The 121,896-nt window shown below is 31.8% G+C and overlaps 21 protein-coding genes across 23 annotated transcripts; 12 read left to right on the top strand and 9 right to left on the bottom strand.

Moving 5' to 3' along the window:
- Window positions 1-1,964: 1,964 nt before the first annotated feature.
- Window positions 1,965-3,608, bottom strand: LOC124915231. The gene is made up of 4 exons (XM_047455909.1): window positions 3,324-3,608; window positions 3,113-3,231; window positions 2,421-2,518; window positions 1,965-2,324 (listed from the first exon to the last, which is right to left on the bottom strand). The coding sequence occupies exons 1-4, from the start codon at window positions 3,517-3,519 to the stop codon at window positions 2,147-2,149; spliced, it is 591 nt and encodes a 196-aa protein (XP_047311865.1). The 5' UTR covers window positions 3,520-3,608; the 3' UTR covers window positions 1,965-2,146.
- Window positions 3,609-7,807: 4,199 nt separating this feature from the next.
- Window positions 7,808-12,893, top strand: LOC124916302 (phosphatidylinositol/phosphatidylcholine transfer protein SFH9). Its single transcript, XM_047457027.1, has 15 exons — window positions 7,808-8,264; window positions 8,339-8,639; window positions 9,408-9,507; window positions 9,766-10,032; window positions 10,123-10,200; window positions 10,282-10,383; window positions 10,470-10,519; window positions 10,628-10,727; window positions 10,939-11,025; window positions 11,350-11,442; window positions 11,532-11,626; window positions 11,760-12,195; window positions 12,273-12,347; window positions 12,429-12,602; window positions 12,684-12,893. Exons 1-14 carry the CDS (start codon window positions 8,258-8,260, stop codon window positions 12,480-12,482), a joined length of 1,845 nt encoding a protein of 614 aa, XP_047312983.1. The 5' UTR covers window positions 7,808-8,257; the 3' UTR covers window positions 12,483-12,602; window positions 12,684-12,893.
- A 2,529-nt stretch (window positions 12,894-15,422) lies between these two features.
- On the top strand, window positions 15,423-24,888 carry LOC124915524 (UDP-glycosyltransferase 87A1-like). Its single transcript, XM_047456254.1, has 2 exons — window positions 15,423-15,970; window positions 23,937-24,888. The coding sequence occupies exons 1-2, from the start codon at window positions 15,448-15,450 to the stop codon at window positions 24,842-24,844; spliced, it is 1,431 nt and encodes a 476-aa protein (XP_047312210.1). The 5' UTR covers window positions 15,423-15,447; the 3' UTR covers window positions 24,845-24,888.
- Window positions 24,889-29,569: 4,681 nt separating this feature from the next.
- Window positions 29,570-31,252, top strand: LOC124915019 (UDP-glycosyltransferase 87A1-like). Its single transcript, XM_047455662.1, has 2 exons — window positions 29,570-30,072; window positions 30,163-31,252. Exons 1-2 carry the CDS (start codon window positions 29,589-29,591, stop codon window positions 31,125-31,127), a joined length of 1,449 nt encoding a protein of 482 aa, XP_047311618.1. The 5' UTR covers window positions 29,570-29,588; the 3' UTR covers window positions 31,128-31,252.
- Window positions 31,253-35,915: 4,663 nt separating this feature from the next.
- LOC124916799 (E3 ubiquitin-protein ligase cblA-like) lies at window positions 35,916-37,152 on the top strand. The gene has a single exon (XM_047457566.1). It carries the CDS (start codon window positions 36,059-36,061, stop codon window positions 37,031-37,033), a length of 975 nt encoding a protein of 324 aa, XP_047313522.1. The 5' UTR covers window positions 35,916-36,058; the 3' UTR covers window positions 37,034-37,152.
- A 1,318-nt stretch (window positions 37,153-38,470) lies between these two features.
- Window positions 38,471-42,205, bottom strand: LOC124916800. Its single transcript, XM_047457567.1, has 11 exons — window positions 42,108-42,205; window positions 41,909-42,010; window positions 41,430-41,506; window positions 40,996-41,084; window positions 40,747-40,807; window positions 40,152-40,219; window positions 39,969-40,050; window positions 39,667-39,747; window positions 39,489-39,584; window positions 39,038-39,154; window positions 38,471-38,756 (listed from the first exon to the last, which is right to left on the bottom strand). Exons 1-11 carry the CDS (start codon window positions 42,112-42,114, stop codon window positions 38,571-38,573), a joined length of 966 nt encoding a protein of 321 aa, XP_047313523.1. The 5' UTR covers window positions 42,115-42,205; the 3' UTR covers window positions 38,471-38,570.
- Window positions 42,206-42,871: 666 nt separating this feature from the next.
- On the top strand, window positions 42,872-45,915 carry LOC124913844 (ankyrin repeat and SAM domain-containing protein 6). The gene is made up of 6 exons (XM_047454274.1): window positions 42,872-43,141; window positions 44,266-44,333; window positions 44,484-44,752; window positions 44,976-45,047; window positions 45,134-45,196; window positions 45,573-45,915. Exons 1-6 carry the CDS (start codon window positions 43,038-43,040, stop codon window positions 45,615-45,617), a joined length of 621 nt encoding a protein of 206 aa, XP_047310230.1. The 5' UTR covers window positions 42,872-43,037; the 3' UTR covers window positions 45,618-45,915.
- Window positions 45,916-45,923: 8 nt separating this feature from the next.
- On the bottom strand, window positions 45,924-52,562 carry LOC124913843 (GPI transamidase component PIG-S). Its single transcript, XM_047454273.1, has 13 exons — window positions 52,312-52,562; window positions 51,548-52,232; window positions 51,021-51,105; window positions 50,821-50,910; window positions 50,108-50,181; window positions 49,322-49,406; window positions 49,143-49,232; window positions 47,684-47,814; window positions 47,199-47,280; window positions 47,071-47,118; window positions 46,738-46,810; window positions 46,528-46,631; window positions 45,924-46,252 (listed from the first exon to the last, which is right to left on the bottom strand). Exons 1-13 carry the CDS (start codon window positions 52,505-52,507, stop codon window positions 46,136-46,138), a joined length of 1,860 nt encoding a protein of 619 aa, XP_047310229.1. The 5' UTR covers window positions 52,508-52,562; the 3' UTR covers window positions 45,924-46,135.
- A 939-nt stretch (window positions 52,563-53,501) lies between these two features.
- Window positions 53,502-55,360, top strand: LOC124914046 (cysteine desulfurase, mitochondrial). The gene has a single exon (XM_047454513.1). It carries the CDS (start codon window positions 53,652-53,654, stop codon window positions 55,014-55,016), a length of 1,365 nt encoding a protein of 454 aa, XP_047310469.1. The 5' UTR covers window positions 53,502-53,651; the 3' UTR covers window positions 55,017-55,360.
- Window positions 55,361-56,086: 726 nt separating this feature from the next.
- Window positions 56,087-57,591, top strand: LOC124914047 (RPM1-interacting protein 4-like). Of its 3 annotated transcripts, none has more exons than XM_047454514.1 (4): window positions 56,087-56,483; window positions 56,584-57,033; window positions 57,119-57,340; window positions 57,429-57,591. In XM_047454514.1, exons 1-4 carry the CDS (start codon window positions 56,478-56,480, stop codon window positions 57,450-57,452), a joined length of 702 nt encoding a protein of 233 aa, XP_047310470.1. In that variant the 5' UTR covers window positions 56,087-56,477; the 3' UTR covers window positions 57,453-57,591. The 3 variants fall into 3 exon arrangements, with proteins under 3 accessions (XP_047310470.1, XP_047310472.1, XP_047310471.1); XM_047454516.1 differs by having other exon boundaries at window positions 56,088-56,483; window positions 57,122-57,340; XM_047454515.1 differs by having other exon boundaries at window positions 56,089-56,483; window positions 56,587-57,033.
- Window positions 57,592-58,469: 878 nt separating this feature from the next.
- Window positions 58,470-60,717, top strand: LOC124914801 (cell division control protein 45 homolog). Its single transcript, XM_047455410.1, has one exon. The coding sequence runs from the start codon at window positions 58,725-58,727 to the stop codon at window positions 60,525-60,527; it is 1,803 nt and encodes a 600-aa protein (XP_047311366.1). The 5' UTR covers window positions 58,470-58,724; the 3' UTR covers window positions 60,528-60,717.
- Window positions 60,718-61,231: 514 nt separating this feature from the next.
- LOC124913642 (wound-induced basic protein) lies at window positions 61,232-62,323 on the top strand. Its single transcript, XM_047454050.1, has 2 exons — window positions 61,232-61,438; window positions 61,832-62,323. The coding sequence occupies exons 1-2, from the start codon at window positions 61,368-61,370 to the stop codon at window positions 61,902-61,904; spliced, it is 144 nt and encodes a 47-aa protein (XP_047310006.1). The 5' UTR covers window positions 61,232-61,367; the 3' UTR covers window positions 61,905-62,323.
- Window positions 62,324-62,652: 329 nt separating this feature from the next.
- Window positions 62,653-64,100, top strand: LOC124913641. Its single transcript, XM_047454049.1, has one exon. The coding sequence runs from the start codon at window positions 62,668-62,670 to the stop codon at window positions 63,997-63,999; it is 1,332 nt and encodes a 443-aa protein (XP_047310005.1). The 5' UTR covers window positions 62,653-62,667; the 3' UTR covers window positions 64,000-64,100.
- An 86-nt stretch (window positions 64,101-64,186) lies between these two features.
- LOC124916301 (nuclear transport factor 2) lies at window positions 64,187-66,518 on the bottom strand. Its single transcript, XM_047457025.1, has 9 exons — window positions 66,486-66,518; window positions 66,262-66,399; window positions 65,893-66,184; window positions 65,381-65,763; window positions 65,154-65,268; window positions 64,947-65,074; window positions 64,804-64,875; window positions 64,646-64,712; window positions 64,187-64,564 (listed from the first exon to the last, which is right to left on the bottom strand). Exons 1-9 carry the CDS (start codon window positions 66,516-66,518, stop codon window positions 64,380-64,382), a joined length of 1,413 nt encoding a protein of 470 aa, XP_047312981.1. The 3' UTR covers window positions 64,187-64,379.
- Window positions 66,519-67,472: 954 nt separating this feature from the next.
- On the bottom strand, window positions 67,473-69,378 carry LOC124913639 (cytochrome P450 CYP82D47-like). Its single transcript, XM_047454047.1, has 2 exons — window positions 68,291-69,378; window positions 67,473-68,222 (listed from the first exon to the last, which is right to left on the bottom strand). The coding sequence occupies exons 1-2, from the start codon at window positions 69,251-69,253 to the stop codon at window positions 67,599-67,601; spliced, it is 1,587 nt and encodes a 528-aa protein (XP_047310003.1). The 5' UTR covers window positions 69,254-69,378; the 3' UTR covers window positions 67,473-67,598.
- Window positions 69,315-71,024, bottom strand: LOC124913640 (xanthotoxin 5-hydroxylase CYP82C4-like). Its single transcript, XM_047454048.1, has 2 exons — window positions 70,113-71,024; window positions 69,315-70,043 (listed from the first exon to the last, which is right to left on the bottom strand). The coding sequence occupies exons 1-2, from the start codon at window positions 71,010-71,012 to the stop codon at window positions 69,414-69,416; spliced, it is 1,530 nt and encodes a 509-aa protein (XP_047310004.1). The 5' UTR covers window positions 71,013-71,024; the 3' UTR covers window positions 69,315-69,413.
- A 13,375-nt stretch (window positions 71,025-84,399) lies between these two features.
- LOC124914833 (GTP cyclohydrolase 1) lies at window positions 84,400-86,503 on the top strand. Its single transcript, XM_047455447.1, has 2 exons — window positions 84,400-84,981; window positions 85,068-86,503. The coding sequence occupies exons 1-2, from the start codon at window positions 84,693-84,695 to the stop codon at window positions 86,231-86,233; spliced, it is 1,455 nt and encodes a 484-aa protein (XP_047311403.1). The 5' UTR covers window positions 84,400-84,692; the 3' UTR covers window positions 86,234-86,503.
- Window positions 86,504-87,224: 721 nt separating this feature from the next.
- Window positions 87,225-91,620, bottom strand: LOC124915603 (serine/threonine-protein kinase MHK). Its single transcript, XM_047456360.1, has 16 exons — window positions 91,421-91,620; window positions 90,641-90,958; window positions 90,471-90,549; window positions 90,305-90,373; window positions 90,011-90,100; window positions 89,712-89,850; window positions 89,496-89,598; window positions 89,326-89,378; window positions 89,098-89,164; window positions 88,759-88,867; window positions 88,602-88,667; window positions 88,388-88,511; window positions 88,184-88,300; window positions 88,002-88,052; window positions 87,822-87,921; window positions 87,225-87,731 (listed from the first exon to the last, which is right to left on the bottom strand). The coding sequence occupies exons 2-16, from the start codon at window positions 90,646-90,648 to the stop codon at window positions 87,533-87,535; spliced, it is 1,374 nt and encodes a 457-aa protein (XP_047312316.1). The 5' UTR covers window positions 90,649-90,958; window positions 91,421-91,620; the 3' UTR covers window positions 87,225-87,532.
- Window positions 91,621-92,473: 853 nt separating this feature from the next.
- On the bottom strand, window positions 92,474-95,429 carry LOC124914962 (chloroplast envelope quinone oxidoreductase homolog). Its single transcript, XM_047455598.1, has 4 exons — window positions 95,268-95,429; window positions 94,927-95,068; window positions 94,379-94,470; window positions 92,474-93,348 (listed from the first exon to the last, which is right to left on the bottom strand). Exons 1-4 carry the CDS (start codon window positions 95,331-95,333, stop codon window positions 92,659-92,661), a joined length of 990 nt encoding a protein of 329 aa, XP_047311554.1. The 5' UTR covers window positions 95,334-95,429; the 3' UTR covers window positions 92,474-92,658.
- A 4,255-nt stretch (window positions 95,430-99,684) lies between these two features.
- Window positions 99,685-103,187, top strand: LOC124914150 (peptidyl-prolyl cis-trans isomerase FKBP62-like). The gene is made up of 13 exons (XM_047454639.1): window positions 99,685-99,994; window positions 100,080-100,166; window positions 100,658-100,918; window positions 101,011-101,085; window positions 101,171-101,251; window positions 101,345-101,539; window positions 101,635-101,730; window positions 101,813-101,988; window positions 102,081-102,203; window positions 102,292-102,438; window positions 102,540-102,667; window positions 102,765-102,891; window positions 102,965-103,187. The coding sequence occupies exons 1-13, from the start codon at window positions 99,802-99,804 to the stop codon at window positions 103,016-103,018; spliced, it is 1,743 nt and encodes a 580-aa protein (XP_047310595.1). The 5' UTR covers window positions 99,685-99,801; the 3' UTR covers window positions 103,019-103,187.
- Window positions 103,188-104,887: 1,700 nt separating this feature from the next.
- LOC124914607 (transcription factor bHLH62-like) lies at window positions 104,888-107,245 on the bottom strand. The gene is made up of 6 exons (XM_047455194.1): window positions 106,357-107,245; window positions 106,008-106,274; window positions 105,850-105,918; window positions 105,711-105,770; window positions 105,435-105,632; window positions 104,888-105,342 (listed from the first exon to the last, which is right to left on the bottom strand). The coding sequence occupies exons 1-6, from the start codon at window positions 107,155-107,157 to the stop codon at window positions 105,229-105,231; spliced, it is 1,509 nt and encodes a 502-aa protein (XP_047311150.1). The 5' UTR covers window positions 107,158-107,245; the 3' UTR covers window positions 104,888-105,228.
- Window positions 107,246-121,896: the final 14,651 nt, after the last annotated feature.

Here is a 121,896-nt window from a genome sequence, read left to right as displayed (position 1 = left end):
TTTGATTTGATGTTCTTTTTACAAATCCGTGAGTGCACGTACAGACAGCATAGTCACGGGTGCTGGAGGGGGAGGGATTAGTGTGCTTCTTACTATCTGATTTCACTTGTAAAGAAAGAAAAACAAAAATAGACCCTAGAATGAAGTGAACATTATTCATTTTTTCACAATTTCCGTGACTCATTGAATATTCTGAGTTATATATTATTATTATTATTATTTAACAGAGACAGAGATGGAGAAAAAAAAAAAAGTATTTACTTTGTTCATTTGCCACGGGATGGTGTACGAATGCTGCAGTCTTTCTCTTTTTGCACAAACAATCTTTGTGAGTTGTCACACATCCTTATTAATCACATGCTTCCTTCAAATTTTTAAATAAAAAAATAAAGTTTTTTTTTATGAATTGCTTAAAAAAATGTATGAATAACACTATATAATGGGCATTGGCTGCTCATACGATTACAAATAAAATAAAAACTAATGGCCTAAATTAAAATGAGAATTATAATTTTGATGTTGTGTTTTGAATTATGAAAGAAGTAAATAAAAAAAGACATAAATGTAACAAGATTCTTTTCCTTGGCATTCTGTGCCACCCTTAAGCATTGTCACTTCCATGTTTTGTTTGTCTGTTAATCTATTTATCATCAGATCCATTGCCACTTTTAAAACATCAATTTCAACCCCACCTCTCTAGTACTTTTGTGTTCTTGGCCGTTTATATTATATGGCTAGTATTAGATCTAGAGTAGTCTTTTTTTGGTAAAACAAAACTATTTATCACAATTTTACTGTCAATTAACTTATAGGCCTTGTTTGGATTGTGGTTATTTGAATAACCTGGAGAGAGAAAAAAATAATGATGGTTGATGATTTTGAGAAAATGATGATTATTTTTGGTAAAAAGATTTAAAGGATATTGATATATATAAATAAAATAAAAAATAATAATTTAAATAGAGGGTATTTTAGTATTTTGGTTAATGAAATGAGATATGTGATTGGTGAAAAGTGATTAATTAGAAAACTGATTTGGTATAAGATTAAATAAAAATCTTACAAGAACAAGGTCATAATAATACTCTTACACTGTCTTTATTAAAAAAAAAAAATTATCAAGGAAGTATTTTCTAAAAATCCAATATCAAACAAGCTCTTAGAAACAAATGAAAAATCTCATTTGAAAATACATATTATTTTTATACTTAAAAGAATAAATCAATTATACAAAGGATTCTTTGGCAACTTGTCCATGACCTAATTTTATTTTTGAATTCTTGATGTTGTTGCAACTTATGAAAATTATTTAGATAATAAACTCTTAAGGGGAATACATTCATTACTTTTGTGAGTAAAAATAAAACTATTGAAATGATAATATGAGTTTATAGTTGGAAAGTTTTTTTATTTTGAACATCAAACCTGATAGTTTTAAAAGAAATGCATCATCAATATTAGTTCCTGTAGTCTTCCATTAATTAGTTGCGAAATATGGACTAAAGGAATATCTAGAAATCGCCTACAACTGCAAGTAAACTCCTTGTTTCCTCTCACAGGGCAGACATTTAAAAAAAAAAAAAAAAGTATAATTACACTTTCGCCCCAGAGAACTTTTAGTAGCAGACAATCCTGTGTGTCCAGGATTGTCTGCTACCAAAAGTTCTCTACTCCCCTGTTCCCAATAAGACCCAATAAACCCGGAACCCCGCAAGTAGACAGGATTGTCTGCTACCAAAAGTTCTCTACTCCCCTGCTCCCAATAAGACCCAATAAACCCGCAAGTAGACATGCAACTGGTGTTTGAGTAGAAAAATAAAATCGTTGAGAGTTCGTTTTTTTTAACAAACTAGATTTGTGAGAGCATCAGGAAACTAGCATAACCCTGACTTCAATCTAGATCGTTCTTAGTGGGAATCGATCACACGACTTCTGTTTTTAATGAACTGTCACAAACTTTTGATACTCCAAAAATTGTGTGAAAATCTGTTGGAAAATGAATATATATAATTCCATATTGTACATGACATGCTTTCTATTGGTACAACAAACCAGACAGAGGAATATAAGATATGATCAAGATTGTGAACAATGAGCAACTATAAATCGCTGCAGCACAAAGAAATTAAGAAATTGCCTGATTTGTTTACTGAATATCAGAGGAAGGAGTATCGAGTCCTTCCAAAGGGGCCGAAGAAGGAACTGAACTAGTGAATTGATTCGTCTCCGCCATTTCCACTTCATACGAACTTCTATTCGAGGAATCTTCCATGCCCATAGCCATCTGCCTCAGCTTTTCAGCTCTAACCGCTCTCAATTCGTATCTAGCAAAATCAATATGAAACTCACAAGAATTGTTATTTTTTCTTTTCTTTCTAAATTTTGTATTCTTTGTTAAACCTAAATCTTGTTCCACTTACTCATTAACATGGATCTTGACAAGTTTGAAGTATATTCTCCAGAATTGCAGCTCTTTCAAATAACGGGGGCATAACCTAAATCTCAGTTGAGATAGTTCCTGACAATATATTATCAATTCACCAAGAAGATAAACAAACCATGAGACTGAGAAGGCAGAGGAAACACTCTTTTTTTTTTTATCTGAATCTAGATTCTTTCTCAAAATAGACCAGATACAGATATGAACATTCAAAGGGTTTCAATTCAACTATGAATCCCTTCAACTACAACTTTTGGGTAAACAACAATGATGTCAAATTTTGCACCAAGTCTAAAACCCTTCTACCACATTTGACTAACAATAACTTAAAATCATGAATAATCAATCAGGTCATATTGTTTCAACAACTTGAAGAAAGTTGTGGCTCGGTAATTGAAATCCATCAAGAACAACAAACCACCATTGGGAATTCCAATTCTAAGAGCATATATGAATGACAGTACAACCTGTTGCCTTGTGTTAATTAGATTTCAGTGAAACTTGAAATCCAAACCTAATGAATGTTCATCCAAGCAAATAATAATATAATCAGAAGTTGAAATACAGAATTGGGATCATCAATAGTTTAAACCCCCACGAACTAAATCCATTCACTTGATCACAGAAACAAATAGACAAGTCAAATAGAGATAAAGATAGAGAGAATGAAACCTTGACTTTGGATAGCACAAGCGACGCATGCCGTTCTTGCCAATCAGATAAATCTTTCTTTTCTTTCTCATAATTCCTCGGAGGAATCGCACTATCTCTACTTGATCCCTCCTGTTCATCTGCAATTCACTTCAATTTCAATTTCACATACTGGTACGGAATTTGTATAGGGTTTGAGTAATGAAGCCAATCGCATCAATAATAATAATACCTTGAAGGGGGAAATTTCTGAATGTATCGAAATTGAAGGCCTTGACAAAATCGATCAATTGGGTAGTGACTCCATAGAGCTCTTCCTCGTCTACTTTCGAGGATTGGTTCTTGCCGTCGCCAGAAACGGCTAAAGATGGGAATTTGGTCGTTTTGGGTCTGGAGAGGCTGCTTCGAATCCACAAATATGCCTCCATATCTTCCCCCTTCTCGAGCTCCGGCCGCTTCTACGGCTGCCGAATCTCTTTTTACACTTCTCTACTGAATAGTAACAAAATTATTTAGGTTTCTAGAAAAATAAAATTAATTTTAATTAAACAACTCATTATATTCTTCAATAATACTTATAGAAATTATTTATTGGTCTACTACGATTAATAAATATAATTTAATATAACATGATCTTTTTTTCCTCTAAAATACAAAAAAGGATAGTTCCACATGAAAAAGAAAAACTTTTTTTTTTCAAGTATAATTGTAATACTTTATTAAATTAAGATAACTGAATAACTTATCTAGTTTTGTTTAATTATTTAATTAAAAAGAAGAAGAATAAAGACAAATCATTTGTCTTAAGACAAAACTTCACTATAAAATGTGGGATGACTAGGGGCGAGAGATCTAGCTTAGGATTTGGAAAAGTTAAATCTCAATTTGAAAATAAAAAAATTTACTATAGAAATGTGATTTAAATCTTTTTTTTTTAATTTTTTAAACTTAATTCATTATTTGCTTCTCTAATTTAAAAAAATGTACATTTATTTATTCCTTTTGGAAACTATAAATATTGCATTTAAGATGTGTATCTATATAGTGTCAATGAATAATTAAATATTTTGAGCTTATTTTATTTCACACCTTAATTAAAAACATAACATTATGAATAACACATATTTTGATTGACTACAAATGGTCTAATAAGATGGGATTCAATTAAACTATATAAAAATTTTTTAGAGATAGTATGATTAGTTATATTATTTTTTAATAACAAAATACTTGATATAAATAAGAAAATTTGGTGAACGTAATTGATTTGGATTAAATTATTAAATTATTAATATTTTAAAATGTGACAAATATTTTATGAAAAAGTAATTGATAATCAGAAAAAACTTAATATACTTTTACTTTTGATAAAAGGAATTAAAATATTTCACCACCTTAATTTAAATAATTTAGTTATTTTGCAGGTTTATAAAACATATAAAAATTAATACTATTGAAAGCCTAGAAAGAGTATATATTATTATTATTATTATTATTATTGTTTCTCATATATACTCTACAAATAATACAATCTTTCAACGCTCTCATTTTGTTAAAATAAAAAAACAAAAAAAAACTGCATATTTCAGATTTCTCAGAAACATTATTTAGTTTGATATTCCAGGCGTTTCATCTCCGGCGGCGATTCGTCCCAGTGTATGGCCTCCGGGTCGCTGAAGGTAACAATCCGGTTTCTCGATTTAGGTGGCATACCCGGCTGCCTCAAACAAGATTTGAGTCCGCTCCGTTTTTCTTTTTTGTTTTTCCATATATAATTATGACTAGTACTTTCCCGTCTAGGAGTCTTCTTAATTCTGGGTTTTTCCAATTTCTTGGCGGGTTCTTGTCGCTCAGCCGCCACCTTGGTTGTAGTCTTAGCGAACGCAGCGTTCCAAGGGACGAGGCAGGAGGGCTGAACGCACCCGACACCACCCGATTCATTTTCCTTCCGCTTGTGGAGTCGGGCATGGCTTCCATGTTTCGGAGTCATGCCGGCCCATGTCCGGCGAGGCGATTCCGGCCTTGGAGTCCGTCGGTGATGGTGGTTTCTTCGTGGTTGGTTCAGCGGCGGCGGCCTTGAAGAAGAAGAAGAAGGAGTAGAGTGGTGGGCGTTGGACCGGGTTTTTAGCAAGTGATAGATGGTGTGATCAGGGACGATGTAAAAGACTTTACCGGGTTGCAAGAATGAGTCTGGCCGGACAACGAGCCACGGGGATATAAAAACGTCGGGTCGGGTTACCTTGTGACGGGGATTTTTACTCATGATTATAGCGGCTTGAACAGGTTGGGTGTAAGTTTCGATATGCCCCCCTGGATGGACCAGTTTCAGTATTCCTTTTTCTTCCTTTGTTGATGAACAAACTGATGTTGACATTGTTAATTTTAGGATTGGAGATGGAAAATGGCAAGGGGGAGGGGAAATCCTTTGTTGATGGCTCTTCTTATAATCGCAAGATGACAAGGAAATGACGGAGAAATCTGTATACAAATTGTTTAGGATCTTACGGAAGAAGAAAAAGATGAAAGAAATGTCATTGTCCTAGGAATTCCTCTAATTTTATATTCAATCTCATCCTAGGAATTAACAAGCTGAATATACATCGTACCTCTGTCTCTAGGAATCAAGAGTTATTTTTTACTTTATCTGACGTAATTGGGCTAGCCATTCAAGCCCATAGCAAATATTAGAAGAACCCTAAATGATTACGAGTTGTACTAGCTAGAGTGTTTGATCACACTTAATTAAGTTGGCATGAGTGTTAATTAGTACATACATGCATGCCATAACCCACGATCAAAGGAAGTATAAATTGACAAAGATTCTGAAATGGTATTATTTCTTAATAAGTTGGAACTCAATACTCAAATATTGAAAAAATCAATAGTTTATTTGACTGATCAACATCAAAAGGAGGTCTAGATTTTAGAAACTCTATCTGTTGTGATTGGTTTTTAATTTCAGTTTGGAAATACCTACCTAATTTTTTCGTTTCAGTTTCATTTTATCTTAGAATAATCTAAATTGTCTGCACTGTTAACATTTGTTATTAGACATAACACTGTAAACCAGCATGAAACAATTTTTTATATATATTTTTTTATTTTAGTTTCAGAAGAATTAAATTCAAGACATTTGGTCTCTATTGTCATTTGAACAAATTAATCATTGTCAACCATAGGTTTAAACCTTATTCAAATTTTCTGGAAAAGTAGCCCTCAACTCTTAGATTGATGTTGATACATTTATAAATAAGAATATGATCTGGATCTAATGCAATCGGGAAGAGTATGATCCTCCACTTATGACGTTACGTTTTGAGTTGTAATCGAACTTTTGGTCTATTAGCTGTTTGGTTTAAGTATGTTCTTTGCCCTTGAGATGGAGACCTTAACTATTTGTATATTTTGTGGGTTAAAAGAAAGTCATGGCCTCCAATCTCTATAGGTGTAGACCTTCTACTATTTGGTCTAAATATGTTTTTTTATTAACCATAGGTCTAGAGCAGATCTCCATGAACTTAAATTTAAGATATTTTTAGTGAAAATTAAATATAAAATTTTCGTTACATTAGAAATACTAGTTAGTTACAATTAAACTTCCGTTGAATTGGGTTGCAATATTTTGTTGTTAATATGATAAATTGGTTAGTTCAGCAGAAATACTTAGGAAACTTTAGACCTTAACTATTTGCTGCTAGCTCTAGTGGGGCATAGTTAGAGATTTGCAAGAATTGTCGTGATTCCCATTAAAAACATTAATTGATTCCATACAATTATTTCACTGTCGTGACACCCCAATTATTTAATACGAGTGAACAGTAACCAATTGCCAAAAAGAATCACGAAAATGGCAACCTAGTTCCCAATTTGCCTGGACCGTCAAGTCGAAGTGTCCATGGTAAAAAACAAAACCTTTTTTCCCTTTCAAAGAAACGGACATCCCAACAGACAGAAAAAAGCTGCTGTCCGAACAACCCGTCGCCGTCCACTCGCCGGACCCTTCAATTTCAGGCAACACTCCCCTTGTACGCCATGTTTCTTCTCATTGCTTTTATTGGGAAATGTCCCCCTTTTATTTATTTAATAAACACTATTTATTTTTTTATTACTATTTTAATTACAAAAATTAAATTCAACCCTAACAAGTTGTCCAATCAAAATCAACATTATATTTTATCATATGTTATAAAGTGGATGATTTTTACTTTTATTTTAATAACTTAACACTCAACAATCATTATAGTAATTAAACATATTCATAAAGTAATTGATGCATAATTAAATATTAACCCATTCTTAAAGTAACGGCAAATAAGTATTAATTATCAATAATTAATTATGTATATTTTCTTTTGACTTTTATTTTTGGAAATTATATCAAAAACATTTATCCTAGTTGACTCTTATATATATATATATAAGCCACAAGTTTGGGCCTTGTTTGGTTATCTAATTGTTGACTTCATAGATATTATCGATAACATCTTAATATATATACAAATGCAAAATCATAACTATAATTATTTTTATTATATAAAAAAAAGGAAAGAAGAAGTAACGTTTAAGAAGAATTGACTGAAAAAAGGAGTGGAAGGAAATCCGGAATGCTGAATTAAATAGATATTTAATTTTTGTTATGGGAAAACCTAAAAAGTTTAATTACCTAAAATAAAGAAAGGGTTTGGCCATTTAAAATTGAATGAATGATCACAACATTATTCGAGAGAGAGAGAAATAGGAAAGCAACCTAACTAAGACCCGCGCTTTACAAAAGAGACGCGCATAAAGAATAGGGAGAGAGAGAGAGGGGAGAGAGATTCATGATTGTTCGCAGCAGAATGTGGGCACTCGAGAGGTATACAATTGTATAGATCGATCGTTTTGGCGTCAATCCTAAGCGGTGATCTTCATTTCTGGATTCACGTGCTTGTTTTGATGAAGATGATGATGATAGTATATGATACAGCTTAGCTACAGGAATTTGTGTTGAATTTTTGGAACTTTCTATATGTGCGGCAATCTAATTAAGCTCGATTTGACTGGTTTAGTGTCCTAAACTTTGTTTCAACAAAGAAACTTTTAAGATCCAGGACATTTCAATATCGGCTGGTGTTGATTTCAACGACTTTTCGTCTCCTAGCAGATTTAGTAACGCTAACAAAAACAATGCAAGGTAAGTTGTCTATTCCATTACTAGTCCGATTTGATTTCAACTCTCTAAGATTGATTGGATCGTCCGATTCTCAGGAGATGTTGTACATTCGGAAGATAATGACAGGACAAAGAGATCCGATTTAGATGTTTCTGAAGACGAGAGGAGAAGATCTAGGATCAGATCTCTGAAGAAGAAGACAATGAATGCTTCATCTAGACTTACACACACACTGCGGAAACGCAGCAGGCGCGTTGTTCCTTGTCGATTTGCTGCAATTTCGATCGCTGATGTGCGAGATGAGAAGGAGGAAGAGGCTGTGAATGCGTTTCGTCAGGAATTGATGGCCAATTATCTGCTTCTTTCTCGTCACGATGACTACCATACAATGCTGAGGCAAGTAAATCGTATTTCTTTCGTTTTGGAGCAACAAATAATTAGCACATTTAAGATTAACTGTTGATGACTGCGGTCGAGCATTCTTAGAATGCAATAAAACATGATCTATCTGAAATCAATTTTAGAGTATTTGGAATCTATGCTGGTGTGGAAAACTTCAGTTGATTAATTCGTGATTTTGAGTCTCTTGTATGACAAGGTTTTACCTGTTGCTGGATTCATAGTAGAAACTCCAGCAATTCGTGATTTTGATTCTAGTGAAGCCAGGTCTATAAAGTTTCTGATCATAGTTGTAGAAAAGATTATATCTTCTATATATCTCTAAAACCTTTTCTACATGTATACATACAAGATGAACTGACATCTGAAACATTAGCGAGAGAACTATTTTGTTATCTTATAAGTTATAATGCTTACTATTGTGCATTTAAATGGAAATTATTATTTTTAAAATCAAATGGAAATAAATATCAGACTGAAGAACATGTTCATTGATTGTATGTAGCTGCCTGACTTGGTGGTTGGGAAACTCCTAGCTACTTAGTTGATATGAATGGATCTTTGCAGCCTGTAGGACCTTGTAAAAAATGGGTACCTGTGAAACACCTTGGAATAGCTTCTTTTTGAAATATATGTATTGATTATTTCTGCAAGTAGGTTTTGGAGCTTGCAGAGCTCTTACAGAGCATTTTGAATTAGGGCATATTAACACACATGTAATCAATTAAAGCTAATTCACAAAAGCAAACATGCTCTCTTCTGCAGATTTCTGAAAGCAAGGAAATTTGACCTTGATAAAAGCATTCAGATGTGGGCAGATATGCTTAACTGGAGGAAGGAAAACAGAGTTGACACAATTATTCAGGTTGTAGTTATTTTCATTTTTTTTCTGTGATTGTAACACTTTATATAAACCTTGATTTCAGCTTGATGTGCTTGATTCTTGTTTCATATTTGACTCCGAAGAAACATTTATGTTTAATATGTTCTACAGTAAATTGGTTATGTGGAGGCCTCAATTTAAATCCATGTTCACTAACTTTCTCTCTTTTATTAAGCATGCAACAAGTTTGTTTTCTCCCAATGCTGCAGCTTATAATTTGCATTGTATGGTTATGTTTAGGATTTCATCTACGAGGAAAGAGAGGAAGTTCAGAAGTATTATCCTCATGGTTATCATGGCATAGACAAAGAGGGAAGGCCTGTTTATATTGAGAGGCTTGGGAAAGTTGAACCCAGTAAGCTTATGAATGTGACAACAGTGGATAGGTTCTTAAAATATCACGTGCAGGGGTTTGAAAAGACCTTTGCCGAGAAGTTCCCAGCCTGTTCTGTTATGGCCAAGCGGCATATATATTCTACTACAACAATATTGGATGTTCATGGAGTTGTTAGTTCTCACCCTATTAAAACACTTTCAATTTTTCTGTGAAATATTACATACCATTTTGATGGATACCATATCTTTTTGATTGTGCAGAACTGGATGACTTTTGGCAAGGTTGCACATGATCTGATTATGCGAATGCAGAAAATAGATGGTGATAACTATCCTGAGGTGACTAAGACCCTTGAAGAAACTAACACATTTGATTCTCTTTCCAAGTTAATTTTATCTGACTATATTTCAATCTCCCAGACTCTAAATCAAATGTACATTGTCAACTCTGGTAATGGATTCAAACTACTATGGAACACAATAAAGAGCTTTCTTGATCCTAGGACAACGGCTAAGATACATGTAATTTGAAAACTATATCAAGTGCTACTATTTTCTTCTTTTTTAAGATGTCAGAGATATAATCATGAACATATATTGAATGACAGGTCCTGGGTAAACAATTCCAGAGTAAACTGTTGGAAGTCATAGATTCCAGGTTAGTGTTCTTCCTGCTATTATTTGGACAAATATCATTCCACTATTTCATATGTTTTGGGCAGGATAACTCATATTTTCTCCTTATTTGAATTTTCATTCTGTACAGTGAGTTGCCTGATTTTCTTGGTGGAACTTGCCATTGCCCACATGAAGGTGGATGCCTTGGTTCTAATAAGGGACCATGGAATGATGCAGAAGTAATGAAGGTATGTTCATGTTTTATAACACCAAGGAAGAGTTGCTTGATGGTTTTATGTCCTCTGGAGGTTGTTATGACTAACAGTTGCACAATTATTGTGGTTTTGAGAGTTTGAATCTTGTGCAGAAGTTGTTGGTCATGGTTTACTCAGTTTTGTACTACACAGTATCTCCTTCAATAAAATCGTATTTCATAACTTATTAAATATTGTCCTGCAGTTAGTTCATCTTGGTGAAGCAACATACATGAATTCTATCAATCTTTCTGATGGAGATGAATCTGAAACCAGGCCCTTTACTTCTAAGGTGAGAATTGTGCGGTCTTATTTTTCTACCTGATGCTTCATGTTTATGAGTTCTTGTGATGTATAACATGGCATCTTTCATAATTTGAACATATTTAGAGCTTTTTGAGTTGAGCTCATTTGATACGGAATTCAGTAAATCATTTCATTAATAGTGTAGAGTTGAAAATAAGTGTCTTAACACTTAATTATACTAAAAAAAACTGAATTTTATTTTTCATAATATTTTATACTAATTCACATAATATAATAATCTTTAAATTTAACTGCTCATAATTCAATACTTAGTTTTTTAGTTTTATCAAACAAACACTTAATCATGCAGGGAGAAAGTAGAGAAATTATTTCAAATGAGGCCGGGTTGGACACTGTACAAAGCACATCAGAAATTGTGCCAGCCATTTCACCTCAAGATGAAGTATGTCATCATATTTTCTTCTTTTGTCTCATGGTCAACTTTAATGAAAGCGTATTGAATGTGATGATTATCTTACTTCATTTCTTTAGGGCGGGATGGATCTCATGTCATCTCTTACCTCTGGCCCTATGGAACTCATCAATGATCGTGTTGCAGATGGTGTTGATTCAAGGAGTAAGTGCTAGTATGAAAGTACATATTGAATTTTTCCTTGTTTATCTTTTTTCACATTTACTAAAAGTCTGTTTTAATACTGGTTGGAATTCTAGTTAATTTTCAATCTGTTTTCTCTAATTTCTCTAATAAAATAAATTTATTAAAGAAGAGATGTTGACTTACCCTGAACTGATTTCTTGCATTACAGATATTAACATAACAAGTGAGATAAGAGAAAGAAGATGGACCAAGAAATTTATGATAAGCTTGTTTCTCAACCTGTTCAAATTATTTTTGCGCATTTATCATTTAATCCCAACATTGGGAAGATATTTTGCACGAAATAATGTTGGACGGCAGGTGGAAGCAAACCGCGAGTCTGAATCTACTAATTCAAGCTCTGAAGAGAATGCTGTTCCTCAGGTCAGAGAAGAAAGCCTCCTCCGCCCATGTTGCGAGAGACTGCAACTTCTAGAAGCAATGGTGTCTGAACTGTTGAACAAACCCAAAAGCATTCCTCAAGAGAAAAATGACATGCTTCTTCAGTCCCTAGATCGTATAAAGTCAATTGAGTTTGACTTGCAAAAGACTAAGAAAGTAAGATTTTCCCTCCTGAAGTAAAAGATTACTTAATGTAAGATGACTTAATGTTGTTGTTCTGCTCACTTATTCAGGCACTGCTTGCAACTGCGTCGAAGCAAGTGGAGCTTGCTGAATCAATGGAAACCCTAATGGAGGGAGATGTAAATGTAAGTTTGAGTAATTCTGATGCCTTTATCTGAATTTGTAGTAGTATAAGCCGATTTTAATCAATTCTTTTCAATAATCAGGTGTCCAACTCTTGTTGGGTAAGGAGTAGGCGGCCTTATACATGTGGTAGATGACAACTTATATATATTTATAAGATGCAAAGAAAATACTGATTTCTTAGTTTTGGGACGGTTGACTTTCTCTGACCCATACAAAATATTAACCACCGCCAATTTTGGAGCGCAAACCAGCAGGTATTTCTTGTTTTACTAAACGAAATTGTCAATATCTTTGTAATAATAAGATATTATATATCTTTGTTGTATGTCTGGCAGGTTCACAAGTTTGCAAATAGATAGATGATACAATTAAGTGACCATACAGAGGACAAACTTTTTACTTGGGACGATTTCAGTTTCTTTACTATACAGAAAAAAAACGTTTACTTAATCTTTAATGAGCGGGAAATCTGATTTATTGCATATACAAGTGTAAACAGCAGGACTAATTTATTGCATATAAAAGTGATTATTACCCATTTTATTTTTATCTCTTTTTAAATATGTTTCAGTTAGATAGATGCCTAATATTAGTTACTTGAAAATATAAAATTCACCTTGTTTGGTAGAGGAGGTTTAATTTTTGGAGTAGAAACAGTTTATTTTGTCTTCACAAGAATGTCAACAACTGATCTGAGTCAAAAGTCAAAACCAATAATACAAATTAATAATTGGTTGAAAATACTTTTAGAACTTGTTTGGGTTATTATTTAGAATCTTTATTGGATTTTTTTTTAAATCTTGTTTCACAAGGGAAAATTATTTGAATTTTTAATTAGTTGAAATATTGTCTTTTTATATTTAAAATTTAAATATTATAAAAAGAAAATAAATATATTATAATATTTTAATTAATGAATTAAAGAATTGAATAGTTAAAAAAAAAAGTGATATATAAATTTTATTAAAAATAAAAATAACATCAAATGTATTAATAAGGTTTTAACTATAAAAAAATAAAAAATTGTTTCTTGTATCAAAATTAATTGATAGGTTTGTTTTAAGGAAATTTTAAACAGTCAATGTCAATTTTATTAGCTCGCCAAATTGTGAAATTATACCATTATAGTTAAAATTTACTTTAAAAGTTAAATATAAAATATTTATTTGAATAAAATTATTTTGAACTAGTATTTAATCATATCTAAGGATGCACATGATATAATTGCGGAATACCTGCTGATATATCTTTTTAATTGGTTAACAAAAGAAAGAGTTTCTAGTAAATAGTATCAAAATTGGAAACCATGTCTAGTGGGTCAAAGGTTTTACTACTCTGCCCATTCAAGAAGTATATTATATTATATTTTATTTCTCAACATTTTAACTATTCCATTTTTTATTTATCAATTTCATTTAAAAAGAAATAAATAATCATCATCACCAAAATGAGGATTCCAAATTGGTTGATTTAGATACATCATAACCAAATAATTCTTGGGGATAAGAAGATAAAACAAATAGATCATGAATTTAAACGAAATCTATTAATTTACGTGTAAAAATACAAACATATTAATAAATAATATTAGACAATGTAAAACTTTTATTTAATTTAATTGATAAATTTGATGGAAAATATAATCTTTAAAGATATTTTTGTCAAAACTAGTATGTAACAAATTTTGTCATTATATACAATTGATTGTTATGGAACGCATCGATTATATATATATTTAATATTTCTTTTATAGTTTTTTCAAATAAAAAATAATTTTTTTTTTTATGTATTTTTATATATTTAAAAATATTAAATTTGTATTAAACTTAATTTTTAACCAAGAAATGGGAATCTTCATAGTTCGAACAGTTTCCCAAAGTAACCTTGTTTGACGTTCATTTTCCCAAAGTAACCTAGTTTGTTCATTCATTCCCAAACTAACCTAGTTTACTATTTTTATTTATTTATTTATTTTATATTTAAAATTTATTATATATAAAGTTTATATTTTCATATATATTTTAAATTATTATTTATATAAACTAAATTATTTATATTTTGATATATATTTTAAATTATTATTTTTATAAATTAGATTATTTATATTTTGATATATAATTTAAATATAATTATTTTTTATAAATTTGATTATTTATATTTTAATATATATATATATATATATATTTACATTTCAATTATTATTTATATAGTGTAATAAATATTAAATAATTCTAATAAATAATTGATGAATACTAATAAATTTAAAATATTTTAACCATAACAATATAATAATTAAATATTCACGTTTTTAAATTTACCAATTATTTATTAAATATAATAAAAAGATTATCATATTTATAGGGTTAAAATATTAATTAAAAATGTTATTATATTTAATAAATAGTTGATAAATTTAAAAACTTTTTTATGAATATATAATTATTATATTATTATAATTAAAATATTTTAAATTTATTAGTATTTATCAATTATTTATTAGAATGTTAAAGGAAATATTTATTATATATATAAATAATAATTAAAATGTAAATATATATATATATATATATTAAAATATAAATAATCAAATTTAAAATATATATCAAAATATAAATAATTAAATTTATAAAAATAATAATTTAAAATATAAATAATTTAATTTATAAAAATAATAATTTAAATTATATATCAAAATATAAATAATTTAATTTTATATATAATAAATTTTAAATGTAAAAAGAATAAATAAATAAATAAAATTGAGTTTGAATAATAAACTAGGTTAGTTTGGGAATGAACAAACAAACTAGGTTACTTTGGGAAAATGAACGGCAAACAAGGTTACTTTGGGAAACTGTTCTTCATAGTTCTGTATAATAATTGAATATTTTAATTTAAAAAATAATAATAAACTAAAATATCACTTTCGATATTGATAGGTCATGGCTGACCTAGTCGTCCTGTGTGGATGTTGAAATATATATTGTAAAAGTACTTTACTACCCTAGTTTTCTCTATGGTGGTGAATTATAATATTTAAGTTGTTACTTGTATTGATTGTATATATATGTGATTCTTTATTTTTGAATTATAATTCGTATGATGGTTAAGGCGGCTAACGACGACGGCGGTAGAATGTTCCACTTGGTGGCGGTGCCGTATCCGGGGAGAGGTCACATTAATCCGATGATAAATCTCTGCAAGTTAATCTTAGCATCTCCTCCAATGATCGCCAACCGCTCCATAGCCATCACTTTCATCGTGACCGAGGAATGGCGTGACCTACTGAGCTCGGACGAGAACTGGCCGGAATCCATTCGACTGGAGACCATCACCAACGTTTTACCATCTGAGAAGGTACGAACAAACGACATACCCAGTTTCATCGATGCTGTTTTCAATAAGATGGGAGAGCCGGTCGACAACGTCTTGGACCGCCTGGAGCTGCCGGCGACGGCGATTATGGCCGATACTTTCTTGCACTGGGCGGTAGATATAGGAAATCGAAGGAATATTCCGGTGGTGTCGCTGTGGACTATGTCGGCTTCCGTCTTTGCAATATTATATCATTTTGATCTTTTTGTTCAAAATGGTCATTATCCTCCGATTCATATATCCTCCGGTCAGTACTTTAATTAATTAGTCTATTGATCATATATATCTTCTTTTTCAAAAATCACTGCCTCTAAACAAAACAAAACAAAACAAACAGAAACGACCGGAGGAGACGAACAACTGGCGACATACATTCCCGGTCTAGCTCCGATTCGACTTGCCGATCTTCCGACCATCTTCCATAACAAAGACAGAAACCTCCTCGACAAAGCCATTTTAGGATTCTCCAAAGTACACAGAGTGCAATTCCTCGTATTCACCTCTTTCTTCGACCTCGAACCCGACGTCCGGTCCTCCCTCAAATCACAATTCCCATTTCCCGTTCTCTCCGTCGGCCCCCTCATCCCCTACCGCGATCTCCATCACAACAACAACAGCCAGATCATCTCTCCCACTCCCAGTCCAGAGCTCCAATGGCTCGACTCCCATCCCCACTCCTCCGTCCTCTACATCTCTCTCGGAAGCTTCCTCTCTGTATCCCCTGAGCAGATGGACGAGATAGCCGCCGGAATGAAGGAGTCCGGCGTCAGTTTCATCTGGGTGGCACGCGGGGAGTCGTCCCGGGTAAGGTCGTACTTGGGGGATGATTACAAGGGAGGGTTAGTAGTGGAATGGTGCGAGCAGTTGAGGGTTCTGTGTCACAGTTCGATCGGAGGGTTTTGGAGCCATTGCGGGTGGAATTCAACTATGGAGAGTATTTTCGCGGGGGTTCCAATGATTACATTTCCGTTACTTATGGATCAGGTGCCGAACAGTAAGTTGATGGTGGATGATTTGAAGATTGGGGTGAGGATGAAGGTTTACAAAGAAGAAATGGTGAAGAGAGAGAGGATAACGGAGGTAGTGAAGAGTTTCATGGATCAAAACAGTGGAGTGAGGAGAGGGATGGTGATTAGGGCAAAAGAGTTGAAGGAGATGAATCGCAGAGCAATTGGTGAAGGAGGCTCCTCTCAATTGGACCTTGAATCTTTCATCAAAGCCATTTCTATCTAGTTTTTTTTTTAATTCACAATGAAATTTGCACTAATATTATTAATAATCTCTTATATAAATGTAAGATTATATTCGGAATCGATAATAAGTTGGTCTAGGAACAAACCAAGAAAGTTTAGTTCAAATTTGATCCATCATTTCCCTATTTTCATTGTTTCATATGATGCAAACAAAGATAAATTATTTAACAAATAAAATAAAATGATTATATAGTATAATGTGGAGCGACTCCCTATCCTATCCTTAGATGACGAATAATGTGAATTTTATTTATAAAGTTGAAATTTGTTTATAAAGGTGTAAAATTCTATTTATATATATAAACTTGTTAAAATGTGTCAAAATAGCGTTAAGTTTTTTTATCCACGTGGATATTTATTTTATATAATTTTTTAACAAATTTTTATATATTTTAAATAGACATTTTCTTGGGAAATTTGAGGAAATGACTCTCCAAATGGGCCTAATTACGGATGGTGCGGGCCCATAATTTTAATAGCGCTGGTGACCTTTTTTTTTTAATGACAATTATACCCTTGCGTAACGCAACTCCAGTTGCGTGACGCAACCAATTTTTTTTTTCAATTTTTTTTATCGTCTCGCGGTTGCGTGACGCAACTGGGGCATTTTCGTCCAAAAAAATTAATAATTAAAATTTTTTGAAAAATAAAAAAATAAAAAATTGCGTCACGCAACATGAGGATGCGTGACGCAATATAGACATTTTCGTCAGAAAAAAAAGGGTTATCAGCGCTATTAAAATTATGGACCCGCACCATCCGTAATTAGGCCCATCTGAAGGGTCATTTCCTCAAATTTCCCTATTTTCTTTCTATTTAATATATAAAATTAAATAAATAAAATTTTCATTCTTCTCTATTTTCACCGACCTAACTCACCATCATCTCCACCTCCTCTCTTCACCAGCAGACGCCGCCGCAACCAATCCAATCACATTCAAGAACTCAACAAACGAATCTCAATCTTCAAAAAATTTCCGGCTATTTTTGATATTCCTTTTTAACTAGATCATTTCTAGACTTTGATATTACTATCAGGGCCTAATAGTTTTTCCTTTACGAAGAACAATTAGAAACAATGACAAACAATCATTATACGTTTCGAATACCAATTTATTTAGCTTATCAATTCCAATTTTGATTATAATCAAAACTAGAATCTCAGTTCTATTTTTCAAAATTTTAATCATCATAGGTGACATATCACATTTAACCGCTAAAAACTCATTGTTCTGATCCGTCTAGCGAAATTGAAAATTGCAGACAAGTTATTCAAACGAAATCCAGAATTTATAGTCTTGATATTTCGCATTGAATATATAGCCTATTTATTTGACATCAATTGAGAGAAAATAGAGTGGAATTTAGAGAGAGACGGTTAATGTGTCTGAGAAATGGTCGATGATATTTGGAGATTGAGATTTAGAATGAGAAGAACATGGATAGGTGAAGGTGAAGAGGGAGAGAAGGGAATTTTTATTTATTTATTTATTACATGCAAATAAAAAGTCTATTTGAAATAAAAAAAAATAAAAAAAAATATAAAATAAATATCCACGTGGATACAAACTTAACTCCGTTTGAGACCTTCACGTTAAATAATTTTGACAAGTTTTTATATACATAAATAAAATTTTACAACTTTATAAATAAATTTGACATTTCCATCCAACTTTGTAAATAAAATTGACATTTTTCCCAATTAAAAATGTCACGCTGAAAATAATAATAATAAAAAAAGTTCTAACTGAAGAGAACTTAAAAGTGCGATAATAGATTTTTCTCCCAATGAGAAACACAAATCAAAGCAGACGACTACTGCGAAAACGACGAGCGTGAAGAAGACCACCGAGAAGAAGATCATCGTGAAGACCACTGCGAAGAAGACGCTCACCGCGAAGAAGATATTAACATATATTATTTTTATTATTAAATTAAATTGTAATGTATGTATGAACTGTAATGTTATTTTTAAAGTGAAGTATAATGTATGAATCGTAAGTGTCATTTAAATCTTGATCTGTAATGGGTTTTAAAGTGAAATGTAACTCTGAAAACTAAAGTGAAATGTTTGATAAACTTAAGTGTAATGTCTGATTAACTGAAATGTAATGCTTGTTAAACTGAAATATATTGTCACATACACTAAAGTTAAAACACATTAAAACGACAATTATTAAGTCTTTGTTTATATGCACTTTGGATTTTGTGTTATCCATGGAAAACTGGAGACGGCATATACCACAAATCGCGATTTAAGTCGTCATCTGCATCTATATTTGCTATTATTCTCTCTGGCATGGATAGAGTTGTAAGAGCTCTTCCATTAACTTTCTCGATCCATCTATCCTCCAAATCCTCAACATTTGGAGGTACTCAGCTCCATCAGATGTCTATCCTTTAGACTATGTTACGTCAACATCACCTCTGGGGAGGTTTAGTACGCATTGAACGTCTACTTCATCAATTTTTAGCATCTCCCCATTACTCAGCCTTAGAGCAATTTTTCTAGCACCGAACTTGTTCAAAAGATGACGACATAGATCGAAGGGCATTTTGAGATACCCAAAGATAGGAGGGAGCCGAAACCAATGGCCTTGATAACGTTTTTCTAAACGTCCAAGAGTTGTCGGACGAATTTATACAGGTCATTGGGAGAAGTTTTAACATTTAAAATAGTTATTTTCCTTGAAGTAATGGTAGAAGCGGGTGCAATAATGGAAGAAGCGGTAACAAAAGAAGATGGGCGGGGAGTGAAGAAACATTCATCTTAGATACTTTTCCCATGTAATAAAAGTAAATGAGAATAAAGTTTTGAGAATACTACAATAAAGTTTTGAGGAGATGACAATTGTTACCTGGCGGGAATGGAGGAAGCGAGAACGGAAGAAGAGGGGCGGGGAGTGAAGAAACTTTCCTCTTAGATACCTTGTTCCTGAAAAAAAAAGTAAATAAAAATGAAGTTTTGAGAACATTACAATCAAGTTTTGAGAAAATTACAATCAAGTTTTGAAAAGATGACCATTGTTACCTTGAACGAATGAAAGAAGTAAGGGTGGGGCGGGGGAAAGCTTCCACATAAAGGAAACTTTCTTCCTCTTGTATAACTTCAAACTGCAAAAAAAAACTAAAGTGTAATGTCTGAAAAAATAAAGTGTAATGTTTGAAAGACTAAAGTGTAATGTCTGAAAAACTAAAATTTAATGTCTGAAAAACTAAAGTGTAATGTCTGAAAGATTAAAGTGTAATGTCTGAAAAACTAAAGTGTAATGCCTGAAAAACTAAAATTTAATGTCTTAAAAAACTAAATTGTAATATTTTATAACCTAAATTGTAATGTCTTATAACTTAAACTGTAATGTCTTATAACCTAAACTATAATGTGTTTCTATCATTTGAAGTCTAACATTTCTAACCGTCAATGTCTAACATTTCATTTCAATGTCTAAATTTTTTAATCGATCTTACCATTCAGTTTCATCGTTGTCAAATACCTTCCTCTTTTTAGATTCGTTGGCTTCGTTCAAACTCTTAATTACTTTCATTAGACTCTTAGTTGCATTCATCTAACTCTTCGTTTCTTTGTTGGGACTCTTCCTAACCGTGTTCGGACTATTCATTGCTTGTTTTTAGTCTTCTTGGCTTCGTTATTAATCGAGGCATCAAAAACCACACTTTTTTTCCTGAATCATAAACAAGTTCACAAGTTAAACAAACTATACTAAGTTTAGAATAATGGATATTTCTGATCATTTTAGGGATTGAATAACAAAATTTGAAATGCGACTTGAAGATGTTACGATTTAGGATTTTTGGAAGATAGGAGAACGATGACAAACGATGGCGACGATAAGCAAACGAACAGAACAAGCGACTAGAAATGCGGGTTTCTAGACGATAGGCAAACAAGCGATGATAAGCGAACAAACGATGACGACAATGGTAAGTGTATTGATTCCCCGGACACGCACGATAGTTTTGGGGATTCCGTGGATTTTGGGTTTTCTAGGTTATGGTGTTATAGGAATATGAAGCGTCATGGTGCACTCCGATATTTTAATATGAAATATTTTTTTTACACGCTGGCATGTCACGGGGAGTTGATGGGGAGTCAGTCTCCCTATTATTATTCTTAAAATATTATATTGTTAAGACTAGAGCTAAATATCATAATTGTATCTTGCATGTATGTATAAATCGTGACAAGACTTTTAACATTGTAAATAGAAGTGATTCTTAAGTGCTTCATTCATATTTTTACTTGGAATTTAAAAAAAAATATCTTGTTTGAAATAAATGAAAAGATTTTTTTTATTTTTATTCAAAATAATCCTACACATATCCCAATAAAGAATAATTTTAAATTTTTTTAAATAAATAAATAATAATTTTAATATATAAAAAGATTGATTAGATGATTGAGGTGACTATGGATAGCAATGAGGCGGTGCGGTGCATGGTGGGAATGTATTTACCATTCTCGCCAAGTTTTTATTTCGGAGATTTTTTTATTACTATCCCCGCCTATTCGGTTTTAAGATTCTTCATGAGTTGCCGTTTATACCATATTCTCAAAAATAACTAATTTTTTTAAAAAATTAAATTAAATAAACAGGTTTTTTAATATAATATATATTATAATATATTAAAATTTTATATTATTATAAATAAATAAACTTTGAACTCTTATAAAATATAATTAATAAATAGATATATTGATAATTTTATATATTTAATTATGTTTTTAGTGTTCGGGACATAATCGGGGTGAAATCGAGACGGGATACAAATATCATCCTATCTCACCCCATACCCGGCCAACTACCGATCAAACCGGAATAAAACCGGAATAAAACGTTCAAACATAACGATTTCAAATTATCATCCTTAAATGATAGGTTGATTTTTTATTAAAAATCTAATAACTACTGCATCAAAGAAGCCCTTGGTCTAACTATTAGTCTAATAGAAAAGGGACAAAACAGTAAAAAATATATTTATTTTTATATATGATTATTTTGTCCCCCAAGGAAACAAAGAAAATATATTATATTTATCAACATTTTAACCATTTTAACCGTTATATTTTTATTTTCCTTTCTGTTTACTATTTTTTTTTCAATTTTATGTCTTAACAAATGCTATTCCTAAATAAATAATCATCATCATGAGATACATATTATACATATTTTTAATAAGTGTGAATTATTTTAATTTTAATATAATTAGATAGCAAGTACCCACCAAGGTAGCTCAGTGATAAAAGTCGATTTAAGAAACTAAAATGTCATGAATTCGATTATATCTGAAAGTGTTTTGAGTTTAAGCAGAAACCGTGACTGTGAGGTGTAATGATTATGTTGTTTTTCTATAGGGTTCATTGATTTATTATCGTATTAATGTCTTTTAATCTTAGTCAATTAGATTGTTTTACAAATTTGTTTTATTTGTAGATATTATATGTACAGAGGCTTAATTGTGCAATTATTTTACAAATGAAAGTCGGAATGGTTTAAATTTACTAACAAAATATAAAAGTATTTTTTTGCTCGAAAAAAATCAAAACTCCAATAAAATATATAAATATTTTGATAAATGATTTAGAAAACGAAGTTATAACGAAAGTAAGATCACAAATCCGACGTATTAGATGTGTAGGAGATATTTAAAAAAAAAAAACTTTTTTTTCTCCCATCACAATTCAAATATTTTAATGCTCAAAACAAATAAATCCTTCAATAAAATATATAAATATTTTTATGTTATAATTTATTTAGTAAAAGCCTCCCGTTTAGTTGACCAAATTGAATACATTATCATTAGATAATTCTGAATTTTCAATATCAAAATTTGAAATAAGAAGATAAAACAAAAAAATCATAAATTTATGCCAAATCTATTAATTTACGTGTCAAAGGAAATTTTGTCAAACTAATATTTGTTTAAGTAACAAATTTTATCAATATATATAATTGATTGTCGTGAAAACACCATTTCACCATTTATATATTTAATATTTCTTTGAAGTTTTTCAAATAAAAAATAAATAAATTCAAACTCAACAAATAAAATTTATGTATATTTATATATTCAAAAATATTAATTAACATTAAATTTGTAATACTTAATTTTTAATCAAGAGATGGAATCTTCCTAGTTCATTATTATAATTGAATATTTTAATTTTAAAAAATAGTAATAATTAATATGATAAATTAGAATATAAAGTAAAGTAAACTAAAATATCACTCTTGATATTGATATGTCATCATGGGTGAGGATGTTGAAAGATATTGTAAAAGTACTTTACTACCCTAGTTTTATCTTTGGTGAATTATAATATATTTAATTAAGTCGTTACTTATAATCTTACGATGGTTAAGGCGGCTAACGACGGCGGCGGTAGAATGTTCCACTTGGTGGCGATGCCTTATCCAGGGAGAGGTCACATTAATCCGATGATGAATCTCTGTAAGTTAATCTTAGCATCATCTCCGATGATCATCACCTCCATATCCATCACTTTTGTCGTGACCGAGGAGTGGCGTGACCTGATGGGCTCCGACGAGATCTGGCCGGAATCCATTCGACTGGAGACCATCCCCAACGTTTTACCATCTGAGAAGGTACGAAAAAACGACATGCCCGCCTTCATCGATGCTGTTATGAATAAGATGGGGGAACCGGTCGACAGCCTCTTGGACCGCCTGGAGCTGCCGGCGACGGCGATTATAGCCGATACTTTCTTGCACTGGGCGGTGGATATAGGAAATCGGAGGAATATTCCGGTGGCGTCGCTGTGTACTATGTCGGCTTCCGTCTTTGCAATATTTCATCATTTTGATCTTTTTGTTCAAAATGGTCAATATCCGATTCATATATCCTCCGGTCAGTACTTTTAATTAGTATATTCATATATCTTCTTTTTAAAAAATTACTGCCTCTAAACAAAACAAACAGAGACGACCGGAGGAGGAGGAGGAGGAGACGAACAACTGGCGACTTACATTCCCGGCTTAGCTCCGATCCGACTTGCCGATCTTCCGACCATCTTCCATAACAAAGACAGAAATCATGTCGACAAAGCCATTTTAGGATTCTCCAAAGTAAACAGAGTGCAATTCCTCGTATTCACCTCTTTCTTCGACCTCGAACCCGACGTCCGGTCTTCCCTCAAATCCCAATTCCCATTTCCCGTCCTATCCGTCGGCCCCCTCATCCCCTACCGCGATCTCCATCACAACAATAACAGCCAGATCATCTCTCCCACTCCCAGTCCAGAGCTCCAATGGCTCGACTCCCATCCCCACTCCTCCGTCCTCTACATCTCTCTCGGAAGCTTCCTCTCTGTATCCCCTGAGCAGATGGACGAGATCGCCGCCGGAATGAAGGAATCCGGCGTCAGTTTCATCTGGGTGGCACGCGGGGAGTCATCCCGGATAAGGTCGTATTTGGGCGATGATTACAGAGGAGGGTTAGTAGTGGAATGGTGCGAGCAGTTGAGGGTTCTGTGTCACAGTTCGATCGGAGGGTTTTGGAGCCACTGCGGGTGGAATTCTACTATGGAGAGTATTTTCGCGGGGGTTCCGATGATTACATTTCCGTTACTTATTGATCAGGTGCCGAACAGTAAGTTGATAGTGGATGATTTGAAGATTGGGGTGAGGATGAAGGGTTACAAAGAAGAAATGGTGAAGAGGGAGAGGATAACGGAGATAGTGAAGTGTTTCATGGATGAAAACAGTGGAGAGAGGAGAGGGATGGTGATTAGGGCAAAAGAGTTGAAGGAGATGAATCACAGAGCAATTGATGAAGGAGGCTCCTCTCGGTTGGACCTTGAATCTTTCATCAAAGCCATTTCTATTTAGTTTTTTTCTTAATTAATAATGGAATTTGCACTAATATTATTAATAATCTCTTATATATAAATGTAAGATTATATTCGGAATCATAATAAGTTGATCTAGGAATAAACCAAGCAATTTAGTTCAAATTTGATCCACCATTTCCCTATTTTCATCGTTTCAAATGATATGGTTAGGACTAAGTTAATATCATAATCTTATCTAGCTCATTTAAATCATGACAAGACTTTTAATATTCTTTGTGTATCGAACTCATTCTTTTCCGCGTTGTATCGTGTTTTTTATCCGTTCAAAATATCATGATTCATCAATAATTTACTTGTGTCGTACTTACTCTCGTGTCAATATATTTATTTGTATCGTGTTATTTCATGCTAAAATTTGTGTGTTGTGTTATGTCGATTAGAGTTGGTCTTGAATTTTTCATTTTTAATGGTAACCTAGTTGGAGAGGAGAGAAAAATGTAATTAATTCTCAAGCATTAGCATATCTCTTTTGATATACTGCACAATGTTAATTTTCCATGATTACTAAATATAAGATCGTTATAAGCGTAATCACCCAGCGTTTGAGTTGTCGTCCTCACTACCTCAAGCATGAAACAATCGTCGAGAATCATTAAATTAAGGAACCTTTCCCCATTCCATGCATTAAAAGATTTTTTCAAATCCTTCACCACTTCAAAATCAAAACATGCACAGACGGAGACAATGACAAAGACGGATCTAAGATTTAGAGTTGGGGTAAATTTGAAAAAAAATTGGTTTGTTTTGATTTAGTCATTCTTTGACTCGATTTGGTTTGTTTTGATTGGTCGTCAATTTTATTTTTAACTACACTTAAAATAATAAAAGAAATATAGTTTTGGACCTTTTTGTAAAGAGTATCAAAATTGATAACAATGTCTAGTGGGCCCAATGTTCTTATGGTGCTCTATTCAAAAAGGTGATGACTTACAAGGACTAAAAAAAGTGGCAAATATGTACAAGACACACCCTCCAAAACTTTCAATATATAATATTTTAGTGTAATTTTTTATTTTTTAACCCACAAAAGGTGATTACAATTTTTTTTTAGCTAATTTAAAAATTAACACTAATAAGCTAAAACCTTAAAATTTATCCAATAATTAATTTCAAATTCATTTTAAAATTATATTGAAATATTGTTATTCAACAAAAAAAAAATACTTATTTTACAAAATAAGAACAAAACTCTACTTATTTTATATAAACAAATAACAAAAAAAATTAAACTTTAAAATTGAAATATAGACTTAAAAAGGAATCCACAGTTCTAATAATTTTTTAATGACTTTATGATTCGCTAAAGTCTATATTATATATAATATTTTTTTTAAAAAGTTTCATATATATTAAAAGATGAGTGACAGAGAAAGAGAATTTAAAAGAGGATATATGGAGGAAATGACATGTCATCATATCATTGGGTAAAAATGATAAAGTGTGAGAATAGAGAAAAAAGAAAAAATTTGTTATTTTTTCAGCGCAACATAATTCCCTTTCAAATCTTCTAAATATGATATGAAAATAACAAATAAAAAATAAGAAAATAAAATACTTAAAAAGTTATCGAGTTCGTAAATTCTCGAGAAGAACGATTAACTCACAAACAGACTCTACTGGTTTTCCTGAATGAATCTAAAAAAAACATAATAATAATAATAATAATAGTATTATGAAAGATATGAATGAGACGACTACAATTATTGAAAGTTCGACGATATCTCTCCAACCAGATAGTCCGTCAAATAATAATTGGGATGGTAACCCAAATATGTAGGTCTGTCATATGAGCCACATCAATCCAAACTTTTCAGCAACTATCTAAAGGCTCCGGATCACCTAAAGGATCTTAGTAATACTCCACAAAAGGCTCCAAATACTAGTCGTCAACAATGTAAAAGTAAGTGAGTTGTCGATTCAACCTCTTTTGACATATACGACTAGTCATAATACAATATTTTTTTCATGCACATATCATCTATTAAAATTTGGGAGGTGCTTTTCCCACCCCCTCTGATATTCCCACCCACGGCCCAACTCCTCATCCACCTCCAAAATTACTTATTTATCCATATCACTTTTATATATTTACATTTCTTATTTTATTTAATTATTAAGTTTTTTTATCATTAAATATAATTAATTAATTAATTTTTTAATATTTTTTTCTACTTTATTTATTTAATTAAAAATACAAAATATTATTATTTTTTTATATTATAATTGTTTAAAATATATTAAATATTGAAGTGTGTCCTAATTTAATAAAATATAAATATTTAATATTTTATTATATTAAATATATATTTTTTTAAATATTTATAAAAATAATAGTTGAATGATTCAATTTTTTTTTATAAATAAAATTATCTATTATTATTTTTATATTATAATTCTTTAATATATTATATATTAATAATTAATCAAATTAAATATAATTTTTTACTTAATAATATATAATTTTATTTATATTTGATTTTGTTAATTAAGGCAACCTATTATTAAAAATATTATGCGAATAAATTTATCTTATTATAGATAATTTTATTTATAAAAAAAATTGTATCATTCAACTATTGGTTTTTATAAATATTTTAATATATATATATATATATAATTAATATAATAAAATATTAAATATTTATATTTTATTAAATTACAAGGCATTTTAATATTTTATATATTTTAAACCATTATAATATAAAAATAATATTTTATATTTTTAATTAAATAAATAAAGTAGAAAAAAAATATATTAAAATTAATTAATTAATTATATTCAATGATAAAAAAAACTTAATAATAAAATAAAATAAGTAAAATAAATAATAAATATATAAATATATAAAGTGTTAGGGATAAATAAGTAATTTTGTAGGTGAGTGAGGAGTGAAGACGAGAGGTGGGAATAACAGAGGGGGTGGGAAAAACAATTTGCTAAAATTTCACCATGAATAACGCTCCATCCAAAGAACAAGATATTGGATGGAATCTTTGACTCTCGAAGTTTTTTTCCAATAAAAATTATATGGAACCATCTTAGCGAACAACTTGTAATAATGCCTCACATGGAAACTATCAATATCTTGCCAACGCATAATGTCTTGTTCAGACACATTTGTTTGCGTCATACCAAAAGTAAACTCTATTATGGGACGAAGTTTCCATAATGTTTAATCTTTTTTATATCTAATTTGACTAGTGAAACCATTGAACCGAAGATCAAACATGTCCTTAACTGTGGTATTTTTACATATAGCAATGGAATTAAGCTCATAATACGTCGTAGCTAGACTTTTGACACTGCACCAAATGTCGTCCCAAAATCTAATCGAATAACCATCCAGGGGCGGATCCATGTACAAAGCTACCTAGGCTTTAGCCCAGGTAGCCTAAAATACTTTTATGTATTTTCACAATAACGACGGTATTTGCCTATCGTTATTGACCAGTTTCCCGTCGTTAAAAAATAACATTCGCATTAAAACTTGATATTATTATAATCTAGCCCGGGTAGATTTTGTATAAAAAAATTAGCCCGGGTAGATATTAAATTCTGGCTCCGCCCCTGTAACCATCCCCACAATGAAACTAGACTACTCCCGAAAACTTTTTTACATAGGATAAATTCCCCTCCAAATGCTACACATCATTAGATAATTAGATATTTTGGTGAACCAACCAGACTAATCATTATCATACTTACATCTGATTATCGATGCCCAAAGACTATTCAGCTCCATTGCAAATCTACTATATATTGATAGAAGAACTTTATTAAAAGAAATAACATCTCGAAAAATTAGATTTTCTTAATCTTTAAAACATTTAACTTAATCTCAACTAACTAGATGATAAAATGATGACTTAGAGGAGATCCCCATATAAATTTACACATTATTATCTTATTTTTATCGCCACATTCTTGGGGAGAATAAATAACGATATCATATATATGAGCATAGATGACAACACACTCTTAATGAAGATAAATCGACACTCTTTCGAGATTATTTTTACTTTTTTATCTAGACAATTTACATTTTATTAATTATACTTGTGGTTATCATTCATAATTTTAAATAATAAGTATTTTTTATCTTTTAACTTTAATTCACTTATTTTATAATTATAGAATTTACAATATTATTTTATAAATATTTAACATAAAATAACATAATTTCAAATTATAAAAGCTTATTATTTAAACCAATTAAATATCTTATTTTAGTTTAATTAGTACTTATATATATAGTCATAAAATCATATATATATTTAAATTATTAAATCAAGATTCTGTAAATCATGTAATATTATATTAAATTATAATTAAATGAAGCAAAAGTTGTCTTACCAAACTTTGGATATGACTATTATTTATCTCTAAACTCATCCAATAAAGTTAAATAATTCTTACAAATTAATTATTGAAATGATTAGATTTGAGTTTATTTTGTAGAAAATTCCAATTATAAATTATAAAAAAAATGAAAATTGAATTATTAAAATATTATCTTATATAATAATATATATATATTTTTAAATAATTAATATGATAAAGAATAAAAATTGATAGATCATGGCTGCTCCGTCATATGTGGATTATACTATTTAAGTTGTTATTTCTATTGGTTGCAAGTGTTTCATTTCTTTTTCTTTTTTTGCTTGTTTGAATTATAATTCGTGTGATGGTTAAGGCGGCTAACGACGACGGCGGTAGAATGTTCCATTTGGTGGCAGTGCCGTATCCAGGAAGAGGCCACATTAATCCCATGATGAATCTCTGTAAGTTAATCTTAGCATCTCCGATGATCACCGCCGCCAACCGCTCCATATCCATCACTTTTGTCGTGACCGAGGAGTGGCGTGACCTAATGGGCTCCGACGAGATCTGCCCGGAATCCATTCGACTGGAGACCATCCCCAACGTTTTACCATCTGAGAAGGTACGAACAGACGACATACCCGGCTTCATCGATGCTGCTATGAATAAGATGGGGGAACCGGTCGACAGGCTCTTGGACCGGCTGGATCTGCCGGCGACGGCGATTATAGCCGATACTTTTTTGCACTGGGCGGTGGATATAGGAAATCGGAGGAATATTCCGGTGGCGTCGCTGTGGACGATGTCGGCTTCCGTCTTTGCCATATTACATCATTTTGATCTTTTTGTCCAAAACGGTCATTATCCGATGGATTCATCAGGTGAGCCGTGAGTAGTAATTTAGACTAGTCAATTCAAATTTGTGCCTTTTCTTCTTAAATTTGAAATATTAATTACTGCCCGTAAAACAGAGACGACCGGAGACGAACAACTGGCGACTTACATTCCCGGCCTAGCTCCGATCCGACTAGCCGATCTGCCGACCATCTTCCACCTCAAAGGCAGAAATCTTCTAGACAAAGCCATTATAGGATTCTCCAAAGTACACAGAGTGCAATTCCTCGTATTCACCTCTTTCTTCGACTTAGAACCCGATGTCCGGTCCTCCCTCAAATCCCAATTCCCATTTCCAGTCCTCTCCGTCGGCCCCCTCATACCCTACCGCGATCTCCATCACAACAACAACAACCAGATCATCTCTCCCAGTCCAGAGCTCCAATGGCTCGACTCCCAGCCCCACTCCTCCGTCCTCTACATCTCTCTCGGGAGCTTCCTCTCTGTATCCCCTGAGCAGATGGACGATATCGCCGCCGGAATAAAGGAATCCGGCGTCAGTTTCATCTGGGTGGCACGCGGGGAGTCATCCCGGATAAGGTCGTACTTGGGTGAAGATTACAGAGGAGGGTTAGTAGTGGAATGGTGCGAGCAGTTGAGGGTTCTGTGTCACAGTTCGATCGGAGGGTTTTGGAGCCATTGCGGGTGGAATTCAACAATGGAGAGTATTTTCGCGGGGGTGCCGATGATTACATTTCCTTTACATATGGATCAGGTGCCGAACAGTAAGTTGATTGTAGATGATTTGAAGATTGGGGTGAGGATGAATAATAATAATAAGAAGAAGAAGAAGAAGAATGGTTACAAAGAAGAAGAGATGGTGAAGAGTTTGATGGATGAAAATAGTGGAGTGAGGAATAAGATGGTCAAGAGAGAGATGATAACGGAGATAGTGAAGAATTTCATGGATGAAAACAATGGAGAGAGGAGAGAGATGGTGATTAGGGCTAATGAGTTGAAGGAGATGAATCGCAGAGCAATTGGTGAAGGAGGATCTTCTCAATTGGACCTTGAATTTTTTATCAATGCCATTTCTATTTAGTTTTCTTTAAAATTAATAATGGAACTTGCACTAATATTATTAATAATCTCATATTAATAAGTTTTTTAGGAACAAACCAAGTAAGTTTAGTTGAAATTTTATCCACTGTTTCCCTATTTTCATTGTATATTGTTTTCTATGTTTAGAAAATCTAAACTTTAGGCTTGTTTGATGAATGAGTTTATAGAATAAAACTCAATTTTTATTTCAAAATTCAATCATTACATTATTAATCTAATCAATCTATTTATCTCTTAAAATACTAAAATTATTCTTTACATTTTTTTAATATAAATTAATTTTTAAATAAAAATATAAAAAAATAAAAGATATTTTAATTAAAAAATTAAATAAAAACCCGTTTTTTCTTACTTTTACTTAAACAAAAGTTTTTTTTTTTAAAACCCAAAACCACTTCCTCACAAGGGGAAATTTGAGGAGATGACCCTAAAAAGAGGCCTAAATGCGGAAAGTGAGGGTCACTAATTTAAATAGCGCTGGTGACCCCTTTTTTTTTTGACGAAAATGTCCCTATTACGTCACGCATTCTCAGGTTGCGTGACGCAATTTTTTATTTTTTTATTTTTCAAAAAATTTTAATTATAAAATTTTTTGGACGAAAATGCCCCAGTTGCATCACGCAACCTCAGTTGCATTACGCAATCGCGTCACGTAATCGCGTCACACAACCATCGTTGCGTCACGCAACTGGAGTTGCGTTATGCAAAGATACAATTATCATTAAAAAAATGGTCACCAGAGCTATTTAAATTTTCCACCCACATAAATGTTAATTCACCTATTTAAATTTTCCACCCACATAAATATTAATTCACGGTATTCACCTATTAGTAGGGTCATCTGCTCAAATTTCCCACACAAGCCCTCTCCCTAACAGTTTCAAATGATGCAAAGAAAATTCTACTATTTTATTCCCACAAGATTTGTTGAACCAGCAAACATCTTTTAATAAAAAAAAGTCTAGATGAGAGCTCAAAATTATTTAATAAAAGAAAATAAAATGATTATAGTATATAATGGGTTTCAATTTCATAGTACTCTGCTTGCTGCTTACTGGATCGTTAATGGGCCGGGTGGGCTACCCATCATATGATCGCTCAAATATATACATAACTACCAAGATAATGAGAGGCGTTGTTTTAAAATTAATTTTAAATATTATTTTCACATTAATTTTATCTATAAAATATAAATTAATAATTAAATGTGAACAATTAATGAATATAAAAGAGGAATTAAATCCTTTTCACAATTTATGCATCAAATTTGTGACAATAAAAGTTTTTCATTAATTTGATTCAATATTTTTGTATAGTAATTAATTTATTGACTATTTTTTCACAAATTATTTGACAATAATAGTATAGATAGAGAAAAAACTGATGTATAAATTTAATATTTAATTCACAAAATAAAAAATGAATTTGATATAATAGTTTTTAATAAAAAAAATTATTACTAATAACAAAAATAATATGTAAATATATAAAAGATGGTGATTCAATTAATCTGTAGAATTTAGGAAATGCCTAATGAAATTAACACGAATATTGATACAAAGTGTGCCAACATTCTTAATTAAAATATAAAAAAAATACAAAATTATTTGGACGCTTTTATTTTTACATAAAATAACTAATTATTTCATCAAATATTTTTTTTTAAATGAAAAAATATATATTTCAAGCAAACGATAAAACATTATATTAAAGAAAAAAAAAACAGAATAAACGGTACTCAATTAGTTATTGAGTTTGTAAAAAACGATTAACTCGGACTTTAACTTTCTTGAATATTAGAAAACATAATAATAATAATAATAATAATAATAGCATTATAACGTATATATATCAAATAACTACTATCATTAAAAGTTCGACGATTTTTCTCAAACAAGATAGTCAACAAAAAAAAATAATTAGAATGATAACTCAAATATGTAGGTCTGTCATATCAATCACATCAATTCAAATTTTTCAGCAACTATCTAAAATATCGGACATCACTCAATGAATCTTCATAATACTCCATAAAATACTCAAATACTAGTCGCAAAAATAAGTGAGTTGTCAATTCAACATCTCCGTGATACATACAACTAGTCATAATACAACATTTTTATGCACATATTATTAGTAAGAATTTCACCGTGAATAACGCTTCATCTAAAAAACGAGATCTTGGATGAAATCTTTGATTTTCAAAAATTTTCCAACAAAAATTATATTAAATCATCTTAGCGAACAATTTGTAACAATGCCCCACATTAAAATTATTCTTATATTGTCAACGCATAACGTCTTGTTTAGATGGAAATATTTGTTTGCGTTATAAAAAAAAGTAAAACTCTATAATGTGATTAAGTCTATAATGTTTTCTTCTTTATCTAAATTAAAAAATATATTTGTCTGTTATACTAAATTTGTTTGATGTTATATGAAAAATAGGTTATTTAAAATTTTAATTGATTAAATTATTAAATTTTATATTTTTTAATTAAAATTTTATAAAAATAAAATAATAATATTTTAATTAATGAATTAAGTTATACCATTATTAAAAAAATATATAATTATCAAGTTTTTGGAATAAATAAATAAATAAAACAAGATGAATCAGTTGATAAAATCCAATTATTTTGATTCAGAACCACTTTCAATAACAAGTTTGAATTACCTGAATTGTCTAACAAATAATCAAGTTTAATCTCATTCTAAAATGAATTTTCAAATCCAAAACAAGCTAATAAAAACAAACAATACATTTGAAGACAAAAAGTACCTAAACTATTAAAAGCTCAGTAGGGGACCCCGAAAATGCTGGCTTGGACAACAAATCGGTTTTCGTATTTGAATTTTCTTCTTTCAATTTATTACACATTTTCAAAATATTATCTGACTCAACTTTATAAAGCTCCTTTATAATTTTTAACAAAATACCCAATATATATCATACCATTTTTAAACAATTTAATCATTCAATTCAATTCATCAAATCAAATAATAAAATATCTTCATTTTATTTTAAATATAAAAAACATACTAATAATTCAACTTATTTAAAACTCAAATAATTTATTTTTTAAGAAAACTCAATAAACATTCTAAATAATCTAAAATCAAATTATTTTTAAAAATATATAAAAATCTTATAATTTATTCTCATTAAGAATGTTTTAATATAAATAAGAATTATGACACTGATAATCATGCTAACCTTGAAATAAATTGGGTCAAACAAATATTAAAAAAAACATTTTAATAAAAAATTAATAATATTTGATAAAATTTATAAAACTTTTTTTTATAAATAAAAAAAAAATATCTCCTTATGACCGTTGACGTAAACATCCCATTTTCAATGGGAAAACAAGCATAAGTTGTAAAATGACCTGTACTATTATTAAATTTAATTATATGGTGAATATATTTTATATTAACTTTAATTGTCTTAGCAATAATATAATGATGTAGACATGATAAACCTAACATAGTAGTTTAGAATAATGAGATTTTAAATAAAATAAATTTTATATAGAAACTGAAAAAATAATGATTAAAATAAGTTAATGATAAGGAGACACCCAAATTAGACGTCCCAACAAATTTGTCTAATGCCTTTGTCTCATTGTTGCTTCCCCACATGTAAAATGAATATTAAACCATTTATTTATTTTTGGTTCTTAATCATATTTTATATTTTCTTATTGATTAAAATATATAAATATAATTTTCTTTTCACTCTCAATTTTGGAGTTTCATGAATTTAAAAAGGGGGTGAATTTGTTTAATTAAAATACATACAAATTTGATTATAATTTTTGAAAAGTTGAATCGTGACAAATAATTAAAATTTTAAACTTTGACATGTAAGCTCCACTCCAATTAATATTGGTCAAGATTAATTACAATTTGTGTGGTCAGAAAGTAAGATATGTTTTTTAGATTACATTTAAATTGACAATATTTATATAATATGCTAAGAATCTAAATTACGTATTTTTTTATTTTTGCATTTGAGTTTATATATATATAATTTTTTATTAATTATCTGATAACTTTATCTCATTTTTCATTAAAAAGGAACGATCACATACTAGAGAAATGATCACTAATAAATCAGAGGATATGAGTAACAAATGACTCACTAACTTTTGAAAATATTATTCGGATTATAAAAATTCGAGATGAAAATTTAGATTTAACTAAATAAGACGATGAATCAAATAAAATACAACACTTTTCTACCTCCTTTAAAGAGTTTTTTTTTAATAGAGAAAAAATTATGCTAATTATATATTTATTTTGTATTTGATTGGTAATTTAAAACTAACTTAATAATTTCATGTATTTAATTTGTTTATTAAGTTTCATCCAAGGTAGTTTACAGAAGAATAGTTGAATAATAATAATAATAATAAAATAATAATAAATTGATACTCTAAAAAAACAAATAAGCCAGTTTTCACACTTTATTTAATTTGTATGTTCTTTTGTCAACCATCCCATCCAATTGTGTGAATTAGGTGACCAAAGAGTAGATGGATAATAATAATACTATAAATCTACTTACTCTTAAAAAGTATAAATTATTCATTTTAAAAAAGATAAATAATTTAGTAATGAAATTAGTGAAGAATGATTTTTTATATTTATAAATTAACATTTTATAATAATAAAAAGAGTGTAATTTGAGATTTATAAACATAAATATTACATTTCATTATAATTAAATTTAAATAAAAAACAAAGAAGAAGAAGCATTTATTTGAGGGAGGATGACGATAAGAGGCCACATACATAGTCTCTCAACTGCACCACCAACAACTCCAGTCTCCATTTTTGATTTCTTCATTTCCTCCATTAACACACACAGAGCTTAGGGAAGAAGAAGAAGAAGAAGAAGGAACAATGGAAATCGGAGCTGGAGGAGGAGACAGTTGGAGAAGACGATCGAAGGAGTCTTCTCACCTTCGAGATTTTATACAATTGAAAGAAGAACAACAACAACAAGAAGAATCTCGCCGGAATTCATTAACCGCTCATCAAACCTTGAGTGATGTCCTCGGCGAACCGCATACACTAGCGCCGCCGCCGTCGGCACTTCCGGTTCAATCGAACCGCACTCTGCTCGACATCATACGAGAAGAAGATCATCATCATCATCCAAACAGCACTACGGCTAACAACAAGAATAAGACAAGCTGGAAAGCCTTCACGGAGAAACTCCGTCTCTCCCGTACAGGTACAATCACAACCACAGTACATATTCCAAACCCTAACCGCCGGTCAACGTCGCAGAGTCAATCTAACGGACTCCAATCGTCGAACAACAGTACTCCCCCCGATCTAGATCTAGGTCGAGAATCATTATCAAATCTACTACTAAGATCCAGCAGCGAGACTAATGGAAGCAACAATCAACAACAACAACAAGCAGTGATAACATTGGTTAATTCCTCTTCCTCCTCCTCTTCCTCTTCCTCTTCCTCCGGTGAGAATGTGCAGGGAGTTGGAATGTCTCTAATGGCTCTGCTGGAAGTGGGGGAGAATGGAGAAAGGGAGCCGGCGGCGGATGTGGGAATCTCTCTAATGGAGCTGCTGGAGGAGACAGATCGGGAAATAGGATTGGAAGATCATACTAATCCATACGAAGAAGATGAAGATGAAGATGGAGAATCGGAGAATGAGATGCAATTAGTAGTAGGAGAAGGGGATTTGAATTTGATGAACAGATGCTGTGTATGTATGGTGAGACACAAAGGAGCAGCTTTTATACCTTGTGGCCATGCATTCTGCAGAATATGCTCTAGAGAACTTTGGGTTCAAAGAGGAAGCTGCCCTCTCTGTAATGGCCTAATTCTAGAAATTCTTGATATCTTTTGATTCATCTCCACCATTAAAACTCTATCTTCTTCTTCCTTCTACACTCACCATCCATGAAAAAGAATAATTGTGTTTCTTTGATTTTGTTCTATAATATTAATAGTAATACTGTATTTTTTTTACTAAATTAATGTGATTAGTGGTTTTTGATATGGTATATAATTAATTAATTAATTAAACTCTTTTCAAATGGATAATAATATTCCTAAGGATTAGACAAATTTCAATCAATGAATACTAATAATAGAAATGATCAAGAGGGGTCTGAAAAATTATGATAATTATAATAAAGATATAATTATTCCTTTTTAAAAATGGTAAAAAAGAAAAGATTCAAGTACATTTGAGTGTCTCATTTATTTCCATGGCTGCAAAACACACACACACACACACACACGTAAGAGTGAACACTCTCACATCATTCACATGGGAAGTTCATTTAAAAGAACAATAAATAAGCATGAATTCAACTTTTCAAATAATAATATTATTATTATTATTATTTGAAACATAATAATCAATGAGATATAAAAGCAGCCAGCAAGCCATAATTATTATGTTAATACCTCTAAAGACAAAAAATAAATAAATAAATAAATAAAGGAGAAGAATTCATGACAGTGGGACTAGCTTTATCTGTTCACTTTCTAAAGGCTGTTTGATATACATTTAAATGACACCCACCAACAAATGTTTTAATACAATTATGTTTTTTTCTTAAAATTGAATTACACTAATAAAAATAAAACGAAACAGTGTGCTTAGCTCATTTACACAAAATATGGAGTCGGTTATGTAAGAGTTTTGCATGTAATTCCACAAAATAAGTTTTCTCCAAAATTTGCATTAGCTTTTTTATCCTTCATTATATATTATGTCATTTTTTTTTACTTAAAGATGATCTAGATCTCCCGTTATACAGATTAATTTTTTATATTTTATTATCTACATTTTTATTTGATTTAAAAATAAATAAACTAGGAAATTTTTAAAAGATGATTAATAATATTAGGTCTGCAATATATTGTTGTAATAGTTTTTCCTAAAAAGGAAAGAAAACGTCAAATGGATCCAAAATTCAGAATTTAAGTGGGATTGAAAAAAATTTAAAATGAGCTTAAAAAAATAATAAGATTTTTTTTTTTTTGATAAAACGAGTAAATAAAGATAAATTTTACCATTTTTTTAATAATTATATAAACAAACATTGAATTATATTGAATTTTGTAAGAAATTAGGAATAAGGTAATGTGTCACATTGTAGTAAAATAAAATAAAAAATTCTGCCCCTGCAGTGAACAAATGTGTTTTGCCTTAATATGACTTTTCCGCCAACCTAAAATATGCATGCATGAATATAAAATAAGCAGATAAATAACCTAAAATATCTATGCTTATTTTTTTTATTTGTATTAAGGATAGAGAGGCTCAACGGTAGTTCTAAATGAAACAATCTATTTCTGAGTATAATTATGCTAATGAAGTTGCCCAAGCAATCCATATATACAAATATTTCCACGTTTTTCTTTCAAGTTCATCATCTAGACACAAGTCCAAAGAACGGGTTTGTTATAGCCGAGTTTAAAACAGCTTCACCCATGCTTAGTTTCTTCATGTCAACCTTTTGGTCATCAAGAAAAAGGAATTTGTCGTCTTTTGTCCTCTCAAATCCACAAAGTTCCAGAAATTCAATGCCCAATGTTACAGCGTTCCCAATTCTAGCCTGCTTATTGAGATATGATAAGCACATCAATTGCAGATGAGGCTAGCTATGTTAAATGTTAATGCAATCAATAATATAAACATTATGAAGCCTCAAGGCTGACTGTTGATGCAGTTTGTACCCGATCACAATTAGGAGATACAACACATTAAATGAACACATATTTGATTTTCGAGTATGAGCAGGTGATTTAACCACGTGTTGGATCCGTTTCTATTATGCATAGGAATCAATCTTTCAAGGTAATTAATGTAATGAAGCCCGTCAGGATAAAAATTTACCTGGAAGACAGGATTACCAATACGGATCTTCCTGAACCTTGCTTCATCAGGATTATTGACAACATTTCGAACATAAGTCAGAAGCGTCCAGAAAGCTGTTCTTGCTCTGGTATCATCCTTGAATTTGATAGACACCCAAAAAGTGAGCGATATAAATATATAGTCACAACACGTGTGATAGAAAAATAAAGTAAGAATAGCTTAACACAAAAGATGCAGAGGTCTCAATGAGTTAAAATTATTAGTATCGGAGAAAACACACTAAAAATAGAAATTACATCTGCTTGAATATGTACTATTTTAACATCTAAAAGAACCAGAATTCACAAAGACGACTTTAACAGTATTAACTAAAAAGTAGTGGTTCGAGCAATATATTCCCTTATATCTGATTACCTGCAATATCTACACATACTACAATACAGTATATATACATTACAGTACCGATTACCTTGTGGATGCGTTTGAGAGATATTAAAGAGTTTCTCATTTGTTCTGCATCTTTAGCAGTACCAGAAATCTTAACAGCAGCAATGGGCAATGGATCCTGAAATTGTGTAGAGAACATTAACTTAGAACCACATTTTTAGATCAACAATAATGTTGAATTACTAGACAAGTATCAATACCTTTATTTCTTGCACAGAAGATTCAATAATAGTCAGTAATGAAAGGTCCTCAAGTGGTAATCCCTGCCCCCTCCTTTCCAACTAAGGAAAAAACAATACTTCTTTAGTGGCACATAGTACAAAAACTGGAAGCACATATGAAAGATATACAAGTCTCAAATGCTCTTTGAGCTTCCACTGATTCACTGTCCTAAGAAGTGGATAAAGATTGCAATGATGATCCAACATAACAAATTTAGCTGAAAAGGGTGCAATAAAATAAGTATAACAAATTAAAGTGCATGAACAAGGTAAGCAAACACCTCATCTTGTTGCAGTTTCTTGCGAATCTTAATTCTTTCTTTGTTTTGTTCCCCTTTCTCCGCTTTCCGTTTTAGGATGAAGCTAGATGGTAAAAGACATGAAAATTGTTTATATCCAAAAAAGAAAACAAGAAAAGAAATGGGTCTCTGCTACAACTTATTTAATCATGAGTGAAAACTTACCGTTTTCTTTCATTATCTTCTTGAATTTGCTTGGCCTCCAGCAGCTCCTTGCCTGCTCTGATCCGCTCCTGCAAACATAAAGCACTTTCAGATTTCAGGACTAAATAATACCAATGATGTAAGAACATAAAGGATAATCAACTATTTTAGGCTAGAAAGTCTTACAACACAAATATGTCACAATACAATGGAATTAGGACATATAAATTGTAATAGAATCATACATGTGTCCACTCACAACATATCAACCTCATATGTTACGAGACAAACTTGTATTGCACCACTTGTCTACAGACAGGATCAAATAAAATTCAATGTAATTCCAACGAGACTAAATCAGAAGTCTCCAAAATGACCAATGTAGAAATCTGTCAAAGTTATTGCATAATCAAATTAGGAAGATATGAATAGCATATTCGATTAGATATTATTCCCTTAAATATGGGATATAAAGTGTATGTGTGAATGCTAGTTTTATTCATTGAGAAATGATACATTTTTGTTTCAAAAGATTTTCTGAAACTCACAAACCATATAGGATGTTACACATCTCCTGAAATCATGAAATTGGATGGATAAATGTAATAGATCATACCTTCTCCTTCTCTACCTCCCATTTATTTTCATGTTCTTCTTTCTTTGTGTGTGCTTGTTCCCTGGAATTAAGCACAAACTATGTATAAAAAAGGAGAGGTGGCCACGATAAGGCCTTATAATGAAACACGTTAGGTTCTAGAGGAATCCTTGAATAAATTACTAAACAAGAACCAGAAAGAAAGGTATTTTAACTAAATGTTAACCACCATAAACAAACTGGCAAATCATTGTCATATGAGAAACACACCTTATTTCTTTGGTTTTTAACATGACTTGTTCAGACCCATATGAAGGTTCAGAGGCATCAATATCAATGTCAATAAAATCCTGGTTATTCTGGTCAAAGCACAAATATGTTAAAAGTATGTTTCACAATGTCAATAGGTAAATGTCTACATAATTGTATTAGATGCTAAAGTCAAGCTGAAAATGTAAGATAAATATGCCGCAATATTAAGATTGACACAGTTAACATTTCCTATTGTACTAATGAAAGAAATCTACATGATACTACTGCACGAACTATGAGAAAATGGAGGACATGCAGAATGATAATAATAGCTCATATTATTGCTTCCCTTCCATGACATCATTATAAACTCAAAACATGTACTAACATGTGACTTTCTTCTGGTTAGATCCATATAAAAATAAGATCATCAACAAGTTCAAACATCCTACCATGGGAGTTTCATTCGCGATGGGATCAATCCCATGGTCAAGCAGCCAACTCACAGCAGCAGAAATGTTGGAATTACCTGCAGAACCCAAAATAATTACTATTTAGGAGAAACATAAGCCCTTTGGCCAACTAGTCAAGAACTGAACAAGATTTTGTTACCGTTGGAAAAAACAAGAAACCGTTGCAAACCCAATTATGACAACATTCGTCATAAATTATTCAGAAGCACCAAAAGAGAAAATACATCAAGAAACAGGAAACAAGCTACGAAAGGAAATATCAATCAATAGTGACGAGATGAAACTCATTGCTCGTGGTCAGAGGAGCAAACATCAAAATGAATCGCAGCTCTATAGAGTGCTCGTGAACAAGAAAATATTAAGTTTCTAAGTGTTATAATATGGAGGCTAATGGATCAAATAAGCTTTGGAATAGGCAAAAGGAATTATACTTAATTTCATAAAAGGAATGCACAAACCAGAATGTTGAAGGGCCTTCATAACTTGATCCAGTGGAAAACCCATTGCTTCAAGTTCACTAAGCAATCTTGAGCTAGTATCAAGAGAAGACATTTTGGATTCTGAAAGAAGTTACAATAACAATAAGGATCCAACTTCTAATTCTTCAAAGAGTAATCCAAAGAGTAATCCTCCCTCCAGAAGAAGAAGAAGAGAAACCTGCCATGGAAGATTAGCTGATGCTGATTCGTTCCCGCCTTTATGAACTCGAACGTTCAGGAAAAGAATGGCATTCTTGCCAAATGAGCACCCCTCCTCCCTATTCTCTTCATTTATGAAAATAAAATAAAATAAATAGAACACAATATTTTATTTTTTTGTTTTTGTTAATAAAGTTGATAATTTATTTATGGCAATGGGGTGTTTCAAGTTCGGGAATGCATTTATCATTTTCGTCCCGTTTTTATTTCGATAATTTTTTTAATATTTTCCTCGCTCTGTTCGATTTTTTTCGATTTCGGGGAATACCGCGGGTCACCGTTAATAAAATATATATATATATATATATATTGCAATATATTAAAATTTTATATTATTATAAAAAATAAATTTATTATTCTCATAAATTATAGTAAATAAATAAATATATTGGTGATTTAATATATTTAATTATGTTTATAGTGTTCAAGGCAGAATTGTGATAAAATCGGTGCGGGTCAAGGCAGGGGATACAAATACTATTCCCACCCCATCTCCATTCAGTTTCGGGGAAAAACCATCCCAAATAGAATAATTGGATTCAATTTTTTGGAATGGTTTCAAATTAGTTTCCTTACCTTATATAATTTTTTTTTAATAAATATAGGAATTAAAATATTTAAACATTAGTTTTAATAATAATAAAAAAAACAAAAAACTAGAGAATTAGGGTAAGCTAAAGATATATGATATTAGATAGTAAAAAAGGAAGAGAAATAAAATTTTGGTTGATGTCCCGATTTCCCCCTTAGTTTTCTTCAGCCCTCACAAATCCTCTATCGAAGTGGGCAAAGTGCTTCTTCTTCTTCTTCTCTTTACCAATTGATTGCATAAAGGATTTATATCAGTACTAGGGTTTTGAAGCATCGTTTCTGCATTCGACTTATCCCGATGTATGCTGATCGTGTGGAAGCTGGAGGGAAGAGGTCTATAAGGGACCGTCTCAATGGAAACACAGTCGAAGTATCCGCTCGGAGGCAAATTACTGGAAAAAGGTCTCCCCGTGTCTGTGTCTTCGTGTTTTTTTAATGTACCTATGCGTGTGTTCTTATCCTTTCCACTATGATTTGATGCCCTGATTTGGTGCTTATGTTTTACTTACCAAGCTTGTTACACACATCATGTGGTTGTGCTTTTGGAAGATTGACTTTTTTCTTGAATCTTGATTTATTTGCTCTTTAGGTGTTTTAGAAGGCAAATTAATTACTCTTCTGCATTGTCTTCACTAAGTCTTGATAAACTTCAAGTTTACATTTTTCTCCTGTTGGAGATGTATATGCCATTTTTAGTCACTGCTTGTTACATAGGCCAACTATATCATTGATCAATATATTGGCCCGTGCTCATGAAACTGCATCAAGCATTTTCCTTATTATAGAACACCCACTGAGTGAAACTGGGTATTATCTATTCTTAAGGGCATGTTGTGAGGAACTTCATAGTTCATACTGTTTATTGGTGTCTGCTTGTGTGACACTTTTAAGCATAGCTCATCTTGCTTCAGTCTAACCTTAATATTGTTATTAATATTGCCTTTGATGTTAATGAATGAGCCAAACTTCACTTAACGGGGGTTTGTATTCATTCTAAAAAATGACTACTCAATTTCTATTATGAGTAACATGTCCTATAACATGCTCATACAATTATGTGAAAAATGACTTTTGAGCTCCTGATGTACAATCAGACCACTATTTGTGTTTTAGGGTTGCCTATGCTTTGACAAAATACTTGTTTTTCTGATTTTTAAATGGCTTCCTTTTAGGTTCTATCACTATGTTGTTGTTCACTAGAATATATTTTGTTGGAATGGTTGTTCTTTTTCACATAGAATGATGAAATTCCAAGCAAACAGAACCAGTTCAGTTGTACAACCTTGTGAATTTCTTGATTGTCAATCATTGTTCTTTTCATCTTCAGATCCTCCTGTTTTACCTGTGTAGATTTTATTGGGTTATATGCATATGTAATTTCTTGCATTGGGATGCATTCTATATCATTTCTTTTTCACGGGTCTAAGTTTGGAATAAATTTGGTATATGTAACATGATTTAGTTCACTCTTAACTATATCAATCAAGAAGGATTTGGCTGACACAAAATTCAACATCTCATAACAGGCAAAGGTCGGATGATGATGACAAGTGGGAACATGATCTTTACAAGGATAATGAGCCACAAGTTTCAAGTAAGGATTGTTCACAGTTAATTAAAGTTTTCAAGTTCTATTCCATCTTCTATTGCTTGAGATATACTGATATACCATCCAAACATATGGTGTTAAACAATTTTTATACTTGACATAATTTCTCTAACTGTAAAATATCTGCATTTGAAGACCGTAATGTTGGCTCAAAAGATCTTCGTTTGAAGCTTCAGAGGAAAGCAAATCAAGGTGCAAATGGATCTCATTCAGGCACCAGGGATTTGCGAGAGAAGCTCTCTGGTGTCACCTATCAACAGACAGTTAAGGATGATATTCAAAAGCCAAAGACAGTAGTTCCCCAGGTCAAAAAACCTGCACAAAAGGGTGTCATTGTAGAAAACCCTGAGCCAGAGACCAAGAGAGTTGCTAGCACAGCTCAAAAGAAAAAGTCCTATCAAAAGGTAATGCATATTTATTTTTTATAGAAAAAGTCCCATCAGAATATCTCCATCTATTTGGTTTTGGGCATTCTTGTATGTATACACACGATGTTATCATTTTGTAGTTTTTATAGAATACAGCAAACTATCTTTTGGGCTGCCCTTGATTCTTCCTCATTTTTTATTTCAACTTCATAAGCGCATAATAATAATTATCATAACTGATGTGGTGTCTGTCCTGCAGACTGAATCTGTTGATAGCTTCCTGCAGTCACTGGGACTTGAAAAGTACTCCATTGCATTCCTAGCAGAGGAAGTATGTGCTTATTATCATTTCTTTTCATCCTTGGTTGGATTCAGGAATTCCTTTTTCTTGTTTTGACTATGACTCGGTATCTGCAGGTTGATATGACTGCTCTTATGCACATGACTGATGCTGATCTGAAAGCTGTAGGAGTACCAATGGTAAATCCTGTGTAGAATTTGAGTTACTATTGGGGGATTATGTTCTTATTTATTATTATCTGCAAAAATAACTGTAGACTCATTTGGAAACACTTTTTGGGTCATGATCTAGTTACGAATCTAAACGATAAACCATTAATAAATTTATTTGAACAAACTTAGTTAAGACATATGATAAGCCAGCACAATCATAACACATTGTTTCTCTTCATTGAAGTATGATGGCAGCTAGGTTACGTAAAAACTTGTTTCCTGTCCAGTTCAATAAGTCACCTTACAGTTATCTACATAGGGTTGTTGGCATTTGCGATCTGTACTGATCTTCCTTCATTCATAAAAAGTTATTTTAACTACTTCCTTTTTTTTTGTTTCTCAGGGCCCAAGAAAGAAGATACTTTCAGCGCTGGAATCCAAAGGTTGATTGACATTGAGTGAAAATGAAGTTTGCTTTGTTGTTTGAATCCCAAAGTCGCTTTTAACGTAGAATTTGCAACACAATATACATTTGTGTTTTTTTTCTTGTATGAGGAGAGATACTTTAATGTGTTCTTTTTTTGCATAATCTCAGTTATACTGTCGCTCTCATCAATTATGTATCATTTTTCTACTAGGACGATGACGGGACTAAATTAGTAGAACATTAAATATGAATGAACGTTATTGTATGACAATTATAGAACTCAATTATTATTGTTTATTTTATTGGTATCTTTATTACTGATATCTTGTTATATTTGTCTGAAAACATCATTTGTGACTTTCTTTTAATACATATTACAACGATTTGGTGTCTTCTAATTACAAATGTTTCAGAAACCATAAATCATGGCTAGTTCTACAAAAACATGTTGAATAAAAACTAAACAATATGATGGGACCGTGAAACATCAATCTTCACAAATGCTAAAAAAAAGAATAAAACTGGCTTGTTTTTCAAGTTTACTTCTGCTTCTCGTGGGCTGTCCACTTGAGGTACTTTAATTTTTCCTTCCTGAATCTTCGCAATTCTCTAGCAGCAGCCAGAATGACGTGCAAAGAGACTGGTAGAAAGAAAGGCTGCCAACAAGAACACACATATATGGTCACATTATTTAGTATCTTCTCACTCAAAACATCGTATACGACAAGCTTTAATCTTCAAGAATCTTCTTAATGCATTTATCAGTAGTCTACTTTTGTTCACTTCAATCACTTTCCCAAATTTTATTACAAGTTATATTCACTTCACAATTAACATTAATTTCCCTTTGTCTCCTATTTACAACTATTGTTACCATCTTAATGCATCATTATCATATAGTAAAAAGACATCAGGGGAAGAGAGGACTAACCGAGTATACAGCGAAACAGTGCTCAAAAGAGAAATAGCTAACAGACATTATAGATGGGTGAAAAAATGCATCTTCTGCCAAAGATCTTGCTTCTCTAGAGGACACTGGCCAAATTAATGCAACTATCATTAGTATGACTCATTCCACGAGAAAATGTTGTATAATGAAGCCAAAGATTTTTTTCAAAATAAAGGGTTAGACGGAGCATACTGGCTGAAGCTTTATATTTCCCTAGAGAAGCATCACCTAAAGCCGAAGTTGCAGCCTCTAGAGAAGATTCAACCTGTCCAGACACGTGACAAGAAACCACTATCATAAAATCTTCTTCTTTAGCATTTAAATCACTGTCATAAAAGGCATCTATTGTTTATGTTTTCATTCCATAGAAGGAATAAAATCTTTCTCTTGTCCATCCAAAATTTAAAGACTTGATGAAATCTTTAGAAATGGACTATATAATTCACAGAATAAGGTTTCTCCCTTTGGCCAAAACACATTTCTGTAAGGCAATTGAAAACAATGGTAATATTCCTAACATCATACCTGTTTTCCTATCTCATCCATTATTATCATCCTTGGCAGTGACCGAACCTAGGGATAGAGAACAATGTCACAGCTTTATACTTAACTAAAACAATTAATGTCAAACACATTAGGAGTTTGGGACTTACCAGTCTGGAAAGTGATCCAAGGGTTGTAGCACATGAGCGAATATTAAAACATGTATGTTGTCGAGACAAAACATCCACTTCCCTACAATAGGATAGAACAGCAAATGTTATTCTGGGATATTTTCTTACTCAGATCTTTTTATATGCTTTACAGAAGAAAACAGTCTTGTTCAATGAAAATGTTGCACAATGGTACAGAACTATATACATATGAAATATGATTAAGAAATTGGACCAAAGCTATTCTTACTCAAGTAACTAAAATGAACTTACTGGTGCTATGGGAGCATACAATAGTTTAAGCTAATAATCATGAAAAGGGAGGTGAATATCTGTAAATCAAACAAAATCGTTGTCCATATATTCTAGCAGGGCAGTATCATATACTTGAATTACTTTGCATAGGTTTAATTGGCGCATCTTGCAAATATTATCAAGAAAAACCGTGCAAATTTAAACTAGAATAGAAAAAAGGATGGTCTTACCACTCTGTAAAACCTTTGTTACTGGGTAAAAGGGTTATGGTTCCTGATGTACCAGTATAACTGTTCTCAGATTTAAGATCAAGTAGTTGCCTGAACTGCCCCAGAAAAACTTCAAAAACCTTCTGAAGGTCCTGTAAGTCCGCTCACTTATTAACAATAAGAACAAATAATAACCAGGAAATATAGTCCTTAAAGCAACAACAAGGGCAATATACTACGAGAAAGTAGCGGTAAAGGGAAGTAGTTCGTGAATAATATATGTAAATGTGCTCATCATTTTCGACTGAAGCCACTTGTTTTATTCATTCCTATAATGCCTCAATTATATCTGTATCAGCTAAATTACTCATAATTGAAATCTATATCTTAATCTCACTTGATTAACTCCACCATACTTTGATATTATCTTTAAATTCCCTCCACTAGATTATTAACTGTTCTATTATGAAAATTCAGCACATGAATCTCATTATGGCCTTAATTAAAATGCATCTGAGCCTTTAGATAATATGATATATTTCTTTCAATACCTTTTCATTTATCACAGAGAAAATTGTATTTTTCTTTCCAAACAAAATTTCGTCAATGGATTAAATTTAAAACTAATGATCCTATAGTTCATCACTTCTCAGATGTGAAAAATACAAAATATAGGAATACGTTATTGACTCAAATTACCAATATAGGAAAGGCGTTTTTTAACTTATATAAGATGCAACAAAAAAGTTCCTAAATGCAATGAATTCCCACTACATGCAATATGCAAACATCAAATTATCAGAATCCATTCCAAGTTGATTGACATAACTCATTATCTTCTTTTGTCAACAATACACTTGCAAGATTATAAACCATATTGCTTTACCATATATTCATTGTCCTATCGACCTGCAAGCATTTTGAACTTCAAATTAACTGCTTACAACTTTGCCTTGCAGTGATTAATGTAATTCAATTAATGCCAAATAACTTACAATACCATGTGGCACAGGACATGCACATACTCCATAACTAGTTAAACTACAATCGATGCAAAGGGATTGTATTTCTCATTACATTTATTTCCATCTTATCTAGAACAACATATGAAGAATGTAACTGATCATAGAATCCCATTGATACACATGGGATAGTGAGTGTCATGTTAATAATTAGTGACGACATGTTTGAGGAAATTAGATAGAACACAAAAAATGTAGAGCGAGGAATTATTGATGAAAGGAGAAGTTCCAGTTTCTCTCTATATCACTAATCTAGGGCATCTGCAAGTTCTTGTCAATCCCAAATTCTTCTTTCTATCACTAATTTATGGTTTGGTTTGTATCACTCACATGGCAGTATGTTGATTGCAGCTATCTATGAATGCAAGCAGTTTTTAAATTTGAACTACTTTTTTATGGCTGTGAATTACACAACTATTTTCTAAAATAGATGTGTATCTATCAAACAAAACCCTTACCTGATCAGATATCATGTGCCAATCTGAATGCATATTTCTTGATTCCCTTGAACAGCCTGGAGGATTCCAAACAATTACACCTCCCCACATCTGCAAGATATTGTTTATTCAGTACCAATAAGGAAATCATCATTACATGGAACATGAACATGTATAATCATGATGACAAAGTCTCTCACAGGAGATACAAAAGCATTTGTTTTGGATATTTCTCCATTTGGAAGCTGTAACAGAAGCGGACACTCATTTGCTGAGGGAACATATCTGCAATGAAAGATGAGATATATCTTAAAGATCAGGTATCTTGCTTCACATACATGACCACACATGTGGACTTATATACATGTGTTGACGCATACAGAATGATATCCAAAAAAATACACTTTAAAAATAGAACCTGGACTTTAAACATTCACATTTCCATGAGCATCTAGAAATTTGATAGTTAATTTTTTGGAGGTCTTTTGATGTCTCATTTTTCTTGCCTCTCTCATTTTGTTGATTAATTCATTGCAAATTTTTCCATGACTTGTATTTTACTGGTTTGGTGTTTTCTCCCCCGGACGATGCGACCTTTGTGTTGGATACGGTGTAATGAAAAAAAAATCACCCGTTCAAAAACGAAAAAAGCTACTGCGTACTGCCTAAAAATGTTTTGTGACAAACCAAATAGACCTGTGAACTCTACCTGCCTTTTCCTTTCTTGTTTTTAGGGCTAAGCTTTTGAACCCTTGATCTCTCACTAAAGTTCTATTAACCCTCTCTTCTTAAAGCAAGCCAATCTCATGAATTTGAATTCTTGCATTTCCAAGTGAGTAATGTCAGATAAGCAATGCCTTTAAACAATGGCATTCTCACGTCTAAGCACAAAATGATGTTTACAAGTAAAATCACCAGCTACTTATCGAGACGTTTAAGGGTACTAATTAGCACAATAACAAGCAATAAGGGGACAAAGTGCTTACACCACAATATGCAAAATCTTTGACCTTCCACCTGCCGTAATGGAAGTATCTAGATGCCACTCATTTGAATTCACCTGTGAACATTATGACATGGTCATCTCAAATGTAATGACTTGTATGTACATATACTTTACTAATTTTGTAGAAGAAATTAGACATAAAACTGCTAAGGTATCTGTCTCCCAACTGAAATGATGTTTCCATGAGAACTACCGCCGGTCCATCTTCCCACACAATTGCTTCGATCTCACTAATGATTTTAAAGGATAACCAAGCAGCTCAAGACACTAATAGAAGAGCCTATACTCAATGTTTTCTCGTTTAGCAGTAGGATATGATGACACATTGTCTCGGCCACTTGGGGAAGCAATATGTTCAAAATTAAACACAAGACTATGAATAAGTATTTTCAACCACAATTTAGAAAAAAAAAAATGCAGCTGTTTACCATCAGATGTCCCAGTTGTTTACTAAATTCATAAGCTGTTAAAGTTGGGGGTACTATAATACTAAGCTGCAATGTGGCAAGAGGTCGCTACTTGGCACAAGGGGTATATTTAGTTTATATATAGAAACAATCTGAACTTTATTTGTATAGATGCAAAATGTAATTGCATATGAAATCAATAGCATCTACATTTTTTGTCCAATAATGAAAGGGTGATGTTAGGCCTGATTTCATCTCCATAAGCTTGGTGTTTTTTTTTACTTACAAAGAATGGCAGGTCATTGGTACTAAAAACATAACTCTGCAGCTCATCATTCCAGTGTGAAAACGATGACTTTGGAGTGTGGTACAACACCTAGAAAAGAAAAACATTAACACTCAACCAGGTCAACAACAAGCTAGATTCCCGAATCTTCAGAAAAGACATAAATTTCAACCATCTGAGAAGATATAAACATGTAGCACCTGACTTTCCACACTTATATTTGCTATGGGTCCCAGAGCCTCAATAACGGACGATAAAAGAACATCATCTACCTTGTGAAAATCCCTACAGGTAGTAACTACAACTATTAGAAAGTTGTAATAAAAATTTGTGGACTTATACTATATAGAAACTTCCAGCTTTGAACACGTTAAATTATATCGTGGCAATTGCAATATATTGTTTGAAATATAAAATATTCTGCAACTGGAATATCTTTCTGACCCATAGAAAGAGGTTCTTTGTAAATACTCATCATACTTATATGTTCTTCTAGATTGTTCTTAAATTCAAATGAAGCTAATATCTTCAACATTGACATTCACACGATTATTTAGCTTAAACAAGTGTTCTTTTTCTTCGTCTTTAATACTTCACTCCACATGCTCCATTTAGGAACATACTGTAAAAGTTTTTGACTTTATGAATTCATAACAGATGGCATTTCAGCGCCTATCATGGATATTAATGAATTTTAAAAACAAATATATGCAAATGAAGCACATACCAATCATATATCCAGTCCTTAGGATCAGCATTCAATAGGTTGAAAGAAAGCACAATTCTTCCATCAGCACCCACAGGCATAAACTCCCCATGAATAGAAGGTTCTTCCTTCCCTCCATTGACAAAAATCTTAACAAAAATTTCAGCTATCTTCTCCACAGCATCTGCCTCAGACAGCTTGCCAATAATCCATCCCTGCCTATACTTCCCAACAACTGATCTAATTTCTACGTTCTTGTTAATCACAATAACAGTATAAACCTTGCCACCGTCCTGATACTGAGTTTTAAAAAAATCTTCAAGATAATCATCGTTACCAATCAACTTATCATCCGAATTCAATTCATGTAATGATCCACACTTCCAGGAATTAGCGGGATTAGAGTTCTGACTGCGAGTGCAGTTTGTACTTGAATCAACAGTTACAGAAACCGTGTAATTGTTGCCGCACGTACCACATGCCAGGTTATCATCGGCGTATTTTCTCATGTGGCCGATGATTGAAAACCCTAGCTCATCAGCACTGGAGTCAGTTAATAAATCGGAATGGAATCCGATGAACACTGCTTCAAACCTGCAAGGGAATGCTAGTGGATTCGATTCGACTGCTTTAGAAAGAGTGTCGATGCTTCGAAATGGAAGAGGTGCACGGTAGATCTCGATGGTATTCAGCAGAAACGGTATACCTGAAGCACGTTACACCATACCATTCAGAATTCGAAAATACAAATTGATAGAGAGGGAGAAAGAAGGAAAGGAAGAGACCTAAAAGGAAAGAGAAGAGGACTGACAATGCCAGGATGAGGCGCTTCAAGCCAGGTTTAGTTTTCCGCATGGTTTCGGGATCAAAGTCCGATGGAAATTCAGAAGTTTCCGAAGCTTCTGTACTCGTGTTCTCCTCCGGCGTTATGGCTTGTGTTGAACCAACGGAAGAGTCAGGCGCTGCTGAGATTTCCGCCATTGATGCAACTCCAGCTGAACTCTGTTCTCAAGAGTCCAAAGCTGTTCACAATAGTCTCTTAGTTTACAAATTATAAATTTATAAATCCTAAGAAACACAATAAACTACTAATAAACTACTCAAGATATTTCAAATCAATCCAAATAAGATTAATGAACAAGTCATAAATATATTCAATCTCATAATAATCTTAACAATTTTATCGAAAATAAATTACTTTAGATATAAAAATGTCAAAATATTACGTTCTATTCTCACTTAAAATACTTTCAATAAAAATTATAAAATCTATTATTGTTTTGCTTGAGGCTTGAATACATTAATCTTTTTTTACGATTTCGAACTCTAAAACGGGAGTGAAAGAACCAAATCATCGAAAAAAAACTTTTAACTTCATCAGTGTGTTTAAACCAAACCAATAATATGTGCAAACCGCAAACTAATAAGTGTCACCTACATAATTAAAAAAACAATAAATAAAAAATATCTTAAGCAGTAATATTTGTATCTTAAAATTCACATTGATCATCTATGAAGTAATTCAGATGAGTGAAAATAAATTATAATTATTTATTTGGAAGCAAAAGTGTCACAATAAACAAAGCACAAACACTGGTAATGCCTAAATAAAGAGAATTTATTTGTTAAATATGAATCTAACCATAGGTTAAAAATCAAATACAATTATTATAGTTTGAATCTAATTTAGGCTATAATTATTTTAAAGTCTTGTTTGTTTTGATTAGTTGATAACTCGTATTCTCATCAAACATTCCCTTATCAATTATATTAAACCTTATATAATTCATTTATTGTATATTTATATTAAACATTAACCGAAATAATAACGATAATACGCCAGCCCAAACCAACAAGGTTATATTATAACCCAGAAACGAAGAAGCCCTAAAGGCCCATCTGGAAAATGACGGGTTCTTTATGACCCGATAAGATTATCCGTCCGACCTGAAGTGGATTATATTTGAGAAACAGAAAAAATAAAATAAAAAATTGTTGTGCTTCCTCCTCCCCGGAGAAACAGGCAAAGATCGCAGGTCGTCGAACGCCGCAATAGTGGAAGTAGCCAAGAGAGTTTGTCTCTGTATAAGAAGAAACCCTAAACCCTAAACGCCGCAACAGCACCATGGTGTCCAAGCTTGTAGTGGGCACGTTCCGCCGAATCCCTTACATCCGTCGCTTCTCCACAGCCACCGCGACCAGCGTTTCAACCCCACCCCACGAAGATGCGACAGTGGCAAGCGGTGATTTGTTGATGAAGGGTGTGAAGATCGCCGGTCGCCCTCTTTACCTAGATATGCAAGCCACATCGCCGATGGACCCACGTGTCCTCGACTCGATGCTTCCTTTTCTCATGTCCAGGTACGGAAACCCTCACTCTCGTACTCACGTCTACGGTTGGGAATCGGAGGCTGCAGTCGAAAAAGCCCGTGAACAAATCGCAGCCTTAATTAACGCTTCCCCTAAAGAGATCATATTCACTTCCGGCGCAACGGAATCCAACAATATATCCGTCAAGGGAGTTATGCATTTCTATAAAGACAAGAAGCGTCACGTTATAACCACCCAAACCGAGCATAAATGCGTTCTCGACTCTTGCCGACATCTTCAGCAAGAGGGTTTCGACGTGACCTATCTCCCCGTGGAACGCGATGGACTAATAGACATCAATAAGCTCAGAGACGCGATTCGACCCGATACAGGCCTAGTTTCGATCATGACAGTCAACAATGAAATCGGTGTGATCCAGCCAGTTGAGGAAATTGGGAAGATTTGTCGGGAGAAGAACATTCATTTTCACACGGATGCAGCCCAGGCGTTGGGGAAAATACCAGTTGATGTTGAGAAGATGAATGTAAGCTTGATGTCTTTGAGTGGGCATAAGATATACGGTCCAAAGGGTGTTGGGGCATTGTACATGAGAAGGAGGCCGAGGATTAGGGTTGAGCCGCAGATGAACGGAGGTGGGCAGGAAAGGGGGATTAGAAGTGGAACTGTTCCAACTCCACTGGTTGTCGGGTTTGGAGCTGCTTGTGAGGTTGCAATGAAGGAAATGGAGTACGATGATCAAAGGATAAAGAATTTGCAGGAGAGATTGTTGCATGGGATTACATCAAAGTTAAAGGGAGTGGAGATAAACGGCAGTACTGAAATTGGAAAGCGATATTGGGGGAATCTGAATCTTTCGTTTGCTTTTGTCGAAGGGGAGAGCTTGTTGATGGGTTTGAAAGAGGTGGCAGTATCGAGCGGGAGCGCTTGCACAAGTGCGAGCTTGGAGCCTTCTTACGTGTTGAGGGCATTGGGAGTAGAAGAGGATATGGCGCATACTTCAATTAGGTTTGGGATAGGGAGGTTTACTACAGAGCAAGAGATCGACAAGGCTGTTGAGCTGACGGTGAAGAGGGTGGAGAAGTTGAGAGAAATGAGCCCGCTTTATGAAATGTGGGAAGAAGGGATTGATATTAAGAGTATCGATTGGTCACAACACTAGATTGAAATGTGGGAAGAAGGGATTAATAAGCAACTAAACCATTCATACACCCATCATAATCATTATCATCATTAGCTTGTCCCTTTTGAATTTAATAAAATAAAACAGAGAGATAGATGCATTTCTCTTATGTTTGTTCTACAGAACAGAACATGAGAAGTGTCTTCTTTAGTTAATTTTGTGTTTTGTGTTTTCAACAGACATATAGAACATGACTTATGGTTTTACATGAGAGGTGTTTATCTTCTGTCCACTTATACATGTGTCAAATACTGTGTTGTATGCAATTTCATTGGTATTTTATTTGTCTAAGCTATCTATATAAGACTTTGATGTTGAGAATTTGAATACTTATTGGAGCCAATGTTTTTCGTTTTTCTTTTACCCGAGTTTGTTCTCATGTTCTGCAGCACAGTTGTGTTATCTTCGGGCATAGGGCTTCAAAGCAAGAGACAAAAGGACAACATAATACCAACCTAACAACCAGGTGAGGTTAGTTAGATAACTTGCCCCTTGATCCTCATTGAACTATATTATGAATATATTTCTTTACCAACAACACATCTTAAACTATGTCCCTACCTATAACTCAAAAGTTGTCATGGCCGAAGAAGATGGAAGGAACCCTTTAAATAAAGGGTTTTGGGTTTATAAACTTTCATTGACCTTTTTTTAGAAAATAATATTTTTCTCTCTATAGAATATAAGTGATATTATTGATTATCCAAATAACCTAAAACCGAACAAAGCTCAACGGGTGGTGGGTACTCTTGCAATCAAGCTGCCATCCATCTCTAAGTTTTCTGATTAAATTTGAGTTTATGAATCTCCTAATTGTTTTGATTGGTGCATTAATATATATAGGAGGGGATAAGTGGTCTAATTAGAAACCAGACAGCTAGCTAACTAGTTGTATTAGAGAGACAAATAATTAATTATGAAGACATGCATGCCAAATTGGACATTAAATAATAAATTTTGTAACATGAATCATCATTTCACACTACCTAGTTCCGGACGCAATTCAACCGTGACAGCTATATATATACAAAAATACGTTTGATGTAATTTTCCTACCTAATTTGAATAATAAAGTAAAATATATTTGAAACAAGTGGGGGTTAATTAAATATATAATTTGAATGGAAGCAACCAATTAATTACCTTATCAATTTGGCTTTTTATTGTTGTCCAGGTCATTGATTTGTTGTAATTTTGTAGACGGAGTCAAGAGTCTCTTTGTTTAGAGGAAAAGACTAGTCAAGCCAACCATGCCCACAGCTAGTTTAGCCTACCCAATTGGTCAACCATTGTTATTCTTTTTATAAATATGGCTGCCAATATAATTATAATGCAATCAATCAATCAAGAAAGCCATCTCCTTGATCTCCCCCTCTTCGTCGCCACGATTTGATTCCAGAAATCCAAGAAAGAAAGCTGTCTGCCTAGATACATAGAGAAATGGCTGTAAGTGTTTGTCTGTTTGTTTGTTTATTTGTTTGTTCTTACCTTAATTTGTTGTTGTTTGATGGAGATGTGTTTGGGTTTGAATGTTTGATACACAAAGCAGAAGCAAGGAGGAGGAAGAGGAGCAGCACGAGTGCCTAAGTTTGGGGAATGGGGAAATCAGAAAGAACAGCAGCAGAATCCAGTTCCTTATACCATGTATTTTGACAATGCAAGAAAAGATAAGAGTGCTGGGGGAGGTGCAATTAAGATCATCAATCCTAATGATCCACAAGAGAACCCACAATTGTTTGCACCTCAATTACAGAAACCAACAACAGCATATAACCAGGAACGTCTTCCTCTACCTCCTAATACTCCTCCTCGGCCAGTAATTGGTTCAAACAGAAGAAATACAAGTACGAGTGCAGGTTCTGACTATAGCTTAGATCGGTCGCCACTTCATCAGGCAAATAGAGCCACGCCCGGAAGAGATCAACATAATAATATTAACAATACCAATACATCCAGAAACAGGAGGCCTGGGAGTCGTGATGATCTATCTCATCATGTAAGTCTTTATATCATGTACTGATTCGATCATGTATGTCACTTTCTTTCTTGATCTGATCAAACGCTATCTGGGTACTTTGCAGCAGCAGACACAAGAACGAGGAGGTGGTGGCACTGTTATACCCAAATTCGGTGCTTGGAACGAACAGGACCCTACATCTTCTGAGGATTTAACGCAGATTTTCGAAAGGTCCAGAAAAGAAAAGAATTACCCGTCTTCACCATCTCCAGCAGCTTATAACAACATGGGTACTCCATCAAGGCAACAAGCCAACAAAAGAAATAATGATCATAATCAAGACAAGGTATGTATATATATATGCTTAACTCTCTGTTTTTGTTTGTTTCTTTAACATTCTTGAAATCTAAGTTATTTTTCATCTTAATTTCCAGATGTGCGGCTGTTTTCCATGGTGATTTTCAAAACTATACAGAAGAAGAAGAAGAATGAGTCTATTGTATGAATTAATTGCTTAATGATTGTGTTTTTCTTATTTTTTTGGCCTCCCCTTGTTCCAAACTATATATTACTTCATTTGTGATTTGTATCATTATATACTCTATCTTATTTTACACATACAAACATACATTCAATTTATATGTATATTATTCAATTATGTTATTATTAAGAAACTCTATTATTAAATAGTAATTTAAATATCTTTAAATTAATAAAAAAAATAATACTTATTCCTATTTAAGTGGGTAGCATGACTTGAGGTAGCATGTTATAATCTCATATTAAAACAAATTAAAAATTATTTGAATATTTTGAATTTTATTATATAATTAAAAAATAATGTTGACTACTAATTTTAGGTTATTAATTGAATAAAATAATTAAATTTTTATTATTATTACATTTTAAATGTTATTTAATGTTTACACAAATTAAAAAAAAAAAATAATAATATAAAATTATATAAAAATAGAAGTTTTGTTATCTTATGGTGTAGATAATTATTTTATAGCTACCAAATACAAATACGAGAAAAATAAATTAATAAAATATTCCATATAAAATTAAAAAATGAATATGCCATTTTTTTTTTTTGAAGCTGATCTTTGTGTGAAGAGATATTATTGAAAGTCTTATTAAGAAATTAATTAATTAATATATTTTATTTGATAAAGATTATTAATTTATTATTAAGAGGGTAGTTAGTATGTCTATTTGTTATATGCATACGACCACTATGACAAATATTGAATAAAAAACAATCCAACAATTAATTAACATTAATAAGAAAATCCTAGGGTTGACTGTAACTTACTTTTTTTTCTATAATGGTTTTGGCCGCACCATAAGAATACGTTACCCCGCTATTCGTTTGGCGCCAATATTTCGCGGCAGTTCAAAATGTTTCAAATTTCAATTTTAAGATTCAAAATCATGTTTTAAACACTTTCTAGATCTTCTTTTCTTTTTCTCTCTCTCTCTCTAGTCTTCTTCTCTATCTAGTCCAGGAGCCGGCTTAAGCAGAAGACCGATAAACACTTCTTCTTCTTCTTCCTCCGACTTCTAATGATGATTCCAGGTACTTCAGATTCGTAAATCAATTACTGGATTCCAATTTCACAGTTTATTTTGATTTCATGAGTTCAATCTGTAAGAGGGAATGCGATAGAATAAGTTCGATTCTTTCAATTGCTTGTCTTATTAATAATATTACCAGTTGAGTTATTATTATGGTGAGAGAGCAAAGCGTTGAGTCGTTTTACTCCAGACTACGTCAATCTGCTCTATCTTCTTCATCCACACCACTGTTAATCTTCCCATCGACTTCTGATGTTGATTCCCTATGTACATTGAAAATTATCGGCCGTGTTCTTGAGTCCGACTCAGTTCGCTATGCTTGTTATCCTGTATCCACCTTTAATGAAATCCACAAATACACAGGACCCAGTTTATCTGATTCTTCAGATGACCCTATTACTATTCTTCTTATAAATTGGGGGTGTCATCGAGATCTTAGGAAGATTCTAAAGTTAGCACCTTCAGCCAAAGTTTTCGTTGTTGATAGCCACCGTCCAATTCATCTGCATAATCTCAGTAACCTAAATGACAGAGTGATTGTTCTCTTTACTCGAGAGGATGAGGAACAGGCTGATCTGGCTTACGATAATGATGTACCCATCTCAGATCTAGCAAATGGAAGTGATTTGAACAGTGATGACGAATGTGCGGATCCATCAGAGAGTGAATCTGACAGCGATGATGATAGTGAAAGTGAGGAGGAAGAATGTGAGAGGTCTGAGAAGAGGAGAAAAGTGTCGAAAAATAAAGAAGAGGATCCTGTCAAGCTTTTCAGGAAGCTGAAGAAGAAATACTATTACATGGGGACGTTTCATGGGAAACCTTCTGGTTGTTTAATGTATTCTCTATCACATTCATTGAGGAAGAACACCACAGATCTTCTATGGCTGGCGTGTATATCTTTAACTGATCAATTCGTTCACGAAAGGCTAACAAACGAGAGATATGAAGCTGGAGTAATGGAGCTCGAGCAGCACATCAACAGCTTAGGAAATCTGGGTGGTACCACATCATCAGTTACCCTCAAAGATGGAACCAAAGTTGCAGCGCCTGATTCATCTAGAATTTCATATGATGACGAGCCAAAGCTCATGTTACTACAGGAATGGAACTTGTTCGATTCAATGCTGTGTTCATCGTACATAGCAACTAAATTAAAGACATGGAGTGACAATGGGACAAAAAAGCTAATGTTGCTTCTGGCTAGAATGGGATTCCCGCTTGAAGACTGTAAACAGAAGTTTCAGTACATGAACACAGAGATTAAAAGGAAGATGAAGAATGAGTTTGATGAGTTTCTACCTGAGTATGGGCTAACAGATTTCTATTACAGAGGGTTCTGTCTTCTATATGGTTACAGCTCGAGAATCTCAGCAGCTGATGTTGTTTATGGAGTAACAGCACTTCTAGAATCATTTGTGGAATCAGACGGGACATGTGCTTCTGAACAGTTTTTGGTGGCTTACGATTCATTGTCTTTGAACATGCATCAGAAACTCGAAACTGGAATGAAGCATGCCATAAAGATACAAAGGGCGATTCTTAGACAAGGAAGTTCTGCGATAACCAAAAAGGGATCTATAAGAAGTGGTAGCAAATTCAGGTGGGTGAAGCTCGAAGATTCAGTAGACACTAAGCTGTTGTGTTACCCACAGGCTTTAACGAAGTTTGGTTACTTTCTGATGGATGCTTTACGCGAGAAAGGAGCTAGAATGAAGCCTCTGGTGTGCGTTTGCTACTATCACGAAGAGCGACATAAGGTATTGATTGTGGGGCTAAGTGGGAAACCTCAGCTGGGAGCGAATAAAGGAAACGGGTTTGGAATTGCTTTCAGAAGTGCTGCTGAAGAGACTGGAGCTGACTACTTTCATGAGCTGTTTGAATCTTCATGGATAATATTACAAGACATTGCTGTAAATTCGTTTATGATAAGGTTAACTGAGAAACTGTGGTGAAGAAATCCATCCTCCTCCTCCTGTTTGTTAGTTTATGATCGGGTAACTCTTAGCTTCAAGCAGGCTAAGGCTTGTTTTGTTTTACTGGAAAATTCTCATATTGAGAATAAATGTTGACTGTATTACTGATTGAGTTTTCTATATTGTTTGTCAGCTTGGACAAGCATTTTATTAAGTAATAATGTTGGCTTTCATTAAAAACTTTTAGGGACTGATTATAGAGTCCTAGATAAAAAAATAATGGTTGGTTTTATTTGAACAAAAGAAAAATGTACAATTTAAGATATAAATGTTCAAAGAGATTAACAATTGAGGATCAACAATGAAAATATAAGTAAAAACAAATATTCACTCACAAACTAACATAAACATAAAATCAATTTTTAACGAGTTCATGAGTTTATAGATTGACTCTATCGGTTTTTTTAGAAAAGATTTTTCCGATCGTTATAATAATAGCGTCGTTGAGTAAACGCATCGGTCGACCGTGATCATTGAACGTTCTACTGTTCTTTTCAAGCCAAATACTCTACCAAAAAATAATTGGGAATTCAGGGAGAATCCATTGACTCAATCCGAAAATTAAGGCTCAATTTGAAAGAGTACTAACTTGAGGCTTAAACGTTTAAGAAAGAATAATACAGGGGCCCCAATAATATATATTTACTGTTTCGGTCGGGCTATACTACGAAAGACCAAACAAGGCCGACCTAATAATAATAATAATACCCGGTTTGACATAAAAAAGGCGACTGCATTTAATCTCTTACGATTTAGGTTTTACAGAGATTAGATTGATCAAAATCGAATTCCGGTGGCCAAGAAAGAATACGTGTGACGATGATATACGACGTCAACTCCCCTCTCTTTAGATCCTTCCTTAGCCAGAAGGGTGGTGCATCAGACAAGAGGTATTCTTCTTCTTCTTCTCCTCCTTTAGATAATCAAATGATTAATATTATTGGTTGGTTTCGGCTTCTCTATTTTTAGAGTTCCGTTCAACTATTTGGCCATGTCCTACCACTACGATTAATTATGAAGTTTGGTGGAAAGATGCCTTATGTTTTCTCGTTAAATTTGAGTTTTTACAGCCTTAGCGATATTATCTTACGTAATAGTGTTAAAATGGGCAAAGATAGCATATTGGTTTGTAGCTACTAGCTGGGTGGGTGGATGTTTGAAACCTTATAATAAGATCCAGATCCCACTCATTTTTCCTTTCCTGAAATTACAAATAGAAACATGGAGAAACAGTTTTTGTTTCCTCACTTTATGAGATTTCAAATAGTTGTATAAAATTACAGGAAAACTGAGGAGCAGAAGCCAAAGGAACAGAGACCCAAGGCTAATGAAAACAAACCTGTTATGAACGAGTAAAGCCAAGGTTATATGTTGGCCACCACCTCCTTCTCTGTGTAGTAGGTTTCAAATGATATTTGTGTGTGTACCCAACAACCCTTTCTATTCTTAAGATACCAATTTTCTTCCTAATACTTTGAAGTTTTATAATAATAATAATATGTCCTTGTGAGATATCTGATGTCTTCTTTTATAATTGTTGGCTTGTTTTATATTGATGATAATCTCAAAATTGCATTTCCTTTAAAGCATAGTAATTGGTAGCTTTTTCCTCTTAGTAGGTTCTCTCCCCTCTCCAGCATTTTTGTGTTGAGTTTTGTTTTTCTTTTGTGTGTGTGTGGGGTTGAGACTTGTCCTTTTTTTTGGTTTTTGTCAAACCTCAATAATGGTTACCTATCTATCTATCTATGTATCATCTTCATTGGATCCCTTTTCAAGTGGTGGATGATTCTTCTCCTCTAAACAGACAGGGGTCAAAAAAGAAGATGAAAGTTTGAGACAACTTTTGTAGCAATAGTAAACAAACACCGGATGGTCCCGTTTATTATGATTGTTGTCGTTGACAGAAGACAAAAAGTTGGCCTCATTATGAATTAATTCACTTTAAAGTTATGCAGCAGCAGCAGCAGCAAGAATGGATTTTTCTTTCTTTCTTTCCCATATATACTTATTGGCCAGGAAGGCGGTAAGTCTAAAGTCTAAAGTTTATGGTAAGTAGTATAGGGGGTGGTAGTTATTAACGGTGTACTACTAACCAAACAATAGGTAAGATATAAGTAGAATGAAATTGTCCTCTTATTCAATAAACAAGAAGAATAGGCACGCCCATTCTCTCTCTCTTGTAGGTAAAGGACAAATGATTACACCATGGGATGATTCATTCATCTCATGGACCCTTCCCATTTTTCTCTCTCCATTTTATTTTGCTGGATTCACGCTGCTGCTTTCTCTACTTCACTTAACTTTCACACATTCCTTCTTCTTTGCCTGCCCAAGTTCAATAAACAACAAGAAGAAGAAGAGCATGTCTGAGGTGTGGTTTTCAGACTCATCCAAGCTTTCAAGTCTTCTCCTTTATTTCTCCTACTTCGTCTTCTTCTATCCCTATCTCTTTAAGCTCATTTCCTTCCTTTCTCCTCTCTTCATCACCACCTCTCTCCTCCTCCTACTCACTTTCCTCTTCACTCCTCATTTCAACCTTAACTTCGTTTTCCTTGCTTACCAATCTTATGAAAGAGCCAAAGATCAACTTTCCCATCCCTTTTTGGAGGAGGAAGAGGAGTTCGAGGCATTCAGAGTCATTTTTGGAGCTGACGACCTTTATGATCACATTGCACTAAATTCACTTCCTCAAGATGAAGAAAAGAGAGTGGTGGAAGTTGACCTTTATGATCATATTGCACTAAATTCACTTCCTCAAGATGAAGAAGAGAGAGTGGTGGAAGTTGTTACAGAGGACACTACTTATGTCAAGCCTGCCTTGGAGAATGAAGACAAGATGAAACTAGAACTAGAAAGCTTCACCAAGGAATTGGGCCAGCTTGTAGTCGGGAAAGTAGTACAAGACACGAAAGAAGATGCAAATTTGAGGAAGAGCCCTCCTCCAATTTCCAAGGTAAAGGCCATATCTCAGAGATTCGAAGCAAAACTAGAGAATGGCGGAAGAGGAGGAGGAGGATTCAGCCCGAGTCCACGCACACTGTCGAACCTCGGTAGCTGTGGCTCAATTAGAAGAGACAAAGAGTGGAAGAGGACTCTAGCTTGCAAACTGTTCGAAGAACGCCACAACAATTCCACCCAAGACAGAAAGGGTGAGGGGATGGATCTACTTTGGGAGACATACGATGCTGAATCCACAAAACACAACCGAGGCAGTTCCAAGAAGAGTACTTGTCGCCCCAATGTAAAGGAAGAGGAACAGGATGAAGAAGAAGATATGGGAGGGGAGCAGCTTTGCTGCTTGCAGGCTTTGAAATTCTCAGGGGGAAAGATGAATCTAGGGATGAAGAAGCCAAGCCTTGTCAAGATCTCCAAGGCCATTAAAGGAATCCGATGGCTGCACCATCTCACCGCCACCACCACATCCACTAAAGGTAAAAAGGGACGCATTTAAACTTTAAAGCTTGGGATTTCTTCTTCTTTTTCTTTTGATGATCCTGATGAGATCTCTTTTTGAGCTTTGTCATATAGTAAAGTAATACTGCTTTATCTGAATATTGATCTAAGCTTTATATACTACAAACTAATTGCCAAAGAAACACATGAATCTTTTATCCACAAGGGATTCTTTTAACGTTTTCTTTCAATCAAAATATCCAACAATTATCACAACCTCATATCAAAAGTCTTCAATCTACTCTTTCTGATCCTATTACCAACCTCAACTATGTACATACAAGGATAAGCCACTTACTAGTCATTTAACATCTTGTAAACTCTAGCCAAAGGAGTTTGGGAGTATGACAGACCAGTTGAGAAGAAGTCGTACTTTTTTCAAGCAGTAGCAGACTTCTTTCTGACAACAAACACTTGGTGGTTACGGTTCATGCGACCATAATTATGCTCCGTCCTTTGATCTCCATATCCTCGTTTGTTGTTACCAAATTCATTTCTATTATTGTTGTATTTGCATTTTTCATCCCTGAAGCTTCCACCTGGAAAATGCCCCCTGTATGTTGCTGCACACCACACACATTCATTTTCAGGATATTATACTCTACACTGCAAATTTTGAATACAACATTAACTTCAAAACTTGCCTCCTGAATGGTTAGACCTCTTCTCCTCCACATAGACTCTACGACCGCCAATAATAATTGGTGATGCCTGAAACGTTTAGAAAAGTCTACTATATTAATTGAAAACATTCAGCAAAGTTAAATGAAATCCAAGCCAATTCATACAACAAAATCCACACCTGAAGTGCTTTTTCCACTGCATCAGGCACCTCAAACTCCACAAATCCAAAACAAAATCCTTGCTGCTGCAACTGGCACCACAAAAATAAATCACCCCAGAAGACAGGAAGCAGGACAAATGAAACAATTTTTTTGTACATACTTTATTTCTGATTATTTGAATGCCACCACTCTTAATGGGTCCGAAATCCTTGAACACACCCTCAAGAATGGTTGTTGTTGTAGTTAGAGGCAGACCTTTTACATAGATTGAGTAACTTCGATCCGACCCTTTAAAAGGTAATTTCCAAAAATTAATAGGTGCCAGATGCATATGGACATGCATTTACTGATTCACAAAGAAATATACCTTCTTCCTCTTTTTTATTAATCCCAGAAGCATTGGATTGAGCTTCAGAAGCCAGAGGTCTTCCAGGATTAAGCAAATGAGAGGACATAGTAACACTCTCCTTCCTATCCATGACCTACATCAATATATTTTGTTGTCAAAATGAACCCTTCAGCACATATCACTAGACATTTTAAAAGATTGTGCACAGTTTTATTTGAGAGAAATTGCAAGTTTGGATCACATACAATGGCAGCATAAGACTTCTTTGAATCTTCCACAATTCTGGAGATAGGCTCAACCACCATTGCTGAATCATCAGATTTTACATCTGCAGCATAAGACTTCTTTGGATCTTCCTCAATTATGGAGACAGACTCAACAACCACCACTGAATCATCAGATTTTACATCGGCAGCATAAGACTTTATTAGATCTTCCTCAATTGTGGAGTCAGATTCAACATCCACCATTGATTCATCAACAGCTGTTTCGGGATCTAACCCCTCCTCCTTGTCTTCCTCAAATGTAACTTTTCCGATGTCAAATGGAATTCCTTCTGATTCACTGGTAACCTCTGTTGATGGGAGAGCTCGCGTAGACACGGGGTTTCCATCCACCTGAGAAGAATCTGATAAATAAATAAACAAATGATTCTGTCAAGGCAATCACAGCAAAAGATGTATCTAGCTAATTATGTAGAAATGAGTTAACATGATAATGTTGATACCAATACCATAAGCTAGGAGAGTAGTCTTACTTCGTTCTTGATCCAGAAGAGACTCAGCGTCACTATAGGAAGCATGAGATCCATTAGAAGAATAAGTCGATTTCTCCACGTAATAGAACATGTCATTCAGTACATAGTATCCTTTTTCATGCGGAGCAAGAAAGAAAGTTTGAGTAAATGATTGGGAGCTGTTATCCTTCCCAATCAGAAATCCAGTTACAAGTACGTGAACTCCTCCATAGTAAGATTCTTGTGCAGAGAAAGACTTAATTTCTGTACTGAAATCACCGTAGTTCAAGGAGAGTATCTTCGCATTAATAGCCTGTGATTGAGATGCATTAATAGTTGAATCCAGTTTTTGTTGATTTTGAAAACTATTTAGCAGAAAATCTTTCTTACCTCCATGGTTGAAGTGATGATCATGGAGCCGTCTTCGCCGGGACGACCGAGCATGCTGTTGTCCTGATAAAATTTATGAACAAGGGCAGGCGATTGGTGAAGTAATTTGTAGTACTGTTCAACGAAAGCATTGGCAACCTAAAAGCAACAATTCGAGTCGTTAATTTCAAAATGGAGAAACATAAGGAGAATAAAAGGGGGTAAAGTCTAAGATCAGAACGTACAAATTGAGCAGAAACTAGCCAAGCTACCGCCATTGATGATCAGCACTTGAGCGAACGATCTTCAAAATAAAAGACGGGGAGAATGTAATTAGAAACGATAATGCGATTCAAAATTAAATTAGGAAGAGACATACGGCTCCTTTCCGCGCTTGCTTGCTAGGGTGTTCTTGATTCTTGAACAAGAGACGGTGTTTTTAGCGGGAAACGGCGTACTAATTACTCAATGAAGCGCAACTAACTGTATGCCGCTCTTTTTATCTTATTTTAATATTTTTTCTTCTAGTCATTTAGATGATTTTTTGTTCGGGTTTATGTTAAGTTAGGTTCAATATCTTATTTAGTTTAGATAAGTTTGAGTCTGGTAGAGTCTTTCGAATTTTTATAATCCGAATAATTTTGTGAGTTCGTTTGTTATTGTGTTGGTCATCCTCTCTCGATTTCGTGTTCGTCCTATTCGTTAGTAACCTCGACTAAGGATAATTTTAAATATCGTTTAAATAATTGTTATAAATTCTTTTCATTAAATTGTGTCATATTACGTTCGAACTATCAAATTTTTAGTCATTTGAAGCTCGAACTATCAAACTTTAGTAATCTTATTTTATCGTATCATTTTGTTTTTCTAATTAATTTTTTACGTTTTTAAATGATATTTGAAAATGACTTATCTTCTTATTTTGTGTTTTAAATTGAGTAATTTTTGTTGAAATATATGCATTCTGAATATAATTTGAATATCTTAAAAAAAATTGTATAATATTTATAAATAATTGAAAAATTATAAAAAAGAATTGATTTTTTATTTTGTAAAAACGACACCAATTCAAGGCCTAAATAATAATTGTGCCATTTTATTAATGTTATTTTATATTATTTAGAAATTATTTTTTATATATTTAATTTATAATTGAATGAGAATTAATTGTTTTATATATTAAAAAATAACATAAACCAATAATTAAGTACAAATAAGTATAAACTAGTTAACAAAATAAACTTAATTAATTACTGGAAAACAATTAATAATTGTTTATATATAGATAGATATATAGATATAGATAATAGGACATGATATTACATGAGCTTTTATTTGAAAATGTATTATTTATTGAATCATATATAATATTTAGAAGAAAGACGAGGCGTGATAAGAAGTTGGAGCGGGTTAACCTTAGGCAGAGTCAAGCCAAAGCCTTCCGTCATGTCAACAGGCTCATCTCCGGCGGTGGCGAAATCGAACCCTTGGAGTAAACGCGCCATAACCAAGTGGGTCACCTGCATAGCAAACCCTAGCCCTGGACATGCCCTTCGACCCGACCCGAATGGTGTATACTCATATTGATGACCGGTTACATCTAACTCCACATGGGTACCCATGAATCTCTCCGGACGGAACTCATCCGGATCCTCCCAGATTCGTGGATCCCGATGAAGCTTCCACAAGTTCACGGTCAGCCTCATTCCTTTGTGGACTTTGTAGCCGGCCACTTCGCAGTCCTCGGCGGCTAGGTGCGCGACTGAGAGCGGTCCCGGAGGGTAGAGACGAAGGGTCTCTTTCACAATGGCTTGTAAGTAGACTAAGTTCTTCATGTCTGATTCCTCTGCCCATCTTTCTTTTCCAATTTTCGATTCTATTTCTTCTTGGGCCTTCTTTAGTATGTGTTTGTTATTCATTAGTAAAGATAGAATCCAAATCAGGTTTATAGATGTCGTGTCCGATCCAGCTAGAATCAGATTCTATAACGAAACAAACATTTGTTAGATAAATTAATATGTAATAAGAATATGGGTGTGATGTGACTAACCATTAATGTGGCCTTGATGACAGTATGAGGAGAATGGCCATGGGTATTTATGTCGTTTACAGTCGAAAGCAGCACGTCAATGAAGTCACGGCGGTCTTCTTCTTCTTCTTCTTCTTTATGGGTCCTGTTTCTTTCAACATGTTCAAGAACCCAACTGCTAATAATGGAATCCACGTCCCTCATGATCCTCTTCGTCTTCCTCAATTTCCCAATCTCAATCAGCTTAAATATTGGCAAAGGAACCACATCTGTCCAGAAAATATCACCTGTCGCAAACATGAATTCCTTTACAACCTTCCTGAAATGCTTCGCCTCTTGGTCATCCTGGGCGCTGTCGAAATTATACCGTTTCCCGGCGATCACCGTCACGATCAAGTTCAGTATTAGTTTCTCGATCCATTCGCTGATTAACACGACGTCGTTGGGTCGACGTTGCCATTGTCGGTACAGCTCCTTGATGCTCGTCTCCACTTCCGATACACTGAAGTGGGACAGCATCTGAAGCCTACGGTGTGATAGGAGTTCAACCACCGCTAGTTTTCGAATTTCTCGCCAGTAAGGGCCGTTGCTGAATCCGAACGCCGCCCCGTTGTAACCGAGAATCCTGGAGGAAATGGTTTCCGGGCGTGCAGATAGAGCACGGTCGTTGATGGTGAAGCAGTCTTTGACCGCTTCCCAACTACTCACCACCAGGATGGGCTGAATTCCTAACCGGAATAAGAAGACGGGTCCGTATTCATCTGCTAGGGATCCGAAGGTCTGAAATAATGGGACTCGGGAGCTTAACCGGAAGAGATGACCGATTAAAGGCCACGACCCGGAAAGCTCGGGTGGTGGCCTGCTATTACTATTATTGGTGGTGGGGGCATAAGTTCTTGATTTGATGAGGCCAAATGAGATTAGAAAAACAAGTAGAGCTAGAAATCCAGCAGCAATGGCTGAGAGATTAGCAAGAAATTCCATGGAGAAACTCAACAGTTGATCAAGAGACCGAATCAAGTACTTATCTTTATCTTTGTCTTCCTCAAGTCAACGTAAACCATTCAATGATTTATTTTTCATTTGATTTAAAATCTTACATTTATGAATATTCAAAGCAAAGACTTTCAATAAATTATTAATTTTAGAGTTGTTGATAAAGCTTTGTTGGAAGCCTAGGTGTCAACACAACTTCAAGTGGGTGAACCTTGGGCAAGGCCAACCCAACTCCTTCGGTCATATCCACCAGTTGTTGATCCTGGCCCGGACCCTTCATATCGAACCCTTGCACAAGTCGAGCCAAGGTCAAATGCACCACTTGAAGCCCGAACCCAACCGCAGGACACATCCTCCTCCCCGAACTGAACGGCATGTACTCGTGCTGCTGCCCTTTATACCCGAACTCTCTTTCGAGGAATCTCTCAGGACGGAATGCCTCAGGATCCAACCAAACTTCCGGGTCTCGCTGAATTTTCCAAATGTTGACAATCAAACGGGTACCCTTTGGGATGAAATACCCGCCCACATGACAATCCTCAAGGGCTTGTCGAGGACCGGATAGCGGACCCGGAGGGTACAACCGTAGAGTCTCCTTAGTTATGGCTTGGAGATATGTTAGATTCTCTATGTCTGATTCTTGGACCCAACGCTCCTTTCCCACCACTCTGTCGAGCTCTTCTTGGACAAATTTTAAAGAGTGACGGTTGTTTAACAATAAGGAAAAACCCCATATCATCGTCTCCGCCGTGCTCTCCGAACCCGTTAATATTAGAATCTAAGTTCAAATTCAAATGGGTAAGTAAAAAGGTAACATAAAAGTAAATGAATCGAGTTAATTACTTACCAAAACCGTTGCCTTGATTATGGTATCTCTGCTATGGCCGTATACCAACTCGTCCTCATTCATTACAGACAACATTACATCGATGAAATCTGATTGAACGGAGTTGGAATTGCCCTTGAGAATGTGTTCTTGTAGCCATTGTTGAAGGACTTGGTCTATCTCCTTAAAGGTTTCCTTCATTGACTTTAAGATCCCCCCAACATCCAACCACTCAAGCCATGGAATCGCATCGGACACTACAAACAACCCACTAAGGTAAAGAGCCTTCCTTATTGCCTCCTTGAGAAGCCTCCCTTCTCTCAAATTCTCCTTTTCTCCTTCACCGTGAAGTCGCTTTCCGGCCAACTTCCTTAGAATTATGTTCATTGTCATGGACTCCAACATTTCGCTTAAGGGTGCGTTCATACCTCTTTTCTCGTAAAGGTTCTTAAGAAGTGCGTTCACTTCAGATTCCCTGACGTGCCTCAGCTCGTTCAGTCTGTGGTTCGTCAGGAGTTCCAAAGTCACCATTTTACGGATCTCTCTCCAAAACGGTCCGTAAGGGGCGAGGGCAAAGACTGCACAATCGTAGCCCAAATGTTTTCCCGTGGACAAAGGAGGACGGGACGCGAAAACAGAGTCGTGGGTTGTGAAGCACGTTTTGACTGCGTCCCGACCGCTGACCACGACGGCTCGGTGGCTACCGAGTTGAAGGGAGAAGATGGGGCCGTATTTGTCGGCCATGGCACCGAGGGTTCGGGCGGCAGGAACTTGGGCTGCAGCCAGGAGGTGGAGATGGCCTATGATGGGCCACCGCCCGGATGGCTCAGGTGCCATGACATTAGCACGAGATTTTTTGTAGAATTTAAGACTTAACCAGGACAGAAAAATAATTGCTGCAAAACATTCCAGAATCATCATTCTAGAGAGAAGAAAACAGAGTATATGGCTTAAGACTCTTTTTTTTCTTCTATTTATAAAAATAATAATATGATGAATTTTGGCTTCAATTATTTAGATCGATTTTATTTCATTTCTTTTTATTATTTTCTGAGGGAATCATTGTTTATTTGACTAGAGAGATTTTCTATTTATTTTAAGAGAATATTAATTATATATATATAAAATTAAATATAAAAATAATTAATAAATAATAATAAATAAATAACACTAAAATAAGTATAATTTTTTTTTAGAAAAAAAAATTAAGTATAAGTTATTAAATATATTATGAGATTTATTTTAAAATTTATAAATATAAATTATATATTTTTATTAGGAATGATTGAAAGAGAGAATGTTGTATCATATTATTATGTGGAAAAAAGAAAAAGTACGAGGAGATGAGTTATTTTTTATTCGAATTAGATTTGTTCATATCATTTTTTTATTTCTCGTTTTCTCCCCCAATTATTTCTCATATTTTATATATAAAAAATAAAAATAATTTATAAACAATGTAAAATCTTAAGATTGTAATTTTAAAATTGTAAGAATGTATTTATACACAAACTACACAAAATTTTGTTTCTTCAACCTTATAAAACTGTGTTATATTTATTCAAATCAATTTTAAAAAAATGTTATAATGCTGTAAAATGTAAGTGTCCAATGAATCCAAATGTTTAAAAATATTGATATTTTTTTTTTCCCTAATGCTTAAAACTAGCCTCATCACACTATAACCACTACTCCCACTTCAATTTCAACGTTTTAAATAAATCAATCATTAGATGATATTGGTTTTTTAGAAACATCTCTTATCATTAATTTTAGTGTTAGTAAACATTATAAATATAAATATTTTATATTAAAATCAAAATTGACAAGTATTTCCAAATGGTGCCAAAGTATAAACTTATCACAGTCCCACATAAGGAATTTTATGGTCCTGGCCCTACTTTAAGGAACTCACTATCTAAGCCTCAAATTTGTAAGCATTTCTGACAAGCATAATGTGATCTAAAATATTCAGTGTTTTAAGCCAAACAAAATAAATAAAATGAATGGGTGTCAATTGATGTATTTGATTTAGATTCAAATATATGAATATAATAATCCAATTTTTTTTCTTTATAGTTTTCTTTATTTGAATTTATTAAAGTTGTGAAAATTGTAATTGTTTGATGATTATAAATAGAGGTCAAGAGAGTGAATAGTGAATCTCTTGTGTGGGCCACCTATGTTTTTTTTTTTATTTCATTTCATTCAAATAATAGTGGTTAAGTGAGTGAATAGGAATACAAGTGATTTGTTGATATAGGTTATTTGAATAATAAATAAAAAAAAATAATCATTCATAATAATTTTGAGGAAATGAAGATTTTGTTGGTTATAAAATTTAAAGGGAAATAATATATATAAATAAAATAAAATAATTTTAAGTAAAAAATATTTTAATATTTTGAATAATAAATTAAGTAATTTGATTAATGAGATAAAAAATGAAATCACATTTAATTTATTAAAATTATTTAAATAATTCAAAACCTAACTCAGACCAAGCTGAACTAGATTCCTTGCTAGTGGTATCGTGCCTCACTTTTAACAGTTCAGTCAAAAAGAAGGATCCAACCTCATCATATATATGGTGAAATAAAGTCAAAGTTCGTATCCAAAATAATAATTCAAGAATGCTTAAATTTAATGTGTTTGGTTTAAAGGTTAAATCTCGGGTTAATTTGGATATATATGTTAAGAGTATATTAATATTTGGATCGGATCGTGGGTGGACCATTTCTCCTCAAAACAACTTTAAAATCAAAAATCAAAATTTTGAGCACAAATTGTTTTGAATGATTTGATCATCATCCAAGTTGATTGATACATTGAGATAATGATCAACATGTTCCTAAAAATTTTGTGAATCTACCCAAGCCTTTGGTGTTCTTGAGGACCGGGAGGCCCGACTTAGGACCGAGAGGTCCGACCGACAATCATCGTTCCAGACCGAGACCTAGAACCGAGAAATTAAAACCTAGGACCAAGAATTTCAATAGAACCGATAGGTCCGATCGATGTTCTTGAGTTAAGACAGAGGTCCGACCGATGATTTTTACATCTATGACTGAGTGGTCCAACCTAGGACCGAGAAATCTCAACTCTAACCGAGACTTCTTAAACTTAGGACAGATGAATTTAACTCATAGCTAGCCAGGACCGGTGGGTTTATACACTAAAACCGATGATCTTAGCCAAGGACTAAGAGTCCTTAACACCTAGACCGAGGGATTTGACACCCCGATCAAATATCTCGAGCCACGACCGAGAGGCTCTTTGACCCGGGCTGAGGGTTTTTAGACCCTAAGCAATAAAAACGAAGCCAATGCTTAGTACTCCGGTCCTAAGGCCTGATTGATTCCACTTTTCAAAACGCAAAATTATTTTTATAATTTGAACCCTAAATCATTTTCTAAAAATCTCAAAAATAAAATAAAAATGATTTCAAAATATTTTAAAAAAAAATTCACAAAAAATATTTTGACTAAGATATTTTGGTGTTTATTTCTAAACCCTAAGATTCTTAAAAATGAAGTATGTTTTTCAAGTATAATCTTCTTAATTATAATTATAGTAAAAACAATATTATTAAAGCCCAACTTTATTTACTAAGACCAAAAATGCTTTCATGGCTAATACTTCTGTTGGCTCAAATTCAATCTTACTTTTAGAATTTTAGACTTCATTAATTTACTAATAAGAAAACTAATATATATGTTTTAAAATGAAGAAATCTTAAGAATTTGAGATATTTATTAAGATAGATAAAAAAATCAATATAACTAACACAACCCAAAAGTAAGATAGAACCTTCAAAAGTAAGGTAAACCTTCAAAATATAGTCGAATAAAAATAAATACATTTTAAATTTTAATTTTTGATAATGAAGTAATGTGAGATTTATATTTTCATGAAAATATTATAAAATAAATACTTATTGTCTTCTTAGCGTTACCTTATTTATTATTTTCTTCTTTCTCCTAAGTTTTCCTAATTTTTCATTTAATATAATCTCATATACCAATTGGCCTTGTTTGGATGTACACTTCAAATTTTGGCCACCAATTTTAGTTCTCTTATGAATTATTTCTTTTCTTTTCTTTTCTTGAAAATCAAGTTTATTTCTGAAAAAAGTTAACACTATCTACCCCCAAATTAAACATATTTATCCTCGAATTCAATTTTTATTGACACGAAATTATTATTTAGTATATGTAGGCTATTTTGGAGAACTTTGTTTAATACAAAACTGTCATCTAAAATTACATTTAAATGGTAAACATAGGCTGCCTATCCCATAACCAATATTTAATATAACTGTGAACATTTAAATACCAACACTTTACTTTAAAATATTAAATTAAATAGGCTTTATTACACTTTTCCCATGATTCATTTTATAAATCATTTTAGTTAAATATAATATTTTTAAGCACAAATTTGATCTCTATATATAATAATATTTAATTTGAATTTATTTGATTTGTCTATTTGATTTATTGGGTTGAAAGTTAAAATTAAAAATGATGTAACATTACAAAAAAGTACAAACATTTAACCAACTAGACTAATAAAAAATTATATTTTAAATTCAACACTCATAAACGCATGACATTCATATAACTAACTAATATATATATATATATATATATATAATGCTTAATTTGAATTATCTGATTCGGTTGGGTCGAGATTTAAAACGGTTAAAAATAAAATTAAAAATGATAATATATTATGTTTCAAACTTATCATCTAACAAAAAAAATAATACAAATATTTAACTAAATAGCCTAATAGAAATTTATATTTTAAATTTAACACAAAATTTTATGAACGCGTGACATTCCAAACAATATAAGTTCAACTCGTTAACTAACTAATATATATATATATATATATATATATATATATATATATATATATATATATATATAATACTGTTTAATTTTAATTTTTTTGGTTTGCTGAGTCGAGAGTAGTGGTTAATTTGGACATATATGTGAAAGTAAATTGATATTTGGGTTGACACGCCCATCAATTTGAAATGGTTAGAAGTAACATTAAAATTGTTATATGTATGTTTTAAATTTGCAACTTAACAACACATGTACAAATATTTAACCAATTAGGCTAATTAGACATTTTGTCGGATCGAGAGTTGTGGTTAATTTGGATATATATGTGAGAGCAAATGGATACTTGGGTCGGATCGTGGGTTGACCTGCCCATAAACGTAAAACGCGCGGTTAAAAATAATATTAAAAATATTATATGTATGTTTTGAATTTGCAAACTAATAAAATAAGTACAAACATTTAATCAAGTGATTGAGATGCAACCGAGAGATAAGAGACTGATAACAAATGAGAGTAGTTAAAAAATATGAATAAAATATTTAATTGACCAAAGTGTGAGGTCACAAGGTTAAATATCGATTGAGATTGGTGGTTGGTTTGCCTAGAGATAAGAGACGTGTGAAATTGTGATTATGATGTGGTTTTCCGAGAGATAAGAGACCAATAATAAAGTATCATGATGTCACGAGATTAGAGGTCGATTGAGATTGATGGTTGGTTTGCTGAAAGAGATAAGAGACGTGTGAAAGTATGATTGAGATTGATAGTTGATTTGTTGATGAATAAGAGACGTGTGGAAGTGTGATTGAGATTGGTGGTTGGTTTGACAAGGGATAAAAGGTGTGTGAAAATGTGATTGGGATTGGTGATTAGTTTGTCGAGGGATAACAAGCGTGTGAAAATATGATTGAAATTGGTGGTTAGTTTACTGAGGGATAAAGGCGTGTGAAAGCAATTGATATTGATGGTTGGTTTACCGAGTGATAAAAGGCTGGTAACATCGGTTTCCCGAGGGATAAGAAACTTATGAAAGTGTGATGGGATGTGGTTTGACAAGGGATAAGAGACTGATAATAAAGGATAATGAGGTGACGAGTTTAGAGGTCAATTGAGATTGGTGATTGGTTTGTCGATGGATAAGAAAAACGTGTGAAAGTGTGATTGGGATTGATGATTGGGTTGTCGAGGGATGGACAATAGATTTTGTTTGGATTGGATAAGAGGCGTGTAAAAGTGTGATTTGGATTTGTGGTTGGTTTGTCGAGAGATAAGAGGTCGGTAACATTATGATTGGTGGTTGATTTTCCAAGGGATAAAGATGTCGGTAACATTATGATTAGTGGTTGGTTTAAAGGATCGTAAAGTCACAATATTAGAAGTCAATTGTGATCCGTGGTTGGTTTGCCAATGGATTAAAGGCATGTAAGTATGAAACTGTGAGGTTACGAGATAAGAGGTCGATTGGGATTGATAATTGTTTTACCGATGAATATGGGGTCGGTAATATTAGAATTTATGGTTAATTTTTCGAGGGATAAGAGATTGATTTATGTTGGTATTTGGTTAGTTTGTCGAGAGATAAGAGAGGCGTATGAAAGTGTGATTGGAATTGGTGGTTGGTTTGACGAGGGAGAAAAAACGTGTGAAAGTGTGATGTCATAAGATTGAGAGGTTCATTGAGATTGGTGGTTGGTTTGACGAGAGATAAAATGCATGTGAAAGTAATGGGTCATGAGATGATATGTCAATTATAATTGGTGATTGGTTTGCCGAGGATAAGAGACTAATAATAAATGATCATAAGGTCACGAGATTATAGGTCAATTGTGATTAGTAGTTGGTTTGTCTAGGGATTAAATTTTAAAAGCATGTGAAAGTATGAGGTCGATGGGATTAGTGGAAGGGATTGATTCTTCTGAGATCACTCGATCAATCTCAAACACTTAAAGGCCGATAAGATTGAGATTATTGGTTGGTTTACTAATAGATAAAAGACCGATAAGAATGGATCGTAAGATCACGAGATTATAGGTCAATTGTGATTGGTGGTTATAAATATATGGTAATGAGATGTTGATTGACCGAAGTGTAATGTCACGATATTAGAGATCGATAGTGATTGGTTGATTTTCTAAGAGATAAAAGGTATCTGAAAGTATGAGGTCACGAGATGGAGAGATTAATTAGAATTTTGATGGTTGGTTTGACAAGGGATAAGAGATGTGTGAAAGTGTTTGAGGTCACAATATTAGTAATTAGAGTTGTCCATTGGGAAAAATAATATTGGTGGTTAAATGTGTGACTGAGATGATTGGTTGACCGAAGTGTGAAAGTGAGATCACGAGATGAGAGATCGATTGAATTGGTGGTTGGTTTGCTGAAATGAATGTAAAAAGGTCGCGGTAATGATATGAGATGGTTGAGGTACAAAATACTTGAAGTGAAATCACGATATTAGTAATGAGATGTTAATTGTAGAACAACAAATATTGGTGGTTAAATATATGAATGAATTTATTCGTTTATCGAAGAATTGAGGGTAAAGAAGTTGGTAATATGATGAGATGATTGATTTAACAAAATTGATGGTAAAAGATGTTGATATTATTGAGATGATTGAGTGCATAAGTGAGGTTATGAGATTAGTAATATGAAATGTTTATTATGTAAGAACGGATAGTGTTGGTTAACCGAGAAATGAGAGTAAGAGGTTGAAGAGGAAGATTTCGGTGCTGATGAGAAAAAAGTTATATGAATGTCTTCCTATCAAATTTGTTATCCTTCTACGGGTGACCAATGTTTTTCTTTTTTTTTATTTCATTTCATTCATATAATAAAAAAGAAAGACAAATGATAAAGAATCAAATAAATAATGATGCACCTCGCTTAAACACTGAATCTCCGCTAATGTTTTGATAAAAAAAACTTTGAAGGAATCTCACCATGCATGCATACATACGAGAGTTTTTGTTGATGGACACTCTATCTACGTGTGACCTATGTTCATTTAATATAACATATAAATATGTACATGCATGAAGGATGAGGCGACAAGTGAACCTAGACAAGCTCAAAGATGGGCTACGTTCGTTTAGCTGAGAAGGAAGAAAAGATCTCTTTGAAAACCTTGCTGAAATAATAGAAAAAAATAGTATGCATGTATGTATGTATCATGCTTATAGATGAGTTTGGTCGAAATTTAAGTGGTAAAATTATTTATTTATTTATTTATTTATTTATTAAAAATATTAAATTAAAACAGATAAATAAGTCAAATAATATAATTTAAAAGTGAGACTTCTCAATTCAATTTAGTGCATGATACAAATGAAAATGATCCAGCTGATTAATTTGGTGTTATCTTATCTCCCCATTTAAAAAGAAATCCAATGTTTGAGTGGAGATATATAGTTATTTCAAACCAAATTATTTTTAAAACATAATTATTAAATAATAAACTTCTAATTAATAATCTTTGGTCAATAACTTATTTATTTGAGTCAACATAGTAAATATAATTATTGTTAAATATATTTTTATATATTGAAATTGAAATTGTGATCCGTATTTCCAAATGGAGGAACATATCCCAGCCCCTGTAAGGAAATTTATGGTCTCTAAAATAGGGACAACTCATCTTAAAAGCTTTGTTCGAATTGAGTTATTTTAATAACAATTCCACATATTTCATCGAGAAAAATAAATAATGATAATTTAATAATTTTGAGTATGTGATGATTATTTTTAATAAAAAGATTTAAATGATATTTATATATAAATAAAATAAAATAATAATTTAAAAAATAGACTATTTTAATATTTTAGATAATAAATTAAGTGATGTGATTGGTGAGTGAGTAGTGAAATGATGTTAGACCTTGTCCTATTTTAATAATCAAAATAAAATCAAAGTCTCAAATTTGTAAGCATTTAAGTTTTTGTGATCTCAACTATTCAGTGCTTAAGAAAAGGTAATAAAATGAATGGGTGTCATTGATGTATTTGATTTTGATTAAATAAATGAATATTATTATATACAATTTTTTTTTTATAGTTTTGTTTATTTGAATTTGTTAAAGTTGTGACACTTGTAATTGTTAAATGATTATATACTTCAATCGTCCTCAACATGAATAGCGAATCTCTTAAGAGGGTGGTGACTTTTTTTTTAAATTAAATTAAATTTTTTTCAAACAAAATTATTTAAGCAAAAACGATAAATTTATAAAAAGAAAAAGAGATGAAAAAAAAACAGAGATCAACAATACTAAACAAAACAATAAGAAAGAAACTGAAAAACATTAAAAAAAACAAATAAAAACATAAAATATAAATAACACAAAATAATAACTCTCCAATAATTAATGTCCACACATTAACCCTTAAAAGTAGAAGGAAGCAGCCTATCAATGAAAGTTAATTGGTGAATAAGATGCTTTTAAGTGTGAATAGAATAATTTTATAAAAAAAAATAATAATAAATAAATAAATAAAAAAGTAAAAAAAAAAAAGAGAAATTATTTTATTTTTTAATTATATATACAGATCTTTCATTTATTATTTAATATTATTTTTTAAACTTTATGGGCTACAATAATTTGTCATGGCGCCTGTAATTTTCAGAGCTGGGCCTGACTCTAATCCCTTACCTAAGTTTTTGTACTATTAATAAACGTTTACTTATTTGGGATGGACCAACTAAGTAAATATAATTAAGAGTACCTTATCAATGTTTCCTTCTCACAATAAAAAAAAATGATAATAACAAAATGTGTTTTAGATTGAGTTCATAAAAATAAATGTTAAATAGTGGCAAAATAGTATAGGCAATTGTCACATTATAGGGTTTGGCAAAATATATTGTCTTTTCTGGTTTTTATTTATTTATTTATGTGTCACAAGTTTTTTCAATTTATCTGTCATTTTTGTATTTGAATTCAATATTCTATTTTTTGGGGGGGGATTAGGAGCTTGTTTGATTTTGGATTTTTGGATTATTATTTTTTAATAGTTTATATGATAGGAATGTAAGTAATTTGAGTTTTAATTGGTTTATTTATGAAGTATTTTAATATTTTAATTAATAAAATTAAATGATTTGATTAGTTAATAACAATATATGATAAATTAATAAAAATATATTTAATAAAATCATAAAAAAACACAAACAAAACTAGTTCTCCAAAGAAATCAATATTTGGATGATTTGTGTTGAATATAGTTTAAATAAAATTAATAATAGTTTAGTAATCTTGGGCTTTGTTTTGGCTGTTGTTATTATTATTTTTCATATATTACATTTTATTTTCAACAATTTAAATATTTAATTTATTAATTAAAATATTAAAATATTTTAAATTTATATAATAAAATTTAATTTTTAAATCTAAATTAATATTATAATAATTAAAAAAATTAAAACTAAAATAACAATTTCTTTCATTAATTTTTTGTTTAAAAAAATCCTCCAAGAGCTAGTTTGACATTGGTTTTTTGAGCTTTTGTTAATGCAGAGTATTGAATCAATCGGGTGTTTTTTTTTATCTCTTATACAACGAAGACTTTTGACCCATTGAACTATCATGATGGGTTTCCTTCTAGTATTTTAACATTAAAAATAATGAATGTGATTTAGCATATATAGTTTTGAAGTATGTTAACTAGTTGTGTAGTTTCAAACCTCAAGCCATACATTTAAAAAAAAAAAAAAAAAATTGGAATGACTCTATGCTCAGGTGCTTAAGAATTAATTACTATATGTTGTAAATTGCATGTGTCCGACTGTCTATCTTGCAGTTTAATAACTGAGTTTTTCGATGTTGGAGTGGACTTGGAGGTCTTCGCAAGTGGGTTGTTAATTAAACCCTAGCTATTAGTGAAATATTAATTAAATGTTAATTAATGACCGCATTACATTATTATATATAGGTGCACCAGACACCAATCAACAAATGGCTTGGGTTGTGTGCAATGATTATAATTAAAGATAACCTTTTTAAATAAACAAATAAATTTTGTATCACATTAGAAGGAGAAAAAAATAAGAGGGATACCATAGAAAATAATACTTTTTTTGAAAATATTTATTCATTAAGATTTTGTAATCACACTTTTCAAACCACTAGAGTATTATCAATTATTCATACAAATACCAATTTAAATAGAGTGTATTGATGTATATTATAAAGCATATCCTTCCTTCATATGCTTAATCAAATGGCTTAGCACTAAGTTAAAACTGTAAAATCACAGAGGGTTTAGGGTCATGCTTAGGAATTTAGGGTTATTTACTTATTTCATCACTCAAAATATGTGACAAAATGACTCTAAATATTAGTCACTCATCGATAATATAAAAAGAAGTGAGTTGTTAATTCAACCTCTCAATGAGACATTTGACAACGACTAGCCATAATACAACATTTTTGCATGTACATATCATATTTAGAAAGCTATCATGAATAACACTACATCCAAAAACGAGATCATAGATAAAATATTTGACTCTCAAAATTTTTCCTAACAAAAATTATATGAAATCATTTTAGCGAACAACTTGTAGTAATGCCCTACATGAAAACTATCCATATATTGTCAACGCATAACGTCTTTTGATCAGATAGTGACACTTGCTTCCTACTAAAAGTAAAATTTTATTATAGGACGAAGTCTCCATAATGTTTAATCTCTTTCTATATCTAATTCGGCTAGTAAAACCACTAGACCAATGATCAAACATGTTCTTAACTATGACATTTCTACATATATCAATAGAAACAAACCTAGGATATGTCGTAGCTAGATTTTTAACACTACATCAAATGTCGTCCTAAAATCTAATCAAAGAATCATTCTCCACAATGAATCTAGACGGTTCACGGAAATTTTCTAGATAGAATAAATTTCCCTCCAAATACTATACACCGCTGAATAATTTGACATTTTGGTGAACCAACTAGACTTATCATTACCATACTTAATATGATTACCGATATCCAAAGTCTATTCGACTTTATTGCAAATCTACTACACAATTTTGATAAAAAAAATCTTATTAAAAAAATAAAATCTCGAATATCTAGACATTCTTAATATTTAAAATTTTAACTTTATCTCGGTTAACTATTAACTAGATGATAAAACGATGAGATAAAAAATTCGCACTTTACTTTCTTCATTTTTATGTCTCTTCATTTTTATGTCGGCCAATGACGTTATTCCTCCTCCCATCTTATCATTTCTCATCTAAACTTCTAAAAAAACAACTAATTTGGTTCAAGCCCCCAACATCAAACAAAGCTCATGATCTAACATCGACAAGTGTGATAAAATAAATAATAATAAATATCCATGAGAAGAAACATGCACATGTTGAAAACCATGGCCCATCTTCAATTAAATAGTCATTCATCATTTTTAAATAAATTCAGAATTTTTTTTTTTTTAGACATCCTCTATTAACTAAAAATAAATTTGAAGTCACCTACTATACTATTGATATATTTATTTTTAATTTAAAACAGTATAGGTGAGAATCAAATTTGAACATGTGATTTTTTTATTTTTTAACCATCGACTTTTGACATATCCTGATGAATTCCCTAGCTAGCATCTTAACATTAAAATGAATGAATATGATTTATCATAGTTTGTAAGTATCTTTAGTTTTGTGTAGTTTTTAATTGGAATGACTCTATGCTAAGGTGCATACTTACCTAGGTCAAACCTCATTTGCTTAAGAATTAATTATATGTTGTAAATTGCATGTGTCCGTCTGTCTATCTTCCAGTTTTATAACTGAGTTTTTCCGATGTTGGAGGTCTTCGCAAGTGGGTTGTTAAATGTTAATTAAACCCTATTAGTGAATTATTTAAATGGTAATAATGACTACATTACATTATATAAGTGCACCAGCCACCAATCAAACATGGCTTGGGTTGTGTGTAATGATTATAATTAAGATAACCTTTTTAAATAAATAAATAAATTTTGTATTACGTTAGAAGGAGAAAAAAATAAAGGGATGCTGTAGAAATAATAATTTTTTTTGAAAATATTTATTTATTAAGATTTTGTATTCACGGGAATATAGAAAAATTATATTGAAGATTATATTTAGAATTACATCAATTTTGTTTAATATATAGACATTATATTAGAATTATAAGAAAATTATTATCTTATATATATTATCTTTATATAATTATATATAACACATCATTGATTCATTTCAAACTCAGTTAATCCAGTAAATAATAAAACTTATGCAAGTTGTCAATAAAAAAAATATATCATAGTCTACCTAAATCAATAAAATAAAAAATTAGGAAGAGAAAGTTGTAATGTATATATAATAATAATAATAATAATAATAATAATAATAGATAGATTCATCCTTATATTTAAATAATATTATTTCGTACAAGTTTATAAAGTTTATAAAAAAATGAGTTATTAGTGAAAAAATTTGGAATGCATTAATATTTATTAAAAAAAAATGTAATTTAGTACATCTATCCGTTATTCAAATCAAACTTATGCAAGTTGTCAATACAAAAATATATCACATTGACATGAGTTTTAACTAAATCAATAAAATAAAAATAAAGAGTGAGATTCGTAATGTATATTTAATTATGTATATATTTTAATAATAATAGATAAATTCATCCTTATATTATGGACGGATTTTGAAAATGCATTATTTTAAAATAAGTCCCTAAAGTTAATCACATTAAATTTTAATACTGTAAATAAAATAAAATATATCATGTCATTAACATTTGAACACAAAATAAAAAAATATATATATAAATAATTTTTATTTTCTTCTATTTCTCCTTAATGTTTTTCAAGGACCTCCTTCTCTCTTCCTTTATTACACCATACATAAATTCTTATAATACCGATTTTATTCACCATTCATTCCATTTGTTATATTAGATAAAAAAAAAAATTCATATTTTTTCGTATATATTATTTTAGTCTTCATTTTCTTATATTTAAATATGTAATCACTAATGCTTGTCTATTTTTTTTTATCTTTAATTGAATTATATTAACATAATTTTAACAGTAATTAAATCCTATTATTGATTAATTATAAAAGAAATATAAATCTGTATAACGACTAATAAGAAAGGTAAAAGGTAAAAGAAATAGATAAAAGAGAAATAAAATTTATATAAAATATAATATAAAAGCCTGTAAATAATTTATTTATTTATTTTTAGAAAAAAGTGATAAAAAAGTAAAAGAAATATAAATAGTTAAGGAGAGTTAAATTTCTTAATTTAAAAAGGACTGATTTTAAAAGTGTGTATATTCAAAGGTGAATTCAAAATATTTAGTTAATTTTAAAATCTGATGGATCTATGTATGAACCCTAATGTTTGTAACAAAACCATGAAATAAAAAATCAAAAAGATTGGAGGAGAGATTGCGTTTGCCATTTGCAAACTACTGAAAAAAGGAAGACAACAACCCATCTTCAGCAGGTATTCAATTTTTGTCTGCCATATATATATATATGTATATATATATCGCCGGTCTCTTCTCAATAACAGCCCCATACTTTTGCGCCTCTCTCTCTCTCTGTATCAAATCTACATCTTGCCCTCTCTTTTGCGGCAGCCGCCATTTTCTCTGCCCTTGTTAACAGAGAGTTTGGCGGTTGTTTTGATCCGTATATAATAAACCCCCCCAAATCTGTCGAGATTTAGATTCGAATCTATTCATCGGCGTTATGAGTTTTTCTATGTGCGCGATTCGAATGGAGGCTCTGTCGTTGGGTACTGCTGCTTCTGATGAGGGACACTTTCATGTTGATCTACGAGACAACAACAACAACGCAGAAGAAGAATGCGCTGATAATTCTAACCTGGAAGAAGAAGGGGGTCTGGAAGAGACAGAATCTATTGCCATTCAGAAAGCTGTCAAAGTCTTGCTTCAAGGTCTGGGCGAAGATGTAACCCGAGAAGGCCTTAGGAAAACTCCTCTCCGCGTAGCCAAGGCTCTATTGGAAGGAACTAGAGGTTTCTTTCTTGCTTGCTTTATTTATTCTTTTCCCAATTCATCCATGTTAGATCTATTAAAAAAAACTCATCTTCTTCTTCTTCAGGTTATACTCAGAAGGTGAAAGATATTGTTCAGGATGCCCTTTTCCCAGAAGCCGGAATAGAAAGAGGAATTGGAAACGCTGGAGGCTCTGGCGGCCTGGTTATTGTTCGAGATCTCCATCTCTTTTCTTACTGTGCTTCTTGTTTACTACCCTTTCATGTCAAGTGTCATGTCGGATACATCCCATCTTATAACCGTGTTTTAGGCTTAAGTAAACTGTCTAGGGTTGCTGATGTATTTGCTAAGCGGCTCCAGAATCCACAACGTCTGGCAGATCAAGTTTGCTACGCCTTGAACGATGGAATCAGCCCCTCCGGTGTTGCAGTCCTTCTTCAATGCTCGCACGTTCACTTCCCATTCTACAATGAAAATGCCGACGACCATAAGGGATGGGTTTATCAACAGGCTATTTCTGGTTCTGGGATTTTCGGGAATGAAAATGCAGATATTTGGGGTGACTTTCTCAGTCTTTTGAAGTTCAGAGGAGTTGTAGTAAATCTTGACAAGAGGAGGAAGATAACAACTCGGATAGGAGATAACTGGTGCCCGTCTCATCCTAAGATTGGACCAATCGATTCGACAATGACCATGGCTGTTGATTCGATACTCCGGGCATTAGGTGAAGATCCCACAAGAGAAGAGCTTCTTGGAACTCCTGCCCGTTTTGTGAAATGGCTGACCAACTTTAAAACCTACAACGTGGAGATGAAATTGGAAAATGGGGTTGTGAATGGCAGCAGCAACAACAGCACTAACTGCGATGAACTAGGTGTCTGCTCAGAGCTGAACATTCCGTTTTGGTCTCAATGTGAGCACCACCTCCTTCCATTTCATGGTGTTGTGCACATAGGGTATATCTGTGGGAATGGAGGAGTGAAACGAATTGGAAAACAAGTTCTGCAGTCAATAGTCCATTTTCATGGATTCAAGCTGCAAGTGCAGGAAAGGTTAAACAGACAGATAGCTGAGACAGTTTCTTTGTTGATCGGGGGAGGAGATGTGATGGTGGTGATAGAGGCTAGCCACACATGTATGATCACAAGAGGTATTGAGAAGTTTGGAAGCAGTACGGCTACAGTTGCTGTATTGGGTAGGTTTTCAACAGATTCAAGAGCAAGGGGTAAATTTCTGGAAAGCATTCCAAAATTCGATACTTGTTCTTCTTGATTGAGCTGCTGCATGATTAAATTATTGATAGAGAATAATTTGCAAGAGATGTAAGATTTGTTTGTTCAGTTAAGATCCCCCCCCCCCCCCCCCAAATCCAATTACTTACAGGGATGGGATGGGGGTTCTGAAGTGAGAAATTGTTTTACCATTCAATAGTTTTATTATAAGGAGAGAGGATGAATGTACATTCATTCATTCTTTCTCCAGCTTATGGAATTACTATTATTATTAATATTATTGAAGCTATTATTAGTTTAAACTAATTGACCTAAAAATGTATGAAACTGAATTGAAATGAAAGAGATGCTGCTCTCAGGTCAAATCAGGAAAGAGGAGAAAAAGCAAACCTGAAAATTGTTAATAATAATCTGGCTGCTGGATCTTCATCTTCTTCTTCATAAGTTTCTTTCTGTAGATTGAATAGATAGTTTATGTAGGTATCATCATCTACCTTGAGAAATTAAGAAGAAGCAAGTAGGTAACTAAGTAAGATCATCTTCTCCGCAAAACTCCAAATCGGACTTGTACAGTTTTACTTACTAGAACTATCTGCTCTGCAAAACATTCATTCTCCTTCTCCTGTATCGGTTCTGCGTCAGAATCTGAAACTTCAAATCGGCCTCACCTCAAAACTAAACTGTACTGTACTCGGATAAATTATCACCACGATTGTCAAGTAACACCAATCATCCTCCTCACAAATGCAGAGAGTAGTAGAATCATTTGATGATTGTGCGTAAGAGAAGATATTCAATGCGTATGAAGAAGAAGACGACGACGGGATCACGATAAATTTACTCTCTCTCTCTCTCTCTCTCATATTATGTATGTTATATAAAAACCCTATATATACGACTTCTTTTTTAAGCGATCTATTTAAACTTCATTTCTTAAACATTTATTTAATTTTAAATAAATACTTGTAAATTAACAAACACAAAATCTGTAATTACATTATTACACATACAAACAAGCATTACAAGTAAAATCATGAGAAATTTAATCTGTATATTATTATTATTATTATTATTAATAATATGTATTCACAGGACAAGAAAAGAAGATTCAGCATCCACCACCCAGAAGTTAAAAGGCTGGGGTTTCATTCTCTTACTTTATAAAGAAGAAGAAGAAAAAAAATGATAATAATAATCCTGATGAAGTTTGTGAGGAGAGAAACTGTCTGTCATGATTTTGGGTGTTGATTAATAATAATAATAATAATGAACAGGATTGACCTCTTTTGCAAATATGTATGGGAGGGGGAAGAAAAGAGCTGCTGCTGCTGCTGCTGCTTTAATAATCTCCATTACTCTTTAAAGGAGATAACTGTGCTGGATAATGAGAACAAGATGACATAGCAAGCCATGGATGATGATGGTGATGATGCTCCATGCAGTTGGCCCATATGGATGACGATGACGGTGCCATGCTGAATCCACTTGTTTGTGGAACAACAACTCCAACTCCAACACCAGATGAATTATGATTTGAACTGCAGCAGCAGCATATATCATTTGAATGAAATCGACAATAACAAATATTAATTTCTTCAACATATATATATATATATAGTTGTTATTACCTGAATGAGAGCGATAAGGATGACTGATGATCAAGTGCTGGACCCATCCCACCAAGACCATTATTATTATTATGATCAGGAGAAAACAACTGCCAAATCACTGTAAACAAAACTAATTCATTATTACCTTCATGCATTGCAATGCCACTTTTATTTCCTGGTGAATGAGATCATTATTACCTGGTGATTGAGATTTGTCCTGAAAGCCGGATAACTTATTATGTACAATGTCTGCAAGAATGATATCACAAATCAGGACTACTAGTAACTACTTTAAGCTTCCCTCCAGATACTAAATCATTTGACATGCACTTTCTATATAATGCTAAAACATATTCAAGAACCCAAAAAATATGTATTACCTAAGTTAGGAATGCTGGGGTTAACGGCCAATGTCAACCCCAGAAAACAATCGTCGGCAGGTTGAGTGCCAAAGTCCCATAGCTTCAACTCAAGGTCAGGCTGCATTGTTGGTATTGCTGAAAAATGGTAAATAACATATAATTAAAGCATGATTCACTCAATTGCTTACAAACCCTGAGAAACAGGACATTACAATCCCTCACCCATGCTATTCAGCTTTAGCTGAAGTAGATCATCCCCAAAGGGATGAGGAACCTTGGAGAAAAAAGGATGTCTTAAGCATTCATCTGCAGTCGGTCTCTTCAGTGGGTCCCACGAACAAAGTTGCTACAAATATTGAAGAAAAAAGCTACTCAGGAAAAATAATAATAATAATGTTTACCATATATCATATGAATATATTATTGTAAAAAGCACCTTGATCAAATCAATTGCTTCTGGGCTTGCATTCGGTATAATGTCAGAGAGGTTAGGGGGCACAATCTAGTAACAGTCAAATAGGAAGTCAGTTGAACTATTCTAGAACATTTAGGATATCAGCAGCTAGAGGAAATTAAAAGGAAAAAATTATTACCTCAGAATAACAAAGATTAGCTAATAGAAAAACATTCCTTGCTTCAGGAAATGTAGTCCAATCTGGCTTACCCAGAACACAGCAAATCTTGTACAATTGATCTGCCTCACTGCAATTAAATAAATTAAAGATTGATAACCAATAGAAAATTGGCAAGCCATACTCAGTACTTTTGGAAATGTTTACATAGATTTGTGTAATTTCAGAAAATTGCATCTTAGAACTGCTGTTTCAATATTCAATTCAATCCTTGATGGGGAAATTTAAGAAGACTAACAATCACAATGAAGCTATTTTAATATGTTTCTTTATGTATCAGTATTAAATTCGCGTGATTACCTTTCTCCCGGGAAAATGGGACACAAAGTGAATAGTTCAGCTAGTATTGCGCCAACAGCCCACATGTCTGATAATAAGTTACAATTAGATTTCAAAGCACAACAAGGACAGCGTAATTGTAACTGCATTAAAATCGCTAAGCTGAAGATTTAGAAATTCAGGAATAGTATGCATACAAAAAATTCATCCATTCATGAGAAGAACAAGGAAGAATTGTATATAACATACCAACGGATGGAGTATATAATGGGGATTGCAGCAAGACTTCGGGCGCTCGGTACCTTAAAGTATGAGTGAATGCAAAAAACGTAAAGATGCTGACAGAAGCTTCATATTAAGACGAACTACACATAAAAGGAGGAAGAGAAGGCTCTTGAGATAGAATTGCTTAAACTTACCAGCGTGTGGAGACATACTCAGTAAAGGGTGGCACTGATGATACTTCCCGAGCCAGTCCAAAGTCAGCCATTTTTATAATCTGATTGGTAACCAACAGGTTCTCTGGAGAATCAGAAAAGAAAAAACAGTTATAATTATCTCATAAATTGGAAAAATTACTAGCAACTTTTTGACGTAGTGATAAAAGAATTGCAAGAGTGCACTTTATACCATACCTGGTTTCAAATCACGGTGAAAATACCCATTTTTATGCATATGAGCAAGTCCTTCAAGAACCTGATACATGAGATCTCTAATTTCTTTCTCTGAAAAAGGATTTTGCCTGTCTCGCATAATCTGATATAGATTATACTCCTGTAACATAGTCAACATTCAAAATAATAAGTAAAAGGTCAATTTATATCAAGGTCTGAATTTAGAGATATCTTGGTTAAAATGACATTCTAAACATCACACAAGAAAAAAAATCAATTTTCTCAAAGAACTTGAAGTTAGTATAGATCTTCAATGTTACCATGTACTCAAATACGAAGAAAAGTTCATTGTTCTCTCTGACAATCTCCTTCAGCTTTATGATGTTAGGATGATTCAATCTGCGAAGTGACTGCAAAAAGAACATCAAGAGAGATGAAATATAATCCTGCAGAAGTAACACTATGAAACTATATACAAGAGGGGAAGGAATGACATTTAAATAAGAGGAGCAAAAAGGTAAAGATGCATAACATCTATCTTCTGTACAGAAGAGGTAAGAGTTTGCATTCTTCATATATTGATCGGGACAAGAAGGACAGATAGGTTCAAATACCTTAACTTCTCTTAAATTCACGCATTCCTCCCAAACATAAAATTTTCTTTTCATTTTCTTAATTGCAACCTGTAAAAAAGCATATGAAAGCAATAAAAGGATATGTAAACAAGAAAGAAATGTTAAAGTTTGTAGTAATAGATTGCAATATAAAATACACACTTACAATCTCAGAGGTCTCCTTGTCAATAGCTTTATAAACCCTTCCACATGTTCCATCTCCAAGCTCTTTACACATTTTATATCTTAAACAGTGATATAAACAAAGAATAGAAATCAGTCAAAATCTTTAAAACAAACCCATATCATAAAGCCCAAGAAGAAGATGAAACTTACTTCTCCATTGTTAATTTTCAAGGCAACAGTTTCTCAATTCTTTAATGAACTTCCAATCTCCAGGCAGAAGTTTCTACAGTGACAACACACTGTTTTTCATGTTGCGGTAGTTTTATGCCAGTTCTATAGCATGGCATAGAGTACAAAACATCAACAAAAACCAACTTTTGATTGCTGAAAAGATTATAATGCAACCAAAATTCTGGAAACATGCTTAATCACAGCCTTTACATGCTGCAATCAATTGGCGTAATCTGAAGTCTACACTTTAGTGAAAAATCAACACCACCAGCTCTCTCTATTTCAATCAAAGCTGTCCTGTAACAGAAAGAAGAAAGAACAAAAAATAAAAACTCCCCTCGAATATAATCCCTCCAATTGTATTACCAACAGATATAGTAAAAGTGATCAATTGCAAACCCTATTCTTGATTAATAATACAGTAATACACCCTTTAAAACTTCAAAAAAAAATCTCAGAATTGGACTCGCAACTCCAATTGAATTCATGATATATTCTCGAAACCTATCATCATCAACTCAATTCCCAGCTGAAACAAAACCCTAACCAAAAGGAAAGGAAAAACCGGGAAAAGGAAAGGAAGAGAAAATCAAAGACGTTCTCATACATGTTTAAATCGACAATATCAGAATGTAATTCCTTATTCAGATAAGAACAGAATAGAAACTTCAATTGATATGACAAAAAAAAAATGAAAAATTGCAGAAACCTGAAACAAACAAAGTGTGGAGTTGATAAAACAAGAAAACAAAAACTCACCATTGATCCAGTGGAGACGTCAATCTGACTCAGAAGAGAAATTACGAGTAGATAAAGAAATATAACAAGAATCAAATTATATATTTTCTTTAAAGAGAGAGAGAGATGATTATTCGGAATTTCGGATCAACAAACCAGAGAGAGCGGTTTCGTTGATAACAAGAGAGAGAAAGATAGAGAGAGAAAGGGAGGGCATATATAAAATCAAAATTCTGCGGAAGAAGCGGAAGAAGGGAAAGAGAAGAAATCAAATGGAATTAAAATAATAATAAAAGAAAATAATAAATCAAATCCTCATCCAATCATAATTTTTCTACTTAATAAATAAATTGGGTTGGTGGGGGCTAGGCGCTTCAATTACAAATTCGTCCCTTCCTTGTCTTGTTAATTACGCTGTAACCTATCTATTGTGAAATGACATTGTTACCCTTAAAGCAATTGGACTCGCGCGTGTGAAAAGGAACTATTCTTTTTTTCTTTTCTTTTTTATTGTCCACTTGCTCCTTGTAGATTTAACTTTTAATTTTTATTAAAAGATATATAATATTTGGTACTTATCTTGAGTTTATCTCTTTTCTTTTTAATAGTTTTTAAGATTGTTCTTATTCAAATTTAATTTGGTATAATAGTATACTTTTATTTTGTAAGTTCCAACCAATTTTTTTATAAATATCAATTAATTCATAAGTTTGTTGAGTGTGTATTTAAAAGACTAAAAATTACTAACTATAATGTTTTAAATTGAAGTGGGTAAAACTCAAACTTATAAACTATTAGTTTATTCAAAACTGAATATAGTCAAATACTAAAAAGAAATAAAAATATTAAATTCTGACTCTAAACACAAAAATATTGTTTAGAAATCAGATTGCCATTTACAATGGTATTCTTGATTCCATGAGAATCCAAGATTTGGGTATTTAAGCAATAAGGTTCACCAAGATTGGATTTTTATATCATAAGAAAATGACTCCCACTAGCCAAAAAGCTATCAGTGGATAGAATCCCACTGAGAATCATCAACCTGATGCTCAAAAGAAGCAAATCACAATCTCAAAGCATATCCTCCTCCTTCACACTTTTATCATATCAGAGTCACCAAGAAATTCAAACAACTTTCTTAAGACTTAAGAGTCTAATATTTACTTACACATATAATGAAAAAATAAACACAACAACACACACCTTTTTCAGATAAGAATAATTTTTATTTATGTTTTGTCTATATGGTTATAATATTAGGGCTCCACAACTATCTTTCCAGTAGCATGACCATCAATGCTCTTAGCCCAAGCATCCTCTGCATTACTTAATGGATATTTGGAGTCAATAACAGTCTTCAACTTCCCTTCCTTCACCAGATTAACCATATATTCAAGATTCTCCTTCTTAGGACTTAACAGGAGAGGCACCAGCTGCTTCTTGGAGAAGGTGATCTTCTTCACAGCAAAAGTCCACATGGCACTAGGACCTGGAGTTAGGTCAATGACCTTCCCATCCTTAGCCAAATTAGGTTCAAAAGTAGACCAAGGAATGCCAGTGGTGCAGTGAATAACTGCATCATACTTCTTTCCAGATGGGCTCTTAAGGGCAGCCCCTTCTGGGGTTCGGTAGTCGATAACTTCGTCTGCTCCTAAGCTCTTCACGAAGTCGATGTTGCGGGCCCCACAAGTGGCGGTTACATGTGTGTTCCCTAGCTTAGCTAATTGGACTGCATAATGGCCCACACCACCTGAGGCGGCAGTAACAAGAATGTTCTTCTGTGGTCCACTTTTGTCCAGCGTAAGCCCCACTGGTCGAGTGAGGGCCTCGTGAGCAGTTAGACCAGCAACTAGTAATGGTGCACTGTCAGCAGCTGATACTTCAGGTGGCCTTGCAACTGTCAGGTTCTCCTTTGCTATAGCAAACTCAGCCAGTCCACCTCCAATCTGTCAATATTATTATTAACACATCACCCGGAGAGATCATATTTGACAATACTATTTATAATACAATTAAAAACCATGCATTTCAGCCCAGAAAACTTCAGATGGAAACACCATTCTGATCTAAGGTGATTGATTCATTGAGTTTCCCTTATTTAATTCATTGCAAAGGAATTTGGGGCTTAAGACTTTAAATAAAGACAGGTTAACAACACTCAATTTAAAAAAACACGATATTCTAGTTTTTAAAGTAATCATCATCTCCCACGTCAAAGAATCACCACCAACTTAAGCTTGAGATGAAATTTAAGATTTCAAGGATGATAAGAACATAAAGATACAGACATTGACAGAATAAGGGACACTAAGGTAGAGAGCAAGGCTGTGAACCGTTTCTTATCGAGCCATTACATACCATTTTTTGGCAAGAGAATGATGCAAATGGAGCAAAGATCTGTAACAAAGGGACTCTCAAGGACGATCATTCAATGTGAATCGAGTGGGAGAATTGCATGAGTATTGAATGTAGACTCGTGTTGATAAGAACATTGATTTCGACTTTTAGCGTAATAGAAGAGGAGGAATCCATCAAGACAGAAGAAAAAACTATTGCTTATATACTTTGGAGCATGGAGAAAAAGGAAGTTAAGATCCCAAAATCAAAGCTTGACAAGGAGATGAATAAGGACTGGCCATGCTAGTGATAAAATATCCTAGGAAATTGAGCTTAAAGTGGACCTGAGTTCATTTGAGAACCTTCATATGGAGTTTTGAATAATGTTTTACGATTTCACTTTTCTTGAGGTTTTTTTGATTGCTTTTCATTTTGATTAACTAATGACAACTAAGTAATGACTTCTTTTTTTTTTTGAGAATGAACTAAGTAATGACTTATACTACTATGGTTTGGTCATTCACAGTGGTTGATGCGACTTTCGCGTGTACCATGGATCAATGAAAAAGATTATCACTTTTCAAACAAAAAATACAGTTTTCTAGAGATACATAAAGAAACTTATGCAAGATGACTTACAAGATGATTAAGCATGGCTACAACTTTGTCACCAGCTTTTAGACTCTTGACTCCAGATCCAACCTCCACTACTTCTCCAGCCACATCTGTAGCTGTTACAGATTCCAACAGGGTACCCAACTGTGTTAACGCAAAACTAATTTTCAAAAACCATAGGTTCATGCTATGCACCAATTGTCTCAACAAAGGAAGTTAAAACAAGGAACCATATACAACTTAATTGAATAAGACCACCTCTATCTACAAGCCTAACTTTCTTCATATATCAGCTAAACTGGCTTTTCTCAAGGAACAATCTTTTTTCTCAAATAAGAGACATTCCATTGAAACCAATTGGACCAGTCTAAATGTTTATCATATATTTGTGATTATGGGTTATCTGATAAAAGAACCAATGAGTTCAGAGTGTGGGTTTCTTGTAGCAAGTTGTGTATTGAAGCAGATTGATACATACAAAACAAAACAAAACAAACAAACAATGCATAACTGCAAGAAAAATGTAAAAATCCACAGTAGGTTCATTGTGAGGTACAACAGATGTAACTTACTAGGTATATATGGAAATTTTCGGGGTAAAATAGGGCGAATAAGCCCTTTCTGGATTTTCCAATCCACCGGGTTTATGCTAGCTGCTTCAATTTTGATCAAAACCTCATCCTTTTGTGGAACAGGTACAGGAACTTCAACATGCTACATTATAAACGGGACAGACAAACGATTCAAAGTTATCAGAATGAGTTCATTTAACAGAGAAGTCTGATCCAAAAGTAAGATTTCATTTAGAGAAAGTTACGCCCTAAAAAACATCATTGCTTAAACAATCAAAATAGATGACGAACGAAGTGAACAGACAAAGCTTGTAATAAGAAGGATTCTACGAAGAAATTACCTTCAGCCCAGCGGCGCCTCCGCCGTAGCTAGTATACTGAACCGCCTGCATTAGTTTCGTTGCCATTCTCAATGGATTGATTCCACACAGAGAAAGATCAGATAAAGAGCAAAATAATATCTTCGATTTATGCAAAGCATAGGCATATCAATAATATCGAAATATTAAAGTTACGGATATCTATAGCTGTCATAATAATAATAAACACGATCATATGATATTAAATTATTTTGTTTGAGAAGGAAAGAATGTTTACGAGACATTAAATTATATCAATAAATAAGTTGCCTCAAAATAATTATATTTAAAATGTCATTATAATTAATCATTTATAATTTCAGAAAAGCCAATTATTTAAATCTGATAAATATATAAAAATTAATAATTTCCATTTTCTAAAAGAATATTATAGATTTTTTTATTTATTAATAATTGTGTGATTCCTAATGAATGAAATAATATTTATTTTTTCTGGATCTCCTTGTAAGTTATAACTGAAGATTTTTTTGTTTAAAAAAAAAAATCTAGTAACATACCATATTTAGATTTACTACATCAAATATAAAATCAACCCCCAAAATATTTAAGCATGTATATATTTTGCTGCAAACTCTAAGAAAAGGGAATGCTAAAATGTAGCAGGTAACATTAGATCATGTACTTCAATCAAAACCCAACACAGTTGAAAAAAAAAATTGTACATTCATAAATATATAATGGCGGACAATACAATGTAACTGTTTTTAAATAAATTTTCCATTCCAAGTTTTAGAAAATTATTTTTTATAATAAAAATAACATTTTTTTATTATACAAAATAATAAATGTATCAGCTTACAAAAACCTCATTTATTTAATTTTATATATTTTTTTAATTCATGTATATTAAAAAAATGTTTAAACACAACATGAAAAAGATATAGTACTGAATAAGTTATACAGCTCTCGTAAATTTTCGAAAAATAATTAACTCCCTGACAGACTCTATTGATTTTCTTGAATAGATCTCAGAAAAAAAATCATAATAATAGCATTATGAATGATACGTTTTGGACGATTACGATCATTGAAAGTTCGACAATTTTTCTCAAACTGCATAATTTACCAAAAAAATAATTAAGATAGTAACACAGATATGTATGTCTGATATATTATGTACATTCTTCTAAAAAATTACTCAAAGACTTTGACAATACTCCATGAATTACAATAATATTTCACAAAATACTTCAAACACTAGTCATTCATCAACAATGCAAAAGTAAGTAAGTTGTCGATCTAATTTCTTCGTGACACATACAACTAGTCATTATACAATTTTTTTTCATGCACATATCATCCGTTAGAATTTTACTATAAATAACGCTTCAATTAAATAACGAGATTTTGGATGAAATATTTGTCTCCCAAAATGTTTCTCAACAAAAATTATATGAAACCATTATAGCGAAACTTGTAGAAATATTCAAATGGAAACTATTCACATACTGTCAACACATAACATTCATACCAAAAGTATAACTTTATTATGGAATGAACTCTTCAATATGTTTATCCTCATTCTATATATAATTCAGCTAACAAATCACTAAAATGATAATTAATTATGTACAAATTAACATTTATACATGGAAGCAAGTTCAAAATTCCTAATTTTGAGCAATTTAATATTCCTTAACTTATAGGAGAACATTGGTTAGGTAGTACAAGTTATATAGGTATAAATTGTAAAACGTATAATTTGTATAGGAGTATTAAGATGTATAAATTATATAAATTATTAATGTTTGGTTGAAAGAATAAAAGAGGTATAAATTATATAGGTTTTATAATTTTGTGTTTGGTTGTTGGTATAATAAAATAGTAAAAAGAGTAAAAGACTATTTCATCCTTGTATTTATATAAATTATTTTAATAATTATCTTATCTTAAATTATTTATATTTAAATTAATAAAAAAATAATCATCATATAAATATTTGTAATTAAATAATAATGCTATATAATTATATAAATTCTTTATATATATATATTATTTATCAATAATTAAAATTGTTAAATATATAATAAGAAAGTCACAACAAAATTATTATTATTGAACCAATATCATTTATTAAAACTTATAATGAAAATAACTAGAAGAATGTCTCATTACCTACAGAAATCAAGTCATTCTTTAAAACAATCTTTTTATTTTGACTTTAAATAATATTAAAAAAAATAAAAAAATTCAAAAAATCTGTTTGCCTTTTAGAATTGAGTGGTTTTCACCAAGAGAACAACTCCTTCAACACCTACCATGTAAGATGAAAAAATAAGAAGATAAGTTGTCTTAATAATTTAGATTACAAATAAGAAGAATGGCCAAATGTTTGAGAAAAGAGAAAAATAAAAAAAAAAACTTAAATGAAAGATTAAAAATGAAAAAAAAAGGAATTATATTGAGAACAGGGTTAAAAGGGAAAGGGAAAATTAAATTTTTTTATACCATTATACCCCTTATGATGTATAAGTTATACTTTAACTTTATACAAAAATATTTTGACCAAACATGAATTAAAATTTACTGTATACATTAGTATCACGTATGTACATCTGAGGCTTAGTGTAATTCCTTCTATTATGATTAATTTTTAATACATTTTGAACTTTATTAATATAATATAATGTATATAGTGAAATAAAGAGTTTTAAGTAAAGAGTTTTAAGATAGACCCATTTAAAACAAATATTTATCTCTCTCTATTTTTTAATATTATTATTTTCTAGTTGTATTTTTTTTTTGTGGACCTGCTACAAATTTTTTTTATTATATTTTAGTCTTGTTTTTTTCTTAAATTTTTAAAAAACTCAAATAAAATTAATTTTTTAATTAATCCTTAATAGTTACGTTACTAATTTCATTAACAAAAATAAAATATTATATATTTTAAATTATTATTTTATATTTTATTTAAATATATCAATACCCTTTAAATATTTTTACCAAAAATAATTATCACCTTCTTAAAATCACGATTATTATTTTTTTCTCCGGTTTTTTAAAACTCCAATCCATACAAGGCCATAGTTTAATAATTTAAATAATATAATTATTATTTTTTTACATTTTTTTATAATTAAAATAAAATATATAAATATTCGGGAAAATTATTTGGACGGCCCTTTAATTACTTCGATCGTTCACTTTTAACCCTTAAATTATTTTTTAAAACAAATCACTCTTTTAACTTTTAAAAAGGTCAACAATGACCTTTACTTCAACTTCTTGGTTAAATCTAAGTTTAAAATACAATTTTATATATATAATTTTTAATCATTATTTTATATATATATATATAATTATTAAATCGATTATATTTTTATATATATATCTTTTATTATTAATTTTTATATTTATATAATTATTAAATCTTTTATATAATATATAGATAAAATATATATATTATTTATTTTTATAAAATAATTTGAAGATTAAAAGTAATTGAGTAACTGAAAGAACACTTATGGACTTCAAATTATTTTTTAAAATATATTATATAAATATATATATATAAATTAATGATTAAAAATAATATATAAAAATTATTAATTTTTTTTTTATAAATATAAATATAGATATAAATAAAAATAAATAATATATATTTTATCTATATATATATATGAGAGAGATTTAAGAATTATATAATTATATAAAAATAAATGATAATATATATATATATATATATAAAAAATTTAATAATTATATATATAAATATATAAAATAATGATTAATGATAATATATATAAAAAAAAAAACTATTTTAAGTTTAAGTGTTATATTTAACCAAAAATTTGGTCATGCGTGACATTTCTAAAAGTTGAAGGGACGATCTATTTTAAAAAATAATTTGAGAACTAAAATTGAACGATCAGATCAGAGTAACACGTATTTTTTTTTTTAATATTATAATTAAACTGAACGTATATCTGAATTGGGTTCAAATTTAATAAATATTAAATTAATATAAATGAATTCTTGATTTCAATACACGTACAGTTGAAAAAACAAAATGAAATAATTTTAATATTTTGTCTGATAATATATTGCACCCATAATTTGAATTATATAACTGTTAAATAAAACAAAATGAAATAATTTTAATATTTTGTCTGATAATATAAGTAACGGTATAATTAAAAGCCACCCCATATTTTCTCAGATGATGCCAGCCCTTGGATGAGAAGATACGAGGCCATCGTTCGGTCAAGATCTCACGACTCGTTCAAAGAAGGAGATCGATTCTGTAGAAGCATCTCGGCCCTTCTTTCAAACTCTTGAGAGTGTAAGCAAGCAAAGCCCTCGGAAGTCTCTAGAACCTGAGAGCTGCTTCTCTTTCCAAGGCCATATAATAATAATAAGCCCTATTTCATTTTCCATCATCCCTATCATCAGAAATTACTCAAAACCTTCCTCACTCACTGTATTGCATTGATTCTTTCTCTCTAGATTCGCCTTATCCGCCTCCACTCTCTCACTCTACAAGAAGAAGAAGATGAACACCATGGACATGGACGGTTTCGATATGCCGCCAACTAACGAGATGAACGATGATTTCGACATGCCGGACGACACTCCAGTTCTCAAGGTTGGCGACGAGAAAGAGATCGGGAAACAGGGACTCAAGAAGAAGCTTCTCAAAGAAGGTGAAGGATGGGATACTCCTGAGAACGGCGACGAAGTTGAAGGTATATATATATTTAGCTATTTTCTTCGATCCGCTACCACCACAACTCTCGTCATTTCTCATTTCCATTTGTTCTGTCTATGCAGTTCATTACACTGGGACTCTGCTCGACGGTACTCAGTTCGACTCAAGCAGGGACAGGGGGACACCCTTCAAATTCACCTTAGGTCAAGGTAGGATCTTATGTTTTCTGTTTACTTATATATATACTTCTATGCTGGATAGTATGTAGATAGGTTTTCTGATTATTCAAATTCATATACACTCTTAATAGTAAGATCTGTGAGGGAAGACCAAAGTTCATTCTCGATCTCCAGTAGAACCAATTTCTATGTACAAACATTGCTACTCTTGTGCATTCGACCTATAAACATTAAACCCAATTAGAACCTTAACATTTAGAATCTGTCACCTCAATATGTGTTGATAGAGCAATCAATGAGACTACATAATATTATTCAATTCTATTATTATCTGATCATTGTCCTAGTTTCTGTTGTGTTTAGTCTGCACCATTGCGCCAAATTTATCTGTTTTCTTGATACCAAATGTTCATTGTTACATATATTTGAATCACTTTTGATATTCTTTCTTCAAGTAGAAGTTTTGAAAACTGTCGTTTGGTCCTTATAATCATTCTGGCACTTAAATTTCCTGATGACAGGGCAAGTAATTAAGGGATGGGATTTGGGTATCATCACGATGAAGAAGGGTGAGAATGCCATTTTCACCATTCCTGCAGAGCTAGCATATGGTGAATCTGGCTCTCCCCCAACTATTCCTCCCAATGCCACTCTCCAATTTGATGTGGAATTGTTGTCATGGGTTAGTGTCAAGGACATCTGCAAAGATGGAGGATTATTCAAGAAGGTAATCACTGCAGGAGACAAATGGGAGAATCCTAAGGATGCTGATGAAGTTTTAGGTTAGTCTTGTTTTACTTTATTACAATTCTTTATGTTCCTTATTTTGCTAAATGTGTGTAGTTAATGTGTATGTGGTGATTGTTAACTGCAGTTAAGTTTGAAGCCCAGCTAGAGGATGGAACCGTTGTTGCAAAATCAGATGCTGCTGAGTTCATTGTCAGAGAAGGTAGTTGATTAGTTGCTTGCTGCATCAGTTGCTTGATGTGTAATATTTTAGCCCCATGACTAACAGTACTGACAATGATGCGCAGGCTATTTTTGCCCAGCACTGGCAAAAGCTGTCAAAACAATGAAGAAAGGAGAAAAGGTTATTCTTACTGTGAAACCTCAATGTGAGTTCTCTCAAGAATTTGTTGATCTGCATTTGATTCAGGAAAATAAAATTGGCAAAATATGTTGAAATTCTTCTTCCTGTCGCATTCCAGATGGTTTTGGAGAGAAAGGCAAACCAGCAACAGGCAATGAAGGTGCAGTTCCACCAAATGCTACTTTGGAGATAACTCTTGAGCTGGTATCATGGAAGACTGTGACAGAAGTAACAGACGATAAGTTGGTTGTGAAAAAAACCCTGAAGGAAGGAGAGGGTTATGAGAGGCCAAACGAAGGATCTGTTGTCAAATGTTTGTATCAGAGTCCATTATCTTGACTTGTGAATTTTCCATGGTGGTAGTTGTTTTCTTTGTAATTTATCTAGGTTTTTTTTATTGCCTTGCAGTGAAAATAACTGGGAAGCTGCAAGATGGCACTGTTTTCTTTAAGAAAGGTCAGGAGGATAATGAAGAGGAACTGCTTGAGTTCAAGACAGACGAAGGTTAGTTTGGAGAAGCATTGTATGTGGCTTTTAGATTATACATCAATAATGTATTGACTTTCTATATTATTTCCTTGTACAGATCAAGTTATTGATGGTCTGGACAGAGCTGTAATGAAAATGAAGAAGGGTGAAGTTGCAGTGGTGACCATTGCACCTGAGTACGGTTTTGGTTCATCGGAGTCCAAGCAGGAGTTGGCTGTTGTTCCAGCAAACTCGACTTTGTATTATGAAGTGGAGCTTGTCTCCTTCGAGAAGGTATAAATGAGTTGTCATCATCATCTATTATTTACTATAAAGATGATGATTATGGGGTTGTTCTAATAAATTGGTTGATGGTTGGTTTGTAGGAGAAGGAGTCTTGGGATATGAACACAGAGGAGAAAATTGAGGCGACTGGGAGAAAGAAGGAAGAAGGTAACACATTGTTCAAGGCTGGTAAATATGCAAAGGCTTCTAAGAGATATGAAAAGGTAAGAGGAGGAGAAAATTGAAGATTTTGTGTGTTTTGTTGTGTTGGTTAAACATATAAATTGTTGGTATGTGAATGTATTTATGCAGGCTGTGAAGTATATAGAGTATGATTCTTCATTTAGTGACGAGGAAAAGAAGCAGGCAAAAGCAATGAAAATAACATGCAATCTGAACGATGCAGCATGTAAGCTGAAAATGAAGGCATACAAGGAAGCAGAGAAACTATGCACAAAGGTAATAACTAATAATAATAATAATAATGTTAGGTTTGGCTGAGTTCAATGATGATGACTGATGAGATGATATATGTGTGTGTGATGGATGGATGGATGAAGGTATTGGAACTGGACAGTAGGAATGTGAAGGCACTTTACAGGAGGGCGCAGGCTTACATGAACCAGGCAGATCTTGATTTGGCTGAATCTGATCTAAAGAAAGCTCTGGAGATCGACCCTGACAACAGGTACTACTCGGTGGTGGTGTGAACTGGGATTGAATGGAAATGAATTAGAATTAGAATTTGAAATTGATTGTTGGTCATTCATAATAATATATTGTAGGGATGTGAAGTTGGAATACAAGAAGTTGAAGGAAAAGGTAAAAGAATACAATAAGAAGGATGCGAAATTCTATGGAAACATGTTTGCAAAGCTGAACAAAGTGGAAATACACAATAATGGAACCACTGTAAGTTGAAATACTGTCCGATTGTAGTTGAATACTACGATTTGTTATTAAATTGTTGATTGTGTTTTTGCAGAGCAATGGAGGAACAACAACAGCGGAACCAATGAGCATTGACAGCAAAGCATAGAATACTTAATAATAATAATAATAATAATAATAATAAAAGGTGATGGGTGTGCTTTGAGAGAGGCAGCGAAATGAAATGATGGATTATTATTATTATGCTTTCTTTCTTTCTTTTTTGTTGTTCTAGTTTGTACTAATTTGCATGGGAGATATTTGGTTTCTCTTCCTTATTACAAGTAGCATAAATTGAACTGAGACCTAGAACAATGTTTTTGTTCATTCATATAAAGGAGAGAAACAATCTAATGATGTTTTCAAAGTGTGTTGTTTTTTTGTAATGAAAACATAGTTTTGCATGATATCTGATTGTAACATTATTACAAGCCAGTCCCCTTCATATGTTGTTATATGATTTAGGTTTGTCCATTCATTGGATGTAACTAGTGTTTGTCACCTCTTTACATACAATCTTTGTTTACCAAAACATGATCCAGGGTATTTTATTTGGTTACAACGAGTTATTCACCAATCTTTCAAGTCTCTCTTGAGTGAGTTTTAACTAATTATGATATGACCTTATTAGGCAATTATCCATCCATCCATTGAAGTGAAAGTTACAATGATGGACCTTGTTATTTTGTAGAGATAATAAAGGTAGCATAGAAATCCTTCTCTTTTTCTTTTTTTAAAGTAAAGGCCTAAATGCCTTTCTCTCAACTAATATGCAATTTTTGGTTGGATATTAGATTAAGAAATATTAATTGATTGTGCTTATTTTACAACATTTGTAATAAGATGGAAGGAAGAATTGACCTAAGCATCAAAGTATTTTGAAATAATTATAAAAGAAAAACGAAAATATCTCGCAGTTGAAGGGGGACAAGTGAAAAAAAGAAAGTGAGTAAATAATAATTGGTGATGTTTGGTGAAATAAATGATAGTAAGTACCTATAAAATTTTACCCCTACCACCTAGTGTTTATAACTTTAATAATGAAAACTGCACATTACCTAAAGTTTGCTTCCTAACACTGGGGCACAAATTAGGTAACCCCCTTTCATTATTCATAAAAATATCACTTTCATTGTCTACAAATATTTAACTACCAAATCCATTTTAATTTGCCTCTCAACCATATTTTCATATATAGTTAACTTTTATTTTTCTATTTTCTGATTTTTTATATATATATATTTATTGATGGCTATGGTAATGTAAACTAGACTTTGTGTACAAGTCCAGTTTGATAGTATACATATGTACCGCAATGTTATAAATTATTTTTAATTTAGTAAGAAGAACGAATCACAGTCAAAATCGATAAATTTTTAATAAATTTCAGACATAAAAGCATAGTTTCTAAAGAAAAAAAAGTTGATTAAAATGAAAACCACTAAATATAATTGGTAAAAAAGAATGAAAAATAATGCTTTGACACGTATGTGAATGTGAAGCAAGCTATTATGATTTGGGTGTTAGTTAACCTTTTGAAGTCAGCCAAGGGAGAGAGATAGGAGACAAGATGCAAAAGACAACCCATATTTAATTTTAACTCTCTTTTTTTCTTTTGTAGTGGTGTAGAAATGATCATTAATTTAGAAAGAATCTTAGAAGTTTATTAATTAATTAATTAAATAAATTAAATAAACAGCTAGCTAACTAACTACCGCAATAATAGAAAGCTGCTATGCATTAACACAGAAATCCTGTACTAGTTTAATTTAAACCTCTCATGATAATCAATTATTAAACTATACCTTATTCTCTAGAGCATCTTTCCATTACCCTCAATATTGCCCTGTCTAGGTTCAGACTATCATTCTGATCTTATTATAATTAGACTGCTCCTAATTCATCAGATTTTAATGAATTGGAAAAGGAGAAATCTGCCCATCAAATACATTATTATTATTATTATTATAATAAGTGTACAATCAACAAACATATTTAAAGATGATAGAAAGTTGAAGGTGGGTTTAATGTCTAATAATGAGGAAAAATTAATTATACATGAGAAACAAAAATGGTTTAATTTTTATTACAATTTTAGACCTGGCTAGAGCAAGCTAGCTAGCTAGCAACTACTACTACTAATAATTAATAATGATAGGTGGGATTAGCTTAGCTTAGCTAGTTGTCCTCCATTAGTTAATTATATAATGTCCCATGGATTAGAATAATTGATTGATTGATTCTCTTTTCTATATATTATTTATTATATACACCAGGACCAGACCAGACCATACCACAACATAGGCTTGGTTGGTTGGGTCATAGCAGCTCTAGTTTCAGTTCGGATGATGATGATGATGTTCTGTTGTTTGTCTTTTGTCCAAAACCCATCATCACAAGGCTATGCAAATCATCTTCACTGAATGAAGGCAACTGAACAACAACAACAACCAACAACAACTATTAACTATCATTTCAACACCAACTATACCCAATTTCTGATTCATACATAAAATTAAAATTACCTTTGGAAGAAGATGACCTTGCCCAAATTCATCAATATTATTAGTATTAGTATTGGCTTCTTCTTCTACTTGTGAATTATTATGTAAATATTGGTTCTGTTGCCCAAACAAATTAATTGTTGCTGCTGCCGCCGAGTTATCTAAATGGTGGTGGTGGTGGTATGCAGCTGCTGGATGGGGATGATGAGATGATAAGCCCTGCAAAACCCAAACAAATCAATTTTCGAAACAAATCAAAACTCATCAATACTCAAAACTGATCTTAATTATACTCACATCCTTTGTGAACAGACCCTCTAATGTTGGGTTCACTGAGGCTAACTTCATAGATAGAAACTGCATTCAAGCAATTGGAAACAGATTAATATAATATTTCCACAAACTCATTCATCATCATCTATAACAACATACATACCTCCACCTGCTGCTGCAATTGTTGAACATAGCTTATGATTTCATCCAACATAACTGCTTTCCCAGTTACCTTCATTTTCGTATTTTCCACCTTCGTTAGTTTGTTTACTACATACATGTAGACTTAACTAGAAAAGCTGTAAAAAGCAAAATGCAGACCTTATTGCATCCTGGAACTAAATCTTGGAGAAGCTTCATTCTTTCACTGATTTTCTCTCTACGTACCCTTTCAGCTAAACTATGGCTGTCTGTGGCTTGCCCTCTTCTTGCTCTCACATGAATATAGTCTTTAGGTGCCTCTTCCTGCTTCTCTTTTCCACCATCACTACCACTGCTCATGTTACAAGAATCATTCTCTACTTTAATGCCTCCATTTTCACTCGACTTCGATCGCTTCCCATTTCCTTCACCATTTTTCTCTGCAGCCTGAAATCATTCATATATATAAGTTTTAACCATAAAAACTGTTTCTTTTTCTCTTAACCATTTTCATGCATTAATCAATTACCTTGCCAGCATTTGCAGGCTGACGAAGGGTTGGCTTCCCCTTTGAAACGGACTTTCTTTTCCTGGAATTCAATTCAGAAGCAGAGGGTTCTTCCATTTTTGTATCTGTGGATCTCATTTCTGTTAAATTCTTGGAAACTGGGGGGGATGATCCAGCTACCTTCAAGGAAGGACTGCTCAAAACTCTATGCAACTTTCCTCCGTTACTTATCAAGGGACCAGATCTGTAAGGTAAGTCAACATTACTCGTTCCACCAAATTGGCTGGTTCTACCATTGAAACTGCGACTGCCGAAGCAGGAAAACTTAGCAGCTCTCTCGGCAAACCCAGGATCAGCAGCCGAGAGAGCCGGTAAATTAGGGGTCATAGATGTATTTCCTTTCACCAATTGATTCATAATAGGTAATTGTAACTTAGGAGGAGAATTCAACGGCGTGGTGTACACAGAACTGCACGCATTGATGTTTCCCAAATACGGTGTCTTCGCCGCCATGAATGGGTGCGACGGCGGGGTGGAAACCTCGGAAGAATTGTTATCGATGGTCCTGAGTTTCCCAATGAGTTCCTGTATGGCGAGTCCGTCGGCTGAAATGGCGGAATTGGAAGCTCCGGGAGAGGAAACCATGGAGCTTAGGGCAGAATCAAAATTGGAAAAGGGTTCCGTTGACTTGTCCCATGTTGGAGTGAGGAAACAGTCAGGCGACTGCTCCGAAGACGGAGGAAGAGGGTTCTGCCATGGCGTGGTTGGTTCGAAGTAGAGCGCCGTTGGAAATCCGGCGGTGTAGAAGAAATTTTTGTCCATAACGAAGAAGAAGAAGCGACAACAAATGAAGAAGGAAGTTAGGTAAGTGGTTTTGTTGTTTTTTTATTGTAGGGATTTTGAGAGATGATGTAGGAAGATATCAATGGAGTTATATAGAGAACAACACCTTCCTTGCTTTAAGCTTCCTTTCAACTTTGACATTCAATCAATTTTCCTTTTATTTTCATTTCATTCTATTTATTGCCTTGGAATAAAATTGCATTATTTTTAAAAATGAGAAACTACCAAATTTTCGATGACTAGGAATGACACGACAATAAGGATGACAATTTGAAAGCAACTTAGTAACACTGAATTGCTGCTCAGTTTGATCGGTAATTGACCGGGAATTGAGCGATAATGGTAGTTGTGTTCCCATCCCGATCTCACCATAATTCTACTTAAACGCAGTTAATTATTAAATATATTTTATAAGAATTTTAATTTTTCTTTTTTAATAATTATATAAATTTTGAATATACTACTATTTAAAAAAAAAATAGTTTATATAATTTTTTATTTTATTTTTGAAGAATATGATAAAAACGGTGTCTTACGGAGATTTCTGAAATCGAACGGAAATTGGATGTTAGTAAAAACAAATCTCCAAGATAAAACGAAATGGAGATGGTAAATGCATTCTCTATCCCGAAACACTTCATTGTCATCCTCCGTGGCATGATTTTTTCGTATAATATTTTTTTGGGGGGAAAAACAGCTTAGTGTCATCTATATATATATATAATGATGCTTAATTTTTATAGTGTCCGGATTGTCGGGTCGAGATTTGTGGTTAATTTGGATATATATATGAGAGTAAATGGATACTTGAGTCGACCCGTCCATAAACTTAAAACGGTTAAAAAATAAAATTAAAAATGCTATAGGTATGGTTAGTATTTGCAACCTAACAAAATAAATTCAACCATTTAACCAACTAAGCTAATAACACTTTATATTTTCAATTCAACGCCAAATTTGATGAACGCGAGACATTTTAACAGTATAAGTTCAACTTTTTAACTAACTAATATATATATATATATAATGATGCTTAATTTTTAAAGTGTCCGGATTGTCGGGTCGAGAGCTGTGGTTAATTTGGATATATGTGAGAATAAATGGATACTTGGGTCGGATTGTGGGTTGACTCGCCCATAAAAAATTTAGGGTTTAGGGTTTAACTAACTAATCTATATATATAATGATGCTTAATTTTTAAAGTATTCGGATTGTCGGGTCGAGAGTTGTGGTTAATTTGGATATATGTGAGAGTAATTGAATACTTGGGTCGGATTATGGGTTGACTCGCTCATAAACTTAAAACGATTAAAAATAAAATTAAAACGATTAAAAATAAAATTAAAAATGCTATAGATATGGCTCGAACTTGCAATATAACAAAACAAGTACTACCTTTTAACTAACTAGGCTAATAACACTTTATATTTTAAATTCAACCCAAAATTTGATAAATGCGTGACATTTTAATAATATAAGTTCAACTTTTTAACTAACTAATATATATATATATAATGATGCTTAATTTTTAAAGTGTCTGGATTGCCGGGTCGAAAGCTGTGGTTAATTTGGATATATGTGAGAGTAAATGGATACTTGGGTCGGATTGTGGGTTGACCCGCCCATAAAAATTTTAGGGTTTAGGGTTTAACTAACTAATCTCTCTATATATAATGATGCTTAATTTTTAAAGTGTCCGGATTGCCGGGTCGAGAGCTGTGGTTAATTTGGATATATGTGAGAGTAAATGGATACTTGGGTCGGATTGTGGGTTGACCCGCCCATAAACTTAAAACGGTTAAAAATAAAATTAAAAATGTTATAGGTATGGCTCGAACTTGTAACCTAACAAAACAAGTACTACTTTTAACCAACTAGGCTAATAACACTTTATATTTTAAATTCAACCCAAAATTTGATAAACGCGTGACATTTTAACAATATAAGTTCAACTTTTTAACTAACTAATCTATATATATATAATGATACTTAATTTTTAAAGTGTTCAGATTGTCGGGTCGAGAGATGTGGTTAATTTGGATATATGTGAGATTAAATTGGATACTTGGATCGGATTGTGGGTTGACCCGCCCATAAAAATTTCACCGTAATATTTTTTCATGGTTTTATATTATTACTCGTGCAAATGCACGGGATACATGCTAGTATATATATAATGATGCTTAATTTTTAAAGTATCTGGATTATCAGGTCGAGAGTTGTGGTTAATTTGGATATATATGTGAGAGTAAATGAATATTTGGGTCGGATTGTGGGTTGACCCGCCCATAAACTTAAAATGGTTAAAAATAAAATTAAAAATGTTATAAGTATGGTTCGAACTTGCAACCTAACAAAACAAATACAACTTTTTAACCGACTAGGCTAATAACACTTTATATTTTAAATTTAATACAAAATTTGATAAATGCGGTGGTTCATTAATAGTTTTTAATCAATCATAATTCTCTTTTGACTATGGGCTATAGATTTCACTATTATTAGTGAGCAATAATGGAAGAATTTCGTCATATTTATAGAGATAGGAGACATAATTCATATGGATATAGTAATTCTCGCCTAGGCTACTTTAATGATAGTCTTTACATTTTCCTTTTCACTCGTAGTATGGGGAAGATGTGGACTCTAGAGGTCAAACTAGTTGAGTTGAGAAATCAAACTGTATCAATTGTTTTAGAGATCGTTCTGCAGTGTGAGAGTAAATGAATATTTGAGTCGGATTGTGGGTTGATCCGCCCATAAACTTAAAACGGTTAAAAAAATAAAATTAAAAATGCTATCACATTTTTACCGTAATATTTTTTCACGATTTTTTATATTATTACTCGTGCAAATGCACGGGATACATGCTAGTATCATTAAAAATACAAAAGTTTAATATCACATATAGACAATTTCTAGACTTGATAATGAAACAAGAACTGAATTACAGACAACAACAACAATCAATTAACGTCTATAATGTTTTTACTTTGATTCTACTTGTGACTTTATTAAACGAAATATTTCATATATGACAGAATTTCTATTCATTCCTTTCGATTCCTCTCCAGGATTGAATAAGTGAATTTTCATCTTAAGTTATATCTCTCCAAATATCTTCAACAGTTCTACTTTTTTTACTGTGAGTTTTTGAATTTCTTTTTTTTCAGATATTGTTGATTACTGCTCCAAAGTAACATTTCAGCATACTTACATAAAAAGATCTTCTTTTTGCTTTATTCTTCATTCACTCTTGGATTTCTTCCCATGTTCCTAGAAAGTAGATGATGTTCATTTTTGCAGCATACCTCATCCAGATTTGTATTATAAAAAAAAATTCCCCAAATATATGGTTTATGTTTTCCTCTCAACTCCCAAAAATAGGACACGGTTGATATCAGGAATGTTTATGTATTTTCGAATTATGTTATTTGTTGTCAATATTTTCTTATATACTAGCCAGAGAATAAATTGGTGACAATGAATAATCTTTGAAGACTGTACCACATTATGTCAATCTACTTCATGTCCTCTTGTTCTAACTATTTCCCCTGTCTTTTATGTAATAAACTTCTCGTTGCTTTTTGTTTTCCAGTATATTTCATCATTTTTTTTAATTGAGTTGTTTTGTGCCTCATCAGGAGGTTTAAAATTCTATCACATTCTGAAATACGTCACAGATCTCTTCTAACTCTGCATCTTTGCATTTTTTTTCTTTGAATATAATGATTTAATATTATTATATGATACGGTTTAAAATATTTTACATATCTTAGTTTAGTTAGGGGAATGAAAATAAGGTTAGAAAGATTTCTGAAAAATAAGAAGTCAGAAGAAAAAATATAATAAAATAATATAAAAAAATTCATATTTCTTGATATTTTTAATTAGATAAACAACTGTATTTTTTGATATTTTTAAAAGATGATAAATATTTATTTCTTGACACATATCTCTTTCCCAAATTGATTTAACACAAAATATATATATATATATATATATATATATATATATATATATATATATATATATATATATATATATATATATATATATATATATATATATATATATATATATATATATATTATAAATGTAGTAGGTACAAACTATAGTAAATAATTATCTACATATAAATAGTTTTCAGGAAAAAAAAAGAAAGAAAAAAAGAGAGAGGATGAACTGCCGTAAACGTCAAAGCACAGAAACGACGTCCGTTCCCCATTCTTGAAAATTTAAATGACCATTCCGGTTAGCTCTTTAGGACCCGTTTGTTTGGTTTTTATTACTGATGAAATTAGGTCGGAGGTAATTTTGTTTATTCTTACTAATCAATAATAACAATATTATTCTCTCCTTTGAATAATATAGGTGGTATGCTTAGTTGAGGGCACCAAGTTAGGTACTCGATCGATCTATCTTTTTAATGAAAACTAATAAATAAATAATATATATTATTTTATCTTGTTTTAGTATTTTTACTAAATAAAAATTAATCTATTTAGCCACCCCACGTTGAAGATGTCACAAGGGAGGGAGAGGGAGTAAAATATTAACAATGATTGGAGTATGAAGAAAAAGAAGTTGTTATGAGTGAAAAGTCAAAAGTAAATTCCTTTATTTTAATCTGACGGTTATTAATCAATTAAACTAAACACTAAACAAGCAACCGCGGAGACATAATAAGATTAATTTAATTTCATTACTATAAGATTTATAACAGTTTATTATTAAAGTAACTTTTTTTTTATGTGTTTGCCTGGCCTCTAAGTCAATCATTGCATTAAATTCCCACCTCCCCGGGTAATTCGGCTTCTGGTCGGGTGACATTTTTCTATTTATATAAAAAAAACAATTAATTTTTTTTTAAAAAAAGGGCCCCTGATTTACTGGCCACCGTTTTCGTGTTCTAAGATTTTGTCTAATATCGAGATTATTCTCTTTATTTTTTATTTATAAATTATTTATAAGTCTCAATGTAAATACGAACAGCCATATAACATATTCACACGTAATTAAATATAAATAATTAATTGAATTTGTAATATAAAGGTAATGTGCCCACCCACCACATGCCACACTTTGGTTTACACTAAAGATTGTATTATATATATATATAATATAGGTGCGTTACTATTATTGCTAAATCATTGATCAACCAACTACCATACCATATATAATTTGTCATTAATATTACACATTAACACTAAACCCTTTTATCAATTATTAATAATTAAACAAACTTTATGTTCTATTTAAACAAGACAATACATTTATTTTGTACTGCCTATATATATGTGAAGTGAAAAATTGGCAAACGATTGCTTATTTATTTTCATAAGGGTAATTAATTGTTTAGTTGTGTTGTGTTGATCAAGTGATAATTAAATTAATTATTAAAATGGGTTTTGGCTTTGGACCTTAGACAGTATATCCTTTATTTGCAAGTTCATTACAAGATTATAATATTAAATTAAGGATAGTAAAAAAAAACATAAGGTATAGCTTAATGATGAAGTTTAAGTAACCTAATTGAACATTAAATTACAATGACTTAGCATACAATATTTATAAAAACATATTCTATTGTGAAGTATTCATGATTAGTTAATTAGTTATATATAAAACTTGTATAAATAAAACGGTGAATATTACTAGAATATAATAATTTTGATTAGTACTAGGGTTCCTAGTATTAGGCGGAATAAGTTGATTGTAATCAAATAGAAATTGAAATGATTCTTTTTCTCAAAAGAGGAATAGTAATTGAAATTAATTAATAATTAATTAATCTGAGATTGGGCTTCAAGAAATTAAAATAATGTTAGTATTATTTTTATAAGCAATTGGTCGGTTTTGGGTTCCCCGAAACCAGGGTTAGTAAGAAAACCAGCGGCCCAAACCACTCTTGCATGAAACTGCTTAGAGATAATTAGAGAGAGAGAGAAAGATAATTAAATATTAATTATAAACTATATTATATATGAATTATGAACCCTAAATCAATAATCATCATTGACAGAAAAGACATACATGAATAAGAAGAAGAAAAAAAAAGGGAAAAGTTTGACGGCCTCAGCCATTAATTATATAATAAAGCTTCCCCAAAAGTGTTCAAAAATTAATTAAATAATTTGGATTCGTTTAAAAAGAAAATATGATGCACTTTCACAACTGTGAATAATTATATTTATTCAAATCAATGTCTTTGTTATTATTTACACAGCCACTTTGGACAAGTAATTAATCCAATTATTTCTAATAAAATTTGTAACTGAAATTTTACTTATAATTAACTCATGAATGAATATCAATCACAATTTTCTTAATTTATCAATACAAACCACTATGTTTAGATGAATTGATCTTAAAATCATATTCAAATATTATATTTTATAACAAACAATAACACTTCGACTTGAACAAGAGAAATAGTTCACACCTTCCAGGTTTAACCCAGAATAATGATCATTTTTTTTAAATTTGTTCATAAAATATAAATTATCGTTAAAGTACAACGACAAAAGTCTAAAAATAATTATCCCTAGCTAAGTGGTTTTTTGGCTTTTGGGCAACTGAAGTAAGATTTCCCGTGACTATTTTCCCAAGTTGCACATTTAGTTTGTTTTCCAACATTTCAAATGAGAAGTCTTTTTCCAATAATTTGAAATTAAAGGTTTGACTTTCCTTCTAATGTGGCCAAAACTTCTCATAAATTAATCTTGTTTTTCTCCTTTTTCGTATTTAGTTTTGTATTCAAACAAATCCGGATAATGTTATATTCATCTCGTAGTTACATTAGTTTAATTAGTATTAATCAATATTGGATCTACCAATATTTTGCGTTTCTATCTGGATTATTAGAACACTTTTATTTGCATCCCTTTTGACTTGAGTTCCGTTAAAGAGCGTAAATTTTCTTTTTAGTTTTTTTTTTTAAAAAAAAAAATACAGTTTAGTAAGATTTAAGTAAAGTGTTACAAGATTTAAATTTGGAATTTGATTTGTTTGAGCAAATTCCTCCCGGATAACTTGGTCTTTTTGTGCCATTGAACAAGAAGATGTGCTGGTTCAACAAAAACGTCTTGGGACATGGATTTTCATTGAAATTTGTTAACTTTAGAAACAATGAAATAAATAATAATGGGCAATCAAAATTCCTTCCTCCCAGTAATCAAGGCCCACATAATAATGAAATATGACTTCTTCTTATCCAAGGCAAAGGCCCAATGAAATCAATCCATCCAAACTCCAAAGACTCCAAACTGATTAGTTTATAAATTCTAGGTTATATGATGAATAATCATTTTTCTTTCACATCCAAGCCTAGTTTCTTGAACTCGAAACTCGGTAGAGATTGACAGCATTGGATTCCGATTTTTATTTATTTTTCAAATTTTGAATCTTTTATTATTTTATCCTCAAATAATCAATCCTTACTAAACTTCCCTTCTTCTTACCATTACAAATTTTACCATGGCCTTCAGTCCATTACCGTAGCATCCAACTGGGTCAGCCACAATCCTTCCTAGAATCGGGTCACAGTTTCTGGGTCGACTCAAATACCCAATTCCGATGGTAGAACAGTATGTAATTGGCTAATGTTAGAATATATTTAAAATGTGTTTATAATTTATATTTTAGATGAAATTTGAATATTAGAATAAAGTATAAAGATACTTTGTAATATTGTTGCATGTATAAAAAGATAAAGAGGGAGGTAGTCTCTCAGGCTACATTTTGTAAAATTCTTTACTCTTAAACCCTAATCTCATTTATTTTCAATCGGAGCTTTTTAGATCTGTTTTGGTGTTGATAATAATCAAGAACACATCATGATTTTTCAGTTTAGGGTTTGGATGCCACTCGATCAACGATGAGATAAATGATTATATTCTTAGCTTTTCGGCCCGCGTAACAGAAAGCATTGATTTGCATGATCAAAGCTTGTTGCATTTCCATTTAATTAAAGTCTAAAGACACCCCCAGATGATTGGGGTGCCCACAACTGTTGGGTGTTGTTCAAATGATTTTCTTCAATATATATATAGAAAATGGGAACCACTCATGTATATAGAAAAAAAAAAAACTTAAACAAAATGGGCTGCCAGTGATTGCCATGCCCAATTTGATATATTGGCTCGATGTATCATGGGCCTTGTTAGGGTTAGGGTTGTTTGAATAATCTCCTCATCATCTAATTTTAAATACAAATTTATTATAGTTTTAATTTAGTCTAATATATATATATATATACAATGCATGTTGAAGTAACAGAGATTAATAATATATATTATTTGTGTCATGTGTATGTATGTAATTAAGAAAGAGGACAACGTTGCTATCAGATTGTTTGTTTCCTAGGTTAATGTCTTGATGGGCCATTTGATAATGATAAACATCACATGGGATTATCCCCCACACCACAATAACATGCATGTGACGGGCTCATAATATGTAACAATAGCTAGGCTGGCTGGTTGGCTAATGGCCGATCGAATGACTTTTCAACCGTCTTAATTAGTGATCTAGCGTACTTAAGTGATTGACGCGATGGTTAATTCATATGGCGCCGTTTCGCAACTATCGTACGTACAATTATTAGGGTTAGATCAAACATCATCGAGTCTTATTTATTTCATTAGTTTTATTATAATTAGTAATGGGGTCATTCATATGGATAAGATCGATCATAGTACTAGTATTGATGCATACATATATGCATGTTATAAATGAAAAAAGGTACGCAATTGTCTACCACATATATATTATGAATGGAAAAACTTTTTTAAGTCAATTTCCAACCTTGGATAAAATTAAGGATAATCTATCCACAATTAATTATTAGTCTCACAATTAATATATAGATATATTTGATGTGATAGTTTGTACGTACGTACACATGTAATTTTATTGTTACATCTATATCAATTTCAAAAGTGATTATTATTTCATGCCCTTTAACCAACATTCAATTTATAAAAGATTATTGAAATTCTTATTTTATTTCAATAATAAACTTTAAAAAGAAAAAAGAATCAAAATAAAAGACAACGAACGAGACACGAAAAAAGAAGGTGAGGGTCGTGGATCGGAATTCAGACGACAAAAAGGAAAGGGGTCCGATGAGAGAGGCCTTGGGGGGGGACTGTTTTGGGTGTATGACCTAAAGAACCCTACACGTGGGAGGCCAAGGCGCGTGTGGGCCTACACGTCAAGTAAAGCCATAATCCGAGCTGGCATTTTTGGTGTGACGTGGGTGGGACCCAAATCCACCTCATTTCTCAGAGGCCAGGACAGCGATATGGAGAAATCGAATGGTTCTTTATATTTCTAAAAAAAATCCAACAAATTTTATTTAATAAGTTATTTTAGATCTTTTAAATTAAAAACTCCTACATCAATCGAGCCCCAAGAGAAAGACACCACACAAAAATAGCAATAATTGTAGAATGTGGGCTCTGCTAGGACTGTGTTCCCGCCTAAAGTAACACCATTTACGATGACAAAACAAAAATACTATCAAAATTATGTCATCATTTTCATTTTTTTCATTACAAATATTATGACGTTTAATATATGTAAAATAGATATGTTTGTAATTATAAGATAATTAGTGACAATTATAAGCTGATATAGTTTATAACAGTTCGGAGTAACAATAATTTGTATTCATGGATGTACAAAACGACGTGATATCATTCTCCTTTTATAGATTTTGTGTTTAACTAGCGATTATTAGTTAAATTCGGAAGAAGTTGCATACTAAAATTTATTATATTTAATTTCCCTCTTTTAAAGTTGAAACAGAAGACATGTCTATAAGAAATTGTGCTAATTTCTTGCCATTATAAAAAGAAAATGATAAACTTGATGAAATTAAATATAAGATACAATATAAAACTAATTTGTGTATGACCTAAAGAACCCTTAATCAAAAAGTTTAATTAGGCCACTGAAATTAAAAACTATATATAAATTGCCGTCTTAACTTCATTTTTTAATCATCCACTAAGTTTTGACCGTACGAACAAAGGAATTTCATATTGATTAATATAACAAGTTAATTTGTTTTTTCTTATTAAAAATTATTTAAATAACTGATTTTTTTTATATGATATATCCAATATTCTCAGCTTTTTTTATGGGTATGGCCGTATGAGTGATGGGTGACTATTGTCTAATGTCATCCACTTCATTTTTTTTTTTTAACTTTGCCCAGAAAAATACCAACAAACAATTAATGGACTATATGCTTCTAATTATTTCAAAAAGCATATATAAATATATATTCTATAAAACCAGTAATTTCCTAAAATATCTTTGTTGCATTATAAAATGAGAAAAGATGATAATTGAACCAACCCCATATTTTCCTGACCTCTTTGTGGTCTTTATGAGAAGAAGGGTGCGTGTGTGTGAGAGAGAAAGAGTCTGCCGACAAAGCATCCTCAGTCCTCATTAGTGATCACCCCACTATATTATATTTATTTATATGCCATTAATTTAATTATAATGGTAAACTAAAAAATTCATTCGAATTAAAGGTTCTTTATTATGCTGTTTTCAAATTATATTAAACATACAAATGAATATTTATTATTCAATCTTAAACCACTTTAACAAAACTTATTGTTGTGTTTAAAAGAATTTTAATTTATTATTTATATATATATATGTCATGACTCATGATGGTAATAATGAGGTCAGAATATTTAAAAGGAACCGTCAGTTAGTTGAGCCATCAAACATGTTAGTACTGTTAATGCTAATTATTTTTCACATTTTGGAAAAAAATAATTAAAAAAAAAATAATATTATTATTATTAGCCAAATTCATGAACATGCAAGAGTGACCTTGTACTTACTTCTTAATTATTCTATCATCATACGTGTGAACATGCATTATGTATTATTTAAATACATGCATGCATAATAATTAAATATTACAACATGACCATATTTTATTATTGATACTAATTAGTTGGATACTTGTTCAGCAAAAACTAAATAATAACTTTGTACTGATATAAAAACAGTAAAAATGTTGATTCTGTCTATAATAATAGTAATTTAGTGATGAAATTTATGCACTATTTATAATTAATTTATCCCACATCAACAGCTCTCCTTATATTAAATCTTTTTAATTATGCTCTAATTGTCCCAACTTAGTTTGAAATTATAGAAGGCTAAGTGATTTTTTTTAAATATAGAAAGATGACACACTAAATTCATCACTTTTTTTAATTGAAGGCATTCTAAATTTTATTTTATTAAATCACAATACTGTGAAATTGGAAAAAATCGTGGATCAAGTAAACTAAAATAGTAGGAGTTACCACAAATTTCTAAAATATATAAAACTACAAATTAATATTATAAAGGAGTGATAGAAGAGAAATTGATGTGAGAAAATAGTTTAGTTTAATGCTACTAGCATTTCCTGTATCCATAAAGTCAGCGTCACATATTAAAGAGAAAAAAAAATCAACAAATGAGAAGTGATGTTTTATTTTTGTGTATAAGTATCATTTTATGAGTGAGATACAGATAGTGCCTTGCGTGATAGTATCGAAATAACCAAGAAAATGAGAAGAGATAAAAAATATTTTATTTTTCCAACTAATCAGATTGTACCACGTCATTCTTTTACTTAAATTCCTTCTCCAATCATTTCCTAAACATTATATTTAATCAAAATATTGAAATACAATAAAATAAAAAATAATAAAAAGTGATAATCCTATCAAAATCGAATCATCAAGAAGAAAAAGGTACATATTTTCTACACCAACTAATAAGTAACAAGGCATTGTCGTGTTCAATTCAAAGACTGAAATGCACTGCAATTCCTTTAACTTTAAATAATATATTGTTTATTGTGCTATAATTAAATAAAATAAACAAAACATTTAATAATGATAAGGTTTATTGCTTAATTGTTACGCTAAACATAAAGTAAAAGGGGGATGAGTTAATTAATTAAATACCTTATTTGAGATTGAATTGCCTTGTAGTACTGATCAAGATAAACAACCATATGATCTGAGATAAACTTATTTTTTCTATTAAATAAATATTTGTTAAATACAATATATATATATATATATATATATATATATATATATATATATATATATAATTATAAAATAATTTATAGTAACTTTTATTTAATATTAATATATATAGCGTGATTTTTGCAATTTATGCCACCTTTTGCATTGTACCAATATTTCCGCCAATTTCATGTAAGATATATGTAATGATTGAATTGAGAGGATATAATTACTTCTTTTTTTTTGTTACAATTCTATTATCATGATTATGGACCGGCCGGTCTTACTTGGGGAAAGTATATGTTCACACAACCCCTTAATTAATAAGGCATTCAAAGTGTACTTATATTTTATTTTTATGATATTATATATCATTTTTATTAATAAACACAAAGAATACATTAAAATAAAATCGTTTAAGATTTTATAATAGTCATTATTTATGATTATGAATATTTTTAACACAATATTAATATCCATTTAATATGAGGATCCAACAAATAAAGATGAACTAATTGAGATGAAATTTCAGTTCTCTGTTTAGTTAATAATTGGAAATATGAAATGTAATTATAATTAATTGTAATGGAAATATGACTATATAATTGTAGATAGTTCATATCAAACTCTTGAATGACAAAATAGTAGGTCATTTTCTTGCTTTCTAAATTCGATTTTCCTACAAAATACTTCGTGAGTAGTATTAGTTTCATTTCGTTTACAAAATTGACATAAACACCTTAATTAATTAAGTTTTGATTAAAATAAAAGACTAGTTATATTAATTTTGAATAAAAATAATAATATATTAATACTAATAATCATTGAAAATGATTTAGTAATTCAATTATAAAGAATATTTGTGTAAAAGATTAAAGTTATTAAGTTTAGATTAAGATTATATAGTTATATTTTTCAACCTAAACTAAATAAATTAAGTTTGTTTATTTAAAGATAACAAATAATTTAAATTAAGTATAAAATAAATTAAGTTTTTTTTTTTATTTAAAGATAAAAAACAATTTAAATTATATAATATTTTGTTGATATATAAAATAAAATTATAATATAGGGATAAAAAAAAGACACAATTTTGAAGATTGATGAGTTTAAAATTATTATTATTTTCATTATTTATATTATAATTAAATTATTACGTACTATTCTTCTAATTTATTTATTATACCAATATGACTATTAATTTTCATGTCCCCATTTTAAAATTGTATTATTATTATTTGGTATTTTTAATTATTAGATTCAATAAATAATTAGATTCTGATTAATATATATATTTTTAGTGAATTGTTTTTATTTAGTTTAAATGTAGTTAACTAATTATATAATATATATATAAATATTATTTATTATTTAATTTATAGTAAATAATAATAATAAATTTCTTTTATTTTTGACCTTTTTTTGAAGAAAATATCTAATGAATTAGTCATATTATGATAGAAATTCATAGTAACTTTAAAAAATAAAATAAAAATATCAATAATAATTACTCATAATTTTAGTTTTAAAAACATGAATAATACTCTATCTATAGATAACAAATGGGTCAATTTTGCATTGTTTTCCTTTTTGTTACATTATTTTGATTGACATTTACTTTTTTTCCCACATATAATATATAATGGTATAAAATGTCATTAATGAAAGGGAATGCTTAACAAACTTTTCAATTTTATTCAACATTATATCCATAATTCCATCTTAACCCCACCTACACACACATCCCATTCCAAGAAAAAGGCAATGGGATGAACAATTATATATATATATATTATAATTATTCTATTATTTATCATGATGAGAAAATTCATGCAATTAAATATACTCATCTGGGACTATAATTCACCGACCCAACCACCCCAAATTTGGTTAATTAGTTCAATTTAATTGTACAACCAATCTTTTTAATTTTTGATTATGTGTTATCTCTAAATACTGATTATTATTTTTTACATTTTTATACTGATTTAATATTATTTTAATAATTAATGACATTTTATATTTAATATATCATTAAGTTGAATGCAATATATCTTTTAACATTATATCTTATAATATTGATTTACTTTAACTAGCTTAACTATTCTTAATTGATTATATAAAGATAATAATTTTAATACTAATTTATATACAAATAAATAGATTCTATCGTAGTATTATTTATATTAACTTAGTTTATACTAATAAATAATACAAAGATAATAATAATACTAAGAGTAATTATATATTGATAAACTAAAAAGCATATAATTTCATTCATCTAAAATAAAAAAAAATATTTGTTAATCTAGTAGGTAACTCAAATAGGAAGAGTGGTTTCTGAGAAACCAAATATCACGAGTTCGATTTTCACTTAAAACGCCTTAAGTTGAAGTGCGTATAATGATTATGGGGTAATGCACCTAAATCATCAAGAAAAAATAAAAAATAAAAAAAATCAAACACCTACACAAAATTGCACTGAACCTCCTTGTTAATATTAAATTGCATTTTAGGGTAGTTACAATACTTATTTTTATTTGTTACTAATTTATTTTTTAAATTAGACTAGCATCACTTGTCACTTCAATTGATATTAATTAATTTTAGTATCAATCAAATTTGAACACACAAAGTTAGACTCTTTGACAAACAA

The sequence above is a fragment of the Impatiens glandulifera genome, chromosome 9 (genome assembly GCF_907164915.1).
Source record: "Impatiens glandulifera chromosome 9, dImpGla2.1, whole genome shotgun sequence".
NCBI classification, from domain to species: Eukaryota; Viridiplantae; Streptophyta; class Magnoliopsida; order Ericales; family Balsaminaceae; genus Impatiens; species Impatiens glandulifera.
This window is presented reverse-complemented; position numbering and strand designations above follow the sequence as displayed.

Bases quoted from the DNA above. Each gene is read 5' to 3' on its own strand.
- LOC124915231 (XM_047455909.1), bottom strand. From the start codon at position 3,519: ATGGAGGCATATTTGTGGATTCGAAGCAGCCTCTCCAGACCCAAAACG. The intron at 3,232-3,323 runs GTATTATTATTA...AGTGAATTGCAG, and splicing joins CAGAAATTTCCCCCTTCAAG to ATGAACAGGAGGGATCAAGT. The intron at 2,325-2,420 runs GTAAGTGGAACA...TGATTTTGCTAG, and splicing joins GTCAAGATCCATGTTAATGA to ATACGAATTGAGAGCGGTTA.
- LOC124916302 (XM_047457027.1), top strand. The intron at 8,640-9,407 runs GCAAGTAAATCG...TCTCTTCTGCAG, and splicing joins GACTACCATACAATGCTGAG to ATTTCTGAAAGCAAGGAAAT. The intron at 10,520-10,627 runs GTTAGTGTTCTT...CATTCTGTACAG, and splicing joins TTGGAAGTCATAGATTCCAG to TGAGTTGCCTGATTTTCTTG.
- LOC124915524 (XM_047456254.1), top strand. From the start codon at position 15,448: ATGATGGTTAAGGCGGCTAACGACGACGGCGGTAGAATGTTCCACTTG. The intron at 15,971-23,936 runs GTCAGTACTTTA...CAAAACAAACAG, and splicing joins TCCGATTCATATATCCTCCG to AGACGACCGGAGGAGGAGGA.
- LOC124915019 (XM_047455662.1), top strand. From the start codon at position 29,589: ATGTTCCATTTGGTGGCAGTGCCGTATCCAGGAAGAGGCCACATTAAT. The intron at 30,073-30,162 runs GTGAGCCGTGAG...CCCGTAAAACAG, and splicing joins TTATCCGATGGATTCATCAG to AGACGACCGGAGACGAACAA.
- LOC124916799 (XM_047457566.1), top strand. From the start codon at position 36,059: ATGGAAATCGGAGCTGGAGGAGGAGACAGTTGGAGAAGACGATCGAAG.
- LOC124916800 (XM_047457567.1), bottom strand. The intron at 40,051-40,151 runs GTAAGTTTTCAC...TTTACCATCTAG, and splicing joins GAAGATAATGAAAGAAAACG to CTTCATCCTAAAACGGAAAG. The intron at 39,155-39,488 runs GTAATCGGTACT...ATCAAATTCAAG, and splicing joins CTCTCAAACGCATCCACAAG to GATGATACCAGAGCAAGAAC.
- LOC124913844 (XM_047454274.1), top strand. From the start codon at position 43,038: ATGTATGCTGATCGTGTGGAAGCTGGAGGGAAGAGGTCTATAAGGGAC. The intron at 44,334-44,483 runs GTAAGGATTGTT...CTGCATTTGAAG, and splicing joins TAATGAGCCACAAGTTTCAA to ACCGTAATGTTGGCTCAAAA. The intron at 44,753-44,975 runs GTAATGCATATT...TCTGTCCTGCAG, and splicing joins AGAAAAAGTCCTATCAAAAG to ACTGAATCTGTTGATAGCTT.
- LOC124913843 (XM_047454273.1), bottom strand. From the start codon at position 52,507: ATGGCGGAAATCTCAGCAGCGCCTGACTCTTCCGTTGGTTCAACACAA. The intron at 49,407-50,107 runs GTAAGCACTTTG...CTTTCATTGCAG, and splicing joins AAGATTTTGCATATTGTGGT to ATATGTTCCCTCAGCAAATG. The intron at 46,632-46,737 runs GTATGCTCCGTC...TAATTTGGCCAG, and splicing joins GAAATATAAAGCTTCAGCCA to TGTCCTCTAGAGAAGCAAGA.
- LOC124914046 (XM_047454513.1), top strand. From the start codon at position 53,652: ATGGTGTCCAAGCTTGTAGTGGGCACGTTCCGCCGAATCCCTTACATC.
- LOC124914047 (XM_047454514.1), top strand. The intron at 57,034-57,118 runs GTAAGTCTTTAT...GGTACTTTGCAG, and splicing joins GTGATGATCTATCTCATCAT to CAGCAGACACAAGAACGAGG. The intron at 57,341-57,428 runs GTATGTATATAT...CTTAATTTCCAG, and splicing joins ATGATCATAATCAAGACAAG to ATGTGCGGCTGTTTTCCATG.
- LOC124914801 (XM_047455410.1), top strand. From the start codon at position 58,725: ATGGTGAGAGAGCAAAGCGTTGAGTCGTTTTACTCCAGACTACGTCAA.
- LOC124913642 (XM_047454050.1), top strand. From the start codon at position 61,368: ATGATATACGACGTCAACTCCCCTCTCTTTAGATCCTTCCTTAGCCAG. The intron at 61,439-61,831 runs GTATTCTTCTTC...ATAAAATTACAG, and splicing joins GGTGGTGCATCAGACAAGAG to GAAAACTGAGGAGCAGAAGC.
- LOC124913641 (XM_047454049.1), top strand. From the start codon at position 62,668: ATGAAATTGTCCTCTTATTCAATAAACAAGAAGAATAGGCACGCCCAT.
- LOC124916301 (XM_047457025.1), bottom strand. From the start codon at position 66,518: ATGGCGGTAGCTTGGCTAGTTTCTGCTCAATTT. The intron at 66,400-66,485 runs GTACGTTCTGAT...TGTTGCTTTTAG, and splicing joins GGCTAGTTTCTGCTCAATTT to GTTGCCAATGCTTTCGTTGA. The intron at 64,565-64,645 runs GCAAGTTTTGAA...TGTGGTGTGCAG, and splicing joins GAGGTCTAACCATTCAGGAG to CAACATACAGGGGGCATTTT.
- LOC124913639 (XM_047454047.1), bottom strand. From the start codon at position 69,253: ATGGAATTTCTTGCTAATCTCTCAGCCATTGCTGCTGGATTTCTAGCT. The intron at 68,223-68,290 runs GTTAGTCACATC...GTTTCGTTATAG, and splicing joins TCATCAAGGCCACATTAATG to AATCTGATTCTAGCTGGATC.
- LOC124913640 (XM_047454048.1), bottom strand. From the start codon at position 71,012: ATGATGATTCTGGAATGTTTTGCAGCAATTATTTTTCTGTCCTGGTTA. The intron at 70,044-70,112 runs GTAAGTAATTAA...ATTTGAACTTAG, and splicing joins TAATCAAGGCAACGGTTTTG to ATTCTAATATTAACGGGTTC.
- LOC124914833 (XM_047455447.1), top strand. From the start codon at position 84,693: ATGAGTTTTTCTATGTGCGCGATTCGAATGGAGGCTCTGTCGTTGGGT. The intron at 84,982-85,067 runs GTTTCTTTCTTG...CTTCTTCTTCAG, and splicing joins TCTATTGGAAGGAACTAGAG to GTTATACTCAGAAGGTGAAA.
- LOC124915603 (XM_047456360.1), bottom strand. The intron at 89,379-89,495 runs GTAAGTTTAAGC...TCATACTTTAAG, and splicing joins GAGTATGTCTCCACACGCTG to GTACCGAGCGCCCGAAGTCT. The intron at 88,668-88,758 runs GTAATAATTTTT...GACTGTTACTAG, and splicing joins CTAATCTTTGTTATTCTGAG to ATTGTGCCCCCTAACCTCTC.
- LOC124914962 (XM_047455598.1), bottom strand. From the start codon at position 95,333: ATGGCAACGAAACTAATGCAGGCGGTTCAGTATACTAGCTACGGCGGA. The intron at 94,471-94,926 runs GTAAGTTACATC...AATCTGTAACAG, and splicing joins AAAATTTCCATATATACCTA to CTACAGATGTGGCTGGAGAA. The intron at 93,349-94,378 runs GTAAGTCATCTT...TAATATTGACAG, and splicing joins TAGCCATGCTTAATCATCTT to ATTGGAGGTGGACTGGCTGA.
- LOC124914150 (XM_047454639.1), top strand. From the start codon at position 99,802: ATGAACACCATGGACATGGACGGTTTCGATATGCCGCCAACTAACGAG. The intron at 99,995-100,079 runs GTATATATATAT...CTGTCTATGCAG, and splicing joins GAACGGCGACGAAGTTGAAG to TTCATTACACTGGGACTCTG. The intron at 102,204-102,291 runs GTAAGAGGAGGA...GTATTTATGCAG, and splicing joins CTTCTAAGAGATATGAAAAG to GCTGTGAAGTATATAGAGTA.
- LOC124914607 (XM_047455194.1), bottom strand. From the start codon at position 107,157: ATGGACAAAAATTTCTTCTACACCGCCGGATTTCCAACGGCGCTCTAC. The intron at 106,275-106,356 runs GTAATTGATTAA...GAATGATTTCAG, and splicing joins AGCCTGCAAATGCTGGCAAG to GCTGCAGAGAAAAATGGTGA. The intron at 105,633-105,710 runs GTGAGTATAATT...TGGGTTTTGCAG, and splicing joins AGGGTCTGTTCACAAAGGAT to GGCTTATCATCTCATCATCC.